Consider the following 144,179-nt stretch of genomic DNA (forward strand, 5'->3'; position numbering starts at 1 on the left):
AGGCAGAGAGCGATTGGGCATATTATTAGTTAGAGAATATATTAGAAGTGTTCCTGTGGAGGAGCATTTGATAGTGACGGTGGATTGGAATGTAACGTTAGATGAAGAAATAGATGGTGATGAGGTGAGGGCTTACGGTTCAGACACGAGGAATGACAGCGGGCAGAAAGAAATTGCGTCCTATTAGAGGCAGGGTTTGAATATCACCAACACTTGGTTTAGACACCACAAAACATGTAGGTATACATGGAAAATTCCAGGTAACGTAAAAAGGTATCAGTTAGATAATATTAAGGTTAGGCACAGATTTCTGAACAGCGTGATCAATTCGCACACCTTCCCGGGAGCGGATGCGGACTCTACTCACAATTTAGAATTATTAAGAGTAGCATCCGATTCCAAAATATAAGACGGGAGGTGGTTACGGATATGGAATATAGAAGCATTAGCTGGATTGACAAAGAAGAATCAGCAGGATACAGAGAAAACCATGAGTGAGGGAAAGGAGCTGAGTACTATCGAGGAAAAATGGGAACATACAAAAATGGCATATCGACAGCCAAAAAAAAAACCACGAAACTACAGGAACTGTTAATAGGAAAATGACAAGTAAACCATGAATTACGAATGAGATGGTTAGAAAGTTAGATGAGAGGAGGAAATGGAAAAATGTAAATACAGAGTTACGTAGAAGGAAATACAAAGAGTTATATAATAAATTAAGACATTTATCAAATAGAGCAAAAGAAGCGTAGTAAAAAACGTAGTGCGAGATGTAAAAAGATTGCGAGAAAGTTCAATGAGAGATGGAAGGAATATTTAGAAGAATTGAATAGCAAATGACTTAGGCCATTCAGGATATACATAGAAAGAGGATATGACTCAAATGAAGACAGCTTCGGTCCAGGCTTATTCAACGGTGAAATAAAAAGGGCATTAAGGGAATTGAAATCAAATGAGGCTATGGGGGTAGACAATATTCCTGCGGAACTACTAATAGGTTTAGAAAAATGTGGGAGGAAGAGTCTACATGAGTCAATTCGTAAAATCTATGAGGAAGGAATATGGCCAGAAGACCTTGTAAGATCAGTGTTAGCTCCTTTTCCGAAAAAGGTAAAGGCTAAATCGTGTGAGGAATACAGAGCAATAAGTTAAATTTCGCCCGCAATAGAAGTGGTTCTAAGAATCAACAACAAGAGAATGGAGATCAAGGCTAATGTTTACTTCGGGGATGGTCAGTTTGGGTTCGGGAAGGGGAGAGGCACGTGCGATTCCATTGCAGTAATGAGATCAATAATATATTGGAACATAGAATACAATCAGGGTGTATTTGCTTGTTTCTTAGGTTTCGAAAATGCTTTTGGCAGAGTGACTTGGGAAAAACTCATAAATATATTGCAGAAATAGGCATAGATTGGAGATAAAAAAAGACTAACTCTCAACCTGTCTATATCTGAGACTGCTCAGGTGCGAATCGGGCACGTAGAGTCCGAATGGCAGTGTTAGAAAGAGGAGTAAGGCACAGTTGCCCATTATCACCTGTGCTATTCAACGTATTGTGGAGAAAATGATTAATGAACCGGGGTGAGAACTAGAGAATGGAATTAAGGTGGGCGAGGAATTCAGAAAATCAGTTCGGTTGCCTGATGACAAAGCTTTAGTTTGTCAGCCAGTCAAGGGATTGCATTCATTGCTGAGTGAATTGGCAATTCAGTGCGATAGATTTGGAATAAAAATAAATATAAATAAAACAAAAATTATGCTGTTTTTCAGAAAGAGAAAGGCTAAGTTAAAAGTTAAAATAGAGGGAAAAAACAAGAACAGCTGGAACAGTTAGCGTATCTTGAAATTGTTTTGGACCAAAATGGTCAAAGTAGTAGGCTGAAATGGAGTAGTAGGCTGAAAATACGAGGGAAATTCAATTGCATTACTTTCGGAACGCACCAAGTAGGTGTAGGTTGGAGGCTTTTGAAATGTAGGTGTGGATAAAGACGGGGAAGTTTAAGTGGAATGAAAGGAAAAAAACAAGGAAGTGCAAGTATGGTGGGGGAGGAAAGGGGATTGTTGGGAGAAATCATAATGAGATATGAATGATGGATGCAGTGCGTTTTGATTGGTAGTGGGATGTTGACGACTGTGATAGAGGGGATAGTGTTAGGAAAACAAGGAAGGGGCAGGAATAGGATAGGGAGGGTAGTTGGACGGAATGAAAGGAGGAAGGAAGTGCAAAGGGATATTGAGCTGAGTTTTGTCAGGGACGACAAGAGAATTGTTTGGTTGTTATCACGATCCAACCCTACCCTGAGCGGTAAATTACCTATAGTAATAACCATCAACTGAATAATATTTTTAAATTGTTATTTGATTGCACAAAATCGAAGACATCGATTAAAGCATTTACACAATTGATAATGTTTAAAAAATACTTGCTTTTTTAAAAGTTATCAGTAAATAATTGCATTTAAAAGGAAGCATTAGAGCCCTGAACAGAAGAACTAAGAATATAAACTCGACGCATCAAGCAGCTGCCGAAAAGAATCAAGGAGATGTAAGTGAAGAAGGCAGTCTGATGAACGTTCTATAGAAAAGAGGGGATGATCATTGCGGACGTATTATAAGACACGATGGCCTGATGCAAATCGTAGGATGGATGAAACAAGTGGAACGAGTAATTACAGGCGTCAAGAGTAATAAATGAGTGCGCCCGGGGATGGCCGTCTTCCAAGGAATTGAGTGGATGGAGCAGCTCTTAGGATTGCCCGCTAGTTTAGTCGTGCCGAAAATATCATGGCATGGTGGCGAGTTGATCACGCCCACGATCACTTGCCTCTCACCCTTTCCCCCCTCACCCATCGATCCATTATTGTCTCCCTAGTGTGAATTTATTTCCCGATATCTGTTACTCCGCTCCCACGCGGAGGTAAGAGTAGGAGGGAGGTGAGCATCAAGCTAATCAATGAAATTTCTCGGACCTGCGCCCCTCCAGCCTTGTAAATCCAGCCCCTCCTGGTGCATGTCCCCCTTACGTACGTAATTGGTTTCCCTGCGGACGAATGTGGGCCCGCCGGCAACTCGGCTCCGTGATGATGGACGGCAGGCAATCGGATTGAGCCGAGCTGGCCGGTCAAAGCTGAACTCGGCGGGCTTGTCTCGTATGTCGGATATTCTTCCCAAAAATTCCTCAATCCGTGTTTTGAGTGCCCTCACGGGTCAACACAGATTTTGCGGCTCTAGTTTTACAACGTATTCTCAGAAAAAACGTCCATGAGGAGGAATCTAACTCACTGAAAATTTAGGAAAAAAATAAGGTGTAATTTCCGGGAAATTCTTAACACAGGTGTTATGTGCAGAAATTTAATACACGGGAAAAACCCGTTTCAACGTCCCAAGAGGCTCTTGGAGGACCCAACGGTTTTTATGATCACATTAGGTAATCTAAAGCCAAAAATAGTCGGAAATACTCAAATACTAGTCCACGAGTGTTATCTTCATAAAATTATAAGAGCAAAAAACTAGGATTAATGCGACTTTAAATTCTTAATAATTTTGGCTTAATTATATCCGCATCCGATTCTATTAATATTTTAGAGCGTTGTTAAATTTGAAAGCACGTCTCGTTCATTGAGTAAAACACATTTTCGTTCCTAATATCAGCTAACGATTTTAATCAGTTATCCAGAACTTTTCCATTCATATTCTTTTCCTGATTTTAACCTTTTTTGGTGCTGTAACGAAGTATCGCAAAGATTTATGTCAAATACCCTGGATACCTAAGATACCATGCACATCGATGGTGGGTGAAACCACGTGAGCGAATGTATAATAAATAGAGGAATTATATATATATATATATATATATATATATATATATATATATATATATATATATATATATATACATAATATATATATATATATATATACATAAAAAATATATATATATATACATAAAGAATATATATATATATTTGTCTGTATATACGTATATGTTCGATTCCGCCTTCCCCACCTCTCATGTGTATGTCCTTTATATGTGTTACTATCTCTTTTCCTTATATCTATTTCCATGTGAATGATAACTTATTCGCCATATGGCGGGATTTCGAGAATAAATGTATATATATATATATATATATATATATATATATATATATATATATAATAGCGAAATACTCACTTCCGTAATAATTATCGTACATAATAGAGCGAAAACAACTCACTTCCTTATTTCGATGGTCCCAGCCACCTTTATCACGGTGCGAGGAGTTACTGATATACGAGTAAGTACAGTACAAGCAAATCGTATATCGAACTTAACATAGAATATGAACTCTTCCCCGCAATATATTTTCTTGCAGAGTACTTAGAACACTAAAACCCTGAACTAATGCATTTGATGCTCTGAAATACAAATGAAAAAAGATCGGCCCACGATGACATTTTAGTAGTTGATTCCTCACTACATGCACTCTGCTTTGAGCATGCTATCATTTCTCAAGAATTGGATTCATAATTTAAACTGAATACCATTTCCTCTGTTTTCGTTGACAGCGAAACATTGTATTTGTGCTAACGTAGCCTATGTGTATAGTGCCCATAGATCTGTATAATTTGCTCCTGACCACAAATAGACGACTGCCTCGCGCGCTATTGTTTATATTCTACTAAAATCGATTGTTTGCAGCTTTAAAATCCGATTTTGAGAGAGAGAGAGTGGAGATCTGCCCTTGTTTCCTATCACTCTTGTGGTGCCAGCCCAGGATTATCGCGGTGACGGCCGCGGGGAGCACACGGGGGCGTCTCTGGCGGAAAAACTGACGTCATCGAGGCGACGCTGATCCCTTGAGGGGGGGATAAGGGAGAGTGCCTCTCTGCACAACTCGCGGGCGTTTGCCGGCGGGCGGGAGGTCGGCTTCATTCCGATATCACGTTCTTGTCTGTGCATTACGGACTTTAGAATCAATCGTTATAATACCAACCGAAGGGCCATTCCCTCTAGATTTCATGAATGCCACTCTTTGAGAGAAAGAGGGTCGAAGTCCGAACGACTCGGAGCAGCATGATTTAGGCTCCATTATTCATCAGTACGCCAGGTCGTGCTGTGCCCCAGGGCGACTCCGGGGGAAAGAGCGGAGAGGAATATGTACAACCATGTGGCCCGTCTCGTGTACTCACGCTTTCATCGACACCTTGTAGTTTATCCTTTCTCTTGACATGCAGCTGTGGTCAAAGGTTAGCGAAACAAAGGAGTCCATCGCATGCTCAATAAGAAGGGCTGAGAGCCATAAGGGGCAATCTAACAATAATTTAACTGAGCAAAACATTGCAGCAAATTAATTCATATAAATAAAATGATAGAAATAATATTAATAACTAGTTGGCACGGGCGTAAAAATTAATCATCGAAATTAGCAGAAGTGGCATCACGAGAAAATTAAACAAAATCGACTATACCGATTTTTTTAGAATAAGGCTCAATCTTGCTCAGTTGCTATTTAAGATTATGTTATTTCAAGATACTTGCTTACATTTCACATAAATTCCATCGTTTCATATAACCTGTAATGTCTTCCTCGCGTACGTCATGGCTAGCTATAAAATGTTCCCCATGTGGCAATAAGTCATAAGCTAACTCCATGAAATATTTATAACATATCTTGCCCATTTCTAATGCATCACCTATTTCTCTTCTGTTTGAAAAATTGTCCAATTATTTTGTCTTGTCCATTAACCAGAGATTTAAGTATGAGATTACATGGTACAGAAAGATGTTAGGCTCATGGGCAAGTATTTCAAATAGATTTTCTAGCACTAATCAATAATAGCAATAGGTATCATATACACTGAATTTATGGCCTCTACGAGTATATTTATTTGTACACCCTCGTTAATCTACTGTGTCCACGAAGAGTAGTGAACCTACAATCCCAAAGCATGAGTTTTCTGTGTTTATTCGTAATATCAAAATAACATCACATAACAATGAATTTTTAGCTTGTTACTTCAAACACATTGCAGTCGAATTAAGTAATCAGTATTCATACAAACTAGGCACACTTAAGTCCCATTACACATACACGTATACTAGGCAAAGAACATACACATACGAGGTATGTTCAAAAAGTATCATGACTTTGTGTTTTTTCAAAAATTATTCATGAATATCTATATTGTCCCCTTCAAAGTAATCCCCATTAGATATTATACACTTGTGCCAACGTTTTTTCCAATCCTCGAAGCACTTCAAAAAATCATTTTTTGTGATCTTGTTCAGCTCCTTCGATGCAGTCTTTATCTCGTCAATCGTAGCGTAGCGTCGTCCTTTCATGGGCCTCGCTAAGTTTCGGGGACAAGAAAAAGTCACTGGGGGCCAGATCTGGGGAATACGGTGGCGGCGGCATCATTGGTGTGTTATATTTGGCCAAATATTCGCGCACAAATAACGATGTGTGAGCAGGGGCGTTGTCATGGTGCAAAAGCCAATTTTTGTTCCTCCACAAATCAGGGCGTTTGTGGCGGATTTCTTCGCGCAAATTGCGCATCACTTGCAGGTAATATTCCTTATTTATCGGTCTACCCTGTGGCAAGAACTCATGAAGCGCCACACCCCTGCAATTGAATAAAACTGTAAGCAAAACTTTCACTCTCGACCAAACTTGGCGCGCTTTTTTCGGTCTTGGCTCGTGCTGCAGCTTCCATTGGGATAATTGAGCTTTAGTTTCCCATCATAACCATGAACCCATCATTCGTCATCAGTAATGACCCTCTGTAGCAAATTTTGGTGGTCGCGGACAGAGTTAGCAATGTTAATGCGTTGCTGTTTTTGATCGAAATTGAGCAATTTTGGTACGAATTTCGCGGCGACCCGTGTCATGTCCAAATAATAGGTGAAAATCGAATGGCACGAGCCAATCGATGTTTTAAGGTCCTCAGCAACTTCTCTAACGGTGATTCGACGATTTGCCCATTCTATTTTCTTCACTTCATCGATGTTTTCGTCTGTTTTTGACGTGCTCGGGCGTCCGTGCACGCTCTTCGTCGTTCACATCTTCTCGGCCTTCTGAGAACATTTTGTACCACCGATAAACGTTTCTTCGGTCCAAGGTAGCTCCTCCATATACCACAGTCAGCATTTGAAATATGTCCGCGCACTTAATTTCGTTTTCACACAAAATTAGATACAGATTCTTTGATCCATTTTTTGGAACAGGCAAAAATCGAAGACAAGCCAAGACACGTCCAAGCAAAACAGCTGTCAACAATTAACTGAACATTCAAAATTGCCGAACTTTTCGGCATAAGTGGAAGATATAAGTAGCAACATAATGCCACAAAAAATCGAAAATAATATATTCGTAACCCGCGAAAATTCAAAATTCGCGATACTTTTTGAACAAACCTCGTACATGGTCTGTCCCAAAAATAATTTGAATAAATTGGGGAAAACTTTATTCCAGATCAAAGTAAAAATTACTAAACTCTTCAAAATAGCCCCCTTGCACATCAACACACCGATGTCAGCGCCTCTGCCACGCTTCTGGTATGCTTCCTGGAAGGTTATTTAAGTTCTAGGGTTCAGTCGTATGTGGACTCACGAGCTCTTAATTTCATGCAGGACTCAGGATCGGGAAGGGATTCTAAGACGGAAAGAGAGGATCAGTGATCAACAGAAAATTAATGGCAAGAAGTATTCATGGGCATATATTGGGAGAGTAGGCAGGGATATGAATAAAATTGAAAATCGATGATTTACCTGTATTACGGGGAGGGAGAGTGAAGTTGTACACACTTGAAGAAAGAAGGTGAGGCAAAGGTTGAGAACAAAAATGTAGGTAATATTTTCGGAGAGGCAGTAGGCGCGTAAGTGGAGTGAAATGTGAAGCGAGGGTTTAATGGACTTGGGAGGGAAGGATGAAAAACTGAAGAGAGGGCATGTCTCGCAGCGGGGGCATTTCAGGTCGATGGAGCGAGCAGACAAGAGGGTCTGATTATGGCTTGGTGGATTCTAAGGTATGTTTAATGTTTTCGGACCGTTAGAATGATACAGAGAAACATTGGCGACAAAAGAGCTATCGTTTCCCTTAACGTGTCACTTACTTGCCCGGAACACGTGGATTAAAATGTGTACATTTATATCCAATATATAAAAATAGCGAATCCGCCTCCTCTGTTTTCTTGAAATTGCCCTTCTTTCATGGCAATGCGGAACTTCACTCCCTCTCCGCATAAATAATCACCGCTTTTAAACCAGATCTACTAAATCAGATCTCGTACATCCCTGTCCGCTCACCTTAATCCCCTCCTCCCTTACTGCAATCTCACAATACCTCCAGTAAAATCTGGCGAAGACAATATTGTGATACGGAGATGCATGAAGGTAAGAAATAGATGGGATGACCGTTTGGAAATGGCGGCATTGGCTTCCCCGTCCTGGGCCATGGATATAAGACGAAAGATAAAGTGATGCAATGAGGAATGCTCTACTTCTTTCAGTTACACGTATAAACTTTTTTATGGTTAGCCGCCTTATTTTACTCTGACTCGGCAATTATATATCTTGTATGGTAAATAAAGCTTTTCTACCCAAACGCGAATTCTCTGACATACATAGGAAAAAATAGGCGCTTAAAATAATTATTGGCAATTTTTCTCTTCAATATTTTACTATACCACAACCAGCAATAACCGAAAGTGATTTCTGCGCCCGAATAATAGTGCCTACGTCCCACAATTGCAAGGTCAGCAAGCATCTGCGACGGCACGCGTTCCTGATCGAGGGCAGCACACCACGAGTGTTGATTTCGTTCCCCCGACATGCACGCCAGTGTGGAGAAATTACAAATTTGTTGAGTCCAAGTGTTCATTCAATTGCCGCTCCACTTTAAAATGATATTTAATCCCATTAATCCAACTATGCAATGGAATTTCCGATTTATAGCGCAAAATTCCTTTTTCCACAATAGCGCATTTAACATAACTTTCGCAGCTACTATGCTAAAGATCTTTGGCTAGATTTTCAAAATCTTTATAGTCTTTAAATCTTCAACATCTGTTGATACCGACACCATCTCCTTTCTTCGTGTGGTATCTAACAGAGCCCGCCCGTTTTTTGCCGGGGTTGACCCTGCTGCATCCCTTGAAGTTGTTTTCCCTGCTGCCAATGTATCAACTGTCCTCTCGAACATCAAAATTTTACTTTCAATGCAAATCCTTATCTCGTAAGCCCAACTCCATTTCATCTCTTAAGACCTCGTCTAAACATCAGCTATAACTTTAATACACAAAAGACTTTCTTCTTTAGCTGAGCAAAAAATTCCACCACTGAATCCTCATTTTGAGTGCGTTGCATGAATCGATGAAGTTTTGCAATCACCGAAGTTTTCAAGGAAAAATGGAGAGTTATTTTCACGCATCACTGGTGAAATTAGACGATTTAGTCACCCAGATTCCTAAGAAATTCGAACGTTCGTTGATTAGTCAACTAAATTAAAATGCCGCGCATGTTTACTCTCGGAGTTTTCTTTGCACGGGGGTCAATAGCAATATCATATTTGGGCAGTCTCATTAGCTAGCTCATTTTCCGGGTATCGCGCATCTTGTGGCCTATTAGGGCGGGGTGGCGAACCTATGGCACGCGTGCCCTAAGTGACCCGCAGAATAATTCTTTCGCGAGCCAAAGCTTTTATTATGTAAATAAATGTTGGCGCTCAGTCACCATAAGGTTTGCCATACCTGTATTAGGGGCTTCCTAAATATGATCAAATGAAACGATACAATTGCTGCTGTTGGCTCCTTTAATGTGCGAGCTGGTGTTTGATTGGGTCAGGAAGATTTGTTTGACTTGCTTTTTGGACAAAATTCTTTTCCCCTATGTAAAATTTCAATTTCAAGCATCGACTGGATAAAACGGTATGATTAGTCAAGTTTTTCAGTTTAATATTTGGCGAGAACTTGGTGAAAACTTAAAAAAAGGTATTTAAAATTTTGTCTTTTCTAAACTGCTGATTGCTCTTTCGCCTTCATCATTTTTTAGTGAATTAGCTGTAAAAATTTCCCTGAATCACTTAATTTCCCTTAGTGCGAAAATACTAAAATTTTCAGCCATTTTTTTCTTTCGAATTCCACTAGGAGTGACCTTCGATGCCTTAACAATTTCGTAAATTCAGCGTTGCACCATCTAGGTTCCGTGTTGCCTTTTGTAAATTTACAAGGAATAAACCTTTCGACACATCCTGAGCGCGTTGTGTGAAGTGAGTGATTTCACGTATCCTCAATATTTTCGGCGTTTTCTTTCGTTTGAACTCTGTAACTGGCATTTAAAGCCATTACATTTTAGTCCCTTACTTTAAACAAACGAATTTTTCTTTGAACTACGTGCTTCCGACCGCAAATGGGGAAAAGTTAGCGTTTAATACTCTTCTTTAAGTAGCTTCTTCCTTTAAGTATCTCCGTTTTAAAAAACCTTATCGGTTAGAATAGTTGTTAACAAATCGGAGATGTGGCTACCCTGCCATTGGGCCATGGACACGCGGAAGGCGGATGGTCCTCAGCATGCCGGTCACAAGCGCATCTGCCTAAGCCCTACAGGCTGGGATATACGTGACGCTCTCAGCAACCCCGAAACTCTACCAAGCACACCTATCAGGACTAATGAGCTTCACTGTGCCCTGGGTACATTTGCAAAGTTTGCTCAGCAGACTTCGTATTCATCCATTTTTCCATCACCTTGGTGCCCACGTTTTGATTCAGCCTGTGCCAAAAACTCATCATGGAAATAGCATGCGTGAGCTGGTCGAGGAAAATAATATCAGGCTTCATCACTGTCACCAGCCTGGTAGTGTAGAAGATGTAATTCCATCAGATCATTCATTCATCCCCCTCCTCAGAAAAATCTCAACATATCTAGGACACAAGGCAGCACAGGTGTCATTTCTACATAGTGTTGGTGTCTAACGTGGTGATACAAATCTTTCAGAATGGTATTTCTGCCTGCCTTTAAACACATAATCTTGCATAATTGGTGCAGCTTGATAAGAGGACAGCCTATGGTCTCTGGCTGGGCACAAATTGCATCTTGTGTCTATCACATTCACCCTCAATATGAGGCAACAGTACACTGTTTATGACACCATCTTGGCATGCTAGAATGAATCCTTGGTATCATCATAAGATCAGCTCATAAGAAGGCGAATGTCCGCTCCTCCAATAGCCCATGCTTTCCATGTTTTGATAGAAACCCCAATGAATAGGCCTATCAGAATGCTTCCTGAGCAATGTCTTCTGTACAGGTCTTCTTATTTCAAGCTTTGGAACATCTGTCTTTAGCATTGAGATTGAACTGTCACTTGTAACTCCCAATGGAATTTTATCAAAGCCTACAATAAGGAGACTGTCCACTATCTTTCTTGTCGCCTGGAATAAATATGGCCTTGTACAATTCTTGTACTCTTTCATGGTACGCAACTGGGGCTCTTTGCCATTGAACACTTAGCATGCTGAGGCCCAGAATACTGATATCAAAATGCTTCAGCCTCAACAACCCTCAACCACTGAATGTTCCATGGCTCATTGACACCGCACCTCATACAACTGAAAACAAAATATTGGAATGGTGAACATGCTCATCGCTAGATAATTGATCTTGCCAGTTGGCTGGCAATCCTTTTTTCATTTCATTCTTGTGATAATTTATGCTCCTAACTCTCGTAAAACACACGACCATATTTCCACATATGAATGCAAAAAGAATTAGTACTTTAATATAAGAACCCTTGAATAAAAAACTGGGAATTGGATTGAAAACAAAACCTCAGTTCTCACATAAAGTTTGATAAGTAGTACAAGTGCGTAGTAACACCATAGAAAAAAGTTGCTTTAAATACAAATGTTGATATATCAACATATTAACAGAAACTAAGCATCAAGTTATAAGTTAAAATAACAACCTCATGGAATCTTAACAGAGAAGATTGCGATACAGTATTGTATTCAAACATCAAGTTTTGAATTAAGCTGCAGAATATGGAAGCAGAGCAGCTGAAAGGCATTTTCACCCACCTCCGACTGAGATGATGATACAAGAATTTAAGAAGCAGAAGGTGGATTCAGTATAGTAAATGCAGATTAGATTACAAAAATTTACATTGATATGCTCCTAAATGATCCAAGCTTCCACTGAAACTGTCACATGAATATGAATGAAAGGTTATAAGCCCCAAATCATGGCATCCTGTGAAGAATGAAATGTAAATTTCTATATATTCTATTGTTTCAGGCTTCACTTCGTGGAAGTAATTAATATCCATTATTAAAATAGAAAGAAAGACTCGTACTTTTCCACAGATTTTATTATACGGTACAACGCGTTTCACCCACTTGCGACATCATCAGGTACAAATTTGCAAAACAGACAGAGCAAGCATATATACCCTCAGGACAGAGTGGGGGCGGGGAGGGTTGGAAGGATTTGAGGGGGGTGGGGGCTCGCAGGTGCGTTGATGGATTGTTTTGACCATTTCCAGGCTAATTTCTCGGAGAGGAGTGGGGAGGGGTATGGGAATAATTGCTCATTGCAAAGTGTCGTGTTGGGGTTCACCAAGTGCCTTCTAATCTCTAATTGCTCGAGAGCGTCCATTTTTAATCCTTTTGGGAGTGTGTGTAATATCTCTGGGACAAAGTCACTGCTGTGGTTGAATTCTAGTAAATGCTTGGCGAAGAGAGAGTTGTTATTCTGATTTTTGTGACACCTAGCGTGTTCCTTGACTCGTAACTTGATATTCCTGCCGGTCTGACCGACATAAACGCTGTTGCAATCCTCGCATTTCAGTTTATAAATGCCTGATTTGAGAAGGCTATCCTGGGTGTCTTTTCCATTGGCTAGAAGTTTGGAGAGGGTTATGGGTGGGTAGAAGGCTGCTTTGAGTGAGGTGGGTAGGCAGTTGGAAATCCTATATGAAAGATCTCCCAGAAACGGGATCGAGCACCACTTAAAAGGGTTGAAGTTTGCTCCCTCTAAGAAAGTTTCCGAAGCCGACATTAAAAATCTAGCCGCAGATTGCGAGGTTGCCCTTCGGAGCCAATCTCTGGCTACCAAACACCAAGTTGCTGAAATCATCATGTCCTCATTGAAGGAAGCAGTGCCAACAACGACCCGCTTTTCCAGCCTTCAGCAACATACGTCCACCCTCCGACGCCTGAGGAAGACTATTGGCAAGGAAGACCTCATCATCCAGAAAGCTGACAAGGGATCTAGTGTCGTAGTGTTGGATAAACGAGTGTATGTGGAAAAGTGCCTTGAGTTCATCAACAACAATCCTATTACTCCGTTATCCAAAGACCCAACCGCGAGTTTCCAAAGTGAAGTGAAACGTGCAGTGTCCAAGTGTAAGTTTTTAAATGCTAGGGAAAAATTTAGTTTAATCCAAATGAACCCCTCCGCCCCCAGGTTGTACGGACTACCCAAATTACACAAAAAAGCCATACCTATTCGGCCTGTCATCTCAGCTGTGTCCGCCCCTTCACACCTTCTGGCACGAAAATTAGACGTATTGCTCCGAGATCTCACAGGTTTTAAACCTAAATATGGAGTTAAAAACTCTATAGAGCTAGCCCGAAAATTGAAAGATATTGATGTTCCGGAAAAAGCGAGGCTAGTCTCCTTCGACATTAGCAATTTATTTACTTGCGTACCAATATCGGAAACTTTGCTTAGGGTGGAAGAACTACTCAAGGATTCCACCATTGCCCAAAATATCTCAGACGAATTGGTCCCCCTCATCAAAATGACAGTTAACCAGAATTATTTTAGTTTCAACCACACCCTTTACAGCCAAACGGATGGGTTAGCTATGGGTTCCCCACTGTCCCCCTTCCTAGCCGAAGTCTTCCTCAATTCTGTAGAAGAACATCTTTTTAATGCTGACAATCAGCATAACAAAAACATGGGCTATTGGTTTCGTTACGTGGACGATATACTATGCCTATGGACCGGAACCAACCGACAGTTAGACTCCTTCCTTAATTTCCTAAACACTCTTCATCGGAATATCTCCTTCTCCATGGAAAAAGACGTCAACAGCACCATCAACTTCCTCGACTTGATAATCACAATTAGGGATAATAGACACGAATTTGCAATTTATAGGAAACCCACATATACAGACCATATAATTTCTAATGATTCCGCACACCACTTTTCTCACAAACACACAGCCATCCACTCCATGATCCACCGCCTCCTACACATCCCCCTTTCCCCCAAAAACTTCAAAATTGAACTCGTGAATATCACTAATATAGCTACCAACAATGGTTTCAACTCCAAACTAGTTGACACATTACTACGGAAAAAACAAAAAGCAATGGCCATAAAAAGCATTTTCGTATCTCAGCCCGCAGTATCTAAAGATTTTAAGTGGTGCTCGATCCCGTTTCTGGGAGATCTTTCATATAGGATTTCCAACTGCCTACCCACCTCACTCAAAGCAGCCTTCTACCCACCCATAACCCTCTCCAAACTTCTAGCCAATGGAAAAGACACCCAGGATAGCCTTCTCAAATCAGGCATTTATAAACTGAAATGCGAGGATTGCAACAGCGTTTATGTCGGTCAGACCGGCAGGAATATCAAGTTACGAGTCAAGGAACACGCTAGGTGTCACAAAAATCAGAATAACAACTCTCTCTTCGCCAAGCATTTACTAGAATTCAACCACAGCAGTGACTTTGTCCCAGAGATATTACACACACTCCCAAAAGGATTAAAAATGGACGCTCTCGAGCAATTAGAGATTAGAAGGCACTTGGTGAACCCCAACACGACACTTTGCAATGAGCAATTATTCCCATACCCCTCCCCACTCCTCTCCGAGAAATTAGCCTGGAAATGGTCAAAACAATCCATCAACGCACCTGCGAGCCCCCACCCCCGTCAAATCCTTCCAACCCTCCCCGCCCCCACTCTGTCCTGAGGGTATATATGCTTGCTCTGTCTGTTTTGCAAATTTGTACCTGATGATGCCGCAAGTGGGTGAAACGCGTTGTACCGTATAATAAAATCTGTGGAAAAGTACGAGTCTTTCTTTCTATTTTAATAATGGATGTAAATTTCTAGTTTTTGTGATTGAGATACTCCTGGCAGAAAGTTGAAAGGGAGACTATCATCATGTCTTTTTAAAATGTGGAATCAGCAATGAACTGGATGGAAGTGATGATGACATTGTGTAAGATGCAAGGGACAACCCTAGTGGAAATACTTCGGAAATGATATAGCAGCTGTGATGATGGATTTCTGGGACTATACAAAGAGTAACTGTTGAAATACTTGAAGCTTCCAATTTTTAATGCAACTATTCAATTTTCTTCATATTAAGTGTTAACACCCAAATATTTTTTTTCATCTGATTCAAGTATTTTTCATAAATTCTAACCAGAAAATTAGGGTGCATCTTATGAGTCAGGAAGTATAGCATCTGACCAGCATTTAACTGCAGCTGATTTAAAGGAGAATAAATCTAATGCTATGTGTATAGAAGAAATAAGATACCAATGTTTCCATACACAATGCATTTTAGAAAGGATAGCAACACAAAACAAAATTAATATAGTTGGGGTGGACTAAAAGAGTAATGGCTGAGTACCTATTTGATGTAATTGTAGATGTTGTTTAAAAACACTTCATCAAATATGATACCAGACAGATCTCAGCTAAAATATAGAAACTATGCCACAAATTAAATAAAAATTATATTAAGACCAAACACATGGAAATAAAGATATCACATGCAAAGAATGGCACATCTTTAAAAATTTTGCTGCACAAAATCTAAAAATATTACAGACAAGAGCTTGGTAAGATATTTTCAAAAAGTGAGTACTGTTAAAGAACTTCCCTCAAGGTTTTCCATCATTTTGAAACAGATAAGGCTAGTCTTATATTCAAATGCAAAACTGCATTTAATGACGCTGATATTGTGACCATTCAAAATAGCTAGGAAGTTATCTACAATGACTGACTGAAATATCAAAGGCTTTAAAAAATGTAAGAAAATTAATCATGTGAACAATTTCAAATTAGGATGCAGTTTATCAAAAATCAACTGAATATTGCACCTGTTTTAACAGATGTAGTAAAGCAGTCAATCCTTAATGTATTAGTTTGTTGTTCCGACCATTTCATGAAGGAGTCATATGGAGTTTAACAACCATGGGCCCAGAATGATAGCCTCTGCAATATCCAAAATTCCAGTATGATACATGGCTGATGAATAATTCAATCATTAGAGTAAGTATAATACTGCATCTAAAATTCAAATTTGTTTTCCAAAACATGTGGCAACAAAAACACGGAATAATTCAGGTGACTGAGCTAGTTTCTGTGTCAGATATGGATAGGACTCAACATAATAATGATACTTACAGAATTTCCTAAAAAGGTTGAAGGCAGCCAGAAGTTATGAAGAAATTAAGAGAGAAATAGGAGGTTCCAATGATAGCTTCAAAGAAATAGTAGATACTGACTGATAAAAATCTACATTAAAATTACTTCCAATACTGTTTAATTGTCAGAATACTTTTGACAGAGTAGACCATGAAGTACTGCCGGTCTCCTATTATGTCAGTACAGTATGGTTAGGACCACAGTACCTAAAAACTGGAATACAAGGATTCACTCATACTTAGGTAGTTTTTAGAGTATCTAATAAATATGGAAATTCCAAAGAAATTTCGGAGTTTAAGAAGACGCCTCCATAGCTTAACAGGCTAAAGCTCTCGACTGGACATTGAGGGATCTGGGTTCGAATTCCGGTCAAGTCGAATGATTTTTACACTCTGAAATTATTGCATTGAAATATGAAAATGTTAACTAAAATTAACAATTATGTGAGTATCATAGGGGTATATTGGTTCAATATTGTTTTTAATTAATATTAATGACATTTTCAGCTGCTTCCACTGCTATGAATTATTATTATCTGCTAATGATGCAATGATTATGTCAATGCATAAGAATTTTAATTCAGTTCAATATGGCTCATTAAATATTTAAAATAAGATAAAGAAATAAGTTCATGTAAATAACCTTGATGTTCATTAAAAGAACACTAAGATATAGTTTATTAAACATAGTGTGATAAAGTCAACATGAAATCAAAACTTGATTTCCATATTTGATCAAATCGCCAACCTTCAACATGATTGTTGTTCTCGAACAAGTAAACTACTGGGGTTTAAATGGATTCAACATTTTTTCAAGCTTTTCATAATAATAAATCATTTTAAAAATGTCTAAATCAGGTAAACTATAGTAACAATAAAATATCAGCAATAAAATGATTATTACACATCATGCTCTCGTTAGGGGCATCCTCAGATACATCAATGTCTAAGGATCAATGAACTCTTCAAGAATTTATATGTTTAAAAACAAATCACAAAAAAAATGCCAATAAAGATAGGAAATTATGATGAATACAATTAAAAAGAATATTGACTGCTAACAAAAAAAATGAAAAATACACTTGCATTCCCATCTCCAATTAAAGTCTTATGATCTACCTATGCATGCCTATGCCAAGAAAGACACTACAACCACATCCAGCTGGGCAACGGTTCAGTCTTCAGTTACACTGACTGGGAACCACACTTTGGTGAAAATAAACAAAATAGTCTTCTGCTATTTCCAATGCATACACTTCCTCTGGACGGAGTAAGGAAATCCAAGTCTACACAAAATACACTGACTGGAAACCACACTTAGGTGAAAAAAACAAAAGAGACTTCTACTATTTCCAATACATACACTTGCCTTGGACGGAGTAAGGACATCAAAGTCCACACAAAATAATACTGACAACACAATGCATACAGAATAACACAAAATTATAACATTATAACACATCAAAGAACATGAAAAGATTGACAAGCAATCATTTGGCACATTTATATCAAAAGAAGACTAAAACTTCCAGGTATTTTGGGTTAGACAACACCTTTTTAACCCATTGTAGCATTCGGCAGGACCATCAGCACCTATTTCATTCATCATCTGATGAGAACTCTTCTATGCTTATCAACTCATCCACATGCCCATCCATCACAGACACCCTGAAACATAGAATTATACATAACTCAAATGATAAAAAAATGTACATCTGGTGCTTGAATCCCTTACACAAATGCTTGAAAAGTGCTTCTGGAATGACTACACTATTTACGTTTATGAGAAAATGTATCATGAGCTCAAGGACTTTCGGATAAAAAAATCCTCAATGGTTTTGTACCAACAATCTCCCTAAGTAAGCACTAACCAGAAAATGTTATATTGGTATGTAACTGTCTCACTATAATATAATCTGATCAATTCTGATAGATCATGTCTGCAATGCATCAAAACTATAATGAAATGAAATAGAATTAAAAGCCATAAGGTTATCTTACCATATAATCACAGTAATCAACTCTAAGGTCCGTTTGATAGGCAAGGTTAGAGCTCACCCAGTACTAGGCTAATGGCATAAGGAATTCACACATCAGGGTAAGTTGCCCTCCCTATAACACTTATGGTTTCCAGAAAGATCTGGTACCCAAAAAATCACATAGCTTGGTTGAAGCTAAGAGTGCCCAAGACAAGCTTGCACGGGAATCGAACCCAGGCCCCCTGATCAGTAATCCATCACTTTAACTTCTGGACTACTATGTCACCATTTTATCACATAACGGATAAATATCTTCAAAAGCTAAATAGCCTTGAAATTGCTTCAACAAAAAATTTGCACAAACACTTAATGGAATGATTTACATGCTTTGGCCACAACACCATGCACAATGATGCTTTCCTTTCTCCAAACGTTATTCATCAAAATGTTCACATGGTTACTCTTGGAATCTTGTGAAAGTTAACAAAAACTTTGATGAGGTCACATTCCAATGCATTGTGAGGAGGCTATGAATGTGGCACAATGAAAGATATCAAAGATTTCCCCATTGAGGGATATTCAGTTGATTGGAGCAGGGGGGCTGGTGGGCAAAAAGAGACTATTCACCTAAAGGAATCTAGTTCTACAGAGCTCTCACTTCCACTTCCTACATCTCATTTGACTCCTCGAGATCGAACCCCATTCTTCCCCTTCCCCTCTCTTTCCAGGGACCATTAGGTCTCAATTTTGCCAAAATAAAGACCTCCATCTATCTATCTATCATTTATCAATGCATCACTTTCTTGTACTCATCATTCAGACTTACCAGATGCTGACCAAACATTTTTCTGAATTTTGCACAGATTAAAACACACAACATGGCATTGGCAAGTTGCACCTTGCTTTGAATTGTAAAAAAAAATTAATTCTATAGGCTGCAAAAAAATTGCCTTAATGGCTGCAGTTTTACGTGGAAAGTGGACTAAATGGGATTTTTACTATCTGGGAGATTTTTACATTCCTCTTTAAAGAAACCTTCAGCAACTATTTTTTAGGGAAAAAGGACCAAAAATACATTTTTAAATTTTGGATTAATTGAAAATTAAATGTTACATTTCCTTACACTGTAAATGGCAAATGTCATGCAACTTACTGTGTCGCTGGTGAGGTATGGACGTTTAACACATGCATATCCTGAAGGTCACCTGGGTGATGGTAATTTTCTTCTGGACGAGTTGGTTTTACATATTTTTTCCTAAAAAATATCATTTAAAAATTTATCAGGGAGAGCAGAAAATAATGCACACCACATTCCCTTATTTTCAATTCAACTGAAGAAACAATTAGCAACCTGGGCCCTGGATGAAAGGTTGTAAGACTATGGCTATGAATAAAATGAGGAACCTCAACAAATAAGAAAAAATTAAAATAATCTATTCTTATTCACTGGAGGGAAACCTTGATGGAAAACCAATTACTATATTTTAATAGATTTTGTATCACTCTGGATATTAATACTAAAATGATTAATAAGAAAAAAATTATACACATACGTTCCTCATCAGCCATGGGTATTAAATCCCCAAAAAACCAGGTGTTGAAAACAATCACAACTGGTAAGACACACTAAATATATGGAAATAAGGGATGAGGTTCTCCTGTTCACATTGCTATGGAATAATTTACAAAACAATATTTAAAAGGGGTAAGTACTAGAATTTGAATACAATAAACCCTAACTGGAAATCCCTGATCACCACAATTTGAAAGTCCTTCCACAAAAATTTAACCCTTCCTCATGAAGAAGAGGAATCTGCACCTGGCCACCTAGAATTATTGAGTGTCATCCTAGCAACTTATCTTGAAGTAGATCACCTGGTGACCAGGGTAAATATACAACTACAAACATAAAAATCCAAAATTCTCCATTCAATAAGAAGATCCTCAATCAAACTTACCTTATAAAAGCTGGATTAGCAAGTTCACTGATGAATTTTTTCTGAACTAAAGAAATAAAAAGAATTTTCCATATTAAAGGTTATTGATAAAGAGATAATCACTTTTTTCATGCAAGACCAATTAGTTTGTTCTTAAATTTTTAGGACTTATTTAAAATGCAAAATGGATGAATGCCAATAACTTAAGACAATATTCATAAATTAAAAACATAGAGAAAACTTGCCACTAGAGAGAGCTGCCGGATTTATATGCATCAAATAAGGCAAGACTTCAGTCATCATTGTCCGAGGCTGAAGGCAGGTCCCAGGAAATAATTCGGTAACTGTCTTGTGCCTATATAATCAATAGAAATGTACAGTATCATTCCTTCATGCTTTCTTCATTTCTGCTACTTGCACTGTCTTGTGGATCCATTTCTCAAGAGTCTGATTACTGTTGCAATAATAGATAAGGACTCAGACCACAATGTACAACCCAATAAAACTAGCAAGAAAGCAAGAGCCATATTTCACAGGTAGGAATTTATGAAAAACTCTTGAATCAGACTGAAAAGTATTTTAATGTTAACACTTTATAGGAAGAAAATATGACTGCTCCATTAAAAAATTAGCAACCATATAAATATTTATTCATTGTAGAATCCTAAAAATTCATCATCATCGCTGCTCTAATCATAAACACAATTATTTTCAATGTGGAATTCTATAACCTTTCTTTCATATTCAAGTATTAGTTTTTATGCTATTGCAGTTCTAGTATGCATGCAGGGACCATCTCTCCTCATGAATCCTTCACAACATAATGCTGTCCGAGAACAATCAGCAATAGACATACACGTCTATTGCTAATTTTATCGCTTGAATAAAATCATTCCTGTTGAAACAGTAACCCTGTTCTTCCTGTGATTATACGAGGGTCATCCGGAAAGTAGTACCCGTTCGTGAAATAAAGACACAAAAGTAAATATTAACAAACATAAAAAATTTTATTTGAAAGAGGATACTTTAAACTACTTCTCAACATAATCTCCAAGCAAATTAAGGCATTTGTCATAACGTGTGACAAGTTTCTGTATTCCTGCTGCATAGTCCTTCGCCGCCAGCTCATTGAGATACGCGAGGGACCCATCTTGCACAAATTTTTGCATAATGCAGATGGTGTTTAACAATTTCATGAACAATTGTTCGAGAAACATTGGGAAAATGCTCACAGATGTCATCAATTGTGACGCGCCGATCGTTCCTCACGAATTCGTCAACTGAGCTCACCAGTTGGTCTGTAATGACAGACGGTCTCCCCGAACGCTCATCGTCGTGTGTGTTCCCCCTCCCCATGTTGAAGTTGCGACACCACCGCCGAACAGACGACTCGTCCATTACATTGTCTCCATACACCTCCTTTAATTGGCGATGAATATCACATGGGCGAACGTTTCTTGCATTGAGGAATTTAATCACTGCCCTCACTTCACAACTGGCGGCGTTCTCAATTTTTTTAAACATTGTAAACAATCACAGAAACAACACAGGCAATGCTAGCGTCACGCAACTTGGCTCAGAGAAGGCAGACAAGCCACTGAAGCTATCTGACCTCGTCCAGCGGCTACTCGCGTCGTCAGCACTTCATGCGGCACGAACGGGTACTACTTTCCGGATGACCCTTGTATTATCCAGTTCCTTAAAATGTTCCTCGAGCTTTGGTCATTTATGAGCACATGACTGTTAAGTTTTCTGCTCATTGACTAAATTTCTGCTTCCATCATTCTCGAATCATCTCCTCAGCCAGCGGTGAGCCAAAATTCTTTCCATTTGCCGTTTCCATATTCTGCAGCCAAATTCAAGACTTCAAGTTTAAATGTTATACTGCAAGTATATGGCAATATTCTCAATTTAGATCTCATGAAGTTACTCTAATTGTAACTTTTTATGAAACACTTAGTTTTTGCTTGTAAAAGCATTTATGCCCACTAAATTGAAATTAGTGTATTATGTATTAAACGACATTATCATACCACATGACTGAGTGCCTATAGACTGAGTTTACTGAGGCAATCAAATTGAAATACTGGATGCCCTGCATTACATTTCATGGGCTTGGAAGCAAGTTAAGGAATCTACAAACTGCTTTAGGAAGGCAGGATTTTATGTTGATTGTGACAAAGAAATTCCAGTTGAAATTATTTGTGGTGGTGGCGATGGTACCGTAGACAACAGCTTCACTAGTTGAGCATGTAATAGGGAAAATTAGTCTTTTCCCACTATTTGCATGTTCCTGCAGTTTTACACTTTTTTCTGGGGTCCCAAGAGAAGTACAAATAAGGGGTTTTGCTGTACACCTATAGTATCTGTATCTTACATCAGCCAACAGGACCGTGTCAGTGAAAGAGCAAACAAAACGTACCTAAACACTGTTTGCAGAAACCAATGTATCATGATACTTGTGAGAGAAGAGAGACAAAAAGTAGCCAACCAACTCAAGAAATGACTAACTTCGTCCTAGATGATGACATTCAAAGTAATATATACTATGGAAAAACTAATTTGTCCGTAATAAGAAAAGATGGTAACAATTTGCCAATAGATAAGTTTAATACCACCACCTGGTTTTAATGTATTACAACATCTTCAGGTGACAAATTGAATGCAAGTACCGTCTTATATACATTTTAGCAACCCGGGAAAGGGTAGGTGTTTGGATGTGGAAGGAAAGGAAGGAGGAGAAGAAGGTTGGCCAACTAACCAATATGATGCAAAATACAAAGTTTGAAACATGTTGAAGAAAGATTATACTAAGTCTCAGGGTCCACATGAGTGACTCACCAATCACATATAGGCAGTAGGAATGGCATCAGGAAGCTAGGGGGAGGTGGCGGGAGTTGTTGGAAAATAGGGAGGGGAGAAGAGAAAGGTTGATATAGGAGTATGAAATAAAAAGTTTCAAGTTTTACAAACAGCTCTCACAAAGTCTCTGAAGACCACTTGGTTGATTAGCAACCACCTTCAATCACGTCAGCAGGGAAGAGGGGGGGTAAGCTAGGTTGGGACCAGGGCCAGGGGATTACGGTCCCAAGGAGGGGTGGGGAAGGAGTTAAGTCTTAACACTTAGTACACAAATCAGGAGTGGGTGGGGGGGGGGAAACAAAACAAAAGGAAGGGGTGGATGTGTGTCACATGGCATGATGAAAGCACTGAAGGAAGTTTAAGGAAAGGAGGGGGGAGGAGGAGGTGGACTGCATGTAATTAAGGAGGGGGTGTTCTTCGTAACCCATTGGACAATTTCCAATTGTTCCATTGCGCCTAATTTCCCTAGTTATTAATGTTTCGCGATTAACAGCTGAGGTCACTTGTACCATTCGGAATAGGGGGAAAATTGTGTAGTGGTAGATGTTCAGGGAATGTGAGAGAGGGAAAGGTGGAGAGAAACCCAGCATCGGCTTTAGCTCACTCTTAACAAAAGGCATCAAGGGGTCCAAATTTGACCGTCCCTTCCATGAGAGGGCATCCTCTGCTTGGAATCCCAAGTAGATATCGTGGTATGAGTGAAAACACCTACCACCTCCAGGAATTGAACCCGGGCCCTTGAGGTGGGAAGCCAGTAGAGCAGCAAAGCTCTAGAAGTGGTTAAATTAGTAAGAGATGAATCAGGCCTTAAGTGACTGGTTTGAAGAAAACAGTCTCGTGTGAAATAAATAATGTGTAATGTCACTATTGCTGTTCAATGTTTTTATGGATAAATATTTGAGAGATAAATGCATGATTTGAGCTGGTGTAATAACTGGAAGCATCAATATACTCATTCTTTGATATTGCAGCAATACTGACACAGCTGGAAAGATATGGAAAGAGCCCTGAATCTCTGAACTCAGTGAAGTAACAGAGAGAATGAAACTGTGGTTTAATGCAAACAAATCAAAAGTATTTGTGCTTGATACAGACATTATGAAGGATGATTGCATAGTGGGGTCAAGCTCAAAGAATTGAACAAGTATTTCAAGGCAGAATATTTGTTAGAAATGAATGAAGAGACCAGTAGGCATGTGACCGCCAGCCATATGATAATTCATAGTTAATAATGTGGAACATGTTAAAAAATAAATGTCTGCATAGAGAAACAAATATTAAAGCTAAATTTGGATGCATAACAACTAACAGACAAAAACATTCAGCAAAGGTAAATATTTGCTAAACAACACAACCACAGAATATAATACACCATGCAAATGACTGATAGCATTTAAGTAACACTTCATATTATCAATCTAGGGTTCACCATTTTACATACTTCATTCCCATACAAATTTCTTACATTTTTAATCATTATTTCTTGGAGAGGAACCAGCGATGCTTACATCTGAACAATTTGGGGAAGGAGTGAAGAGCACATATGTAACAAAATTATGAGTACCTACATTAAAACAAGGCGAACAAAAAATATTTGGTACATGAAACTTTCTTCTGAACAGCCAATGGTTATTAATTGCTCAATTACTCAACCTTCACATCCTTAACTTCATTCGACAGAGATGTCAGAGATTTACAGCAAAATAATAACACTTTTGTACTAATTGCAACTTAGCAATAGCTGTAATTGTCTCAGGTGAGCTATTATAAGATTCAAACTAGTGGTGGTTGTGGTAGCATTGGTCACCACCACCAAAAAGTGAAAATGTATTTACTACAAACCATATGAAGCAAACCCTGCACTGAAACCTAATTTTTGAAGGCACTTGATGGCTTGACAATGAAGGCATGAAGTTTGGACACATTCATTACAACTACCGGTCATCTTGGAACATTCAATTTATGCAAGAGATTTCTAATCAGTGCAAAAGTGTTCTCACTCCATTTTATGCAAGACCTTTGCAAGTGACTGTACCATCAGGGCTACACCAGAAGATAGCTAATTATTGAGTTGCAGGATATAAACTCAACTTCTATAAAACACCTTGGCTGTCATATTATGTCCTAGAGGGTAAGGGCTCATAACCTACCTTTCCTTAACCAAAAGCTGAAAGTCCTTAGCTCTTGAGCCTTTGAAAGAAAAGAACTTTCTCTGGGCATTGTCGGGAGGTAAATTCATCAAGCCATGCACACAGATAGTGATGGCATGCACCTTATTTAGTTCCTTATCCTGTGGAAAAGAAACACCATTTGTATTACAAAAATTGAGCAACAGTGAACATTGTCAATTACAGGCAAGTAGGCTGACATTTGCAAAATTGGAAATCCAGATCAGATAACTCACTCTTATAAATCCAAAATTTAAGTTTTCCCACCCATTATCTAAGTGATGAATCAATTCTACTATTTTCCATCCCAGTGCCAATACGGTTCTTAGCTTCAGTTCTATATTTCAGTTCCAATAGTTCTGGTGAATGTACATTTATCACACCATCAGCACTTGCAATACCAAACAAAAGGTCGACCACCTTCAAAGAAAGTATCCCTAAGTTATAAGTTACATGTTCATTTCATGAGACATTTCACACAAATGTCAAGTTTTACACTAAATCTTGATTATTTGTCAAGTTTCAAAACAAAGATGATTTTACATTAAATTTTTCATCATACCTTTTATAAAACCATTTTTATAGCACCATTGTCATGCAAAGGCCATGAAATAGAGGAAATTTTGATTTTTTTTAAGGAGCACTATGAAGAATTTCCAAATATCATTATCATCATTTTCTTCTTCTTCTAAAGGCAGAGCCTTGTCATTGCAGCCTCTCTCTTGCAGTCTCTCTCCATTGCCTTTCTTTTCAGTTCATTGTATGCTGTTACCCTCATAGTACTTTTTCTAACATCTATAAATTTCTTTCTTGGCCTTCCTCTTCCTTTTATCCTATTATTTCCCTTCCATTATATCTTCCAGGAAGTTGCTATGTCTGAGAACATTTCCAATAAATTTAATTTTCCTTTTATCCATGTCTTTTATTAGCTTCCTTTCCTCATAAATTTCTCTCAATACTGTGTTGCTTTTCTTATCCACCCATCTTGTTCCTGTTATCTTTTTCCAAATCCACATTTCCTTTGTTTCCAACCGAGCCTTTTCCCTCTTTCCCAACGTCCAAGTTTCACATCCATATAATAATGTACCCCAAATAAACGTTTTTGCAAAGGATTTTCCAATTTCATATGCTTGTTTCCTAATAGAATCTTTTTATTTTCATAAGCCTTCTCTGCCAAGGCTATCCTTCTTTTCACTGCAGAGGTGTATCTGTTGTCTCTTATAATTACACTCCCAAGGTATCAGAACTCTTCTACTTGGCTTAACCTTGATTCCTGTATCATTAAATTTATGGGGAGTTCTGTCCTCTTTCTAGAAACTATCATAGCTTTGGTTTTCTTCACATATATTTTCAGTTTCCATTTTTTCAAAGCTGTGGACAGGGTTTTGAGCATTCTATTAATATCTTTGGCTGATTCTGTTTGGGTCACAATATCATCTGCAAACCTAATGCAGTGTATCTTTCCTCTGTTTATCTTTGTACTATTTGTTCTCTTCTTCATTCTATTTCCTCTTCAATATATAAGTTAAATAGATATAGCAAAAGTGGACATCCTTTTGTAATCATTGCTTCTTTCTCACATCCCTTTACTTCTATAACAGTGCTTTGGTTCTGGCAGAGCTGGAATAAAAGATTCCTATCTTGGCAGTCTATTCCTTTTCTCCCCATGGTTTCAAACATAAGTTTCCAATCTACCATATCAAAGGGATCTTATTTGTAAAAGAGATTTTATTTGTAACAGCTGAATTATCAGAAAAAATCACTTGGGACATCAAGATTCTCCATGCAGCACCAGTTAACACATTGTCCAGACAAATTAATCAATGTGGGAGCAATCCAATTACTTTTGTGTCATCAGTAAACCACCAGGAGAGCCTTCTCAATAGCTTAATGCACAATATACACCATGCTTCCTGTCATTATGGAACAATTCCTCCACATCAGACCTGATGACATAATTGTTAATAAATAACTGACTCCAACCACACTGGTCTTCACCACCTTCATCAAATATTGGGAAATCACGGGAAAAAATTAAAATGAATATTCCTATATCCCAAGTATCACAACTTCGAGGATTTTAATTATAAATATTTTCAGCTCATGCATTTTATTGCATATTCCCATTGGGGCATTAATGAAAAATACACTGCACAAAGTAATATCAGTAAGCACTTTACTTACAAAAGCAGCAGTTCTGGCCATAAGAACATCTGTCTGACTCAATAAACAAGAGGCATCTGCAACCTTTTTCATGTTATCCATTATGCCAGCATAGTTTTCTGTCAGCAAACCATGGAATAAGTTTGACACAGAGGACATTTTTGATGCTATTTCCTCTGGATCATACTTGGGCCTGGCTTCTATTTGTCCAGTTCTTTCATGAATTACATTCTCTCCTGAAATATATATTTGTGAGTTAACAGGAAGGCATTACCAAAGATTTAGTATAGACCATAACTATGAAGTGAAATAGAACAATTTATACAACTCATTTATTTAAAAACATTAAATATTATACAGAAATACAAACATAACCACATAACTGATTTACGAAAGTTTAGCGATTGGGGAAATTTATCAAGAAAAAATCAATTATTGCACATTCAACTGATAACAGATTGAGAGTAGAAAAGAGTGTTTAGGGTGATGTAAGCAGCAATGGGTATAGTGAAGGTAGTGTGGCAAATTGTGGGCTTTATGTGGGTAGATGTGTGGAATTTTCATTTGGAGAGAGATACAAGGTTTGTGTAAAAAGTATAGGGAACAATTTTTTCCTGTCATGACTGTACATTACACCATGCAGGCTTGGAGGTGCAGAGTTTGACCTTCAACACTCACAAAGCACCAATCACCTGCAAGAGTTTGTTCAGGCTAGATCATGTTTGTAGTGGGTGCCTGCCAAATGACTCCATGCTAGGACAAAATAAATAATAGAAAGGGTATTAAAAAATGGAAATTGAATAAGGCCGTGGGGATAGACAACCTCCCTGCACCACTACTTAAATGTTTAGGGAAATGTGGGATGAAGTTTTTCTGGAATAATTCATAGCATTTAAGAGAGAAGAATTTGGGAGGAAGACTTAGATTAGTATTAGTTCCTATCTTGAAAAAGAGAAAGGGAGGTCGATGTAGGAAGTGTTGCCTTGGAGAAATAGTGAGTCATCTAATCTTGATATTCAAGTGAAAGTATAAAAATCTGGAAAATAACAATAGTCACTTTGTACATATTTTGATGCATAATATTACCAAGGCCAGGGATGGTGACCCTTTTGGCAATTGAGGGCCAACATTTATGTACATAATAAGAGTACACTCTTGACTCGCATGCCAACCCATCCAGTGATCACTGTGACATTAACAGTACCCTACCCAATTTGGGTGAAAATATAATTGCTCTGCGTGCCACTTTGGTCACACGTGCCATAGGTTTGCCGCCCCCGACCCATGACATAGAAATTGATATTATTCCAGTCGTACTTTTTACGGGAGGCAACCGACTGCTCAGGTCATTTGTGCCATAGGGATGGACAGGAAAGGATGAAGGAAGGCAATATAAAGACAGCCTGAAATGGTCCAGGTCAGGAAATATTAGCAGTGAAGTATCAAAATTATTAAGATTTGGCAAAAGAATGAAATGTCAAATTTGCTAAATCAGTTCGTCAGGTCCTTCTAGGATTAAAAGTCAAAAATATACCTACTGTTATTGTAGAGAACACGGCCAAGAAATTTAAATACATCGGAGTTTTGATCCTTAAGTCCGTAGGGGACGATGCCTGATGGTCCCATTTTCTCTTTCCTCATTTGTTTAGGAACAACCTTTTTTGAAGGGGTGTGACATCCTGAAAAAAGAGTAACTCTTTAACTAAAGATACTCACATTTTAATACTCCTGGCTGATGGAGAACTGATATTAAATCAAAGGCTATTCTGATAAAAGTTAAGGCAGAATGTCACACACAAATCCACCTTGTTCAAGAGAGCATGGCAAGCCCTCAGCATGGAACTAACAACCTCACAACCCCGTCCCTTCATATTTACTGAGGTACAAGAGAAATGGCAAAAAACAAACTCATTCAAAGATTGAATAGCCATTATTTTAACCCATTACATGAATATGTCCCACTAACATACCATAAAAGCCATTTTATATATCTAAGGCAGAACGTATTGATATATTTTTAGATCATTTCAAATATATACTTAACATGAAAGGAGTGGCATTACCTAGGTTTCCATTGTCCCAGTAGCGATTCAAGGTAGATATTAAAAAGCACAAAGAAAGAATCTAAGACTTTGTTTTCACAGGAAAGGATTTATTGCTGTTGACCAGTTACGCTTCACTGTAGCATCATCTGAACTCCTTTTGCTACAGTATGGTGAAACTAGTCAACACTAATAAATTCTTTCCAGTGGAAATAAAAAGTCTTAAATTCTTTATATGTGCTTTACAAATGGATTTCCACAAAGTACCAACCTCAACTATCTCTCAAATAAATACCAACTACTACTACTCCTTGGTAAAGCACACCAACCCTTCATATAGCATATTTTCAGTAACAATTATTAAGTATATGCATCCATGGCAGATAGTAATAAACTTATAATACTAATAATGACAGTTTCCACTAGTAAACAATTGGTTACTACCCAACCAATACACTACTATATTTACATATTATGTGGTTAAGCCGGAATTGATGTGTAGTGACAATTCCAGGTATTCATTTACAGAATAGAACATATTATTCTTTAATAATTTGAATAGCTTTTTCTTGAAAATAGGTACTTTTGTTTCATATTTGATTTCATGGGGAAGTTTGGTGAACAACTTTAAGCCCATTGCTTTGGACCCATGAGTAGTATTAGGTGCTCTGACAAATGGCTGGTCCAGGTCCTTGAATAGTGACTATGGTAATCGTGGTTGAACTTGTAATGAGAAATATTACCCTTTGAATGCAATATGACATTAAATATATATATTCAAGGTACTGGTAATAAACCAAGTCTCTTGAAGAGAGGTTTACTTGATGCATCGCAAGGAGCATTCTCATAATATGTATAATCCTCTATTGGATTTTAAAGATTATGCTCACATGGGGAGAGGAACCCCAGAAGAAAATACTAAAAGTCACACGAGAATAAAATTCACCATAATAAATGGATGGAAGGACCTCTACATTAACAGAATATTTAATATTTCTAATGAAGCATAGGGAACTTAACTTTCTACGTAATTTGAAAATGTTTTCCTCCCAAGACATGTTTATACGCAGGATATCTCCCAGGAATTGGGTACTGGAATTTTGGAGAATGCTTACACCTGCTGCATCTACTGAGATTGCAGTCAAAACTTTGTTTTTATTAGTGAAATAAATCAGGCTGAACTTGTTTAAATTGTTTTTAGGAAGTTAAAAAGACACCATTCATTGAATATCTAAGCTACTTCAGCTGCTCTTTCTGTCAAACTGTCCATTGAGTAGGCTAACACAATAATATATACATCGGCGTACAGTAATGGGTCTATTCCCTTAATGGACTTAAGCTTATTGGGTACATCATTAATATATATTAAGAATAAAATAGAGCCAAGTACAGCACCCTGGGGAACACCCAGAGTTACTTACCAGAGTTATACCAGGAAAAAGAAATTGGGAGGCATTTCTTGAGAGCTCCACATGCTGATGCCATTCACTTAGAGCTGATGACTGACGCAGTCAAAAGCTTCAGTGAAATAAAAAAATAATCCTGAAGTTTCAGTTCTATTATCCAATCCTAAAAGTATTTGATTCACCATGTGATATGTGGCTGTTGTAGTGGACCTTGTTTTCCTAAATCCATGTTGAGATGGGGATAATATGCCATATGTTTCAAAATATGATACTAAACAAAGATAGAAAACTATTTCAAATATTTTCCAAAACTGGCTCAACAGGGATTTTGGTCTATAAGAATTCATTACCATTTTGCAACCTTTGCCTTTGTATACTGGCACTATTTTGGCTGATTTAAGAAGGCTTGGGAAAATTCCAATTTTTATGGATTCATTGATTAAGAATAACAGCCGATCTTTAATTGTATTCAATGACCTTTTTATGACTATCCCTGGGATGCCATCTAATCCAGGACTTGAATTCTTAGGGAATTTATTGATTATGCTGGTCAGATCCATGGCTGAACAGGGAAACAGATGTGATGAGTTGCATGTGTTGGGAATATGAAAAGAATCAGATGAATTGACTGAAACTGTGGGATTTTGATGGGATAGGTAGAAATCATTCAGAATGGAGGCCATCTTAGAGTAGTCTGGAATAGAATTTCCAGCGGAGTCATGCAGTTGAAGATCTTGTTGTAAATTGCATACCCTTGGACTCGTAAATAATTTTCCAGATCTCTCTAGATTTACTGCCTGCATTGGTAAGTCTATGGTTATTGAAATATTTTTTAGCACTGCAAGGTTTGGCGATAACTTTTCTTGAGTACTAAATATTCCTGCAGGTCAGCTGGATTTGATTTGCTATTGTAATACACAGCTGTATCTTTCATTTTCTTTGAAAGCCAACGAATTTCCACAGACCCACTGACTTTTGTATTTAACAGATGAGCTTTCATTTTTCGTATGCTTCAGGAGAGGGGAAAACAGATTTCAAAGTAATGTAGATAGGTGGATTAGAAATATTCAAAGCTTTTGTTAAAGGACTTCAAGGAAAAAAAATCGGGCCACTCCTGGGAATTTAATAAGTTACAAAAGGGGATCATATTCTAATCAGAGATATACCTTTTGCGGCATTTTTTACTTTTGTTGGATGTGCGCACTGCAATTGTGCACCAGAAATAAGACTACAAATATGATATGACAATATCTGTTGTCCCTTAAAGTCAATGCATTCTGGAAAGATGAAAATTAAAGTTAAAAAAGACAAAAATTTAAATTTTAAAGTATTTGGAGAAATAGATCACATTTTCAATCCATTCCAATATGTGATCTAAACCCTCGAGCCAATGATGATCCGTGGTCATGATATCAAACTAGTGTAGGGTTCGACAACAGCCACCTAAGCATTTTACAAATATTATCATAACATTGCAATTAATGACTATGAACATCTAACAAAGTTATTAAAATGCATGGACAATCATTACCAATAATTTCTCAATTGATATATGTGCACTTATGATGTAAAATACCCGCATTTACTGGTATAATATCTTAAAAATGCAAAGGATAAGCTGATAAGTGACAAATCACCTTGCTGCAGAGTTCTCGTTACATTCAGCTTACTCTATATACACCGAGCCATTTTAGAAAACATACAAATTCAAGGTTAAGCTACATAATTATAAGATTGAATAACAAAAATTCTTTCCTATCTTTCAGATATATTCCATACCTCCATCACTTCCCTTCATGAGCAACTGCAGGTGGTTGACTGCAAATCTTACATCACCATTTGATAATGCTACAATGTCCTCCACGGAAATTGTAGCATTCGGTACGAGTTTAGGATCCTCCTTAAGGGCAAGTTTCTTAACTCTTTCTAAAGCCCTGCTCATAAGTGTTTTGTTGGCTGCATTGAAACTGCAATTAAAAGATCAACATTACTTTATCAAGATCTATTGACTTTCACCATTTCACGAGGTAAATGTCTCCCTCAACCCATGAGGAATGTTAAGGTTTAGAGTACCTAATGTTGCTTCAGTTTTCCAAAAATATTTGCAAGTATATATTAAATAAAAATATATATTGGTCCAAAGACTTTACAAAGTAAAATATAGGACAAATCAGAGAAAAAACAATCAGCTCTTTCAGTGTTCTGAAGGCTCCAGAAACTCTTCTACACTATAACAGCATTTATCAATCAGAAAATGCTTGAGATATTTCTTAAATGAACCCCTAGAAGAAGCAGATTTTATGGCTGGTGGCAAGTGGTTGAAAATTTTGACGGCCACATGAAAGGGACTTTAATTAAGCATAGCAGAAAAGTGGCAAAACAAATGTACATTATTCGAGTACATGAACATGTACTCTGTCGAGTATTATGCCCATGTACTTGAGAATTGGTTATTAGCTGTTTCATATTACCAATACGATACATAAGTAATAAAAATAACAAGGTAAAGCTAGAATTTTCAATTATTTAAAATAAGGTTTGCAAGTTTGCCATGGGGATATTTTTGCTTAATACCTCATATATCTTTTTGGCACTATAAAAAACTCTTCTGCAGCCAAGTGATGCTCCCCAAAAAATAATTACTGAGCTTATATGTGACAAAGTTGCCATAGTAAATCATTTTCAGTATATTTAAATTTACATTTGTATGATTTCACAGAATAAATCCCCTGGATTATGGATAAAGTATGGATCCGCCAGTTTAAGGACTCATCAATACACAAACCTAAAAAAATTGGTGCTGTATACCCTTTTTATGGGTTGGCCTTCTAAGCAGAAGTCTGAGTAACTTCACTTCTTTTTTTAAATTGAATATAATTTGTTTTTAGTACATTTACATTAACTTTGTTAATTTAAACCATTTTTCTAAGAGCAATAATGAGCGATCAAGCTTAGCTAGCAACAAGTTAGGGTCCTTGTATAATACAGGTGCTGTACACATAATTCTGAACTCTAAACATTTTCCTGTAATTCTTTTCAATTTTCTCATTTCAGTGCATGATTAACTTGTGTCACCACATGTCATATTTACCTGTAGTTCATGGGAAAAAATAATATGCATATTCTATATACTTCTAGTGGTACCACATTGGAATATTACATCATTAAAAGGAACAAGTAATGATGGTTCTCCTTTTCAGAAAAATATAAAAAAAAGGTGCATACAATGAAATCACACACATGAAACACTTACTAATGCCAGCTGTATGGACCCATAGTTTGCTTTTCTCCCAAGATAGGAAAAAGAGGACCTCTGGGAGAAAATGAGAATCCCAGCCCAAGACTACAACTTGCAAAGCAACTTCCAGGAGACTATGATGGGATAATCTACCACATTGATCCACAGAGGTGGTCATTAAAGTTTTCTCCTAGGAGAAAATTTATTAGCCAATTCTTTCTGAAATTGTGAGCCATAACCTGTAAAATTAATTTCTGCATTTTAGAAGTAATTTGATGAAAGCAATTATGCATGATTCTGCAGAAATATTTCAGATAATTCTCAAATATTTTTCTAATGGTATAGTGTTTTGGTGTCGTGCCTATCTTCAGCCTGTTCGTTTATCTATGTAGAATTTCCATTTGGTGTAAGCAATGACTATTATTTTTTCTGAGCAGGAAGTAATTCACAGGTATAGGCAATTGTCACAAGCGAATAATGGTCATAATATCTACGGTGCAAACTAGCAAGACTGCAGCCAATGTAGATGAAGTAGGAACTTTTACTTTAAAAATTGCTGTTCTTCTCGGCAACCCAGGCTCCAACGCAAATACCTTTTATGGGAAAATGGATAGGTTTGTGAATGCATCAAAAATTAGCTCATTGTCAGTGTAAAATTGATCCAAGTCTGTTTTGGCCAAGGTGCTTCTATAGCAAACAATCAAATTCCTTCCTACATTGTGATAAAAACAAAGCCAAACACTGTGGAACTACACAAAGGTAACTTCTTTTATTTAATCTGGCCTCTTAAATTTATAGCAGTAAATAAATAACAGAATTTTGTTTTTCCACATTATAAACTTATTGGTTCTCTGTTGCTAAAATTTTCTGGAAAAATCATGAAGGGACTGTATTAAATTATAGTTTCACCACTGATTGATTGACATGCAACCTTGACTATCGTTACTACTTAGAATTGCAGTTTCACGTGGCCATGTAATTGAACTATAATTATAAATGTATTTGTAAAATCATCCTTTCATTTGTTTGTACATGATTGTGTTTCGTATGAATATTTCCCTATTATTAATTGCTCACCATATGGTGCAAAATGTATCCATTTGTTAATACATTATTCATTTATTAAAAGTTGTAATAAAAATTATTTCATAGACTATACTAATCCTCTGACCCGGTGACGGGGGGGTGGGGGTACCATCCTTGTCCGCCAACCCAAAGGTCATGGGTTCCATTCCCACCTGGGTAGGTTTTCCTCCACCTAGGGCTTGGGTGTTTGTAATTGTGTCCATTTTTATATTAATCGTTGTTAATGGTCCAATGTAAAGGCCAAAAAGTGCTGTTTTCAGATTAATGATAAATAAATAATATAAAAAAGGCTTCGTTTGGTCTACCAGCCAGTTAAGAATCTGTAATTTTACAAGTGTGTGTTTATGAAGTTCTTTATTCATTCCCAAACTTTTCTACCTACAGTTGGTTATTTTTTAACCCACTTAAAGGTGTTGGGCCTTTGGAAACTTCCCATACAACCATCATCAACCACTTTATTGATATCTTGTTTAGTTGACTAGTTACGGCTGTTTATGTAAAGGTATTTGTGGAGTTGGGCAAAAAATCAGATCCACAGAAATGAGCCCTATTAAGGAGCAGTGTTGTTCAATGAAATTCTGCATGAAACTTGGCCAACTCTTCGCAGAAACTTTTGCCAAGAACTATTTGATCAAGCTGAAGAGGATGAAACCTTCTTGTCCAGGATCATAATAGGTGATGAGTAATGGTTTATGGATATTACATCAAAACAAAAGTGCCACCTTCATCATGGATTGGAGAAACATCCCCACATCCCAAAAAAGCTCTTAAAGTTCACTCGAATAACAAGGTGATGTTGACTTTATTTCGAGACAAAGGGGGTGGTTCATCACAACTACTTACCTATAGGCCAGACAGTCAGGTACTACCTGGGGGTTATCAAACGCCTAAGAGAGAGAATGAGGTAAAAACGGCTTGAACTTTGGAGGAGGAGTGTGGTTTTTCACCATGACAACGTGCCAGCACATTCATCTCTCAGAACTTGTGAGTTTTTAGCCAAAAACAAGACCGCAGTACTTTCCCACCCTACCTACGAGGGCGGTTCAATAAGTACCCGTGTTTGACGACAAAGGGCATTCCTGAGGGATGTTTATGTTATCATCGTGTGCTGCCATCTATCAAACTACAGTGAAACAAATGTCAGACTGATTTAAAGGTTAGTTTGGATTCGGCAGCCATTCGAGTAAGACTTGTTTCATGATTTTCGCTAAGATGGAAAAAGAGCAGTATAGTTCGGTAATTCGCTTTTAGTTTTTGGATGGAAAGAAATGCGAGGACATAAAAGCAAAGTTGGATGCTGTTTATGGGGACACTTCGCCATCTATGACCACAGTTAGATATTGGTTAAACGATTTTAAACATGGGCGAACATCTGTTTTTGATGAGGAGTGACCAGGACGCCTGGCAGACTGTTACTGGTTACTGAGGAAATCATTCAAAAAGTCCACACCATGATTCTCGCTGATTGACAAACGCAAGTGCGCGAAGAAGCAGAGGCCATGGGTGTGTCGACCAGAACGGCAATTAATATTTTACAGGATAAGTTGGAGATGAAAAAATTGTCGGCTCGATGGATGCCGCGATTGCTCACGGTGGACAACAAGCGGATCTGGAGTTGTCGCCGCCAAACTGCATGAACTACATTATGAATTGCTGCCACACCCGCTGTATTCACCCGATCTGGCTCCCTGCGACTGTATCCTTCTAAAAGGAGACTGTTGAAAAAAAAAAAATGTTTTTGAAAAAATGTTTTTGAAAAAATGGTTTCTTCATTTCTAACACGGATACTTATTGAACCACCCTCGTACTCACCAGGCCTGGCCCTATGTGACTTTTTCCTGTTCCCCAAACTAAAACCCTGCTCAAATGAAAGTTTTGCCACCATTTCAAGGATTGAGAAAAATTTGACAGAGGAGCTTAGCATTCCAGGACTGTTTCAAACGGTGGAAACTCCATTGGGATAAGTGAATATGATGGAGAAGAGACTACTTTGAAGTGGACCCTGACCAATAATTTGTAAGTGAAGTATTTTTTTTGCAATAAAAAAGTTTGGGAACTTTTGAACAGACCTTGTGACAAAATCAAATTGAACAAGGCATGCTGTAATATAATAATCAGCAGTTGATAGAAGTTTTGCTTTTACACCAAAAAGAACAATTCTATAAACCTGTCTTTAAAATTTGCTTTGCCTTTTGAATCTGGTTTAAAGCCAGTATCAAAATTACAGTCAACTTAAGAGTATTCATGCTAATAGATGCACGATGATAATTGAAACGCACAGATAAGTGAAACATGTGGAATATATTGCCATGAGATAAATGGATACATACATGGAAACTCTCCTTTTTCATTCCAAGTGATTAATTAGTGTTTTTATAGCATTGAAAAGTACAATTTTTCTGTTTCTTAGCCATTTTGGAAATAGTGAATTATAGATTTACAAGAGCACATGACTACCATAAAATGAATAATAGAATATATTTTCTTCGGAAAGGAAAACCAATCTTGCAGCCAGGGAAACATGACTGGCTAAGGATGAATATTGACAAAGGATCATTGATGCAGATTCATGTTCCTCATGTGATATATCAGTAAAAATGATGCAGTGCAGAGTGTTGTCGACTCATTTGTGCATACTTAAACTGCATATTTGCTCGCCTTGGAGGAGAATATGGCGATGAATGCAAGGAAAACAATAAAGGGAATGTACAGATAAAATGTTTAAAATAAAATACTATTGAAAACCTTTTTTTTTGTAAAATCAAACACTTTTAAGAGAGCATAGACATTTCAAACTTTTATTTTTAAAATGGTACATCAAAGTTTCAAAGAATTTAAATGTCTTGACAATTTTAATTTTACCAAAAAGTTTTGAGATCCTGGGAGGAGAGAGAATAGTATAATATGCTAAAGATATAATCCACACATGGATAATCATGAGTTTACTGCACTTTATATATTTAATGCTACCTTTTATTATTTGCTCAATGAAAATAAGAATTTGGTTCCAATTAATGATGGTATTACTTTTTATAGAAAATGACTACTATGTAAAAATCAAATTTATATCAAAAATTTAAAGCAATATTTTTTCACCAGGACCTCTATCCTTTGATATTAGAATTACTTGTGCGTTAGCATGCTAACTACGAGTTGCTATTTATATTTTGAGCCTTGCCAACATACAGTATAGACATTTCCATCTGAAAGTTTGACTCTTTTAATGCTTTCTTCAGAACATTTTGTCATCAGATCATAACTTGTGTTGTTTACAGTGGCTCAAAAATACTGTCTCAGCGAAAAAATGGAGTTAACTCGTGAACACTTTTGTGCAATGATTTTTTACAAATGTCAACGTGGATTATCAAGACAGGAGAGCATCGATAAACTTGCTTTCACTTTTGGCGATGAAGCCCCATCCTTTGCCACTATGAAACACTGGTATGACAAATTCCATCATGGCCACCATTTGTTCAGCGACGCAAGTCGTAAAGGTTGCCCAAAATCAGTTGCTGTGCCAGAAAACATTAATGCTGTGCAAGAACTAGTAAAGGAAGATCTTCCTGTGACTTATCAATAGATTGAGGCATCCTTTGCGACAAAATCTCAAAAAGGTTCTCGTGTCAATTGGTGCAAAGAAATGCTCAGCAAACACAATTGTGGTTCATCAAAAGCTGTGTATAACATCCACACAGGAGACGAATTTTGAATCTATGCATATGAGCATGAAACAAAACAGCAATCCACTTTATGGGTCTTCCAAGATGAGCCAAATCCGACAAAAGTGATTCGTGCACGAAGCACATTGAAGCAAATGATCGCCTGTTCCTTCAGAATAACTGGTTATGTAGCAACCATACCATTAGAGCAACGTAGAACCGTGAAATCTGAATGGTACATGAGCATTTGTTTGCCAGAAGTGCTTGGTAAAATATGGAAAAAGAAGCAGCAATGAAGGATCGTCCTTCATCATGAAAATGCAAGCTCTCGCAGATCGGCTGAAACAACTACCTATTTGACTGGCCAAAATATCAAATTGATGGGTCATCCTCCGTACAGCCCAGATTTAGCACCAAACAACTTCTTTTTAATCCCGTTTAACAGGTAAAAATTGCGTGGCCAATGTTTTTTGGCACCTGAAGAAGCTGTTGATGAATTCAAAAACCATGTTTGGGAGGAACCTCAATCAGAGTGGAAAAAGTGCTATGAAAATTGGTTCAAGTGCATACAAGTGTATTGATTATCATGGAGAATACTTCGAAAAACAATAAAGCCATTTTCAACAATAAATTTATGTCTTTTCATTATTAGGCTCAAAATATAAAGAGCAACTCTCATATTAAAGAAATACTTGAGAGGGATATTCTGATTAGGAACATTTACACCAGAGACATTAATGAATAAGAGAACAACATACCTCATTTGGACAATTTTCAAGTCACTCATTAAGTGTGGCTTAAACAGTGTTTTTTCTATTTCATTCTGCCCACTTGATGAGATGAATACTAGCGGCGACCTTCCTACTTCAACATACTTGCTGCAATATAAATAAACATGATAATTAAAATATTGAAATTATATGAAATACTGCAAGCTTTCAACTTTGACTTGCCAATTTCGATGTCACATATAACCCATTAAAACAAATTTGTGCACACACTATGTCTATTCATTTACCCACAATGATGACAGGAGTAATCGAATATTTGACATTTTTGTATCCAGAAGTAAGTCTTGGAATATAAATGCACAATGTCCACCCATCAAATCTCATTCAATCAGGATAACAATTTCAACATAAAAACAAATTTCAACCATCAAAAATACCTCCTTTAGGCAAAAGACAAAAATTATCCCCAAACAGAGAAGATTAGCAACAAACACATGCACCCTTCAGGACATTCCCATTTAAGGAAGGTATACATCAAATAAAATCAGGAAAAACACTCCCTTTCACTAATTTCTACCATACTATACTATACTTGCGAACATCTTTCACCTGTATAACATTCATGACTTGTTTAATACATGGTCTTTTGTTCTATACACTTCTAATATTCCTAGTTTTCAGTTTTTAGTCCCCCACAATTATTCAAAAAAGCAAAGGTTAAACCCCTATTCAAAAAACAGGGGAAAAAAATAAGAACTACACACCTATATCTCTCTTACAGTCTTTTTCAAAGGTTAAAGAAAAGACAATTGGATAAATTAGGACTAAGAGGGCAGGCTAAGCAATTGTTTCATGCCTCTCTAAAGACAGAAACCAAATGATAGAGATAAATACGGTTATATCAGACCCCTTGCTCTCTATTGTGGTTTAAGCCTGGGAACTTTTCCATTTTTATCCTTTATTAATGCATACTACCTGAATATCTTCCACAATCTGAACCTCTCATGTTTGTAGATAACACAACCATTATAATGAAAGGTAACAGCTGTGAACTATTATGGCACAGAGTAAATCACACCAAAGATAATTTATTATGATAGCTACAATTAGACAAATTAATTCTCATTGATGATAAGAAAATCTTCTTAGAGTTCAATCCCCCTAAGAAAGTGGGTACCAATGCATATGTCATTAGATAAACTTCCTATTAAAGAAGAACATCGTAGTAAATTTCTAGGCATTTGGATTGATTTTAATTTATCATGAGAAGAACAAACAACAAAATTAACTAACCCTCTGCTATGCCATGCATGTTTTAGCTCAATCTATAACCCTGGATGTTCTTTAGGCTGCCTATTATGGGTAAATCTACTCAAGGATAACTCTTGGAATTCCACTTCAGGGATTCTCTCATTTTATGAAAAAAATATTTCAGATGCAGAAAAGAATTCTAACAATTTTAAAACATGCTCCATTAAGAACTCCCACTAAACCATTAAATGCTGAACTCAACATTTAGCCAGTAGCATGAATATAATGACAGAAACGCACTTTCATACACAAAACTATAATTCATTTGGGAAAAATTCAGACATCCATAATTACAACAATGAAATGCATTTTGCCTACAGATAAATAACACTACTACTACTACTACTACTACATTAAATTATACTTTCTATCAATTACTGATAATATTCATCACCAAAGCATTACTATTATGCATTTCACCTCATATTTTTGCAACCCAGACACATTCAACCCAGCACGCTATTTCCTATACATGCCCTGGTGGCAGCAGGGTGCCACGACATATTCCATTCTGGCAGCAGTGGAAAATGGGAAAAATATTTTTTTCTTTATTTTTATTTTACTCTAGTCCATATAATTGTTTACATACAGATTAAAATTTTATACATCATGTACTAATGGATTACTAATGAAGCCCAGATTTCATGGTCTGGTGGCATGACCCATCTGTGGTCACATTGAGTAATGTTATTTTTTCCCAGTCAACACTATATTGAGATGGATCAAGGGGCACCAAAACACGAATTCCTAATCCACACTCTGAAAATAAAGAGCTTTTGATTCATAGCTTCCAGATGAATACTATATATACTCAAGCCTGCATCATTCACTTCTATTTCTGATGATCTCTCAAATAAAAATTAATATAAATTGATCGTCTTCTGCCGTTGTTCTTAATGAATTAGAGTTCAAATGGCAAATCACGACAGTGAGACTTTGTAATGCAATCCGTTGTAACTGCATAACTACAAATTTTTAAAGTCTGGTATAGAGTATTTCTGTTCCACGTAATCCTCTCCTATAGTTCTCATTTCATTAGTTTAGTCGATTCAGCCTTTGTATGCAGTTTTGTTTCACATTGATTGAATCACCAGCAGAGCATAAATAATGAAAGCATAGTTCCCTGGCATGGACGACTGATATTTTGCCAAAATATACATATAATAGGTAAACATCATAAATATGGAGTCAAACTTCATAAGCTTAAACTAGCCGAAGGCTTAAATAATGTAATTTTATATTCTGCTAAAAGAGAGAATTCGTCAGAAACCGGGCATTCACACTACGGTGATGAGGCTAATGAATGGACTGCAGGTCGCATAATATATATGGACAGTTTCTACACAAGTGTTCCTCTAGCTAAAGAGTTATTAGAGATAAACATAACTGCGTGGTACAGTAAATTTTTGCCAACAGGAAATTTTCACCAGAGACCGCAAAAATTAAACACTAAAGGGGGGACAAATTATTCTTACAAAATCCAGACTGAATAAAATTTATGAAATGGACAAACAAGAGGCCTGTACTTATGTTGACAATGTGCAAAACACACAATTGCACTTTGGTTGACAACACAATCATAAGAAAACCAGACTCAGTCATTAGTTACCATACTGCTAAGAAGGGTGTTGACTTATCTGACCAGATGTCTTCATATTATACATCTTTGAGGAAGACGATTGAGTGGTATAAAAAGATAGTAATTGAGCTAATTTGTGGCACCATATCGGCGAATGCTTGGTGTATTCAGAAAAAGTTAGGGAGTCTAAAAAATCTGAGCATTTTGCAATGAGATCATTATTTCCCTTTTACTTGATCAACATACAACTGCTGCTACACCACAAGCACCATAGAAAAAGCAGCATGATCTAAGAAATATGAAGGTGCGACACAGGTAATGCAAAAAAGATAGAGGGCTATAATACAATCAGCAAAATAGAGGTGAGACAAGCAGCGATGAAAAAAACTAAAAAAGTTATAACTTATTGCCCCTAATGCGATAATAAACCAGCATTATGCCTGGCATGTTTTAATAATGCGTATTCTTAGTGTACTTATCACTTTTAGGCACACAAATAAAAAAATTTTGTGATTTTCCTCTTTTATTACTGCCTAACATATTTACTACATAACTATTCCCAAAGAAATGAATAAATCCCAATACAGACCTAATTTCCCTACTGTTTCATAGTACAGAAATTTTTAGGGGAAAATCCATCATCTAACAAATGAACATGAAACAACTATTTATCTAGTAAGAGACACTTCAACCTGCCTTATCGTCAACCGGCTGCATTCAAACATCAAATACAGAACTCATGACAGTGTGACCCACCGGTGTGAACATGCTAATAAACAAATTTATAAAAATAACTACATTATCATTTATCATTGTATTTCTACTGCATTAAAAAAAATATATATTGGTAATTACTAAATAATGGAAACAAATCCAATATTTCTAAAGACACAATCAGAATGTAGCCTTAAAAAAATGAACCAAAATCTCTTAAAGTAATATTTACCGCAGAGTCTTCTCAAACAGACTTGCATCACGCAAGAAAATATTTGGAAAATCTTCCACCAATAACAATGATTTTGAATTTGCCCCTGACAATAAATCCTGATACCGACTTGCCCGGAACAGGAAATCTTCAAACTGCTCCACTTGGCCTGAAGTCCGACGAGTATCATTCCTTGGTTGCGCTAAAAAAAATGGTTACCGTTAGGGATCTACATTGACATTTTGTAAAATAAAAAGCTTACCACTCCATATACATTATGATCATGGCCATCTGGCAGTTCATTCCTCAAATTCCATAATTGAAATATGTATTACATCTAGATAGTCAGCGTTATTCAGTAACCCATTGTAAATAACAGTTAATTTCTGTTGTACAATGAGCTTTGAGCCATCAAAAGGCATTATAATACAGCACAGAAAATTCAAACAGAAGGAAAATGATTCAATGCACTTTGCATTTAGCACAGAGAAGATATTTCTGCTATGCAAATACTCCGGTCATATTTATAATGCATTTTTTTCAAGAGTCATGGTTGACCATGCAAAACCAATGGCATACATGCCCACAGAGTTTAACATGTTAAAAGCAAAAAATGTCAAGAACAGTATTTGTCTGACCTGATGCCAAAAAATACCCATTATTCTGAATATCCTGCACAGAATCCATAATGAAATATGAACCACTAGTATTTTAAAAAGTATGCTCCCAGAATACCAAATCTAAATCCAGTTTTTAATATCATCATCATATCATAATACCAGCAACAGGTTTTGTAGCCCTTACAATGATATAATGCATACAAGTACACATCAATTTCTAATTAGAGCCTACATTTTATTTATGATTACTAATGAGCATATGAAATCACTCGAATAAATAGGTGTAAAAATATCTAATATGCATCTAAGTCACAATGATGTACTTTTGACATGTTGTACAATTACAGAAACTTATGTCATTTCAACCAACAATCTAACAGATGTTAATGCCCACTAATATTAATAGCCTAACAAAATGTTGACATTTTCACTGACTTTAGCACATATACAGTACAAGATTAATATCCTAAAAGAGTAACATGATAGTCTCAGTAACTTAACAAAAGAATTCCCTCACGGTCCATATTATTCCCAATCAAATATTCAATATTTAACTGAAAAGATAACAGCAGCAACATGCAAAGGGTGAGTTGTTAGCAGCTAAAATATAGACAATATAATGATACATAGAAATGCAAAACAAAAAAAAATGTATAGCTATACCGTTTCTGAAGAAAGACATTTAGAAAAAAAACCATACACTTGAGGCATAAGATTTTTTGATCGAATGATTCATTGACCATATTGTTTTTGATAATGAAGACACAAAGGATGTCCAAGAATTTCTATATGTTTATCAGCAATATCAGTAGGTAAGAATTACCTACCTTGGGAGATATATGAATATTAATTATTAAAGGCCCAATGAGGTGATAACCATGCCTGAACTTTGCTGGTGGTCATATATGCACTTTCAGCGATTTCATTTCTCCATATTAGAAAAGCACCGCTGTGGATTTAAATGGTTTCCAAAAAAGTTTCGACTAGGAATGTTCTCCACCCAAGTCCTTTCAATGGATCTTTCTCATCACTTTTCCATCAATCTCCTCTCTATTACAGCCTTCAACATCCCATTGCCAAGGTAGTCTGGCAATTCTTAAAATTCATTTTTATGTGAGCCTTGCCTGACAAAAAACAGCTCTTTGGGCTCCCCCTTCCATTTCAGCACTTGACAATGGGTACATCCTCCAAATCATTGGACATATGTGAGCTCAGTACAAAGCAGTCTCTTCACCTAAACCTCATCTCTTTATGCAGCCACAGTTGCCCTTCTGCAATTCTCGCAAGAGCAGGTCAGCATTAGAGCACTCAAGTTGAGTCAGCTAGTGCACAGCAGACTCTTGCACTGCGACTTCAAATGACACTTAAGTGAGCCTGAACCTCTTCCTCCACCTCGAAGGATGAGGATACAGAGATTCAAGACCTTTGTGCTGGCAACCATTCTTCAAGTTCTGACTGACACACTTCCAATCGAAGTAAATTAGTACCTCACCATCTGGAGGGCAGTATGCTAAACACAAACTGGTAACACTTACAAAGACTGCTCGCAGTCACATCGTGTCAGAACTACAAAATGAACTGAGATATCTCAATATAACAGAGACTGTTGTATTGCTTAGGATTGGGAATGGAATCCCAAAATAATTCCATTTTTTTAGAGGACCTGGGAGTAGAGAAATTGAGAAAAAATGCTAGCAATAGTAGTAGTTGCTAGGAAGGCAACCAACAGTTGAGGTCATTTGTACCATAACGGATGGATGGGAAAGGAGGAAGGGCGGAGAGAAAACTGGCATCAGCATTAGCTCACTCTTAGGAAAGGCACCAAGTGGTCTGCAGTTTAACTGCCCCAACCAACTCATCTGAGGTGCTCTCCACGAAGCACCTCAAGTAGAGATCAAGACATCACTGAAAAAGATCTGCTGTCTCCAGGATTTGAACCTGAGCCCTCTGGGTGGGAAGCCAGTACACTAGCCAGAGAACCATTCTGATCCCCAAAAAATTTGCTGCTGGGTCACTAACTGTTTAATTATATGTATAACCATAAACACAATTATCAACCCGAAGGTCGGTTTGTTAGGTGATGGTAGAGTTCACTCAGTACTAAGCCCAATGGCATGTGTAATTCACACATCAAGAGTAGGGGGGCCAGTTCCTTTCCCTGTGCTGGTTATGGTTTCCCAGGGAGATCTGGTACCCAAAAAATCACAAAGCTTTGGTGGAGCTGCAGGTACCCAGAGAGGCTTGCCTGGGAATCGAACCCAGGCCCTCTGGTCAGTAGTCCAATGCTCCAACCCCTGGTCTAACGCAACCCACAATTATATGTATAATTATAGCAATGTGCATGAGGCAATTCCAGTATGTACCAACCTCAACTTTTAATTTAATATTACTTCTTTAATGTAATTTAATATTATTAACTTTTTATAGCAACAAAGAACATAGACTTCCAATCACATAAAACATATGGTTCCTAGGGGCTAGATAACTTCTCTGATAAATACTTTTGATATAGGAACACGCAATCATCTTTTCTACAAATAACCATTCAGCATGGTACTGATTTTCAGGTGCCCGGTCTCTCAGTTCAGGTGGGAAATCATCAAGATGAAATTGCATGTTTGAAAATGTCTACAAAGCAGTTGGTATTTTACAGTCTTGGCATACATGAACTTATCTAAGTGACAGATGTGGAATCAGCAAGTGCCACAAAGGGTCTTAGAGTTAATTTGGTTCCATCACTTAAGTGTCTTAGTTCATGCTTCCCTACCCACAGCAACTTTTTTTCTAGGGCAACGCCATAAAGTAGTTCACCCGAACTACTAAGAATGATATATATTACAGTAAACTTACACGAAAGAATATTTGAGTGTTGCTTTGAGCTTGTAGGGTTGATCCACTCCTTAATTTCACAATTCATACTTCTGGCAAGCACCCGCAGTGTTATTGTCTTCCCACTACCGCTGGGCCCCACAATCAAGGCTAATGGTGCTGCCTAAAAAAGTCAAAGGGAGAAAATTAGACACAGACCACAAAAAATAACTTTAAAGCAATTATCAAAAATGAGTAACTTCAATAAGTAAGTAATTTCTGGACTAGGTTCACTTGATAGTGTGTCTGAGGGATGAGAGAGCAAAGCAGTTGGATCACCTAAGCATTCATTTCAATAATGAAGGTGTAGTGTTGCAGATCTGGAGAATCAAATGAGCCCTGGCTCCAAATGAAAAGGCTTTTTGTATAAATAACACGGCCTGCTACGAAGTCCAGGACTGGATGATCAGAAATAAGTCTCTTACCTACCTAAGGTTACGGAAGGTGACAAAACCGGGGACCACTACAAATATTCAGTGCCTGCACAAATATCCAGTGTTGGACACAAATAGCTGACCCTCGAGTTTTGTGAAACCAGGGTCATATACGAACAATAACGATTGACCCCAAAAAGCAATTTAAATATCTGGTAGGCATCCAGAGATTTCCTGAAAATCTACAAGTATATCCCACCCTGGTTTTCATCTCCAGTCCTGTATTTTGGAACAACAAATATTAAGGGGCATCTGCCCAAAAATATTGAAAACATTTGACTTCTGGCCAAGGATTTTTATATAAGGCCAGAGCAAAATCTTATGAACTGGTATGAGACACCAAAAAAATTTTCTTAATATAGTTTTTATTTTCACTCCGATGTACATGCATTGTGGGCAAAACTAAATTTAATTGCAGCAGTTTCAAATACCTGAACCATTTACATATGTTAAATGATCCAGAAGTGAAACAAAATCCAGAACAAAAAATCAGTTTCTACTATGAGACTAAAACCAACATTAATCAATTTATTTTGCTTCAAAGTGGAACAAATAAAAACATATACCAGCATAATTTGCAATCTAGTTTAATAAGTCCCAAATGCACCATCAGAATAGCACTAGGTAGTTTCACTAGGGTCTACTAAGACCTCTGAAGCATGGTAGATTTAAAACTAAATGAACAAAACATTTAATAATTGATCTTAAATAATTATATGTAACATTTATTTCCACAGCATATCATACATTAAGTGTTGTGGCACCTGTAACTGGTGGTAATAGTTGACTGCTGAGTGAACTGATATCGAGGGAACAGAATATAAACAATACAATGAGATGTGTGTACTCAGTTCCATAGATATTTCAATCAAGGCAAGAGGACATTTATTTCATAAAATTACAAATCAGAGAAAATGGATGATTTTTAACACTTTTTAGAGGTGTCTGCAATATGTCCAATATGTCCTGGTAATGTTGATTCCTAAAAACCCAAGACATTTCTATTTATAAGTTTGATAGGCAGTAAAAGTCAGTAAGCAAATGATTATATTAATGTTTATCAAGGAGAATATTCTAGAGAATTGGACAGTACCGAAATATAATATGAATCCACAAATTTTCAAAATTATACAGTAAATGCATATATTAATAAAATCTACAAGAAAACAGGGATGATGAGGAGCATCACATTACGGTGATTGAACATTTCATACAACTATTTCCTGAAACTAAAAGTGCCACACATTTGCAAATTAGTATACTGAGGTGCTCAAGTACGCTGAGGATGATTAAAAAAATTTGCCTCTTCATAACTCGGATAAATAGTCTCGAAAACATTCATTTTCCCTGTCATATTTGCAATTAGTTGTAATATTTTGTCAAAAATTACAGTGTACTCCATGGGTGGGGAAAAATACCCCATAATATTCAGTCCCTTACATTTGCTATAAGACTGCAAAAATTTTAGCCCTATAGGTGATTATTGCAATTTTATTTGAAAATTAATCAAAACCTTTAAAAATAAAATTTAAAAACTCTAGTCTTATAGCAAATAGTTCACCAAATATAGGAAGAAAGTCAATTTTGGTTTCTATAAAAGAAATCAATTTTTACACTATAACTCATAAAAAAAGATTACTCCCACTAAATTTCAAAGCTAATTGTTAAATGCACACCTATAGTTGGGTGTCCAGATTCAAGCATCACCGCAAAAACTCCAGACAATGGTGTCATTTCAGACAAGGGAGATATACCCAAGGTAAGGTTCTCATTTCATTTGGCATTTGGGAAAAATACTATGCAGGTAAATAATTTTAAAGTTGATCCATTTTATAATGCCCCTTAATAATCTTATGGCATTGTATTCTATATTGAAAGCCATTTTGTATCAAACGTATATTACAACAAAGCATTAACAATCCAAGAGTAACGACATATGCAAAAGATTAATAATACTTAGCTGAAATACTTGAACCATAAATATTAGTGGAATTTGGTAATGATCCACCCAGCTTTAATGCACCATCAATGTTCTATTTTCTTATTTTTGGTCAGAATAATCCCTATGCGCACACACAATTGTTTATACAATTGAGTTCGAGCCTAAGCAGAAGCTCTCAATGTTTCCCAATGGCCCACTCCATGAATAATGATTAGAGGGAAAAAAGAAATTTTGAATTTCCCACCTGAAGACTGGAGTTAATTAACTTTTTCTTTTCTGATATCTTTACTGCTTGTTGCATGGAAAGAGATCAATGAATAAGTAAATTTTCACCAGTAATCAGCAAGTATTTTAATTTTAGATTGAAGTACTAAAAATGGTCGTTCCTACATAATTTTTTTAGATAAGAAAAATAATAATACCACCACTTTTGTTATAGATAAATATGATATAGCTGTTGATAGTCTCTTTGGTCATAAAAACAAAATGACAATGAGGTATTCATAAATAGGAATTAGCATAGAATCAAGGATAGAAGCACACTGAGGATCCAAGTCTTCCGGGATTTACCCTGCATTGGTCCATATTTCAATGACAACAGTTTCACCAGTGTTGCAGTTGGTGTCTTCAGGTGAGAAGTGACTTCTGACCTGAAGACACAGGATTTTATGGTAAGTTGCAGCATTTCTATATATTTTGCCTGAATAAGACAATGCTTTGATCCTTAGTAACACCTTAATGTCACTAAAAAATTTGCACTGGTGCCTTTCACTATTAATTTGCATATTCCCAACCTCACTCATAACACAAAGAAAACCCCTAACAGGATCAGTTTTCAGGAGTAACAGCTGATTATAACATTCATATTGGTAATGCTACATTTAAATGAAGCATATATACTACACAATAAGCAAAATAAGTTCTTGAGAGTAACCACTATCTAAAATCTTCTCAATCATTATATGAACTGGCATGCTGGAGTTGAAATTTTTAAAAATATTGTGTATTATTTCCTAAATCAAATAAATATATTGTTTCACAAATATTGACAGTTTTGGGCAATATCTCAGGGTACAAACTTTTGTAATAGTTGTTAATATCTAAATATACGGTTCTTATATACATTTAGCAGAATGTTCCTGTAAAGCTGTTCAAGCCATCAATTGTTGGAAATTTTTTACCGCATAGAAATAACAAATAAAAAAAGCCATTATTCTACAAATTAATTTTCATTTCAGTCATGCCCTAACACTTAAATACCAAATTTAATACAAGATATCCATTTCCTCACGTGAAGCCATAATACACCCTAATGAAGCCATACTCATGCAAGTGCATCATCCCCAAGATTTTTCGACCTTTTGATAATCCATGAAAGTGATATGTCCATCAGACCCACGTGACAGACTCACAATGGGTTCCCTCCCATACGCCCACAATCCTGGATGACATTAATGACAACTATTCTGAACATGAAATTTGCTACTTAACAACACCCCCAAGCAATACATTTATTACTGGTAGCCCATATGTGGGCACTGGTTACTGGGTGTGTACACGGACAATGAAAAAAACCAAGCCTTTTTTGTTAAACTTCAGCAAAATCCATTGATATAAAGATCCAGTTCAAAAGCGGGTCAGAATGCGAAGGAACTGTTAAATTCCTGGAATTGTCAAAGTCATCAACCTTCACCTTCTCTATTTTTGGAACCAATGTTACACAGACCAATTGATGCTCACGCAAGAGACGACATCTCAAAATAATTGGCACCATTCCACTACATGATTCACAGACTGTGCAGCATTTCCATGCCCGACACCCAAAAATAACCAGAACTGCAGACAATTCCATAGATAGAGGTCAACAATGGATGCTGAATGAAATGCAAAAATGAAATCTTACTTTTTGCACAGCGTAAAAAGATGGAGAACCATTGGGAAGAGTATCAAGGTAAAATCAGTTTTATGTCAAAAAATAAAAAAAATTTCCCAAAATATTTTCTATTTCTTACAAAATAGTTATTGAAAGACCCACTTTAAATACCTTAATAGCAATGAAAACATTAGATTAGACTGTGCAATGATTGTTACAACTTCGGGAGTTTATTGCAGCATGATGCAGGGGATTTTTCCAAAGGACACCATAAAATAAAAATGCATCTAGAGGGAGCAACTTTTGACAGAGTGCTCCAAAAGCAAATAATACTGGTGCCTTCATTGCTATTATGACACTTATCACCCAAGCAAATGCTAGAATGAAAATGAAACATAGCTACATTTTATATAAAAAGAAATGAAAAATTATTTTAAAAATTGCAACAAAACAAAAGACACCAAGTTCAAGTTTACCATCCAAAACACAAAATAATTAACGAGGAAACAAATAATAATAAGGCCTCACAATAAAATTACCAAAAATAAAATATAATACAGCTGAAAATATTATACAAACAACGTCAATGAATCAGCCACTTTTGTGATTCTAGCAACAGGAGACAAGAACTTAAGCACTCTGTTACATGCTTGCCCACATTCATCATGATAATATGACTTACTTAAAATGATACTTATGATCTGCAAGCTTTTTCAGTATTTTTAAGCATAAATATCTCACACTATTGACCATCTTCACTCAGAATGGCAACTTTTTGCATTCATGGCGTTAGAGGAATATAAAGTTCTAGGAAATTGATCAACCTGGTCATTCCCTTATTTAAATGATCATTCATAATAATATGGGTAACATGCACAATCATTTGGGGTACACATGTTTTGCAGTACATGACCCAGCAGTTAGTTAAGAGTTCCCATTGCCACAGTGATTTTCCTTGCTAACGTGGCCAAGGCTTAAGTGTGTGGAACCATATACTTACTTAGCAACCTCCAATTTCCCTGAAACTTCCCTTTCCTAATAGATATGGCCATACCTCTCTACTTTCCTAGCTGCCAGTGTAGCTATGAAATACATTTGCTAAAAAAGTACCCCGAGAAAGAGCCATCAAAAACAATACACATCAATCTCTCTCATATAAATGCTACATCCAATAGCAGAGGGCAATGAACCCCTCAATGGGTAAAAAATAAAACAACTAGAAACTATCAATTTATGCCTAACTAATTAAACACTAATGCAGCAGCAACAGGACCACAAAAACCTCAATCAGATTCTGAGAAGTTCTGGTCCATGGTAAAAAATACACCCACCCAACACCTAGACCTTGGTTGCAACAGGTGGGTGGGTTAGCACACAAAGACTCTCAGACACACCTGGGTTTTTATTGGGTTACTTAGTCCAATACATTGATCACATGCCAACCACAATAAATGAAGCTTAAAATAAATCATAAATTTTTATAAAGAAGCCTATTACCCTGTAAAAGCCATTAGAGGACCTAACAGCTATAAGAAACTAGCATTTCAACAAAATTTTGTAAAAACATGCAATGCAGAAAAATATTTGAACCTATTCCATTTATAACTATAATTATTGGCACAGGAAATTGACTGAATATCAACTACCACTTATGTGAAAATGAGGTTACATACATAAGAAGAGATGATATCTAAAATGACAGCCACATCATGTAGAGCACCAAAGCTTGAGTTGCCATGAGAGGTAAATTACATCTTTTGCATGTGCCAAATATTAGGAATAAAGGGATCAGAATATTTATAATGAATGTAACTAGGTTTGAGGGCACCTCATTTATGATATTCTGCCACACAATTCAAATCCTATGGCATATATTAATTAGTTCTCACGACTTGGGGCTCATGTAGTACTTTTTAACTGTGCACTAAAAAATTCATACTTCCTCGAAACTCATGAAATTGTCACTTATCGAATGTTAATTTTTTTCTTCATATTTAATATGAATGCATTAGTAGAGGTTCCAAATCGGACACACACTATGAGATAAAATGCAATCAAAAATAAGATGCCAACCTTGCTTTCATATATTCACGGTGAAACACTATGAGATTTAATGCAATCCAACATAAGTGGCTAGTCTTTCTTTCATGTATTCATATTTTGTCATCCATGCTGAGTTCGCGTGGACTGATGGCATTGGGTACCACTTCAAAGTTCCATTTCCATTGGCGATTTCGGAGACCATGTAAAAGTTGGTATGATTTTGAAAACGGATGACCCCATAGCATCAACACAATGAGTTTAAAAAAATGGACATTCAGAACTTGGCCAGATATAATCAATTGATAGAATGAGTTCAGAAACTATTAAAATGCACAGCACTTACTAGATACGGTGAAAAAATTAAGATTAAATGAACATCACATTACAAATGACACAATAAATATAATCGGCAACTTACCCCCATGCTTCCAAGAAAGGCTTCGTTTAGCCAGGCTTCCACATCGTGAACCTTATTTGCATGGACTGCTAACTGCTCCTTGTTTTCAGGTGCAAAACATTCAACCCATAAACGGTGCTTCATTATTTCTTCCCTTTCCCGACTGCAGGCTACTCCGCCGACATCTGTTGGTCCCCTTACCGTTGCTTTTGACGAGCTCGCCTCCCCGGCAGAAAAGTCCGGATTCACCCAACTCTTTAAAAAAAGTCACAGTGAAATTGAGTAAATGAAGAAAATTGCGAGGTTTCTAGGTGTCCACAGATTATAGCCAGATTGTTAAAGACAAAATAAAATTAAGCGAACAACATCGAGCTACCATTGCGTCGAGAGACGTAGAAGGGCGAACTGTAAAGAGGCAGTGATATTTTTTTCAAATGCAGAAACACTTTATCTATGTAAACTATCACCGCCGGTTCCTCAGTTTGACACGATGATGACCCTGTCAGTTAACCATTACAAATAGACGAATGATTTAAGTCACTATGGGCCCAACGTAACAACAGCTTAAACGAACTGAAAACAGTGAAATATCGCATACGACAGTTGCTCAAGCCTCTGAAGCCGCCAAAACCACTTGTAAGAACTCAAAAACCTCTAACGCATATAGATAGCATATTCTTGTTAAAGTGAGGCAAGCATAGCGAGACGGAATACCAAATGGCTTTGGGCAAAATTTGGCGGCGTTTGAAATTGTGAGTCGTCATAATTAATTAAATGTTATGAGTTGACTGATACACATTAAGAAACATAGGTAAAACGCTTATAAAATGTCGATTTATAATATAGATGTATGAATGAATACATAATTAATGAAATGAGTTATGCATACGAAATGCATTAATATCGGCAATCCGTATAATTTTACTTGATAATTTGTTTTTTTTTCAGTGTTAGTTTTTCAAAAAAATACTGATTGTTTATGCTCTTTTAAAATCTCGATTTGAAATCTCCGTAGGGTTAGGCACTATGTGAGCGATATCAAACGAACCTTGGGTTATCTATCAAACTATTTACCAAATAAGCTATCAATCAAGCCAACCATGAGGTTGATACTTTACTTTAAGTATTCAACTCAACATTCTGAACTATCATTTTATGTTAAATTAACACGAAGCAATTTCTAACTCAAATCTCCTCGATTGAGTGTGGTAACATTCACTGTACTGTAGCTTTGTGCATTGAACTATCCAAGTTAAAAACTTAAGTCACTTTATTAATTATTATGGTTGGGTGTACAAGACGAAATACGTTCGTGAAAGGATATAACTTTTCCTTTCTCGATTATATCATTGCATCTTCAAGCACAGCACGAATGAACCACGGCGATACCAGTAGTTTTGCCTGATGTCACCTGAAGAATAAGGTTCTATTTGCCTCAAATCGATGACGCCATGGGCCATTTATATACATATATACTAAATGTCTAAGTTCTATATTTGTTGAAGATCTTTGAGAGTTAACGCTCTCTGCACTCTCTCTTGAACCGGGCGGAAGTGGAGTAGCTGTAGTCAACTTGCAAATTAAAACTTAAACTTAAGGATAACACCTGAACTTTATATTGAAATGCGATTATATATATTTAGAAAACAATTAACCACTAGAGGAAAAGTTCTATTAATCCTCTCCTAGATGTATGCGCTAGCGATTGTTATTAATCACGTACTTGACTCAAGTAATGTTTGTTGAATGATAACTGTGGTGAGAGGTGTGTTGAATTACATACATGAAAATAATAGAATATACTTGAAGTGGCGGCTGATTTGTAGAGAATTTCATAAGTGAAGGAATTAGGAAGTGTATGGTGAACGGTATTCCCGGTCGTAAGTGTGCAGTGAATGTTGAAACTCTAACCGCCATGAATGATTTGATTAAAAAAGCTTCCATGACTCCGAAAACTACTCCTATAACCAATGATTATGAAATATCCAACACTGTGTTAGGGTTAGGTATCAATGGAAAAGTGGTTCAGTGCTACAATAAAACGTCGAAGGAAAAATACGCCTTGAAGGTAGGTAAAAGGTAGTAATCCCAGCAGGCGGCTGTAGCTAATTGCTTTATATTTGAACTTGTCTTAAATAGAAGTAGGATCTTCTGTTAAGTGTTCTTGGAACTACTTTTGTGCCTTTACCATCTATCTCATTAGGTCCTTCACGACTGCGCGAAATCGAGACGTGAAGTGGAATTACATTGGCAAGCAAGTGGTTGTAGGAATATTGTCAATATTATCGATGTTTACGAAAACAACTACAGCGATAAAAAGTGTTTGTTAGTAGTCATGGAATGGTACGGAAATGTTGCGTTTGTTTGGTCATGTTAGATTAGTTTCAATGTTTGCCATTTGTAATATACGCTAATTTTAAATTAATTGTTTCGCATTTCTCGTAGTATGGAAGGAGGTGAATTATTCCAGAGAATTCAAGACAAACAGGACGGCGCGTTTACAGAGAGGGGTTATCATCTATCTTAATATTATAATACTTTTATATATTTAATTAATGAAATGTACATGTCCGCGACGCGGTTTGCCTGTTGCGGAAGACTTGTTTTTATTTAAAATAAATATTTTTCCTGCCATAATTTCATATTGTCCGATGTATATTTTCAGAAGCTGCGCAAATAATGAGGGATATATGTTCAGCTGTGAAATTTATCCACGACATGAACATAGCTCACAGGGATTTAAAACCAGAAAATCTTCTGTACACTAAACCAGGTGAGTAACGATATTTAAAATCTCAAAATATTTCCAATGCCTGGAATAATTACTATTCACAGCTATCGAAAGATTTTTAAGTATTGTTTCCTAAGGACTCTTATAATAAAACGAAAGGTGTACCGCATTGCGTGATTTTTCATGGTAGTTAGTTAATTATTTTTATTGAGTTGCTAAGATATGGATGGACAGTTTTTTGGTGTATTAAAAAACTTATGAATCACTACGCGTGTAAAATGAATTTTGAAGTGATTGAGATTTTTAAAGGGCGGCCGTGATTACCGTATGTTTTATTTTGCTTTTGCAAACGTAACACTCGAGTCGTGGAGAAAATTTTAATCATCTAAGGAATTGAGTTGCCTCCTTTTTAGTAAGGCAGATGAGGATTATTTTTCGTGTATTCCCATTTGCAAAATTTCGCCGTATACCCGTAGTACTTTGTATCCTAAAGTTACTTATCAGTAATTCTTTACTATCATACGTATGGTATTTTATTTTTCTGTAATTGGCTACGTTTACACAACTCGTCATCATCAGTATTTTCATGAGCATATCGCCAAAAAGAAAAGAGCCAGTGGTATCCTTAGATATGGCATTCGTATTTTTTACGTATGGGAACATTTTTTACATCGCTTTTTATATGTTTTACCCCATAAATTTTACGAAATTTTTCTTTCTCTAGATGTTCAGGGATGGCCATTTCTGAAACAACTAATTTAGAAGTTATAAGTATTAGAGACCTAATTCAAAAAATGTATTGTAGCTTTTAAAGCAAATTTTCTAAGGTAGCTCAGTATGTTTAGCCCAAAATCACTTCATTCAAACTAAATGATGGCATATATAGGTGGAAATAAAAAAATTAAATTTTTAGACCCAAAATTTTTTATTATGGAGTTAGTCTAAGACTTCAGATATTTTTAATGGAGATTGTGCAGGTAAGAAATCAAGGCTCAGAAGCCTCCTTTGTTCAGCAGGCCCTTCAACATGGCCAACTGTGCAAATTTGATAGTTGTCTAAATCACTTAAGTATCTCAAGTTGGCCCTGACAGTAAAATCTGCCATTTATCATACAGGATGTCTCTTTCCATGCACTAAACTCAAATCCAAAATAGGTCCAGTGGCAAAGCAGGAAGAAAAATCATTTAAATTTAGGTTTAGATTAAAAACTGATGTACTTGCAGCTAATCCAAACAATATTTGGTAAATCCCTCTCACATTCACCTTATCTTGGTCAAATAAATAAGATAAAATTTATGATGTCACCATCTTCCATGATGTAATGAATAGGCAAATGCTGTATCATTCCTCTTCAAAAGTTTGACATCTTGTTCAACTTAAGATTCAATGTATTATATCATGCTTTAAAGGTTACTCTTTGTTTTTCATAATACCGTTTATTTGGAGACAATATGAGCCTTGTATGGTGTTTTATACTATCCTGCATCAAGTAATTTCTTCACTACTCCATGTAACGTGTCATTATTCTGCTGCTCTAAAGAGCTTGCAAGATTCAAATATCCACATAGCAAAAGGCTAACTTTTTTAAAGCGTATATCTCCCCTTTCAAAGCATTATTACCTTTGTACACTTCATTGATTGGAATGATAATTATAGAGGCATATACATTGGAGGGTATGGTAGCCAGTGAGGGATGGCCATAGTATTGAACAAAATGTAGGAAGAAGCATAATAAACACTGAGCAGAAGAGTTAAAGAATATTATTATTTATGGGGGTGATACCTAATCCAATGAACTTGGTCATAAATCATATCTACATGCCGACTAGTAATCATAGTGAGGAAGAAATAGACTGGGTAGCTGGATAACTGTGGGTGTCCCTGGAAGGAAGCATTTGATAATTATAAGGGATTGCATCATGGTTGGGACCAAAAAGAGAAATGGGAGTGGAGCACCGCAGTCTAGAAAAAAGGAATAGGCTTGTGGGGAAAGAGTGCTGCAGGAAACAGGGTTTTATGACAACAAACACTTAAGCATGCAATAGATTATGTATATATAAATGCTCAGGAAAACAAAGAGATATCTGTTCAGCAATATAATGGCTAGGCATAGATTTAGGAACAATGTAATCAATTCATAGTTTCCCAAGGCGTTTTTGTAAATTTTGATCACAATTTAGTTCTAATGAAGTTTATTGTCACATTCAAGAGACTAAAACAGAGAAGATGGATGAGGAAATGTAATGTAGAAGCATTTACCTGGATGAAAAGAAATGAGTACCAGGAGGCAGTAGAAAAATTATTAGTGAGAAGAGGGAGATATGTACATGGGAGAGAAATGGATAAATATCATAGTAATGTCACTCAAAGGAACTATATGCTAATGTTCATAGAGTGAAATTGGAATAATCAATATGACTGATGAAAAATATGCTACACATGAAGCTAAGATGATATTTTATTTAAAGGATGTTATTGAGTGTCTGATGGCTTTGAATGGCAAGAAAACAAACAAAATGATGCCCCTTCCAATCTCACACTATGCTGAGGGCGGTCTGAAAAGTTCCCAGTCTCACCCATAAATGGCATCACTTCTCTTATAATTTTTTTCTCATGTTGGTACAACTGTGAGTAGATGTTAGATAAATTGCAAGCCATTCCACCGGGTAGTTCACTGTAAAGAATCATTTTAATTAGTTGCAGTGCATGTGTTGTAAGAGAGGGAAAATATCGAGTATTGCACAGTGATAAAATTCTTTGTAAAAGGTTTCATCCAAATGAAATTCATTTAAAGATAGGAAATGTGTGTGGGGACTCTACTCCATCTATGTCCTCCATGAAGAAATGGCGGCTGGAAACATGAAAGCCTCCCACTTGATCATCCACGTGAAGGACAGCCGGAAGTGCATGATATGATTTTGGAAGCTCGGTGTATAAAGGCCGATGAAATTACTAAAACTGTTAGCATGTCAAAAGAACACATCAGTTATGTATATTTTGCACGTGGAATTACACATTACAAAGCTTTGGTCAAAATAGGTGCCACACCTGATCATCATGGATCAAAAACAAATTTGGACAGCACTTTCCCAACCGTGTTTGTTGCAACTTATGAAAAACAAGAGTGACAAACATGGATTTATTATTACACACCAGAATCGAAACAATCTGTGCTGTGGATTGAGGCCAGTTGTGCAGCTCAGAAGGCAATGAAGGTGCCATCACCGGAAAAGGTCTAGGCATCAGTTTTTTGGTTTGCGGAAAGAATTTTGTTCAAATGACTATCTTGAGAAAGGTGAACTAATTACTGGGGAGTTCTCTTCTACCCTTCTAACAAAATAATACAAAAATTCATGAATATAAGTCTGGCCTGTAGAGGAAAGAAACCATCCACCAGGGCAGTGCACCTGCCGAGAAAAATTGTCTTGGCGATGGGAAAATTGAGGGACTTACACAATAAAGTGCTGGACAATCCACCCATTTCCCCAAATGGGGCTTCCCCTCTTCCGAAAGAATGGACTTCCACCTCTTCCGAAAAGTCAAAAAGTTTCCTTGCTGGTTAAAGTTTTTCATCCAATCAAGAAGGGATTGCAGCTATATTATGCAAGTACTACGTGAGATTTGCAGAAGAAGTCTGTAGAGATAATGGCACTTGAGCACCACTGGGTGAAATGTATTAATATTAATAGAATGATGTTGACCAATGAAATTTGTTGAGATATTAAATTCTCATTTTCATCATCAGTCTGAGAACTTTTCAGGTCACCCTTGTATTAGGGTTTGGGAAGCAGAGGAGGGGTGACTAAACTTTTCCTGTGGCTTTCAAGAAGTCCAAAAATGTGATATAAAAAGGTCCAATAATCCTCAATTCTCAATTTATGTTGTGACTTTATTTATTCTTAAATATCCAGTGGATCTTTGTTAGCATGCTTTAGAGTGGACCCAGATTTCTGAACGTTTTTACCAGTTATAATAATAATAATAATAATAATAATTTTATTGGACATTAAACAAAATAGTTTTGCAATAGTCTTCGTCATATAGATACATAGTTTAGAGATTATGGTTACATAAACACATATTACAAATCAAATATTACATATTACAGTCAAAATACATTTGGTGAGACAAATGATTGTATGTCTATCATGGACCACACAATTTTTGAATCAAAAAACTCATTTACTGAGTAGAATGCTTTTTTAGTCAGCCAGTTCCGGATAACTTTCTTAAACTTGGGCACACTCACAACTTTAGCCTCAGAGGGCAATCTATTAAACAAACGAATTTTTAGAATATTGAAAGAATTGCTGTTCTTGGCTAATCTGCAATAGGGAATGTCTAGTGTATCGCTGTTCCTTGTATTATGAGAATGGAAGTTAGACCTTTTCTCGAAAGAGCTAAGGTTTTCCTTGACATTACATAGGCATTTATAGATATACAGACTATGCAGAGTCATGATGCCCAAATTACAGAACAGAGGTTTACAATGTTCTCTTGGGGGTGAAAAGGAAATAATTCTGACTGCCTTTTTTTGCATCTTAAATAACATATTTGTGGAAGGTGAGTGGCCCCAAAGTAAAATACCATATCAACCCGGTTAAATGTGCAACCCAAGTTTGAATATCTAAATTTGATTTAAAAGTAACCCTCTTCTATGCCAGCTTCAAAGAACTGCGAGAAATGCCACAAAAGTAACTTTTTATGGAGTCATCTGCATTAAAATGTAGAAATTTAAAACTGTAAAGTTATAGAATGTCTACCTTGTGATGAAACCAGTTGTACAGCAAAAAATTATTTCCACAATATTCACTGTTTTTTGATTCAATATGATCAGAAGTGGTGACTATTTGGTATTTCCTCTTTTGGCATTCACATTGTTTTTATGGATGATGTATTAAGTCAACTTCTCTTTTTTAGATCAGACTGGCATATTGAAACTGACAGACTTTGGCTTTGCTAAGGAAACATTTTCCAAAGACACATTGGAGACTCCATGTTATACTCCATATTATGTGGGTAAGTTCTGTTTATGATATCTTTTGCAATTATCCAGTAACCCTTGTGCACTCCTTTTGAATATAGCTGTACCATTTATGGTGTGTCAACCAAAAATAAAGGAGAAATATTGTTGAGGATTTTTCATTGTAAATAGTAAGCTCTATTTGTATGAATATTGATCTATTTATAAAAGATATATGCCTTTGTGCTTATTTCACCCTCTACACACATACATACCTGCTGACGTTGCAACTGCGAGAGAGCTTTTAATGATTAATTTGTGGGAAATCAATATCTGAGTAAGATATTGGATTGCAGATTTTCATCAAATGCCGATTCAATCCTCTATGAGGCTCTGATGGAGCCTCCACCTATGGTGCCATATTTCAGCAATTAAAATTGAAAATTCAAGTGTCCTCTGTTCAAATTTGCCCACCAGTTACTTGTGCAGTCACACTGTGTGTGTATTTTGCCATTCATTATGACTCATTTTTTCAATTTTGTGTGGATTATTTCTTGTTTTTGCCACACTTGAGGTTGCTTTGTAAACATTTCTCAATTGCATAAGGCCCAGCTGCATGTTAATCCCAGAAACTTCGTTTTGAATGAAAAGGCTGGCTGCATTATGTTACGGCCTTTTAGTAGACACACACAGATGGCTAGTGCTCCTACTCTTAAGGTCCCATCTTAGCAAAGTAGTTGGAAAGTGTTGGGACGGTAGGCAGGAGCAGTTAACTGGGTCATAAACTTTCTGAGAAATGCACGATGGCCCAATTTGGAATAATTGTAAAACCATGGAGTTACTTTGATGGAATGCTACTTTGCTCAAGGTAATTCAGTAATATTTTGAATGTATTTAGGAGAGAAAATTTAAGTGTGAATTTTTGCTACTGCTGAATATTTTAATTGCCCAGTACATGTTCACATGACTGGCATGGCCCTGGAGATGCCATTGTGCCATCAGTTTCTTATTGTAAGTGATATTGTAAAAATGACTCTGAAATTTTAAGTAATCTCTTTCAAATTATAAATCACTCTTTATCCATTTGACTTGTGTCCATGGATGTGTGGTTTATTCAGTTTTCACATGAGCCTTAAAAATGTGAGTGGGATGGGGATATATAGTTTAAGAAGACTGCCCAAAGGTAGGTGGTAGCAGCATTAGGGCAGTCTGGGAGTGAATATGATTTGAACTCCAGAATAATTAAATCATGAAAATTGTGGCTTGCCAGGTGGAGACTCCATCATCACAGGCTCTTTTATTTAGGCTTACACTAAAATTAATAGTTTTTGGTGGTGCAGTATTATTTGTGGGCATACATTATGATAATGGAGCCAATCAGTTTTTAGGCATGTTTCCAATGCATAGAGTGTATAATTTAGTATAATTCTTTTATATGTTTAAATATTTTTATTTATAATTATATTTACTTGTGGGTTTGTATGTTTACAAAAAATAAGGTCACAGAATTCTGAACATAACAACCATTACACTGTGCCAACCAGGGTTGTCCTAGCTATTTTAATGTGGCTATTAAAGAGAGAACCAAACTTAACTTTTAGAGTATTTAATTAAAGATGCAATTACTTGTATTGTTAATTCTGTAGTTCATTGGTGTTACTGCAGTGGATGCTCAATATTGCAATAGCTCATAGTCCTTATAAAATCACTTACCATATTTAATTTTCATTATTACCAATGGTGATTTAATTACAGCATATTTTATATTTCCTAAGGTTTTTTAGTGTATCATAGCCATCAATGTGGGCATATAATGCTAATTACATCATCTTATAAAAAATTATTAATAATTTATTGTACATTTTTATAACTTTGTAGGATATACATAGACATTCATTGTCATATTGCAATAATCTGTATAAAAAGTTTTGGTGGTTGATCTGGGTGAATGCACAAGTTTGATATCACAAAGTATCATTGGCTTGAGGTTACACATAGCATCTAGGACTGGGTGTGTAATGAAATCCATTGATCCAAAGACTTGGAAAATATTAATTTTTGTCTTTTTTAACTTAAACATATATCTTTTGTATATTCTTAAATATTTCTTATGGAACAATGGATATGGTCGTATCCTTTTTGTAGTTTTTCCTACACATTTTTAGTTTTTACCTTATATCTACATAAGCTGTTATGTTTTTGAAATGTCAGTAAAAAACGTTTATTAAGGCACTATCAAACTTCAATTAAATCACATAAGTTAATTGTGAAATGTGGATAGTATTTCAGTTGTTTGGATACCACTCACTAATTGATATCCTACCCTGTCCAATAAATACACGAACTGAGGCCATAAACACTTCATTTTGCAAAATATAGTCTACATCGATTTTGTTCCCTTCAAAGTCCTCCCCATTCGTTGCTATACACTTTTTTTATCTTCTTTTCCACTGTTTAAAGCACCCTTGGAAGCCCTCAGCAGTTAGGCTTTTTAGTTTTACCGTCGTTTCTTGCTTAACTGTGTCCACACCTTCCCCTCATCGCATTTTTTGCATTTTGGGAATAGGAAAAAGTCACAGAGGGTGAGATTTGGCAAATGAGGAGGATGATCAAGGATGGTGATTGAATTTTTGCCAGAAACTGGCAAACAATCAGTCCAGTTTGGGCTTGATTTTTGCCCATATTTTTTTTAAACCCAAATGTTTGGTTGAAATTGTATGCACTGTTGATTTTCCTAAATTCAGTTCATCAGCTATTATTCGGACAGTTTTTTGACGATCGATATGGACAAGAGGTTGCACACTATCAATGTTGTCGTCAACACAGGTGGTTGAAGATCGTCCCGGCCTTGCATCATCCGTGGCGTCTTGTCGGTCATCATTAAAACTCTTAATCGTCTTGAAAACGGAGGTTTTCTTCAGAGCATTATTACCGCAAGCAGCTGTCAACATTTCAGTAATTTCTTGATAACTTTTACCGGAATTCACCAAAAAACTTGCATCACTTCGAGAAACAGTAAAAACAAGGACAACTGAAACTAACATAACTGGCACCATATGCACAGCTCGACAATCCGCCAAACACAGTTGGCTCATTGGGTCTTAGGCAACTAGTGCCACTAGTGGGCGGGGCTATAGTCGGCATCATGGCAGCCAGATTGCACCAGTTCGCGTATTTTTTGGGCAGACCACGTATTTGTCATTACTGCCCTCAGCGCTTGCTCAAACTCCACAACTAATGTGCTCACCTCAGCAAATTGTATGAAATTGCATAATATTTCAATTGTCCACACCCCGGTAACTGCTTGATATATTTATAATCACGGCCATCTGGAAGAAACCCAAAGTGCTCCATGAATGTTGTCTGCTGATGGGTGATGACCAATAATTACAGACAGAAACATATGAATAAGTGGTTACTTTCATCTTTGTGTGCATATTTCCTTTGAGTGGAAATATAAATACCTGTGCTGTTCAATAAGCCCCTGGTGAAATATAGAAAAACAAATAATTTTTGATAGATTTTTTTGTTAGCATGATCTTATTTTAGTTTGATACACTCTTTCCAGCATTTTCCCAACTTTTTTAAGCCATCCAAAAAAGTAGGATTATTGAAGTTGCTTAAAAATAGTCGTCGTAGTTGACAATGACCTCCTTGTTTGACATGAATCGCTTTCAGCGAAGCCATTTGTTCAAGTTTGGAAATAAAAAAATCAAATGTAGGCTAAATATGGTGATTGCAGTGATTGTTATGATAATTTGAATTTTAATTCCATAATTTTTGCCATTAAACTGTTCAAGTGTCCCCCTGTGCATTGCACTGATGGGAGAAAATTTACTTCTTTGCCAAATGAGGATGGTTTTTTTATTTCTTTGCTCAACCAGTGCAAAAGTGATGCATAGTACTCTCTATTTATCGTTTGTCCTTTGTGCAAGTAATCAACGTAGATTATTCCATATGCCTATCAAAAAACTGTGGTCATCACCTGGTCCGCTGATTTCTGTCAACACCTCCTTTGGAGCAGGATCGCCTTTAGAAACCCACTGTTTCAACTGTTCCTTTGTCTAAGGAGTTAAGTGTGGTAGTGTATTTATCTTTTGTCTATGATTATGTATCTATGCAGAAACTCATCAGGATTACGACTCAAAGGGGCCACTACAGCCTCCAAATTGGCCATACCATTGTTTGTTCTCCATTGAGAGCAAACATGGCACCCATCTTACTAAAAAAAATTTTCACTCCCAATTTTTTGTGATAAATTGAAAATACCTTGTACATGGTGATATATTTGTGGCCTCAAATATTTTGCAAACTTTGATTCATCTAGTCCTCAAAACCATATTGTGGATTTTGTCAATCATTTCGGAAGAAGTCACTTCCACTGGACGTCCCGAAGGATGGGATGATCATTTGTAGGTGTACGACTGCATTAAAACTCATTTATCCAATTGTTAACAGTCACAAATACATGCTAGAGCTGATGTTCCACGAACTTTATCACTTGGCTTGGATCTAGTTTGGTGTAAACCCTTTTTGATAGAAGTGTAAAATCAACACACAAAAACCCAATTTTTTCCACAGTAAACCAAACTTTGTTGCTTCAATTGAATATGAAAATGAACCACATGATCGATGTAGCTGAAACTTAGACAGCAGTCTAATGAGAAATAACGGCTTACCAAAAGCAAACCTTTTCCGATACTAGTGCCATCTCTTAAATTTTGTAAGAAATCATTGAACAATACCCATAGCATGGGGCATAATGCATTCTGTTGGAGACTTCTCTGGTAGTATTTGGTTTATGGGTTACATAGGGACTGGGGATTAAAGGAATTATTGAACAACCTACACATTATAAGCCTAAGGTGAGTACATACCTTTGTTATAACACTGCAATAATCCTCATTCACCACTTAGGTCACGCAGTATCCAATTGTTTCAGTGGGAATGAGTTTGTGAAATAGTTCGTTTTCATTAACATTATTATAAGCAATTAAAACAAACAATAAACATAGTAATCAACCCTAAGTTCAATTTAATACGTAGAGTTCACCCAATTGTGAAAGTCATGCAGCAGGGTATGGGGCCAGACCCTTTCCCTGTGTCACCTGTTGGTACCTAGGAAGGTACCAGAAAAATCACACAGCTTGGGTGAAGCTGATGGTGTCCAGAGGTGTGCAGAGGAATCAAATCAGGGCCCTTTGGTCAGAGGCTCTATTCTCTACCCACTGGACTACCCATATTACTTATATATGGATGCCCATGTATAATTAATAATAACATAATTTTTTTGAATATCCTCCTTAGATAGGGGTTTCTTAGGCAAATAAATAATGAATTATATATATATGCGCACACGTACATCATTGCTGCTAAATATACTCTTACATATTTTTGCAGTCTTATATTGGCTCAGTGGTGGAGCCCTCTCCCAGAAATTGAGAGGTTCAGGTTCAGATAGCAAATGTATAATTTTTTTTAGAAATGAGCAGAGCACTTAGAAAATTACTTAATTCTTCATTTAATAATGATATTGCAATATTTTATTAAGTTTTAACATTTGAAGTTAAAACAGTGTAAGTTGTGGTAAGATTTCCTAAATAGATTATAGAATGAGGGTATTCCACAAAGTTAAACCTGATAGAATCCATTCAAATTTTGTAATGAGATTGTTGGAATTTTAAAAATACAGCTACATATGAAAAAGATGTAAGGGAGATGATCAAGACTCTTTATTACTTGAATTCCATTTCCCTGTGTGGCACACTGAAGATCTAATTAATGAGTGGTAATGCTTAAATGAAATTAATGTTTACAAGGCTTCTTTTAAATCTTCATTTGATAAATGGTACATTCTTATCATGTCATTCGGATACATAGTATGCTAAATAAACTATCAAAACATATTTTGTTGAATGAAATGAAGATTGCAATAAAAACATTCATTGAATGAAGTGGGATTGCCAGTAACCCTGGATATATCCTTTTCTTGAAACTCTGCACACAGTCCAAGTTCAACTGAGTTGGCAACCAGTTATCCAAACAAATATTCATATTTTAAAATGAGTTGCTTGTTGAGATCAATCTGAAATATTTAATTTCCCAGTCATTATTACTACTAATGGTGTAGTTATGGGTATCAAATGTCGATGGGTAAGTTTCTAGGTTAACCTCCACGTGAACCAGAGGCTTAAAGACGTATAAATTAAACAGACATGATTCCATTCCTAATAAAAAAGGCATGCAGAAATCAGGTGGTGGAATATTAGTAAGAGAACAAACAGCTCTCTTTTGTAGCAGCAGGATTAGCATAATATGTGGGGAATGACCAAAGAACTCAGCACCAAAGTTCAAATGATATTGAAGGAAGGCATGGCAAAGTTTAAATTGATACTCATTTGGAGTGAGATGTTTGAGCTTTCTTAACATATAAACAGCTTTACTCTTATTATTAGTTTTTTAATTACTCATTACTTATACTTTATCTATGCATACAGTTGTGGAATTTAAATTGAACAATATGATAGGATGTCTCTCTATTTACGTTTTACAACTGAAGTCAAGAATAGCAGTTTGTTAATGTTAGAAATGGTATTGAATTTCTGTAATAGAGTTTGTTCCTAAATGTATTACTTAATGAAAGACTAGGGTCATAAGTGGCAATTAGTCCTCAAGTATCATACTGTAGTGGCCTATACTTAAGCATAAGCTATGAAGTTCTTTTCGGTAGGAGAAGGTAGGCATGAATGCCTCACTCTTGATCTAAAGGACATTTTGCGTAAGCGTCATCTATACATATAGTCATATAAATATCAATGCAACAATTTCAGAGTGTAAAAATCATTCGCCTTGACTGGGATTCGAACCCAGATCCTTCAATATCCGGTCGAGTGCTTTAGCCACTTAAGCTACCGAGGCGTCCTGAAATTGTTGCATTGAAATGCACATTAGCGGATGATCCGTTAAAAGTTACTGTTGCGGCATCTCCCACAGTTTCTTTGGAATTTGTCATATAAATACTTATTTTACTAAATGGATACTTTATCGACCGAAAGTTCCGTTAAGAATTATGTAATGAGCAATAATATCAGTACAATTTTGAAATTATTTATTGACCGATGTCAGAATGAATAAATACATTAATCTCTCGATTATATATGCTCTTGCCTGCATCAGGAAGCATGGATAATTAAAACACATGGATAACCGAAATATGCAGAGAATCAGGTTGTAATATCTGTGGTTTCAATTGGTATGAATTAAAGTGTGTTGAAGAACAAATGACTGTGCTTAGGAAACAAGTGAACTCCCCTTTTTCATTACTTGTGATTAATTTGAGCTGTTGAGTTTTTTTAGCAATGGAAAGTACAATTTCTCCATTTTAATAAGGATGTAATTACATAGATTTGCAAGAACACAGAGTCATCATCAAGTGAATGGCAGCATGTGATGTCAGAAAGACTAAACCAATCACTTAGCCGGGATAAAACAATTAACTGGCAAAGGACAATTAATGATTACTGATGCAGACTTGTATTCATAATATGATACTAATTAAAATTATTTAATGAAGATAATTAATGACTTTAAAGTATTTGTTACATAATACTATGCATTTGCTCTCCTTGAAGGTGAATTTGGAATTCTGTGGGCAAATGCATGTGAGGGAAAAGATTATGGAAAAGTAGAAATCCCTCCAAGGAAATTCATCCTCTTGCTTCAGGAGAAGCAAGTTACAGACTTGCTCTCTTGGAGCCACGAATAAATTCTCTAGTCGTTTGCTGGCCAAATCTCAAATTCTTACCTGTATGCTCTTTGCAGATCCAGGGAGAATTTGTAGTATTTTGATTTGAAAGCAACTGATAAAAGATTGGTATTGGAGGGCAGTGTGTTTTGGGATAGGATAATTGGTAAAAGTGGTGGATTTGGTGGAGTAGCAGAGCATGTTCATTCAGCCAGAAAGGATAGTGGTGTATTTGCCAATGTGGGAGCAGTAGAGGTTTTTAGGGAAGATGATAAGAGTAGCTTGCTCCTAAACATCCATGATAGGCCTAAAAGCTTCTCTAATTTTATAACATATAGATGAGTGGATTTTGTCTGGTGGTACAAGCAATATCATTACTTATGTCTTGTTGGAATTGACCACCATGGGCACAATTTTGTCTTGAAAACAAAGGTAGAATTTCCTTCATGTAAAGCCCCCCCATCACCTGGTCCAATCCCAAGTCCTGTAGCATGTTTTTACACTCTCTAAATTTAGGGTTCTTGACTGAAAAATCTTTTGTAAGAAGTGGATGGAGCTGAAGGAAGGGTTACTGATCTGGAATTGGGTTTTTTATTTGTATGATTAGAGTTATGTGGATGGGAGTGAAGAAATGGGAGCAAAATGTAGGAGGGAGATGGTGAGTAAGCCCGATTGTCTCAAGTGGCATGGAAGTGAGAAAAAGGAGAAATTTGTCGACTGGGTGGATGAAGGCAGGAGAGGCAGGATAAATTGCACCAGGATAGTCATAAGAGTAATGAGGCCATTGATAGATTTTCCTTTTTCAAGATAGTCAATGAAAATTATCCCACGCACATCCCAAAAAACCATTGCCATGACCTTGCCTGCAGATGAAACGATCTTTACCTTCTTCGGAGCCAGTTCTCCCTTTTGAATCCATTGTTTTGATTGTTCTTTTGTCTTGGGTGCGAAGTAATGGACCCATGTTTCATCAATGGTTATGAAATGGTGCAAAAATTCTGCTTTGTTGCTATGAAACTTTGCAAAACACTCAATTGAAACATCTTCAAAATACTGGTTTTGCTCGTATGAGCAAACGTGGCACCCATCTTGCACACAGCTTTCTCATGTCCAAATTTTCAGTTAATATGAGATGAACTGCACTGTTTGAAATGCCCTCTATGTCTGCTAGCTCGTGCACTTTCAGTTGGCGGTCATCCAGTATCACTTGGTGGATTTTCTTCACTGTTTCCGGAGTCATCACACCTCATTTGGTCGACCAATGCGATGGTCGTTTTGACAGCTTGTACGGCCTTGTTTAAGCTCAGCTACCCAATATTTTTCTGTTGTAAACGAAGGAGCAGACTCACCCAGAGTAGAATCCAGTTTAGCTTTTATATTGGTTGGACTGAGGCCTTTCAAATAAAAGTATTGTATCACATATCGATGACCAATTTTCTCCATTTCACAAATTTACTGAAAATGTTCACTATTGATGGCTGCCAAGCAAATACTAAACAACTTGGCATCTTCAAACTTTAAGCATATGCTTAATAGATTGCATACTTTCTAAAACAGTGATATTTTTCGAACAACTACCGCCATCTCTATGTCAGGCTGGGTACTTCTAGGCCGTCCCATATATTGCTGATTATAGGAATAGATTGGAGGGATAGGAAGCTAATCCACAATCTGTACATGTCTCAGACTGCTCTAGTAGGAGTAAAGGATGGAGAGTCTGTATTGGCAGTGTTATGAGGAGGAGTGATGCAAGATTGTCCATTATCACCTTTGCTGTTCAACGTTAATGTGTGGGAAATGATCAAAGAGGAATGGGAAGAACTGAAGACAAATGAAAGTCAGTGGGGAATTCATCAAATCAGTTGTGTTTGTTGATGATCAAGCTTTAGTTTTTCAGCTAGCCAAGGGATTGCAAGCATTGCTGAGGACATTAGAAATTCAATGCAAATGGTATGGGATGAGAATAAATGTAAATGTGAGGTCTGCTCTAAAGGTGTCCGCACTTTATTTATTATGAAACAATACTTCACTAACAAATTATTAATCAGTGTTCACTTCAAAGTAATCTCCTAACATGTACACTTCCAACTGTGTTTCCGCTTTTTGAAACAGTCCTGGAACCCTTTTTCCAGAATGCTCATATGCTTCTCTTTTGAATATTTCTCCATCTCTAGAATGGAGGTATATCTTTTTACTTTGAGCAGAATTTTTAGTTTGAGGAACATGAAAAAGTCGCATGGGGTCAGATCTGGTGAGTAGGGAAGCACAGCGATCTTGTTTTTGGCTAAAAACTCTCAAGTTCTGTGAGATATGAGAAGCTTGTTGCCATGGTGAAAAAAAACCACTCAGCTTCTCCAAAGTTTGGGCCATTTTCCCCCAATTGTCTCTCTTTGGCAACTCATAACTTCCATTTAGACTCCATGTTGACTGTCTGGCCTTTAGGTAGGTATTCATGATGCACAAATCACTTTGACATTCAAGCAAACTTGTCGAGTGTTTTGAGGCAGGAGGATGTTTCACCAATCCATTGTAAAGATTGCACTTTTGTTTTGATGTCATATCCATAAACCAATGAATCACCTGTTATGATTCTGGACAAGAAGGTTTAATCCTCTTCAGCTTGATCAAAAAGTTCCTGACAGACTTGATGTTGTTTCTGGTGTGCTGTCATCAGGCAAGGCATGAATTTGGCCAGGACTCAATGCATCGTAAATTTTTCCATCAAGATTTCATAGCATGAAACAATCAAGAAGCTATGCTATTCTGCAAGTTCCCTGAAAGTCAAACATCGATTTACTTTAAGGAAATCGTTCGCTTTCTCGATGTGGAAGTCATCAATTGATGTTGATGGTTTTACAAAATGGTCTTCGTCTTCCACTGATTACCATCCTTTTTTGAACCTAGTAAACCACTCATAACATTTAATTTCATAGCATCCTTACCATAAGCCTGGGTGATCATCTCTGAAGTTTTCGTGAAGGATTTGCAGAGTTTCACACAGAATTACCCAAAGCTACACTGCTCCTTCAAAGAGCTCATTTCCACGGGGTCTGATTTTACACTGCTCTCCACAAGCACCCCTTCACATAAATGGCCATTACTATTTGAGAAAGTGGTTGAAGACAGTTATTCGGGAAGTTTCCATGGATACAACGCCTCCAAACAGATTAAAAAATAACCAATTGGAGGTGTGCTATTTGAAAAAATAAGCAACTTTTTAAATGAACCTAGTGCATGTGTATACTCGTATAAATATATATATATGTATATATATATGTATATATATATGTATATATATATATGTATATATATACAAATATATGTATATATATACAAATATATGTATATATATATATACAAATATATGTATACATATATATATATATATGTATACATATATATATATATATATATATGTATACATATATATATATATATTTTCATACACACACACACAAATAAATGCCTGAGTCTTAAAGTCACAGATGCCTCTTTGTTTCTGATATCTTCTCCCATATTGAACAAATCTCTGCACTAATTGACAATCATCCACAAGTCATAAGCCCTCACCCCTCTCTTCCTTCGTCAGAGATTCCTAACTCTTCTTAAGCCTCCTGGAATCAGTCCCAATCCATAATATTGAATATTTACTTTTTAATTAATAATGAAGTCATAAGTCTTTTCTCAGTGGTACAAGTCATTTCATTAGTTCTTTTAAATACAATTTAAAATTTATGATGAAGACTTCCAAAAACGGGTGGGCAATAAGTTTTGTAACATTTACACTTGTATGTGCTAAAAGCGATTACTAAAAGGGCTTCTAGTAAGCATGTTGCTTCGCGAAGAATTTCCAGTAGCTAGCCTAGCACTTTATAAGTTTAGAATTGTTGTGCAAAAATCCACTCTTGTGGAATTTGCAGTTTTTATTGCTCTCTGCCCTGAAGTAGATAGCAGTAGAACAGAGTCTTCATATTGTGTGTTGCAGCTTGAAAGTTTGGTAAAGGAATCAGTGGTGTAGTCAAACATAGTTGCATGTGAACCAACTCTTTGAGTGGTAGTGGGTTTGTTGGATTTGTGAAACAAGAATTGTTATTGTGACTAGAGGGTTGATCAACTCTACATGGGGGTCATTAGTATTTTGCATTGCCATTTTAACCTCCCACTTGTTTTTGTATGGAGAAGACATCATGTAGTCAGTCAAATTTTGTCACCATGACCAAATTTATCTTGCTATAGTAGCAAGATGGGGTCACTCAGCTGGGAATTATTCAATTGCTTCAATAATTGCGGAAAAAATCATGAAAATGACAAAGTTATAAAAAATTCAGGAATTAGGGGTTCTTGATGATGATAGTGATGATACATAGTGTTTTGAGATTGGTTTGTTTTGTGTGGGCTTGCCCTTAGGACCTGGCAAAAACTCCAGTAATGATTGACCCATGCATAACAGCTTTCAATCATTGAGGAGAAAAATTAAAGAAAAACAAGTGGGGTAAACGCTTGGGGAAATTAGGAATGGCAATGTAGGAAGTGGAAATGGTCCCACTCAAAATATTAAATGATGCTTATGTGCTCTGCCAAAATGTCTGTAAAAGTTAATATCAAACTCCTTTAATTCTTACCAATTTATTGGAGTTTTGTAAACTGGAAATACATGTAACCCTAGTCCAATTTGCAGCATTGAACATTTGTATGCATTTACTCCTAACCTGTAGAAATGTGTAACCATTTTTTTCCATTATTTGCTATGTCAGGTCAGTGTTAAGTATTTTGAATTGCAAAGAGAACATCTCTCATTTTAGCTAAATTTTATTTTTACAGCTCCGGAAGTGTTAGGGCCTGAAAAGTATGACAAAAGCTGTGATATATGGTCATTAGGGGTCATAATGTATATTCTGTAAGTAGATATCTCTTCTCACCATATATGCAATTTTCCTAAATTTGAGCATCAATTTAAATTTTACCACTGTCATGCTCAATTTATTTTAGGCTCTGCGGATTTCCACCATTCTACAGTGACCATGGGATGACACTTTCTCCTGGGATGAAGAAGAGAATTCGAACTGGCCAGTATAACTTTCCAAATCCTGAGTGGAAAAATGTTTCGCAGGATGCAAAAGATTTAATCCAGGGAATGCTTTGCATTGATCCGTCAGATCGGTTAACTATTGAAATGGTGATGAGAAATAAATGGATAGCAGTCAGTATATTTTGAGTTTTTGCTGAATTTCATGCTAAGAATATCTGTAGATTCCTTGTCTCACTTGTAATTTGTTTTCCAGCTACACACTGAAGTTCCTCTTACACCCCTGAACACTGGGCGCATACTTCGGGAAGGGGAAGACATATGGCCTGAGGTGCAGGAAGAAATGACACGCTCTTTGGCTACAATGCGTGTGGATTATGACCAAGTTCATATTAAAAACCTAGATAAGTCAAATAATGCCCTTCTCAATAAGAGACGAAGGAAGGGGAGCACTGAACCACCAATAGTACAGTAATGGTTGAATCCATTCCTGTGTTAGCAAGTGTGCCTAATAAAAAAATTCCTGTGTTAAAAGTTCTCTGTTTATTTTGGTGTATTGTGCTGTACCAAAAATGTTAAGGAATTTTCCTTTTTAATGTAGTTGTTTTACCTATGAAAATGTTTGTTGCTGTTGAGAATGCAATGTATTGTATGAGATGATATTGAATACCTTCTTGGTGTTGGTGATATGATAGATAAGAAAATTAATTGGTATTTTTCAGATAATTGACACCTTTAAGGGTAGATATATAATGGCCTGTTTTCCTTAGGTCATACGAAAGTGATGAAGTTCCACTTCTTTAAGATTTTGTTGTTGACAAAAAATGAGATAATAGTAAATATTAATAGGCCATTGTCCAGAAAATATCAGTAACTGAAATGTCTCCTCTAAAAATGTGATGTTGATTATTTGTTTGTCTGAAATAGATGATACATTAATAATTGGCCTTTAGTGTGTTGAGTTGAGCATGCCTGACTGTGGGGTATGTGAATTTGTTTCATATTCCTACGTGAAGTATGTCAATGCTGTCAACACATTTCTTGGTGGCTAAATATTAATGCAACCGATTTTAAAATTGATAGTTACAATGACAGTAATCATTATTATTTTCTTAGATGTGATTACTTATCTTAGCTGTTGTATTCATTTGAATCTTCACATTTTTAATATTGGAAGCAAACTGGAAAATTATATGAGATTCTGAAAAAAACAGTTATCAAATCTAAGTTCAGTGTAAATAGTTACCTTAATTACTGTGGATTATTATCTACCATCTACCTATATCTTACCACATTTTTTATTGGTGCTGTTCTGAGCTTGTCAATGCCGACACGTGTGCCAAGTACACGTTATTTTGCTTAATGATGCACAATTTTTTCATATATTTTTTATGGGTGATAACCTAGTGTCTTTCATGGCACACTTGATTAAAAGACCTCGAGCATTGCTTTCTTTTTAATTGAATCATTGAGAATGGTGAACTATCTTATAATTAATTTAGAATGGAAAAGTACTTGATTGTTTTTTTTAATTAAGTAGGCCAAATGGTTGATGAAGATGGAGATAAGTAACATTTTATGAGTTCATATTGATGGCTTCTGCAATCATAATTAATAGCCTAATGTATTTTCACTAATTGAAATTTCAATGAAATTCCACAAGTTGATAAATAATTTTAAAGTTTTCACAATTCCCATCAGCGATTTAGAATGAATATATACATACATACTTACATATATATATGGTTACTTAATGAGTCCTTGTCAGAATAATTTTATTATTCTTCCTGTATGCATCCCCTATTAACATTGTTGCATAACATGGTTGCTTTGTATCAGAAAGTTTTCATTAATGAGGTGCACCACTTATTTTGGTATCAATGCTTGATGAGTCATTAAAATGTATTTCCCACAATTCCATTAAGCTTTAAATATCTGTTAGCGGTTGTTTCACTTATATGCAGTTTTTGTTTTTATGAAACCTGCCAGTTACATTAAAACCAACTCTGAATTGTACATTATTCACTTCAATGAGTTGGCAAGGGTTAATTGCTCTGTTGAAAATTCCCTGAATATTAACTTAGACCCCAAGTGCCAGAAGGTATGTAAATTCTCATTTGTTTTTTTTTCATTCTAACAGTGAGGTGTGCCATTTAGTAAGTGGAGTAAAATTTTATGTAGTTTATATTTTTATGTAGTTAATTCCACAGTTGGGTAATGAGAGGTGCATTCCCTAGCTAAATGTAGAAACTGTGACTGTAAATGCCATTCTGGTAATGAGCACATTGCTCAACAGTGGGTCGCGCCGAGGGGCCTGCATATAAACTAATGTAGAAAATTTGCTCACCACGATGTGTCCTTGGTGTTTTAACACTTTAATGTGGTATGTGATGTTCCTCAAATATAATCCACACGGATAATTAAATTAAAGTTATGCCCAATGAGATAAATTTCATTTTAAATGTTTACAATATTCCAGAATTCTGTTGCAGTTTATTCTGATTTTTCTGCTGAGCATTTAGGAATGTTTTTGTGCATTCCTAAATTAAGGATCATTTCAAAGATAAATGGGGATTCAAGTGTCAATTAATCTCAAAAATTTAGTGTGTCATTAGCATGATTTTTTCCCATCTTCCATGCATTCTTCAATGAAATATAGTGTAAATGTTTTCAATGGTATAATGCATGTTCTCTAATATCTCATGTTGATACTAAATGTACTGAAGTTATATCAGATTTATATGATTCATTGTGTAAGATGTCATTGATTATTTTGTGTAAATCACGCCCAACTTTAATAATATGTCAAGAATAATAGTGTATGCCATTTCCCAGGTTCTCTTTATATTCTCTGTATTATACATGTAATTATCAATTTCTTTCTTTGTGATTACTTTGGATTTAGACTACCCAGAAGATTTTCAGATTGATTTTAAGTGATCGATACTGTCTAATGTTTTAAGCTCTGTGTAATTCTGAATCTCAAGAAAAACAGTATACCGCTCTATGAATCAAGAATTTCAAGTATATCTGGGACTCTAAATAATTTGTAAAATGCCAAATGGTACCTATGAGCTGGTCATTTCAATTAAGTATTGAGTATGTTCATAATATGGAGCATGCCATGGATTTAACTAGGAGCTTTGCATGCTGGGTTAATCAGTGAAGTTGGGTTTCGTGCATTTGAGTAAATTCAGGTTTCTGAAGGAGTGGCATTTTTACAACTGAGACTGGTGTCGGGGGAATAATGTAGTTACAATTCCACTCGATGATGGTTAACTTGGCCTTAACTTTAAAGTTGGAGAGTTCAAGGTTATTTAATTCTTTTGGATAAATTAAGCTAATTGAATTTAATGCAGAGAAACTCCTCACTTATTTCCTATGGTAGTTTCTATGTTGAATTGGATATTTACCACAAACCCTCCCTTTGTATTCATTAATTGCCTTCCAAATAATAGATTCTGACACTTGTGCAGAATAAATATTTACAGGCATGTGTTCAGAATTCATGGTTCTTAGACAATGGTATGTAGAAGTTCTGTAGTACTCACAGCATATGCATCGAGCATTCTTAAATATTATTTGTTTGGCATGTGTGTCATTTTCACGGAAGAATTAAAGGGTTGTCCAATAAAGAACTTGTTTTTTAGCAAGGGAATGTTTTGACACATTTTTAGCCTTTGTATTTCATTTTTATTAAGGTTTTGATGCAAAGTTGCATATGTGATTAATCTGGAAGTATTACTGTTCATATTGTTGAAGTGAGACAGTTCCATGCCATCATCATAGTTTGGATTTAGTCTCTTACTCCTTATATGGGTATTTTTTTTGTTCCCATGCATCTGTATATTAAGGATAATAATTTTAAGACTACTTGTTACAGTGAGATGTCTTGTGCTCAGTTTTATCATTGCAGGAAAATAATTTTTTTCCATTATGAAATTCTATTATGAGTAATGGTGAGTAAAGTGTGTAATGCTGTTGATGGATCTAGGCCACCAACGATGCAGTAAAATTTTAAGGAGACTTGAAAATGAGAAAGCCTCTACAACGAAAACATACTTTCCATTGCCAATTAATCTAGTTGCGTCCTTCCAGAAAAATTGGTAACCTTGACATACCATGCAAGTTATTTTGTATGGTTAACTTATATGCATTTGTAATGTTGAGGATGTAATTGAAATTGTTTGAATAATCATGTGAGAAGTTTATCGCTTTGTTTCTTTGGTGCCTTATTGAAGATGTTAAGAGTTGTCACACATTTTATAGTGAATAAATGGCTAAAGGAAAGGTTGGCATTCTTTAAATTAAGTACTTTCATAGTATGAGAGCATAGCTTCGGGATGCTTCTCATACTTCACAATATATTTTGCATCAGTGCCTTTGAATTTGTGGTTTAAATATTTAGATGTGTATGTTTTGTGTACATTGTAATTAGTCAATTTTCTATTTTTCCCCTTCTGAAGTTACAATACCCTGCCTGTCTCTGCAGCCAAGCCAGGCTTAGTGCGTTTTCATGGCCCTGCTGGCATGCAAATAAAATTATGAGAAAAGTAACGGTAGCACAGGAATTTTAGAAGAGAGGATTAGGTAGATGGACGAGAGAATAAAATGGAAGACCGTTAATACATAATTAGGAGGAACAAAGTAAACGTGTGAATAAGGAATTAATAGGGCTAAAGATTGCCATTGTCCAGGTTTGTAGACTGCAGATATAAGAATTGGTTCTGCATGACAAAAACCGTAAACAGTAATCAACCTGAAGGTTAGTTCAGTAGGTAATGGTAGGTAGGTTCACCCAATAAGCCTGGTGCCATGTGAAATTCACACATCAGGTTAGAAGGGCCAGTTCCTTTCCCTGTGCCGGCTATGGTTTAACAGGAAGATCTGGATCCCAAAAATCGTACCTGAAGGTGCTCCCGAGAGGTTTGCCTGGGCCCTCTAGTCAATAGTTCAATACTCTAGAAATGTGAAAGAGCTGTAAGAAATTTCATTCATACACTTTACATTCAATGTACAATATTAATAGAAGTAGAAAAGGTTTGATACAATCGAAAGATTTTAATAGGAACACTGTGCTGACAGGAATATGCCATAGGGTATGATATGAAAAAGGATATGATATTTGTGTAGGATAACTTGCTTCCAAACATACTTGATAAAAAGAAGATTAAGGAAAAAAAGTATGAGTTTTTTGAAGAATTTTAAGGGTTGAGGGAAACATGAAAGAAAATATAGTATGCATGAGAGAGGAGCTTGGCAGCGAGACTTCATTATACATGGTTTATATAAAAGTTTCGGAAAAACAGATTTGTTTCAGATATTGCTACACTGCCTTAAAATTCTGGAAAGTACACCCCATGAGCATCATTATCACTTTTTCCAGCAGCTTTCGTAAGATTTGAAGGCTCCCTGTTTGGCAGATTCTGGAAGGTTCTGAAGGGTATGCACGCAAGCCTCTTTGACAGCACTTAGGGTTCCATGGTGTTGTCCTTGTGTGGAGAATTCAATTTTGGGATTAATAGGAAATGGCCATCTGGTGCCAAGTCGGGGTTTTCTTCAATGTGTTCCAGAAGGCAAGCAGACACTCAACTCTGCACTTGGTTGGCCGTGACCTCCTGGACAAGTTTCTTTTGTAATGCCAACTTTTCAGTGATAATGGGGGCACTGTCATCTTATCAATACTATCTGTGATCATGTGCACACTTAACCGATGATCTGAATTCAACCCTTCATACATGCCAGGTAAAAATTGTTACTGATACTTGTTAGACAAGCCTTTTATCAGTATTAATTTTCATTCTGATAAATTATGAGACGGATTTCATTGACCATGGTGGTTTTAAATGTTACCGCTTAGTGCCTACTAATAATTTGCCCAGCTGCTGAAATGGAAGGATGTATCTCAGTGAGCTGCGTTAAACCTGGCTTTTAACTTCGGAGTCTGGGCTGTGTAAAATCTTTTTGAAACTTTCCAAATTTTAATGGCAGAAGGCCCACAGAATGGTGCAAGTTTACTTGACGATGAATGAATAAAATGGTGATGAACTTGAGAAGTACTAAGACCTTTGAGTCATTTTTGGGCGATTTAATGATTAAATTGGGCGCAATTCTAAATGCCATGTTATGCTTAATAACTGGTCGTAACACTTTTCCACTTGATATCAAGTGGAAAGTGTTACGATCAGTTATTCATTGTAACTTCTACCACATAACGCCTGAAGCTACTCAATTTGACCATGCCATCCGTGCCGTTTTCCCATGATCCACAGTAATCAACCCGGAGGACAGAGATCACGTATAAATACAATGTGTATGGGTGCGCACGTTTGAGTGTCAGCACGGGCGTGTGTGAAATGCACACATTTACCAAGAAGCCAATTTCTCGTTCCATTAGTACCATCAGCGATTTCCCAGGAGGGACTGGCTCAAGAAAAATGACCACAGCTTGGGTGAAGCTGAGGCAGCGCCCAGATGTGTCAACCGGCATTTAACTCGGACTCTGCTGACAGTACTGTATATATACCAGCACTCAACCTGCTAGACTTCTACGCCCCCCAATAGACCATTACAAAAAACGAAGTTTCATTGGTTGCATTACTATATCGCTTTTAATTTTCGTGGTATTTTACAACGTCTCAAATCTAAGGAAATTTCGCAGAGAGCGGAAGATATCGCAGGGATACAAGTTTGGTGGTATAAATAGTATCGGGTACAATTTTTTCCTGACGTGACTACGTCGCACCGCTCAGGCTCGGTGGTGGGAGTTCTGGCCTTACAACGCGACAATCACCTTCAAGCGTTCGTTCAGGTTAGATAGTGTTTTTCGTGGACCCCTGTCGAGTGACTGTACAACCCAAAATTCAGCGAACGATTGAACATCGGTACGCCATCAAATTTTGTGTTGTACTGGGTAAATCGGGAACGGTGACGTTGGGTATGATTCGCCACGTATCCAAGGATGAAAGCTTGTCACTAGCTGTTGAAGTGGCACAAGCTCTTCACAGTGTAGAGGGCGAGCCCTCGCGGGACGGTCGTCGACATCAAGGATCGACGGCAGCGTACTCGTGAAGTGCTGAATTCAAATTGTCGGTTAAGTGTGTGTGTGATCGCAGACCATATTTGCATTGATAAGATGGCATTCCAAATCATTATCACTGAAAATTTGGCGATGCAAAAGATTGCGTGAAACTCGTCCCGAAGGTCTTGACGGACAACCAAAAGTAGTCGAGTGCCTAACGGGGAAGACCTTTTACGACGCGTTGAAAGAGACCCCGACTTTTTGGACAACATCGGGAGATGTAAGTAGGACATTCGAATAGGACAGGGAAACAAAGTAGTGAAGTTCCGAATGGCATCACCTCCTCCAAAAAAGCCTTGAATGAGCAAATCCATAGTGAAAGCCATGCCCATCGTTTTCTTCGATGCCAAGAGAGTGGTCCACTATGAATTTGTTCCCGACAGTGCTTTTTATCTAGAAGTACTAAAAAGGCTTAAGTGAAGGGTAAGACGGGTGAGGCCAGTCAGCATTGGAAATTGCATCACGACAATGCTCCAAGGTAACCGACTACCAGAAGAAAAATGTCATCCCGACGATTCCCCAACCCCATTACAGTCCCGACTGGCACCAGCAGGCTATTTCCCAAAAGTGAAATTCTTCCTCAAAGGAAACTATTATGGGACCCTAAGTGCCGGTAAAGAAGCTTGCACGCGTACCCCTAAGGACATTCCCGAATCCGCCTATCAGGGAGCCTGCCAGTCGTGGAAAAGGCCTGACAAAAGTATGTCGACGCTCAAATGATGTACTTCGAAAAAATTTGTAGCATTGTAGCAATATTTGTAGTAAATCTATTTTTCCAAAACTTATCCCGATACATTTTATAAAAATAATGTTATTAATCACAGCTTCGATTTGCTACGATTTTTTGTCAACTTTAAGTTTAAAAATATATTTAACATGGTGGCATTACCATAGCCTCGTCTTAATATATACAAATGGAACAATATAATGTTACATCAGCGACAGTAGCAGGTGTTAGAAACTGCCAGAGAAGCTAAACGAACCTCTCCAACCTTTAATGAAGAGACAGTAACACCTTTAAGAAGCTTACAAAGGCTTCTCCTAAAATAAAACTATTTCTTCCAGCCCATGTCAAGGTTGCAACACACAAAGGAATAGAAGTTCAACGGTTAAATGAGGGATTTTAGTCAGAGACTGCAGGAATACCGCCGTATGTTAAAAAGCTGTTGCGTATACTTACGTAGTTTCAATTTTGGATTGAGACAATTAAATTTGTGGTCCACCAAACTTAGCCAAATAAATTTTATAAAAATAATTCAATCAATGAACAATAAAGAATTTTGGAATTCCTTATTAGTGTCACAGGTAGATAAAATAATTTGGTGTGTTTTCAGTTCACCTGAAAAATAATTGATTGGGTAAACCACATGTTACGATTTTTTTCTATTTGTTTCTTCGCTTCAAAAATTCGATTTTTTACCTGCACATAGGCTTAACAAGATCACGCCATATGCGTATGAGTCGTTTGAAACGTCGCCTGTTATTTTATGCCGAATGAACTCTTGCTGAACTATGAGCAGTTAACAACAACCAGCGTGGCGCTTTTGCTGCCCTTCAAAATAAGAAAAATCTAAAACCTAGAAAAATGTGCAGATACAACTTTACTCCTTCACTTTACTGCTACACATAAACTTTAGCAGAGCCCACAAAATATTAGTTAGATTATCATTAAACTCGTAGTTAATTTTATTTAAAAACCTCGTAAAAATTCGAATTGAAGAGCATCCCTGTAATGTGGTGCATTTTACGCCGAAGAAATAAAAATTTTCATACTTAGCGAAAGATTTCTCTAAAAAACTAAGTTTCTGACAGCGAATCCACTCAGCCGTTAAAGGATAACTTTTGTTGCATGAAAAGCGAGTGCTTTAAAATGATTGTCATAGGAAGCAATATATCGCCATTCTGGCAAGTGTCGCCATTGAAAAGTCATTGGAATTCGGCAGAGCTCGTAAGCCTCAAAATGTCTACACCAGTTGTGACGGTCTCTGCCGACACATAACCGCCCTATTATGTAAATAGTCCGTAATCTTAATTCGCTTGAATTCAAATTGGAATGCAAATCAAGCAACCATTTATGCCCCTATTGTTATGACGGAATAATAATGACGAACCCACCATTGTTCTTTGCCTGCTATATTGTCTTCAAACCATGAACAACCTCTTCCTGGTTTATTTCATTTTCATCGGCTTCACTGTGCAGTTGACTATTTCCTGAGACCATGAGTGATATGTCATGCAACGAAAGTTCTCGCGATGAAATCTCCACAGAAAGGTTAAAAGGTAATCAAAACAGCAATTTTTATCGAAAATCATTATGCATGAGTAACTGCAAAATTTTAAAAATATTATTTATTTCATGCCGAAGACTGGAATAAACCAAAATGGAGAGATGGAGTAAGTGACAATGCAATGGTTAAAAGAGAAATATATTGGCCTAACGTTTTGCTCTTCCTATACCTTCATCTCTCTGCACTTTATGGATTGATCCTCGTTTTTACTGAAGCTCAACTTAAAACAACACTTTTTGGTGAGTTCAAAGTTAGCCTATTCCCAAAAAGTAATTTTTCGATTAATCATCATAGATTATCAAATTCAGAATTTTTTTCCTGCAAGTCCAAACCACCTGTTGTGAGTCAATCTCTTCATCCCCTCTTAGTTCCTGCAGATGATGATTTCATACATTTTTATTGCAATTCATCCATGTGACTTCCTCTCTAATTATTCCCCACTACGATTCCATAGTTATATGGTTCCATGCAATTTCGACCTGCCACTCAAATAATGCAAGCAATATTGGTGTGGCAGGCGGTGATTCTACTGGCATGCAACATAAAAATTGGGTGTTCGTAGAAAATAGAAATGTTAATTAATTCGAATTAGGAACTCAGTTTCATAACTGTGGTACTATGTTATAAATCCGGTATCCAAGAGTAAAATATTTCTCCACGCATACGAGACGGGCTTCTGGCTTGGAGAACAATACATAAAGGTTAGATGAAATCATGACCACATAATAGGTCACAGGGATTAAAAAAACGCTTTCTTAGCGCTGTCATTTGCAGAAATTCTGGTCTGTTTACTTTCATAGTAAATATCCCAGTGTCAATTTATTGTTTCTATCGCATGTTTCTCCAATATTATTTACATTATCTCTACATCTGCAACAAGGCGGGACTAGTATATATTTAGTCATTAATGTCTGCTATAATCGCAAAATAGACTTTCCAACCAATATACATGTGAGAGATACGTTTAAATAGCCCTCCGCGAGTGATTCTCATTTCAGTTCCCGCAGTAATCTAGACGTTGTGACATTTTCCGGAAAAAAATTCACTAACTTGGCCTCTTTTTGCTACTCGCGATCTCATTCCGCAAACACACCAACTTCGGGAGGATCCCGTATATGTACTACTAGTAGCATATTGTTGATAAGGAATAGGGAAATATAGCATGGATTTTCACCCTCTCATCATATTTCACAAATTCCAAATCCTAATTTTCCGTCAGCATTTCCACATATTTGCAGTATATGTTACCCCTGAGGGATTTCGTTGGTGACGTAAGGGATACATCTATTTATTTTCTGGCTACGGGCACAAATCTTGCCGATCCGGGTTGGCAAGCCCGGTTGCAGCGACCGCAAGGGCGCCTGCCAACCCAGAGTCTACGGGTTTGTTTCCCGCCTAGATGGTTTTCCCTTCATGAAGGGCTTTTCTATTTTTTTCGCGAAAAAATCCGATGCGGCGTATTTGTGATTATTTGTCCATAGATTTGCTTTTCTACGTGAACCCACAGAAATAAATATCGTCTTTGTCTTCTTCAGTGGCAAAGACGTTTGAACCCAAAAAGGCACACTTGCAGTGAGAGAAGTATATTTTGCAAGTTATTATTTTGCGACAAATGGCTGACGTATCTTAAGTCTAAATACGAGAATATACCACATTTTCAGGTTATATAATACCATTTTTGAGTGCATTCAGCGTTAATATTTAAATCCTCATTCTTAAACAATGTTAGTATAAAACCTCTACTCCTTCATTTTATAATTTTGGAACTTATATATTCCATCTGCTATTGTTATCTCGGTCACCTTACATGTATAGAAGGATCAACTAAGCTTCCTATCCTTCAAAATTAATCCTATAATCGCTCTTCAATAAGAAGGATTATATTTTTTTTAACAACATACCTTTACATATCCTCCAAATTTTGATGTCCCTTCTCAGATAATTTCTTAGTAAATGCAATGCACTTGTTCCATCAAGTCTTCGAAAATATGCGGGAGACTTTGTTTTCTAAGGACCTTTAAACTCGCCTTAGCCACAAATATTTGTTGATGAAAAACATCTTCCACATTGATATTTTTCATCAACAGAAATAATGGTGGGGAACAGAAAAAGTAACTTCCACCTACATCTAAATTATGAGCAGGATAAGAAAAACAACATTTCATTGTTTTTGCAAATAATTCAGTAGCAACGACATTTATGATGTGTAGCCATGCATTATCATGGCATCAGCCACATATCAAAGCAAAATCATCCAGTTTTTGCTTTGATATGAGGCCTTTTGTGATTAATATGGTCTTTGAGATTTTCAATGCATCCCTATAGTATGCTCGATTTGCAGTTATGAGCGCTGGTACAATAATCCATTCCCTGAATATGGAAAAATGAAATAATCATAATTTCCATATTTTGGTTTTTTATTGTTGGTGATACTGGGGATTGACATGTAGATCCTTGCTGTTCTTGCTCAGGATCAATATGATGTAAACTAGTAATTCAGGATTAATATGATGTAAGCAAGATAAACCTGAGTGAAACTCATCTTTTCAATGTCAACTTCAGCTTTTAGCCAACCTGGACACACACTTCCTGTTGCTCCAGTACAAGCAATCTTGGATTCCACAGCACACAAATATGTCTCTTGTACAATTTTCCTGTCCCTAATGTATGGGTGTCACCCGATGAAATGTTCAATATTCCTGATAGTGATATAAACATTATTCTCTGATCCTCTCTCAGAACGGCAGCAGCAGTGTCAATGTTCACTTTTGTAAATACAGTGAGTGGAGCTTCAGGTCCACCTTTCTATGAAATTAATTGTCTTCCCTCTTTAAACATTTAAAATCATCTTTTAGCTGTGCTTCGTGGAAAAATGGTCTCTATTAAAGCCTGCAGTAGGATTACGTAGACCTCTGCTAACAATTTGTAATGGCAAAACCAAGATCTCAATTCAAAGTGTGCATGCCTCATCTGTTATCGTCATATTTGATGTTGGCAATCTAAACATATTTCAAATTACAATGGCTTCCTCTAAAGAACTACTGGAGTCAGATCAATGAAGCATTTACCGCATATGCATTACATAATAATCCTTTTATTGCCATGTGTAATAACTAAATTTGGTGCAAAAAATGCCGGGCTGTTTTACTACAGGATGCAGAATTTATTAAAAATAGTTACTCAAAAATTGTTATGGCAAGTTGTTGAAAATGTAATAAGTTATATAATAACATCATATTATATGAAGAAGTAAAAAAATGAAACATAAAAATATGAAATGACCAATTGAAAGTTAAATATATTATACCGCTTAAAATGAGTTGCTTAGAGTGATGGTGGCACTCTTGGGGAAATTATCAGCAGCCCTCACAGTGACGTTGGCACTCAAAGGGTTAAGCTATCAATATAACATGTAATCAAATTTTGGTAGGATCAATTGTGTGAATAAAAAATATACTCCCTCTTTATTAAACATTTCTCATAAATTCTACAAAAATTATGGCAAAGTTGTCATTCTACTCTAATGAACACATTCTTGGAATCAACATTGAAAGGCACTCATATTATATTTCATATTGTACTGAATATTACACTATCCCTAAAACCATATTTGACCTTTTTTCCCTTATGGCTTTTTTAATCATCATCTAGTATTCTTGCATTGAAGCTACTGTCACCTATCTCATATTCCCCTTCCACATCTTATCTAAATGGTCTCAACACAATATTATTCAGCTATTGTATGAATTTTTGGTCTCCATTAAGTTTGGCAATGCACAATTTTATGTGACTTATCAATGCTGCTGAATAAAAGTAAGTTAAGCTCCAAACACCTGCCCTGTAACATGGACATTGCTTTGCCCATTTACTTATTTGTAACAACACCTATACATTTATATTTCACTTAATACCTTCTAATACCTAAATATTCATACCGATATTGCACAAGTTATGAGCAGCTCTTCATGAAGCAAAATTTAATGATAACCTCAACAATAGCAATGAGGCTGGTGCATTAAAAATAAGTGTGTTTTAAGAGTTGGAAGTGCTACATGAAAGTTTCAAAAGAACCAGGAAATGGGTGCCCAAAATTTTAAAAACTAGGGACTACAAAAGATAATATTTTTTGCATAAATATTACCTTTTATCACATATACATTAATTAAAACATATTAAAATGTTTATAAACAATTGTAATGATTGCATATAGTCTGTGTAAATTTATCATTTCTACTTAATTTTTTATTATTTAAACCCTTGACTTTCTTCTTACTGCTTTGTTACAGCTTTCTCCCTAGTTTTGACTGCACCATTGGGTCTGATGGCGGGAGCCCATCGGCTATGGGCTCACCAGTCTTATTCTGCTACTTTACCTTTACGAATCATTCTCATATGCTGTCATACATTATCTGGGCAGGTAATATCCTTTTCTCTTTCATAGAATAAATATTTTTCTGTTTTAAATAAGCTTAGATATTTTATGCATGAAAAAATAATTATATTCAGCTACATAGTGAACAAGCAAGTAGCCAGTCATATGAAAAATGTTATTCTATTAATTTGTCGTTGTCGAACCCCTAATATTTAATCGCTTCATAGCTATTAGTTTGAATGATATCTGAGGTCCCTGAAAAGTTGGATCATGTATTACTCTGCAGTAATTCCTCCTACACCATAAACTTTCTCTGATTGAACATTCAGAGTAATCACATGAAAATCAGTAATCTTGAGGTAAAATTGCTAGAATAAGAGATAGATATTGTTACTTCTCTAAACAGAACTCTGGTTATGTGATGAGGATATTAAAAGCCATGCAGCAAATAATTTGAAAATTCATTCATATTTTTGTAGGTAGGTAGACAAAGGTTGTGATGATGCTCTATTGCAAAGCCTACCATCAATGCTTCTCTACCAAAATTACTTTAAAATCATTGAAAAGATACATGAATGTTTCATTGGTGTATTAAAAAGGAAATCAACTCAAATTGGTATTAGGGTCCTTTACAGGTCCCCAAAGGATTGTTGTAAAGCAGTCTTGAACTTTTTCAATTGTTTCTCATATTTTGTAGCATTTAATAATATTCAAAATGCAGGTACTTTATTCAGCAATTTCAGTGGCTATGCTTGGTAACTCCGAACAAATAAGGATTTAAATGTCTAAAGTAATTTTTCGGTTTCAACATGGTCAGCAGTTTGCCCACTACAGTTTGTTACCAGTCTGACATTAATTGACTCATTTTTACCATTCTCTCATCTGACTATCACAACACCTTTGTAATCACATTGCTCTTAAAGTGAGATACTTTTGCCTAGTATTATCATGGAAGAAGTATGTGGCATATAATTCATCCACAAATTCCATTCTCCCGGCTGAGGACATCATTAGGGAGCCAACTAAATAATTTATTTAATTAGTCACTCTTTCTCTGTATCTCACTGAGGAAGGCCTTTGAGAATTATTGGCAACTGGAAAAAAAGCAGTCCATGATTACTATTTGGTCATAAGGTGTCTTTTACACACAATACTGAAGTGATTACTATCTTTCTATTGAAAGAAGATGGTCATTTTGCTCTCTCAAATGCAGCTCAAATCAGCCCTGAGGATAATATGGCCACATGTTTGCATTTTTGAGAATAAATAATGCTAGGATTATGTTATGGACAGATAGGTACATGAGAAATTATGAAATAGGGAGGCAGAGAGAGGAAATATAGATATTTAATGCAACATGAGCTGAGATGGAAGGATAGCAGGGATTATTGGAGAAATTAATGAAGAGCAACATCGGAGAGGAAGTGATCCAGTAAGGAATTGCAAAAGAATTGAACAAAAGGTAGGAAGAAGTGTGTAAACAGAGCAGATGAGTGATAGACTGTCATTCATTGAGGTAAAAGCTAAACCACTAAACTTGATCATTAAGAATGTGTACATGGCAACTGGTAATCGCCGGGAGTAAGAAATAGACCTGGTATGTGATCAATTAGAGAAAATAAATGTGGTAGTTCGTAAAAAGAACATTTGGTTATGATTTGATTAATTGGTATTGGGGGGATGGGGGTTGGAACATGGTAGTGGGTGAAGAGATAAATAGGAGTGAGGAAGGGCTTTGGAGCAATGAATGACAGTGAGAAGAAAGCAAAAGAGGTCTGCAGGATACAGAGATCAATCATAACAAACACTGCAATAAGCATAAGAATATGTAGCAAATGCCAGGAGATTCATTGATAAATAGAATTGATTATGGTTAGACAGAGTGGGGAACAGTGTGATCAATGCACAATTTCCCAGGATCAAATGTGGATTTATATTATCATTTAACACAAATGAAGTGCAATGTCAGGTTACAGAGGATAAAACAGGGATGAAAGTGAAGAGAATAAGGAAATGGAATGTAGAAGCATTAACCTGATAGAAAAGGAAGGAGTACTGGGGGCAATGGAAAAAATTATGGGTGAGGACAGGTCGATGGGTGCAGTACATAAAATGGTAACATAAAAAATTGATATAAAAAATCACAAATGAAACTATGGGGATAATTAATTGGAAAAACCCAAGGAAACCATGAATTACTGAAAAAATGATGAGAAAAGATGAAGAGGAGAGAATGTAACAGAATAATGTGAACACAGAATTAAGTACTGGAAACTATTTCTTGACACGGGAAAGATTCAAGAGAGATGCAAAGAATACAGGATATTTACATGGTGATAATATTAGGCTAGCAAGCTAAGACAAAGAAAAAGAATAGCATAGTTGGGGGACATAGCTTAGGCCCAGGCATCCTTGATTTGCAAGACAAAAAGGACATTAGGTGAATTGAAATCAAATGTCTGTAGGGCAATATCCCTGCAGAACTACTTAACTGTCTAGGAAAATGATGAGGGAAGAGTTTTTATGAACTGCTTTATAGTATTTATCAATGAGGAATTTGTCTGGATGATTTCCTAAGATCAATGTTAGTAACCCAAAAATAGACAAGGCAGTTATATGTGAGGACTAAAGAGCAATAAGTTTAATGTCACATATATTAGTTTGATTTTGCAAACATCCAAAGCTGTACATACTTAGGATCATTAATGAGAGCATAGAGAAGAGATTATATGATTACTTATCAGATGATCAGTTTGGGTTCAGAAAAGGGAGACACGTATGATACCATAGCAGTAATGAGGTCACTAATCAAGAGGAACACAGAGCGTAAACAGGATAAGGATGATCCTACCAAATCAAAAATGGATGCTACTTTGAAGCCACCAAAGCAGTCAAACTTAAGGCATTTTTTGCAGCTTATACTGTACTAATCGAAATTTATTCCATGTTTGGCTTCTTACTTACTCCCTTGCATCAGCTTCTCAGAAAGGAAGTTGAGCGAGAAATGTCAGCAGAGTCAAATGCTGATTTCAAATCTGCAAAAAATTTACCAGCTTTCCAGTGGTTTAAATGTGACAAAATCAATCTCTTCCACTAGTATTGGATGTTGATGTTTAATGATTTGGCCTATGGGTGGTTATTTTGTATATTTTCAGCAGGGGGAGGGAATGCTAATCACATTTGCCTCTAGATTACTAAGTAAGGCAGAAAAGAATTGCATACACATACAGAGGCTTTCGCTATTATGTTTGGAGTAAAAAGTTCATACAGTATTTGTATCAAGCTGTTGAGAGATCACAAAACCCCTTTGGTGCATCTTTGAGGATACAAAGGGAATCCCATAATTGATGGAAAATCAACTTTAATGCTGGGTGATCCCCTTACGAGCTTATGATCAACAGGCCTAGTACATCAAAGCAGCCAAGATCAGAGTGGCAGATTTATCAGTGGCTATCCCTGTGGATTTATTATTTTAGTGGCTATCCCTGTGAATTAAGTGTGGAAAATGGGGGTTTGTGAAGACAAACAGGGCACCATGTGGTCCTCAGTCTGCCTTCAACCTTTGCATTGGTTATTTCAGCCAAATTCACTGCAACTTAAAAATTAGCCACAGTTCATATATCAATGGTTTCAGTGAGAGATTATCAAAGGATCTGAGAAAACTAAGCATGTTAATCCTTACTGTGGCCCTAAGATCTATCTATTATCCATTTTTCAGCAGTTATCTAAATTATGATGCTGAAATTTTTGGCCATAGCCACTCTACAAAATTAATTTTTACCCTCTGAAAACATTCTGGGCAAAAACCTATTCATCCTAAATGGAAGACTTTGGACCAAGCCTGTTTAAGTTCCTGGTCACTGAGCTTACTTATATAATTATAGCTCCTGCCCAAGTCATTAAAGTTGACACCAGAAGGTAACTGTGTGCTCAAAGGTGTGACTAAATCAAACTGATAAAATAAGTTATTATGGCAATAAATTGCAGAATCTATTTCTGTTGTCAGCCTGAACTACTTGGGCAGGAGCTTAAAATAAAATTTAAATGAATTGGGGAGGGTATGAGTACACTAATTTGTTACAATTATTTGCTCATTATAAACTATTATTTTCAATATAAAACAATTTGTTCAGAAGATGGTGTTAGCATAAATAATAAATGCAAAGATGGATTAAAATTACTCTATGCTGTCTCCTGGTTCAGATAGTTATTGCTCATTTGATCCATGAGGTACATTTATCCTCTCAAACTTTTGTGGCGTCAAGTGACCAATAGACCTGATATTTTTTACAGGAAAGCTACCATTTGAGGTAAGTACATGTATAGGATGAATAAAAGCGAACTACCACCACATTTTCATGCCTTGAGTAATGAGATTCAGTTTTACCCCTACACTAAATTAAACACTTCGATTTCAACTGGTATTCTTCCTGCTTCCCATCATTCCATTCTAGATGCCTATTCTTTTCCTCATCTGCAACTATAAATAGCATGACATATAGTTAAAAAGTAATGGAATATCATTGAAATTTCATGTGAACCAACATGCATAATATATATGATAGCACTGTTACAGTCTAAATTTTAAATCCTAATGACTAAAAAGCCAAACCAAATCCTAATACCAGTAGGTTTAAGGAAACTTTCAATGCCACTGATAAGCAATAAATGCATCCTAAGTCTAATATCACATTAATTAATCAATTCATTAGAATAAAAAGTGGATTGTTCATGTTTAAGTACAAGGGTATGGGACAAAGTGTAAATATGCCTTGGAACAAAAATATCACTTTGATCTCTAGCTGCAAAAGACACCACCAGAAAAATGCAAATGTTTGATAAACAGAAAGAAAACATATATTCATGATATGTTAGTGTAATTTGAGATAAGTGAAAATTTAAGTCTTTTTAAGTATTTTTCTCAAATGAACTACAATGTTTACTTGCCTCTATACTATCCTTGGCAAATTTAATAGCTACTCTTCTCAAGAATACCATTCATAATAAGATCCAAGTAATAATTTTTTATTAAAGATGTAATGTAGAGGATATGATCATTATGTGTGGCAATATTCAGATGCTTCCTACATTTTTCTTAATTTAATCTCTGAATTTAAAACTGTTAACACTGCATGACAGTGCATTGAAAGAAAGAATATATTCCATCTTCATTATTATCATTGCACAAGATATGTTTAAGTGCCTTTAAATACAAAAACTTGATCTTGAGTGTATCATTTGTATCTTCGATATCTATGTATTAATGAAAATGTGCATCAAAGTATGAAATGAGGTGAAACAGTGTTCATTTATGCTTTCAGGGAAGTGTTTATGAATGGGTGCGCACTCATAGACTACATCACATATCATTTGGGACTAAACTGGACCCATATGGTCTGCAAAAAGGCTTCCTGTTCTCCCATGTTACCTGTCACTTGGTACACCAGCATCCAGACATTGATAGTCTTTATCAACAGGTTGATATGTCAGACTTAGAAGCAGATCCCTTGGTAATGTTCCAAAAAAGGTAAAAGTCTAATTAAATTCATGGTTAATTATCAACCAAATGGCACCCTTGCAGTCATCTTAATAAGTATGGTAATAATAATAATAATATAGAATATGTACAAAACACTTGCCACACACATTTAACATCCTGCAGCTTCTATCTACATGGTTGACTTGGTGTTTTTAGACTTAAAAAATCTTTCGTAAAGTGTATCATAGCCACTCACAAAGCTAGAAGCCTAAAGCATAGATAAACATATCCTAGGCTGAAATAGAGATTTCTGAATGGTCTCATACAATCAGTAATCATAGAAGCTGTTAGCACTAATGAATTAGAAGTCACTGAATTTTTTCACCAAGGTATTCTCATCAGGCCTCATTTATTCATCCATAATATTAAGAACATTAAAAATATGGTTGATAGTAAAATATGCTTATTTTACAGCAATGCAGTAATTATTAGGTATACCAGTAACCTTGAGGATACAAGAACACATTGGTGCAGCACAAGGTTTTCCAGAAATAAACTTTAAAAAGTGTATGGTGAAGAATTTTTGTAATAATATTAGTTCTCTCCTGAATACCTATTACATCAGAAATACCAAATTACCTTTAATTAAGACTTCTTCTGGGTGAAACCCACAGGAAATATGTGGGTGGATTAGCAAGCAAAATATTAGAATATATTAGACTATTAGACAATGCTATTTTTGACTATTTAGCCTAATTTAGAATAAGCTGCTAGCATATGGGATCCTCATGGGGGGCATTGATTGCTGAATCATACTGTGTTCATGTAGAGGAACTAAAGTTGTAAAATGCTTTAGGATAAGTTGAGTAGCATTCCAAAATTATTAGATGAACTAGATTGGGAATCACTCACAGAGTAGAGTTTAAATTACAGATTCAATCTGATGAATAAATTGGAAGCAGTTATTGTGATAATGTTGACAATATATCATTAACCCTCTCTTAATATGGAAGGAGAGATCATGATAGTAAGATTAAAGTGATCAAGTGTAGAACTGACTGGTGGTTTACGGTGTCATTCTTCCCATGCACAATAAGGGGTTGGAATAACTGTAAGTAACCACACTAGGGGATCAATGAATTTTTTTTTCATTCTAACTATTTGCTGTCATTATGCTTAGTATTATGTCATTATTTTATCTAATCTTAATTTCTCCTCCTTGTCACCAGCACTTCATCCAATTTGAATAGAGAAGTATTCCACACTTAGAAAGTGTAGTGCATGTATCTATAGCTATCATTAACTACATTATTTGAATTACTTTACATGTTTATTTTAATTTAAAATTATGGAAAACTGTATTTTTTATGCTGCATGCCCAGTAGTGGCTTCCTGGGTACCATTTAGATAGATGTAGATCCACTATTTTAACCCTCTTTGCACTTGTACCAAACAAATTTGTACCATTCTCTACCCTATAGAACAGCTTTTTAACTTATGTTCTCTCTACAAAAATCATTCTTATCATCCTTCATAAAATCTGCTTATCAAAATTTTCTCCTGAGATTTGGTGGTTGTGGTAGAATAGCCCATCAAGAGGACATGCTGAATTCATTACCTTTGAATTTGCATGAAGCCTGGTGCACACAATAGGTTGCCTTCTCTGGCCTCGACTCAGAAAATTTATACCACTATTCAGCAACACTAACTAACATTTTTATTCAATCTGTGTGACTTTTTGGGCACCAGATCTTCCTGGGCAACCAGAGGTGGTACAGGGAAAGGAATTGGCTCCCATTCCCCTGATAGGTGAATTGCACATGCCATTGGGCTTAGTACTAGATGAGCTCTATCCTTATCTAGCTATTCAATCTTCAAGTTAATTACTGTGCCTTTGTAATCTTAACATTTAGAGTGGGCACTTTATTTGAGTTCCAGGAAATACACTCTTCCTGCCTCCTTTGCACTTCTCCCCCATTATGCAAGTATCTCTTCATTTATTTTCTTTTCCATCTATTTTACTTTTTCCATCCTCCTGCACACCTATATATGGAAACCCTTCAATGCCTATTATTTGCTCTAATGATCAAGTTTCTCTGCCGCACAAAGCTAAGCACATCATGAAAGCATTCATTATTTTTCCTTACCCAGCATTCTTGTCATCAATTCCACCCCCTGCATGGAAGCTTATTTGCCTTATGATATTCTTCTTCAGATATTACTATTTCTTTAATACTTAGACCATTTTGGTCCAAAATAATGGTAGAGGTGATAGATATATTAGGGTGCCCCAACTGCTAAGGTCATTTTGCACCTCTCACAACCCAATATGTTCATATGAAAGGTGTGAAACTAACCTAATAAGAGCACTATCAACATCAAAATAACATTGAAGCAAGATGCAAGCTGTGTCGTTCATCACTTGCATGTTACATGAGTCATAGGAGACCAGGTTCCTTCAAAAAAGCTATTAATTGGCCCAGGACATCTGGGTAATTGCCTGGCACAGAAACGAGGTCTCCCTCAATGTCCAGCCTGCTGTGCTCTGCCCGGGATTTCTTTCATTCTGTCTGTTCATGACAGATGGTCGCATGGGGAGTCGCACTTTTCACACAGAGGTGGATTTTTCTCAACAGTGAAGAGGTAAGATTGTACCAAAGCACCGTACCCTACTCTCAATCATGTGATGACAACTTCTTCGGTCCATTTACTTTTGACAGAGGATGACTACACTGAAGCCATGGATTTCACCATGCTAAGCTTGTTACAGGTAACCAGTCTTCAAGTGTCATTCCCCTGCTTTTGGGATATGTTCTTAAGAACCACTTTCAGATCATCAACCAGTATTACGGATGATTATATGTCAGTAGCATTCGCAGACTCCTTCTTCGCTGAAGCAGTCTTCTCATTTCCAGTAATTCCCATGTGCACTGGGACCCACAGAAAGGATAATTTGACAACCTTACTGTAGATGGTGGGGAGAGACAACTGTATTTCCTGGGTGATAGGATTAAATGGGAGAAAATGGGAACAGTGAATCCAAGTGAAGAAAAAATACTTTAAAGTGCCAAGGCAAAGAGGAGTATTGTGACCTGGGTTTGCTCTGCTTTGTTGGATTTCTGTTGCCCTTTGAACCGCAGTGGTGCTCAGCTGACAGGATCTTCTTCTCCAGGTACCCACGCATGGCAAATGCACAGTGGAACAAAGCCCAGGCATTTCTGCTCTTCTTAAAATCAGCCGGTCCACTTGATGATGAACATTATCTAACTAGCAAGGGAATTATTTCCCAGTGTTGTCTCCCCATCCTTTTAATTGCCTCTTATGGCAAGCGGGGATACTGCAGGAATATTCTCTCTCCCCCTTCCCTCAAGGGTATCCAAAACACTTACAACATAGGTAAACTGTTCTACTTGATTTAGTTTTTGTCCTGCGATTTTAATATTTAACTTAGCCTTTCAACCTCCTCACAAATCTCATTATCTTCATTTTCTACAGATAGATCTTCATCCCATACCTATCAGACCGGATATCTAATGCCCTTAGCAATGATTGTAACACCTTGACCTACTGGCTAACTAAAGCTTGATCATCATCAAATCTAACTGCTTTCATGAACTGCCTAGTTTCACCCCTGCTTTCTTTTGCTCACTAGTAAGCTTTGCATATACACTGAAAAGATAAGGCAGTAGTGGCATCTCTGACTCACTCCCCTCCCTGGCACTGCCCATCTTGCCTCTCCAACCACCACATGAACCTATTACCTGTGCAGTCCATGACATACAGGTTTTGGATAAGTCAGATATCCCTCCAAACTACTCCCACACATTCATTAATTCTATTCTATTTACTAATTTTAGAGCAATTCTCAAGATGCATCAAAAGGGCAAACATATTATGATTATATTATATTTTCCTCTTGATTAGCGCTCTCATTACTACTACAGCAACATGTGTCTCCCTTTTCAGAACCCAAACTGTCCAAGTCCCCTGAGTAATCATTTACCCTCCTCTTCATCCTCTTATTGATGATCCTAAGGATGTACAGTTTTAGATGTATGCAAAATCGGACTGATGCATGTGATATTAAAGTTATTGCTCTCTAGTCCTCACACATGACTGCCCTTGCTATTTTTGGGTCACTAACATTGATCTAAGGAAATCAACCAGCCAAATTTCTCACTCATAATTATTATGAAGTAGTCATAAAAACTCTTCCCTCATCATTTTCCTTGACTGTTAAGTAAGTATTTCTGCAGGTGGACAATGCTCAAGTGTTCCTGCTCTTCTTGAAATCAGCCGGTCCACTTGCTGATGAATTTTATCTAACTAGCAAGGGGATTATTTACTGTTTATCCCCATAGACTTATTTTATTTCAATTCACCTAATTCTCTTTGTCTTACAATCAAGGATGCATGGACCTAAGCTATGTCCCCCAACTATGTTGTATTCTCTTTCTTTGTTTTAACTTGCTAGCCAAATATTATTACCATGTAAATATCCCATATTTTATACATCCCTATTGAGTCTTTCCTATGTCAATTAATAATTTCCTGTCATATCTTTAATAGAGTGCATGGATTTCCTTATTTTACTTCTCGATAGTGCTTCCACCTTTCTGAATAGTGCACCCACATCTCTCCCTTCCTTTGCAAAGTATCCATATCATCACGCTGAATTCTTTACCAAGCTTTTTAGCTAGTTTCCCACCCTAATTTATTATTCATCTCTTGGTGCTTTCCCTACTTTAGCCCACATTCACTACTTTATCTATGTGGACATTCAGTAAATATTTATTCAATTAGTTCAATGTTTTTGCTTGATAAACTAATGAAGATTCTTTACTTAGTCTGCCCTTTAGTGTCAGGTTCCATTTTACAAGATTGGCTGTGAATAGATCACACAGCAAAAACCTTGAAGTGTATTGGTAAGAAGGTTTGATCTCTACCTCCATACTATCAGAATCTCCCATCAATATCTTGGGCTTACATTATTAAATTATTATAATTAGCGGAAAATGAATGTCATAGAGCATGTTATTAATGGATGCTGGCAAAATGAAGTATCGTAAACCTAAGCCCTAATGAATATGACATAAAATATCCTTTGACTCTATCTCAGAATATTATCATTGAGGATTTTCTCTGTGAAACCACATAATTTCCCATCACAGGCAATTTTCAAGAACGAGAAATAACTTCCCCTACCATGCATATATACCGTGTTTTCCCATTGATAATGCGCGCATTATCATTACAAAAATGTTCATATGATCAAAAAAAATGACGATGCACGTTATGTAAAATAAAAATTGAAAAAAATCCAAACATTTATATACCTGTGTACACAATAATTTAAAGAAGAGTCTAGCACAAATAAATTAGTCTGGAAGCATGCCTTTCTAATTGCATTCTATTTTTACAGATCTGCTACTGTTACAGTTATTTCATCTTAAAAGTCCATGAGAAAAAGGACATGCGGTATCTATACAAATTCATGATAACTACTAAGCTCTAGATGCACATTACACATAAGGTGCGCATTATCGATGGGAAAATACGGTATATTCTAAGCCTAACTATCAATGTTAAAAGAAATATGAACTGCTTCACACTAAACAGTGATGTTAAAGGTCGTAACACAATAGGTATCAATGATATACATTACAAATGCGCAAGAACTTAAGCTTTAAAAGTTGGACCTTAGGAAATGGGCACAGCATTATTTAATAATTCACCTCAATTATTAAAAGAAATTGAAAGTGTTGGTAGCTTTAGAGTGAAACTAAGGGAATACCTGCAAAAGGAGATGTTCTATTCTCTCATAGAATACTTAAATGGTCAATCGTGTGACCTGTTGTGAATTTCTACATATTTTTGTCTTATTCAATGTAATTTTTCATATTATTTTGTAGTATGTTGTAATTGTTTACATATTTATGTGTAATTTACAATCTCTCATTTATTGAAGTGCCTTATATTATGTGCAATTGGTCCCTTGTATTTTATCCTGATTGCCTATATAGAAACAAATATTGCTCTAACAAATTTTAATAATAATAATCGCAATAACTTGTTCTTCAGCTATGCATGTTTTTTACCTTCCTTAAGTTCATCCAAAATTCCAATTTTTTCCTCCCGCAACTTCAGTTTATCAGCATTCTGCCATGTATTACGTCTTCAGGAATGTGTTTTACTTGTGCATACCAATGCCTTTCAGTACCTCCTGCATTCTTGTCCTGCCTTCCAGTTTCTCCCAACAGTTTTGCTCTCTCTCTCTTTCCCTACACTGCCTGGAACTTCATTGTTTATTTTCCTTTCTTTTTTCCTATTTTTTATCTTCTCCAAACCCATATATCAAAGGTGTCCAATCTACACTTATACTCCAGTCTCAACAACCATATGTCAGAAATATAAAAAATTATTCTCCATTATAAGTTTTCCCTAATCCTTTTCTACATTTTTGCTTGAGGCGCCATCCGTTATATCTTACCTCTATGCAAATGCTTCTTTACCTAAAGCAAATCTTCTTTTAATCTCCCCACCACTCCATACATCTTCATCCAAAACACTTCCCAATTAGGGAAATTGTTCTACCTGTTCTAGTTAATGATCAGCCAACTTTAATGATTACCATAGCCTTCGTATTTCTTGAGAATGTCATTACCGTGGTTTTAATAAAAGTAACATTTTATTAAGAGCCATACATGTCTAATTATCGATATGTATGGTTCTAAGATTACAAATATGCTATTATTCTATATACTACTCTTCATGAGGCGTCAGAGATAACTTGGTGATATTAAAGCATTCTATATCTTCAGGAATTCTTAATATATCACCAGAATTAGATATGCATGTAGGGATAGAAGTAAACAATTTTTAAATTCCATGATAAATAGAGCTTCCATAGCATATTCTAAATTTATAATCTATGCTTGAAAGAGTAAAATAATTTAAAATTATGCACCATTTTATTTAAGTATGATTTGTAAGTATTTAATAGGTACCTATAGAAATAATATGCAGTGCTTTCAATTGTACAAACCACTATGTACATATAAATGTGTTCCATATGAAAGATTGGGTTAATTTTGGAAATTTTTTTCAGATTTAAATGGATATTAATAGCCGTATTTTGCTTCCTTCTACCAATAAATGCACCAGTTGAGTACTGGAATGAGTCAATATTAGTCTCTGTTTTTGTTATTGGTTTTCTTCGCTTTGCCTTAAACACTAATATCAACTGGTTAATGCACAGTGGATATAACATTTGGGGACTCAAAATAGGACAAAGGTATGAGAAAATGTGATTTGCAATTTCTTGCCCAATTACATTGCTATTTAACAAGTAACTATAAAGTCCTCTCACTTTCAGATATCCATCAGGTGATGATAGCACAATATTTCTGGTTACCAAGACATTTTGGCCAGTCTATCATTATCTTGTGCCCAATGATTATCGATATAGTGAAATGGGTGGCTATGGGAATGATCTCATTACAGCTTTTATAAACAGTCATATTTTAATGGGCACTGCAAGTGGAGCAAAGACCACTAATTCCCTCATGACAAAAGATGCATTAATATTAGCAGCTAAGAGTGGTGCTGCTTTGAAGAAGTGTTTCAGTGATAAAATCAATGAGAAGTCATAGCATTTAACTAAAGAAAACCATTCATTATGTACTTCACAAGGCAAATTTTAAATAAATAAATCATTCAAGGGATAAGCCTTTTAATTCCAACTGCCTTCCTAACTCCTAATTGGACTCAAAATAGATAAATGCATATTTTATCTTATAATTTAATTTTTTTAATGCAGGTATCAAAACAATCTCAAGTAAGCATGTGTTAATGAACATCTAAGGTATTGGCTTCAGCTAAGTAAATGTATCTAAAAATAAATCAATAAGGATCACCAATGAGCAAATGAAATGGATTTGTACAATTCCTGAATAATAGGTATATAATTTTAATTGAAGCCATCCAGGAATAATAAATCCATTGTTTTAATGTCATAATCAAGGAGGTTGTGATGGTTAATGATTCATGCGTCAGCCATAGAATTGATATTTTATGTATGCATACCAGCCTTCAAATGTTGGCAATGGCAGGGCCGAGAAGAGACCAATGGAAAATGGTATGAGATCAGGAAGCAGTTACCCCTTGGCTCCGATTACTGACCCACAGACCACATTCCGCTCAGGTATGTTATTATGTATTTATATATTTATATAACTAATGAATTTGTGTAAGTTATTATTGAGATTATTGATTTTGATCTTCCCCTGATATAGCCACCAAAAGTGGAGACCCCAAAGTTATCCAAACGTGAACCTACAATACTGACTACAAAATAATATCTTCCATTTCCCATGATTCTACATGCCACTTTAAGTTAACTTTATTTCTTTTTTTTTAACTTGTGTGTCTATCTACTATTATATTTTGTTAGTGATGGTGCATTGTGTGAAACTATGAACAGGATGCCTAAGGATAAGTTAAGAGGCAATAGGAATTCAGTGAGTCATGTGCCCATACAGGTGCAGTCATTGTGTCTGCTCTGGTCTGTCCAATTGGAGGGGCATTTTAATTGATCCAACATCAAGAACAATAATGCCGAATTTTGGTTAGCAGTGGTGAAACTCAACAGACATTATGCCCAAGAAGTTGAGGGTATCACCAGCCCACCTCAGAGCAATAAGTGGTTGTGGGAAGAGCTAATGTGACTGTTTTCAATTTCAAAGCACTAACAAACTAAGCAGCTCCTGGGGAACAAAGCAATTGGCTACCGGAAGTCAGAGCAGCTTCCTTGCAATATCTGTTCCCTTGCCAGCAGTTTGGTTCCTGGCAAATCAATAAAGTCATCTACCATAGCACATGCATGTCATAATCAATTCCAAGCAGCGATGAATCTGGCCAATTTCACAACTCTAGTGGACAAGGTGGCGGAAGTGCTTCCATTTCCACCAGCTTCCTTGAGCCTGCTGCTCAAGATATTGTTACATAATATCTAAGAGCCTTCCCAAGTAAGCTGCTGGGAAAGGGTCTTTCCTTGGAGTGCAATTCCCACCAGCCAGGGAGTTCTTGATGGCTTGGTTATCTCAGGAAATTCCAACAGAAATCAAAGATATGGCAAGAAACCACCAATTACTTGCAATGGGCCATGGCTGTTTAGCCCATGGAGGGGCTAAAATTCCTACAATGGAAAGCTTCAGAGCACTTTCCCCAGGCTGTTTGCATGATATGTCCACTAAAAGGCCAGAATGGTGGGAAAAGTCTGCATCTATAACTTCTTGAGGCATGGTGGCTGCCCACCACAAATTTCCAAAAACATTCGGCTGGAGATCCAAGGAAAGGGATAACGTGATGTACTCGTATACTTCTTGATGTGGGAGTTGTTGGCTGAAAAAAGCTAACATAAAATAAAAATCTCGGTGACTACATATTTCCCACATCCTCTTTATTGGTATCTACTAAGGATGAATTCATATCAATAAAGCAAAAGTATTCTATGATTATCCTTATAACTCATTACCCTATTCTTCTTCTTTGAATGTGTAATTTGTACTCCAGTCCAAATGATTTGATCGTAAGTATGACTAAGTATGAGTAAGTAATGAATCCCCTTTCAAGGGGGACTTTTATAAGAGACTACTCAAGTGAGTAATCATATATCAACATAGGACAACCCAACTATGTAGAGATGCTGACAAATGTCATGGGATGTGCTGGCTGCATGAATTCAATGGCTCTCCAACCCCATTCTTGGATCCATGGCCGCATCATTATGATATGTATAGAGCAACATTTGCCAGCGTGATGAGTAAGAGTTCAGTTGACCTAAAATGCCTACCTATCCTTTAAGAAAGAAGCCTACACTTCATGGTGCTTTCCCTACCCATCACAGGATAACCGACACATTCTTCCTTAAGATAACTGGCACACTAGAATATCTGTCCAGCATGTTGCCATGAGAAAGGGATTGACTCAAGTTCTGTTAGTGTGGACAAAATGGGGCCTTTCAAAAGGCAATATCAAATGCATTTAAGTTCTCAGTTCTATTTAAGATTCAGTTCATCTAAGGGCAATCCTCAGGAAGGGCAAACTCATATAGGTGACACTGATTTAAAGCTTCAAAGGCACTTTTAATTCCACCCCAGGTGCTAGCCTTGCCAAATATATAAATCAGCCTTGCAAACAGCTTAGGCATTCAAGGAATACACTAATGCATAAAAATATCAGCTTACCAAATTCTAGATGCTCTAAAAAATCTACGGAAATGAGTTGACGTCTACCATACAGAAAATAAATTAAATCCAAGAGATTCACCGCACTCTACATGCAATAGAAGGTGGTGTGCACTGTCATTAATGGCGATCCTGTTTGGTTGGACAGATGAAAATATATCAGATCATCATGACCTTGAGGGAACAACCTATGAACAGAAAATAATGGTGGAATTTGACAGATAAAGAGGATAAGCACAAACCCCACAGGGTAAGGAAAGCCAAAATTTTGGCGATTGACCTCCTCTCAACGCCCAACATTAGCCACAAAATGCTATTTAAGCATTGAATTAATAAATAGGGATATGACGAGAGATAATTTGTTCCAAATTGCACTTAATAATAATAATGAAGTACGCATACACTGCACACCCAAGGTACTACCCATTCAAATGAACCCTATTTTTGTCTTGCCTTAGAGATTCATCAACACTGCAGGTATATAAACACCTGTCATGAAATATTTCCTTGCTAAATAATGCTAACGCTTGATTTTTTAGAATTTGAATGTATTGGAAAATATTTTACTTCCAACCTCATTCAACTTTTACAGTGTAAATACAACTTAACACGGATAGAAATAAATCAATTATAAACAATATAATTGTGTATTTATCAAGAAAAGCTGTACATCATTTGACTTCCTCATGCACTGGAGAAACCACATTCATAAAATATAGCTGTCAAATTACAATAAATATTCATTTTTACAGATCTTTCAATCACATTAATATCCTTTAGCCATGATAACAACCAACTGGACACTGGACAAATTGAATCATAACCATTAATAATATAATTAGGTATCAACATTAAATTTCAGAGAAACCAATTTAAGAAACCATTGCAAAAAAATTCTACTTAAACAAATAATTCAAACTTTGAATAAAAAAAAGAAAATATGCAGAAATATTTTACAATATTCAGAATTTCAACCCTGATATATAAAAATCAAATAAATAACCAACCAGTTTATTGCATTATTTTGCATCAAGGCCATGAATAACCTCGGAAAGAATGCTATTAAATGAAATATCAAATGATATAACTTTGTGGCTGCCAGAATATATTGGTACTCGTTAACATCATCCATATCTATAAAAGTCACACCTTTAATCCTTACTCTTTTATTACAGTAAGAACTCTTCAGAATTCTGCCACCATAATCATCCACTTATGACTATGATATCAGCACCATCGTTAATACAGAGAAAACACCCTTCAAAAATTATATATAGGGCAATTGCACTTCCAACAGAGAGCAATGCCTTAAAACAAAATTTTTGATTAATTACAAAATATGGAATGGGAACCAATCATTCTTCACTAATGGAGCGAATAATATTAATTTTTTACAAGAAATTTTAGAAAAATTACCATGCTTCCCAAGGTGATTGGGCATTTCACAACTAACATGCTCACTAAATCTAATGGCACTACAAGATAAAAGAATTTCTGCCTCCTCATACTTTAGGTAAACCAAAGAAGTGCTCAGAAAACAGATTGGGATAAGTAACAAAAATCTCAATGGACACATGAGCTGTAAGTAATTCCCTAAAGAAGCAACAAATAAACAAAAAGTTCTCACAGATGCACACAATAATTAAGAGCTCTTGCATGTGTTTCTTTTTCAGTTCTCTTAAATTACACGGGAGCATGCCCGAACATTCAATAACATAATTTCAAACTAAATAATAAGAAATAAGGAATGTCTTAAGTCCACAGGTACCAGTCTATAACCAAAAATCTATACAAGAATTATACCAAAGATCACCACCCGGTTTTACCAAGCAACTTAAGAGCATTGAAAATATTTCTGCATGGCCTATGTTTGCCAGTCAACAGTTGTCATCTGGACCGTTCTATACAAAAAATCCAAGAAACTTTAAAAGTTTTTATTTATCCAATTATCACTGGATTTTCACTCATTACAAGTGAAAATAGATTCAATCCGGTCGTAGAACAACTGCTTGTCAGGTTAGTTCTATTAAGGGATATACTAGAAAATTTTCAAAACTCAAGATTCCTAGGTGTATTTTTCTAAACATAGTTTAAATATAAGGTGCTTGAAAGTTTGTTACTTAATAACTGTATTAGCAAAGAACTTGTAAAAATGAAATTTCTCATAAATTTATTAAAATCTACATCAAATGAAAACAATTACAGAGCTATTTCAAAACCATCAAAAAATAAAAGCGTGGAAACTTTAAAATTTGTTAAAACTGATAAGTAAATTACACCTGGTACTCATTGCAACAGCACAGAATTTCCTCTGGCAACTAGGGTGAATCATGAAGCTGATTGTATTGAAGAGAGGTTTGAACAAACTTTCAAATCATATTCTTAAATCTGTAAAAAAAAAATGGTTGCAAGAAGGACTGTGCATCTCTAGTATCCAGTTGGGAACAAACATTCATGAATTGTCACAAAAACATACATAGAATGATTGCTCATTTAAGGCAACATTCATAAGACAAAATCATGCAATAAAAATAAAAAACCTTTTCCATTTTTCCTGGATTCTTCACAGGAAAACACAAAACTAGCTCACAAATGGCTATCACTCTTCTGGTGTAACAACAAAATAAACATATGTACAATTTTTTCCACATGTTAAATGCTGCATATGAATATATCATGAATATTTAACAAAGTATAAGGTATATACTACGGGCAACTTAAAGGTACACTATTTACAATGAATAGCAATGATGTGATGGTGGCATTGCTTGCCAGCATCATGACAATGTATCACTCTTGCAAGCAAAGCATCAACCAAAAATCATAACAGGACTCTTACCAATAACACTTATGTGAAATGTTGAGGCATCAGTGGTTCACCATTGGCCAATTCGAATACTGAAGTGGGCACCAGATAATAACATGAAGTTTTAAAATAGCGGCAAGAATAGGAAATTTTTATGAAAGTATGAATTCCCTAAAAGATGAGCAGTTACTGCAATCCATACAATTTGGGTTCATCAGTGCCTACCGTGGCCACATTTGTACAAACAAAATAAATCTTAAATAGTGTACATTTCAACTCTTTAACTGCGTATCTATTAATGCTTCGATGAAAAATATAAATGGACACCTGTGCCTATAAAATATTCATGAAGACCATACTCAAAAAAAAAATAACACTCAAATGTCTACATCAAGTTGATTAGACATTGACCACCAATTACACATGAATCTACATGGCTATTTGCTTTATCTTGCAGCTTTATGAGTGTACATCTATGTACGCATAAGAAATATACCTTTCTCAACTTAACTTCATGAAAAAGGAGAAATTAAGACGTTTGTCATTAAGCAAAGAAACAAGTCCCTCTTCAGATTCACCTGCACTATACATAATCAAATTTTTGTGTTCAACAACCTTTGACCACACCCTTATTATGACTTGAAAAGGTAGAACAAGAGGGAACATGAGAAGAAAAGTTGTTTGTTAACAAGTCAAGAGCATTGTAGTGTTCAGCTTTATGTACATGCTTAAACCAGTTACTATGGAAAAATATCCTATGGCACTCACTTCACAACTGTCAGACAAAAGATTCGTACATTCCAATGTCACCACTTGCAAAACAAAGAGAAACCAAATGACTAATGGCACCACATCAATCTATTAAATAAAAACAGCTTCATCACTATATTCAGAGTATATACATCAGGGATTTGGAAGATTGCAAAGACATTAAAGAGAAACCTGAAAATAGGAGGGATTGAAAAGTCTGTGGTCTTATGTGCTGATGCATGTCCTTCCAGCAAAAAAAATGTTTTGCTTGTATCTCACATAAGTCTTTATGGATAAGAGCACCATATACACCTTTGCTACACATAAAAATACATTCTCAATAATTAAACGACATTTATAATATATACTTTCATACATTGCACAAAAAAGGCAATCCATAATGTTATCAGGTAACATTTTTTGCTCAAATGAATTTAAATCCTGATGCAAGTGACAATAGCTTCAAAAATTAGTGTTTAAAAGGCAAAGATTCTTACATAACAAAAAAAGCAATTAGGTTTTCATATTCCAACACAAGTCATTTCAACATAATAATCAAAATTAGAAACATTTTCAGGCTAAATGCAGCAGCATTTTCAACTGTGGAGCATCAAATGGATGCTCTAGAATAAACAAAAGTAAGCTGTAAGGCATCAAACAACCGAGCCACCTTCAAATGACGTCCCCCAAAGGTATAAAACAACCTTTTAAAACTTTTGGTGGATTGCAACCCATTTGTCTTTTGTTGACAGTTGTAAGCACAATGATAAAGCAACAATAATTGAGGAACATTTATGCATCAGAGAAGGTTTAAGGAATATGGCACCTGAAATAGGATTAAGCCATGATCTACTCTTGAAGAAGATTGGTATGACTAGCAAGAATCTAAATCATGGTGGAAAAAGAATTATTTCACAATACAAAAGTTAAATTCCATCCAGCAAAGTGGTGGACCAATGCTGACCTAGGGCCCATTAAATTCAATTTTTAAACAAACTGAATTCCTACAGCCATAAAGCTATTCAAAGTTTAATCAAAATCCCAGACATGATCAATTTTGAAATAATAATGAAATCCAAATAATAGTTTCACATAAATTAATGTAAAAAAATAAAAACTCTCGACACTTTGTTGCAGTTCGCAATCAGCAAAAATGTGGTTTAAATTACATTCTGACACAATGTAAAATTCTCATTTGATGAACTCCCACGATGACTTTGAGGAATTGAAGAAGTAATATCTTCCCATCTTGATTTCCCTAAATTTTTTAACTTTAAAAATAGACTTCTTTTCACCACTTAATTTGTGCTGCACAAAACTTCAAATGTTGATAACACAATGCTGATTTATGTCATAATTTACTGAACATATTTAAGGTTCCAGCATATTGTCAGACACAACCAAGTCTTTCCATAAAGCAACAAAGGGTATGCTCACTTGAAACTGTTAAATGCAGCAGCATCCATAAAATACTTGGCCATTTTGCATGCATGCTTATTTACAAAACCTCAATGATGCACACACTATTTTGTAGCCGAAAGACTACTAAGAGATACCTTTAAAGGCCAATCACATGGCACAAAATCGTTAACAAAATTATAGTTGTCCAAGTTCATCCGCAACACATTCCCTCTACACTGACACTTTCTTCTTCATCCTTACAGTGGGTGATGAACCTGATATGCTTCGTAAAGAAGGTCTTCTCACTGAGTGATTTTGGCGTTTGCACTTGTTACATATGAACACTTCGGGTATATTAGTTTTTTTTATTTTGGCACATGATAAATGTATCCATGTCAAGCATTTGCTGCACTCAATCATTGGCCGCCCAGCAAATGGCTTCAAGCAAAAGCAGGTGATGAGATCATATGAATCCTCGTCTGAAAAAGTAAAAGAAATACATCAGCTAACAGAAATTAATACACGACAAGATTCATGGTACCCATATGATAATAGCAGCCACAAATGAAAGGAATCCATGTTTAAATAAAACATTGGATATCAGTAAGCAATAGATGAAGTACTGACAAGGAGCCCATATTGATAGGATGGCAACATAGCTCATGAAGTTGTACCAATGGTGCAGAAACAGAGGGGCAATGGGGGGCATATGAATCCCTTCCCCCAACCACCAAAATCCACCCACCACCATGATTTAGAACTGCTGACTTTCAACATAATTTTACTTCCATAGGAGGGGCATTGGATGCTTTAGCCTAGTTTGAGTAATGAGGATGACTACAATGTCTTCAACCTGGACAATTTATGAAGGGCACAGGCTAACTAATGTCCTCGTCTCCAGTCCAAATCTTAATTAATCTCTATCATGTTCCCATGTATCAACCCCTGGCATCCTTTTCCCCTTTCTCCCTCCTACAAACATCACAGAATGCGTACAACTCTCCCATACCATACTCGATATCTCGTCACTCTCCTAAGTTAATATACGATTCTGTGCCACTAAATGACAAATTATCATGCCAAATTGTGCCTTCACCGAGAAGTTTGGCATGTAGTTCAAGCATTAACCACAGATAAAAACTCTATCATACATTGAGATTAAAAAAACCAATAAAAACCATAAATAAGAAGCTTTCATATAAAATAAAATACAATCTAACATACTATTTCTTGAACCTGAGCCAGCAAATCCAGAGCACCATGTTATTCACAACAACTGATTGAATTACATTAGTGAAAACTATAAGGAGAGTTCAGCATTTGACCGTTTAGATAATTGCAACATGTAGAGCAAGAAATAATGAAATCACAAGAATTCATTCGTGTTTCGCATGCACTAACTCTTTTTCCTGCAGAGATACAGGATGAAACCTGAGAGAATATGAAGCTCTACCAAGATACGTGAAAGTATCATTAGCCATAAACACAGTAATCAGCCATAATGTCGGTTTGGAAGATGACAGTAGAGTTCACCCAGTACTAAGGTCGACGTCATGTAAAATTCACATCAGGGTAAGGGTGTCAGTTCCTTTCCCTGTGCCGGTTATAATTTCCTAGGAAGATCTGGTACCTGAAAAATCAACTTGATTGGAGGTGCAAGTGCCCAAAGAGGCTTGCCTGGATAACGAACCCGAGCCCTCCAGTCAGTAGTCCAATGCTCTAACCCCGGACTACTGTGACCCACTTGAAATGATTATAATGATAAAAACAATAGCTTCAGGCATGATGTGGTGGAAGTTGAATATAATGAATAATTGATCAAAGCACTTTTCCACTTGATAAAATTTTGTATTTTACGACCAGGTTTCGATGTATTACCTCATCATCAGACCTGATGTAATGTAAAACATTGCAACCCGGTCGTAAAATACAAAATTTTATCCAGTGGAAAAGTGCTTCGATCAGTTATTCATTGATTATAATAATGTCAAATAACACTAATTGTTAGTTCTTTTACTGATTTACCAATAGAGCACTCTATTTCAAATATTTTCATTCAGAAAATATTGACTAAATAATTTTTTAGGCAAGTGATTTTATGTACCATGCACCCTTCAATATTTAGTTGACATTCTATATGATAACTAATAAAAAAAAGGTATTGCATTAATCGAATGATAACAAAAAGTAAGGTCATACCTCAAACACATTTCTGACAAGTGGAATCATTTTGTGGTTTTCACCATAAGAGATTTATTCGCACCATCCCTGTCACCCTTGCGATTCCACTGAGATAGAGTTAGAACTTTTTAGACACCTACATACATTATTTGCTTGTGTATATGTACATAACATACACACACCATACAAGGATTGTCCAACAAAGAGATCCTAATTTTTTTTGCATAAATTATGACACAAAAATTTAATTTTGCTATATTTTTCTGGCATGCGCAATGTTAATGTATGTAGTGCATATTTTATTGGTTTGATTCCAGGATTGTATCAACAGCACTGTTGTATGAAACGTACTCAGTTCACCAAGAACGATAGAGGCAATGCACAAGAAGCCTCATGCAATATATTGCATTGAAATTTTGCTACCACCTGAACAATTCACCAACTTAGACCTATTCAATTCTTCATGAGGCAACCCTTCCCTAGAGCAGAGCTAGAAGATGGTTCAAGAGGGGAATCAATCAGAGGAAAGTGGACTTGAACATAATTGAGCTGTCCTTCCTTCTCGCATTATCATAAAAATTTGCAAAAATTGTAGGTACATTTGAAGGAACAATTTTATACATCTCCGGTCAGTAGTCCAACACTCTACCCTCTATACTACCGCCACCTACGAAAATATATTCTCTTAAACATAAGAATCAATAAAAGACATTCTTCTTGGGAAAGCAGTACATGCTATGTGGCAATATTAGGCTGCATTAGGGGACTACACATTCAACTGATTAACTAAACAAATTCTTCAAATATGTTTTCACGTCTTTCACTGTGATGTTAATATTTTTCTTACTTTGTTAATATTTGTCTTACTTGAAGTAAACCCTGAGTAATTCAGACATTCTGGCAGTGTAGTGTGGGTGACTTACTTAGAGTTTGCAAGACCCAGCTATACTCTGCCGGCAAATAAAGTTTGATAGCAAGTTCCAACAAATGTGATTGACATTAATTATAATACTTCAATAGGGTATAAATAATCCAGCAGTGCATTTTAAATTACGAATAAACTATTGCTAGATGAAACATTATTAATATGTTCAACTAAACTTTGTACATTTCCAATATTCCAAGCCAATTCTTTTCATGTAATTTCGAGAATATCCATACACATACTTAATGAACATGAGTTCTTCTAGGATAAAACTTAAGTAAGTTCTGACAATAGACCCAAATAAAGGTGGCAGTAAAATAAAACGGATGACTTGGAGATAAAGTGAAATTTCTCGAGAAATTAGAAGCAGAGGCTTTTGTTGTGTTTGGTATCAGTAGACACTCAATATCATTTGAAAAAAAAGAAGGCTACAATGAACCCATTTGCTCTTGGGGTAGATTTTTATTTCCTGAATATGGACAGATGGGTTCACAAAATTATTAGGTTACTAGAAGTTGAAAGATAGGGAGAAGCTACCTGTCTACAGGTGATAATTGGATAATCAATCACATGGTTCAGGAATGTATGGTGATGCCATATCAGGCACAACATAAAAAATTTGCCAAATACATGCTAGCAGAGAACTTCACTGCATGCAGGGGATGGTTATGGCAATTGCCCATGCTGATGACTAAACATGATATAACATCATCCAAGATATATAATGAAGATAAGCTATGTTTTGTGATAAAAATGAATGACAAGTGGTATGCAGTCCTAATTTCTAAAAGTTTATACATAATAGTCTAGCATCTGAGAACTGAGAGAACATTGGATGAGCCTTCCGACCAAGGCTATGATGCAGGATTCTGACATTTTCTCCTGAGGGTAGCATCAATTTTTGATGTGTACTTAAATGATAAAAGTTAGAGAGATAGCAGAGGCTATGTGTATACTGAAAGAATGTGTTTGTAATATACTGACTGAAGAATTGGACGTGTACGCTATCTACATTTTGGGTGCCATGTTTGTTCTCTTTGGACCAATGAACATTTCATGTTTGAGCAGTTTAAGCCAAGTCAGTCAAATATTTTGCATCGATTCATAACTGCTATTTTGCATCGATTCATAACTGCTATTTCGCATCGATTCATAACTGCAGAAGGAACTTGGATCCACCGCAAAACTCCTGAGATTAGAGAACAGTTAAAGCAGTGGGCTGCAAAGGATGAACCTACTCTGAAAAAGGCAAAGATAGTTCCATCGGCTATGAAGGTGATGGTGACTGTTTCTTGTGATAGTCACCGTATTGTGTTTATTATTATCTTCTAAAAGGTAAACCAACAGTGTGAGAGTATTACCCATCACTTCTTGGCAAGCCGAAGGCAAAAATTACAAAAAAACAACCAGAAGAAGAAGAAAGTGCCTTCCCATGAGGTCACTGAACCAGCTCACACTTTGGGGGTCATCATGGCTCAAATTCACAAATTGCATTTCGAGTTGGTTGCCCAACCATTGTTCATATTCACCCGACCCGGCCCCCAGCGATTTTTTTCCTATTTCATAACCTTAAACTTATGATTGAACTCTGCAGCGAAATTTCTGCAAAAATGGTGAACATCCTTAAACATAGAAACCCAAAAATAACCACATACAGTAGCTTTTCAATTAATGCACAATCACCCTTTGGAGAAGGACGAGTAAGAATGAAAGCAGAAGTTAAAATGGGAGGAATGCATGGCATAAGCAAGACTAAATACAAAAGTATGTGACTAAAATTCAGATTGTCACAGGTGTATTGAAATCTGTCGGCAACATTCATTATGAATGCACTGGAAAAACATTTCCCCAATATTTTAAGTATCTCGAGAAAATTATTCGAACAAATTTGTAGCTGAAATTCAAACTGTAGTCGAAAGAGAAAGTGTCTGCTCATTTGTTGATGGAGGTGAAAAGCTCATAAGTTCACCGATTGATAGGCAATGATGGATATGGTGATAGATAAGAAGTGATTCCAGACATTTCCCCATCACCTATTCACAAAAGATAGCCATATGAAAATGCAGATTTTGTTCATTATAAGAGATGATGCAGGAAAATAGAGAGTTATGTATTTTAGATAGTGGAATACTAAATGATAGATGCAGGATTTAAAATAAAACCTAAAATAACAAGTGTGAAAAATTTTGTCATCAAAACACTAAGCAAAAGAACATAAAAATATCGTACAAACATCTTAGAAGTGGGCCACGAGTGACAAAGTAGCAGGGACAAAAAAAGATATCTTTACACAAAGAAACTTCCACAAAGAGGACGGAATCATTGAACAAAGATTTTGAGTGAAGATGGTAAGAACGAGAGGCAATTTAGTTTTAAACTTCAGAAAATGGTCCACATCCTCTGATATACAGAATTAGAAAATGAATCATTGGTCTTTTAATCGTGAAAATCAATCAACCTCACTTATCCTTGACGACTTCATACCACAACCGAGTTTTCCATTTATACCCTTTATACAACTCAGTAGCACTTACCCATTAGATTTTAAATAATGACCATCAGAGCAAAATATATAGCAGTAATTGTTAGCAGTTAGTAATTGTTGTTTGAAACATTGGGCTTCTATTGAAATTACCTACACATAACTAGCACATGTTTTGGAGGCTATCTTTCCAACATGTTCAATGTGACGAACAGTTTTCATCCAAGCTTCTTTTTTGGGGTATACTCAAAGAGAACAAAAGTTTTACTCTGAGTACTTATCCAAGCATTTCGCACATCATAAGAATGTATCATTTGAAATATGTTTCCACAAATCAATGGCACAGTAAGAAAAACTGAAATAACACATTTCCTTTGAAGCAATGAAAATCAGTGAGCATGGACACACATTACAGTGCATCAACACTGGAAATCACGTTTTTCAATCCTTCTTTGCACAAGGTATTTCACACCTTCCTCCATCCCAAGAGAATATTTCAAATATCCCAGTTATTTCATCTGACAGCTGATAACTAGGAAACCAGGTATCACCATACTATTACCACTCCCACCAATTAGTCAAATGAATCTTTTATCGCCATCACAATCACTCTAACTCATTTGAAATAACCCTTCCTGAAGTTCTCTTAGGTTAATTTTTCTGTAACATAAAATTTTCCCATGTAGAAGTTTATGGCTTTCACAAATGTCAGTATTTTAAAACCCATATTCTCTGAGTTTGCTAAGGATTGATTGCCTCAAGCAAAAACCACCCCTGAATTTAGTTAGCAGAACAGAATAATATTCATTAAAATTTTGAACAAATATTTCAAATATCTCTTTTACAGGTTTACCTGATGCCTTTCTTTCATTTTTTTACCTGGTTACCTTTCCATCAAAATGAAAATTTTTGTAAAATATAATGAGTGTGTTCATGAGACATTACCAATCAACAAAATTTAACACTACGAGAAGTAGACCACAATTCATTTTGGGGTAACCAGCCATATAAAGTAATTCAAAGAAAGCCTAAATGTTACAAAAATAAGATAATTTACTATCATTTTCATATTTATCTTCTTGATTATCCATGAAATTTTAAAATATTTTCTGAAATAACCAGAAAATTATTTGTGAAAAAATTTCCAACACTCCAGCAACATCTCATATGTTTTAGCACATATTTGAGAAAAAACCTTATGTAAAAGACTTACGTTAGTACAATAGAGTACAATGTTGCGAATATTAGTAAAATGTTGCATGGCTCCATTGTCAGAATGCACTATGAAAAGTGTCAAAACGCTCGCTTCATTCTCTCAAATTAATAGACAAAGAAAGAATCCCCTCTAGCATGACATTAAGCTTTTATATCAAGTATACCCTTGCATTATACTTTTAAAAGGGGAAAGGAAAACAAATGCTGCAGAAGTCTAGTGATCCAATTTTCCATATATGAGAGGCAGAGGGGGATCGAGATGGTGCGGGGGCTAGCGTACTGGCTTCCCACCCAGAGGGCCCGGGTTCAAATCCCGGCGGTGTTGAATATTTTTCAGAGGTATCTCGATCCCTGCTTGAGGTGCTTTGTGGAGGGCACTTTGAGTGAGTACGCCGTCCGTCGGATGGGACGTTAAGCTGCGGACCCCTTGGCGCCTTTCGTTAAGAGTAGGCTAATGCCGACGCCGGGTTTCTCTCCACCCTTCATCCTTTCCTATCCATCCCCTATGGCGCAAATGACCTCAGCTGTCGGTCGCCTCCCCTCAAAACTACTACTACTATGAGAGGCAGAAGATAGATAGTGAATGTATGACTGAAAAATAAGAACAAATTAGCAGAGTCTGGTGGGTCAAAGCAGTCACTCGCATTGCACATTTGATAATTGAAAAGAAAGTTGCTGGACATATGGTGGCCCCTAGTGGCATCACTCAACTTGAAATAAGTTACACTGACAACCATTCCTCTCTGCTTGAAATCATGGAGGGCATGAGAGGGAACGGAGGCATGCTGAAAAGATCAACTTCAAATCTCACCCTATTAATCTTAGATTGATTCACCAAGAACAATGAAGAATGTCTATAAAGATAGTGAAAATAATTATACATAAATAGCATAAACAACGGAAATGTAAGATTGATAATACTCTATGATATAATTAATTGGGTAATTGCGTGCCATAAAAATTAACCAATCAATGGAAACAGTTTTAAAAATGTGAGGCAGCTGCTCGCCAGTGGCATCTGTCACACTTTCATACTACACCTGACTATGTCAGAAGTACTAAGTTTCATGAGAAGATGGGGATTGTGGTGGTGCAGTGGCTAATATACTGGCTTCCCACCCTGAGGGCTAGGGATCGAATCCCAGATGTGAAAGAATGTTTCAGCAGTACATGGATCCCCACATGGTGTGCATATACAATCCCCACATGGTGTGCCTTGTGGAGAACTCTAAAGCAGTAAAGGAAATTATACATAATAAAGCCATTTGTCTTAAGTCACTCCATCTATGGTAAGAGGTAAACCAAGCGCTCCTGGAAGTCATTCACACAGGCAAATTGAAAGGACAAGGAGAAGTTCACAACCAGCAAGAGACTTACGGCTAAGTTCACTCAGGCAAGGCCTCGAACGTGATCCCACATTACGTATGCCACAGCATCATCTCAAAAATGACAAGCAACTGATACCATTACACTCCTTACTAGTTGACACTATTCTGGAGGGAGTGAAACTGAAAATCTTTTAACTCAATTAAGAGTATTACCTCATTATTTTATGGATGGAAATTGATTCATGTATTCTCTCTATAGTAAAATATTAAGATTGAATAATCCAGGTGAGCTCATACATGAATATTGTTCCACACAATTAGCCTAAGTTTTGAAGAAATATTTTCTCTCATTGATTCCAATATTTACAAATAATTTTTCAGCACACACGGTGAAATAACCCTATTCACACCACATGTTTTTATGAAAAAACAAGGCAGCAAAATAGTTTTTAATTCTTCCATGATAATTATTTCTAATCCACTTTATTTGATATGCACTTCAATATCATCTTGTTTATGATAATGATGCAGAATGCAGTTTCTAGTTGTTCATACTGGTGCCTTCTAAGCATTATAAATAATGAATAGATTTAAAAATATATTTTTCTACACATTCATTAAAATATTTCACCCTCTCAATTTACAAAATAAAATCGATCTAGGTGTGCATGTTTGCAAATAATTCCAAAAATTGCATTATTATTATTAATAATTATTTAGACACTCATCCATGCCACATGATAAAGGGAGTCATTTTGTCTGATCCAAAAGGCATTATCAGACATCAATGTAAACTAAATCAACAGAAAATAGTGGTGAATATATTTTTGTAAACATGTCACCCTGAAAGAAATAGTAGTGACACCGGTCTGAATAATTGAATTTTTCTTTTTAAAGGACGACCTCTTTAGAATATTAGTGAGATCTGCAGTGTGGTTCAAATTTTATTCTAAAACTTAGGCTTCAAAATGGCAGGGGGAGTGGGTGCAATCAAGGGAAGATTATTACCCAAAAAAATACTGCAAGAGAATTATGATTACAAATATCACATATTGAAAGCAACTACGTGGTCATAAATTTAATATTGAGATGGAGCAAGTGATCATTACAGCAACAAAATATCTGGTATAATTAAGTCTAATTCCTTATACTGGACGTCTACAAAAAACTTAACATTTACACTGAAAAATAAAATTTCTTAAGAACACCTAAGTAAATAATCTGACTTAAACATACAGTCCGTAACATGAAAACTAATAATTTTCACAATTATCAATAACCTATAATGGAAATGGAAAATGATGAAAGTAGTGCATAATAACAGATAATTGAAATTTAAAAATTCTTGACACTGATAGAGGTCTTTATAAGAGTGAAATGAAATTTCAATTCCTTGAATACAATCAGATAACAAGAAATTCATGGTTTTTAAAATTCTAAAGAATGTGATTCTGCACCTTTAATTCAAGAAAAGACAAGGAAATGGGATGCATCCAAATGACCCAAATATTCTTCAACAGTGGAGGAGGCATGATATTTAAAAGAGCTCCCACTTGATGGGGAAAGATGAAACCTCTCAAAGCAATACTCTCACCATCAATACACAGCAGTAACTAATACTAACAGACAATGAAAAGTTTCACCTAGTACTTCACGACCCTCAACAGTGGAATGTCATCACACTAATAAAAACAAATTTAATACTTTAAAAATATCTTTACAGATATTCTTACCAGAAAAATGAATGCCATTCCAGTTCCACTCTTGCGAACCAGTCTTTGCTGAAAGTATTGATACATATCATCAGACATTTACCACATTTTGTGGAGCATGCATATTTTAAACTTGTTTCACATTGGGATTTAAATTCATATGATGTAACAATAACTTGGGACCCAGGTCCCACATATCACCATCAATAACATTCCATTCAAATTTAAGGCCAAAGAGTAATACATCTCTCACTGAATCAAGCAAAAATGATAGCCATAAATCATAAGTTATGCAGCTAAAATAACATGATATACATAATCCTGAAAGATATTCAAAGTTCGATTCTACTATAGTAAACAAAAAAATTGAGCAAATAAGAGGGTAGTTTGAAAAGTCCATGCAAAGTCTAAGAAGATAGTACCCACCAGGTTTCAGCACAATCAGTTTAGTTTATTACTCTGAGGCTAACATTTGTCAGAATCCAGGAAGTCAAATGATTTCCAGGAAATTAGATGAAGAGAATTACACATGTCGAGCAAAAATTATTTTATGATAGGAAAATCAACTCAGGTGACTAAAGGGAAACTTGATAAATAATGATGAGTCTCCACCTTTGATTAGAACAGTTTATAAGTGGTCTCAAAATTATTGTTGTGGTCCAGCGACACAATGCCCTGGACACTGTTGAGATCAATACTCAAGAAATCATGTCAAACACATGGAATTGTAATCATGAATTGATGACAGATGAGTGAAGCTGAGTGAGATTGCTCATATTGCAGGAATCTCGAGTGAATGGCTACATAATGTTTCGCATAAACATTTGGATGGGACAGAGCTATCCTCAAGATGGGTACTTAAAGACTGCTCACAGTTGACGAAAAGAAAAATCACATGACTTGTTCCCATGATGGCTTGCAGCTGTCTCAGCAAAATCAACAGGGTTTTAAGCATAGTTTCGTCCCTGTGATTGCAACATGGATACACCCACTACGCACCTTAAACCAAGCCAACTCAAAAAATGTGCTGTCAGCGGTGAGTCTGCACCAAAGAAGTTGAAGAACATTTTCTCACTTGGGAGGCTTATAAGAAGAACTCTTGGGAGAACTCTTTTTTGGGATTTGGGAGAAAAATAGTCCTTTTCCATCACAACAACTCATTAGCAGTAAAAGTGATATGGAGTTATAAAAGCAACTTGTTCCCCAGCCACCCTATTCTCCAGATTTGGCTCCCTCCGACTACTATCCGCTCTCCAACATGAAGAAATGCTGGTGGGGAGGAGATTTTATTCACATGAGAAGAAGATTACAGAAACAACTGCATTAATTGCAGTTGGACCAATCGCATTATTTGGAAGGGGTCAACAAACTGAAGCAGCATTGGACAAAATGTTTCAGCCTAAAGGGAGCAATGTTGAAAACGAAAATGGTTAATGCTAAATAAGTAAGAGTTTTCATTTTTACACAGACTTTTCAAATCACCTTTGTACATCCCATGGGTATGCAAAATTATTTCTTCTCATAACACACTAACAATATACAAACTACAAAATATGACAACTACACAGCCCAAAAGGGGATGGAATAAACCTTAAGATAGTCACCAAATTCCAAGTCATACCATAAGACAGAAAATTTTTGTTTAAAACCCAAAAATCACAGTCATGTAAATGAATGGACCTAGAGATACTACATTGACATGTATGCCCAAAAACTAAAGCCACCAACTAAACATACTAATGAAACAAGAAAGCCAAAAATTGTATACATGCCCTTAAAGTGTACAATGCACATACTTTCTAGTTTTTCATGGAGTGCACACTCTGGAAAAAATCACTCATACAAATATAGTTGTGAATGGTCAGAAAAAATACACTTAAGTTTTTATGTACACATTTCTCATTATTAAGCTAAGTAAAATGTGTATGAAATAACTTCTAATGGCTTTACCCACAGTTAAAGAATGAGTATGCATCCATCTTTATATACACTTGTATGCACACATCTGTTGCCACTGAATCCTATTGACTTCCTTTGGGGATTATCATAAACAATGGTGAACTAGGGAAATTTTTTGTCATGGGAAAAGGGCAAGAATATTCTACAACACTTCAACATCTAAAATATTAGGACAACAACCAACCCTTGTGATACGCTAGAGAATTGGTAATTGTATGCCTATGTTCAAAATTTAGGCTTATGTTCGTTCCTAACAAATGAACAGCAATTATCACTCCACAACTAGCTTTCAGTGATTTAGAAATCTAGATTTCAAAGAAATCACAAAATACAAGGAAACTGTCACAAATTTATGGGGTTGTGACGTTTCTCCATCGAAATGAGTTGAATTGATGGAGAATGGATACACATCGAAATATTCATAGCGATTACAATATTTAATGTCGTTCAAAGATGACCATGACATAAATAATTTAGCGTCCAACACAACAATGGAAAACTGCTTACAACTGTGTCATCACATGACACTTGCAGATCTTCAACAGACAGACAAATTCCTACGAACTAGTCATTCAACAAATATAATCAATGAGACCCTTATTGCTAGGAGAAGGAAGAGAGAGAGAGGGAGCAAGTCAAAAATGTGGCCTCCACGCCACACAATATCACAAAATGAAAACTGTTCCCATTACCTGCAAGGGTAAATTAATAACTTCTAAGTTAACTTTGTTTATCGGGGAACCATACAATCATAAAGCTGGAGGAAAGCCTAGCCTAAATTATTTCTCTTGGAAACCATATAGTACAATTATAACAGCAATTCTAACCTATCATTAAGAATTTCAACTGCCATTACCACAATTAAATCTACTAAGCAAAGACAAATGTTACATGATCACAGGCCTTAAAGAAGCTCAAACTTATTGGCTACAACAAGTATCTTGTTATTCCCTGAACGGATCTGCATTAAATGGACAGCAATGTTATTTTCATAACTGTACAGGAAACACCTCACAGTACACACACAGGTCCTACTTTATTTTATGAAATGAGGATGAGTGCAGATGCTTTGACAACTCCTTTCAAAAACCAGTGCCTTAGGGCATGTTAAATAACAAGACATTAGATTACCAAAAGGCAAATACTCTACAATAATAGCCGCCATTAGAAAAGCGGAGAACTTTTGGCAGTTGGAAGGCTATTGGATGCCACATGCAATTAAATTATTAAGCTACTAGGGCAAAACTCTATGCGCATATGCTATAAGATTGCTCATGTACCATAATAAGTCTATGGTACCAAAATTGATTGAGTTACGGCTAAAACAACTTTTGCAACATACTATGATTACTAAACAATTCTTCAGCCACATCATTAATCGCAGCAGGCAAAAGTAACTTTATCCGCTGCAAATTTACCTAAACCTAAGAATATTTCGCCCATTATCATTTGGTAGATGACAGTGTATACATGCGTACTGGCACTTAAACAACAGTTATACAAACATTCCATACATGGCAATAAGGATCATCAGCCCACCAATAACATGCACTGGACCACGTACTTGGACTAGCACAGAAACAAGTATGTGATTCAGCCAAGTGGCCAGTCCTGAGAAGAATTTAGCAACTAGAAATTGACCATTTTTCATACAAGAATTACAAACAGATGATCGGCTGCAGGTCTAAGTCCACAAGAATTTATCGCCTGAATGCCTACTCTATTTGTATGAGGTGGAGTTGAATATGAAAGAGCATCATCCTGGGTAAAGAAATTCAATTCAAGCTAAGCCTTTTTTTACCAAATATGCCGTAGTAAGTGAAAAATAGCAGTGTCACCACCTAACTGATATACAGGTATGACATGGGAGCAAAAATCAGCACAAAGGTGAATTCCTATTAGAATAATTAAATAATAATATTATGAGGTTCCACAAGAATATTGATACTACTTAACATAAAACACTTCTATTACCCTTTAATTACAGCCGATTCCCTGACCATTTATGTAGCTATTTTGATGCTTTTTAATAAACCTAGAGTGAAGATGGTAAGCCTTCTTTTAGACTTATTCATTGCATGGAGGCAAAAGAAAGGAGTTTCTAAATAATGCCACCATTTCCACCTTACCTGCCTTGCAAATAAGAACATAGCTTAACTCATAAAAGCTAATGGTTCATTTCGCTATATTCTCATGATAGCCTCACTTTTAACCTCATCACTTCATATTCTTAACATTCTCAATAATATATTGTTAAAAGTCCATAAGTTGAGAACTTCAATCATAATTCAACCCAATTTAACTATGATAGTGGCAAGAAAATAGTAATTATTATTTAAATTTTAGACAAGGCCCTGAAGTAATATCTAAATAAAAATTAGGTAGCACCTATTATGCAATAAACCTAATAGTAAATCTACATTAAAATTTCTAAATTATGAAATATATTAATAAGTAGTCATTATTCACTGTTCATGTCGATAGCAACTCCATTTTGATACTAAATTGCATTAAGGTTACTGTAATAGAACTCCACATTTACCAAGTTCAAAAACAAAGGAAAATGAGGAAGCACAGAAGAAGAAATTTTTTCTAGGACTTCTACGACAAATAAGACCCACAAACTGTATGTTAATATTAGAAATGATGGATGTGGCTAAGAATGTATTGCTGGGAATAAATACACAAATATATTAATATAGCCCCATTTCTAACATAACAAACAAGCATAGAAGTGGATGAAAAGGCCTAACATACTTAAAAGTAACTAAAGGTGGAGTGAGATTCTTTGGGGAATGAATTCCAGGACAATGCAACAATGTCAAAATTAGCAAACACTGGTGAGTTTATGATTTCTAGTTGAGCAAATCTTATCTTTGTCCCCAGGTGCTAGAAAGCAACACTAAGCAAGTGACTACTCCTAATGTAATTAAACACAGTCTTGTAGCCATTGGGTGTACCATACCAAATACTAAAAACTTGTACACATATAATTTGTTACAGTTGATAAACATTGAGGTGATTGTTATACAAAACAGTACAGGTCTTCAGGATATGTAGCAATGTATTACAGCACTTTTTCCCAAATTACCCCACCAAGGGATAAAAAAGCATAACACCAAGATTAAATTGCTATACACCCTTACGCATCTCTGGGCAAATGCAGGTAAGGCGAGGCGAATCAAAAACTATTCAACAAATCAGTAAAAACAATCTGAAAAAGCTCAGGCTAAACAGTTATAATCACTACGAATAAATAAGTCCATAAAAGTAAGGGCAAGGTAAATTGAAACAAATAGTCCACTTATAAAATCAAGACACTTGTGTGGAATTTAAGAAATAGAACAATAAGTGAAGAATATATCTTTCCAACAAGTATTAATTATTTCCTAAACAAGCACTGATTAAAATTTAATACTTTTAGCCATACTTTTACTTATCTTTAAAATAGAGAACTGAATGCATTTTCACCTTATAGGTGATTAACACACATTCACATGCTACTAATTTCTTTATAATTACCCAAGTCAACTTCTGATCCTTTCCGATCATCAGGTGTAAGGCTGCCTGATGTTGACTCCGACTTTATGCTATCAGACATACTACCAGTGCTACCTATTGGGCTTCCAGATTTTTCTCGGAGTTCCTGAAATGATGATAGTTTTACATTACAATACGGAAGAAAAATATTTTCCTTAAAACATTTCAGCACACAAGCATTCACAATATTTTCACTTAATTTTATTCCATTTTTATGACTCTAGTTGATTGAGAAACAGAACCAACAGACCATCAATAAGAAAAACTATAAAATAGTCAAGTGTTCACACACCAATTAATCCCCAACATGGTGCAGGAAATTTACCGAAATCCTACACAAATTACTACAACATATTGTTTCTAGGCATATCAAATCATCAGGTTAACACACGGTAATAATATAGATAATTTTTCCAAGTACTGTCTTACCTCTTGCTTCACCATGTCATAATTTTCATACTCGAGAATGAATTTACAAAACATATAAAAATCTTCTGCTGTTCTTGGTCTCTTAGAAGTGGTGGCCAGTTGCTAAAAATAAAGTGAACATTCATTAATTCCCACAATGCCAGCAAGGAGCGAATATGCACATATTCAAGAATGAAATATCAAAAGAACACCATGTAATGGAGAAACAAATTATTATTGTACGCACGGATATCAGTAACCGTAGCGATTCCTAAGCTCCCGGGCTTGGATTTCAGAATTTTGGGGGGAAATCATAAAAATCCGAACACTAACATATGAAAAATATGAAAGATTCCTAGATCTTTTGCGAGTGGTCAATGTAATAGTGTAATGCCATAACGCTTACACAAATTGTATTCAACCATTAGTTTACTTCACCCTACTAAATATGTCGTACTCGCATCCCAAACAAATGCTATGATCTTGGTATCCGATGGTGCCATTAAGTGTCGGAATCCTCGGTGCCGCTACAACGCTTCTGTGGCATGTTCTTTTATAAAATATACCCTCAACAATTCCACGAGGTGAAGGCAACAGTGTTATAGATCATTCGCATCCATTGTATTTGCACCTACTAAGAATATGGATCATGCATGGAATTAAAATACACACATTACTTAGGACTAACCTAACCGCCTCCGTTAAGTGGCAAGGGTGTGCTTCTTCAAAAACTCAAAACAAACGTGTCACCCAGTAATTCAGGGCAATAACTAACGAATAAAATCATTGAAACGGCTTCTTGGGAGGGCAAGGTTTCTTAATCCTGCCACTCGTTGAGCAGTACATAGTTTACACTGCGAAGATGTAATGTTTTCGTAGCAACTTCGTAGGCTTCGATGAACTACGACGGTTCGTCGCTTATTCTTAAACCAAAGAGCATGATTTTTTAATCAACGTGACTAAACGTACACATACCAACTCGTACATTATAGAACTAAACATTTTAGACCATGGAACTCCATTTTGATAGGCATAACACGAGAGACGCTATTTTAGTTAAACACAAAGGTATTACATCTCAATAGACACACATCTGTCAGTAAGTTTTAATTATTGCTTGAAAAACCAAAATATACCGCAGGTTTGTAAGTATTTTTGGTGTTAATGGGATTTTTAAAGAGCAATGAATATAGAAGTTGGCTTCATACCTCTTCGTCTTCGATCTCCATAGATTTTTTTGATTTAGGAGCTGTAAAGAAAAACAAAAATGCCATTAGAATAGTTCATAACTGCTTGTTGGTGCGGAGTGATCCAGTTTTCATAAGAAAAACACATGAGACCCGTAAAAACAGTAGGTCGATGAATATGATGCCATAATACAAACATGACGACGAAGTAATTAATGAATGTTTAGTATTTCAAAACCATATCATAATTATTATTTTCCAAAAGGTGCACCAAACAAATACAAATAATTAGTGTATGGTGCACATCAAAGCAAAACTCCGATCATTAAACTCTATATTGTGAATGATTTCCATGTAACTTTATACGCGGGGCCAGGTAATGAACTGTTTAACGGGGAAATGAATACCAAATTGCAGGAAAACCTCTACCCAAGGGGAGTACATTTTGAAAATTGAGTGAAAAAAAATTTCACGTAGCCTGTGGTCAAGAAGACACTATATATGAACTACAAAAGCTGTACCGGATCACTGGGAACACGAAAAATATTACACCAGTGAAACGGTGGGGATGACTGCGCCAAGATATGAAACCCAAAACTGTGCTGCATTAATTTGAGGAAAATGAGCAGGATACGCTGCTTAATTCACATGAAAGCCGAAAACAATAGTAGGCAGAGTACAGGAAGACACATTGTCTTTTGATGGGGGTATTATAGGCCACTTTATGTACGATTACCTTTGAAAACTCCTTCCGACATGTCTCATGTGGTTAGATTCTTATATTCACAGGATGAGCCAACAATGTAACAACATATACAATATGACACTCAGCCACAGTGCTACAGAAAACTAAAGCCTCGTACATTGTAGAAACGCAAACCCAGACACAGTTGGTAACAAGACAGGCCGTGACGTCATTTCTGCTAAAATATTCTTCAATGTATTTCAGAAAGTTAATTTTTCAATATAATTGGATTTTTTATAAAACTAAAAATATTTTAATATTTTTACATTTACAATATAAGCATAATTTCGCATTCACTCATATGATTTACCAAAACAGTTCAAAGAGATAACACTGGTTTGAGGCTATCGTAAGCAATTGTTTTTTTTAAGGACGGTTTCTTGTTTTGGTTGCAGTAATTTCATAACAGATAGGCTTCTTTGAATTGATCATTTCAATGCATTATAATTTTAGCAATAGTGCGATTTAGATGATAACCGTGTAGTAATATAGCACTTTATTTTATCAGATAATAGCATGGGATCCTAGACGTAGTAAGAATTAAATGTCATTTGCGCCTGAAGCGTAAATTATTGGTTCAGTTTATTCCTCGTCGAAAAGCCGAGTTCGTCGCACACAGCGTATTTTAGTGAGTTACATGAGTAAATACCTTAATGCTGAATCGCTTGCGAAATTATGGAGACGAGTATGAACGGCTTAGGAAATCAGCTCGGTATAGTGTTGGTCACTTATCTTTGTATGACCAGTAAAATGCGCATCTCCGTCGTTTGAGGAAGTTGTGTTGTTTATCATTTGTCCGAGTGTTAGTGTAATAAATATCTTTTATATGAAGCAAGCTATTTTTCCAAAGAACTTAATCGGCCCCTTTCCTAATTCTAGGCATCGTCTTATAAAATATAGTTTGCATCTGTGTATTTCAGTACCTATAGGTATATTTAAGATTGAATTAATTAATACTCGGGTATGTGATGGTCGTTCCTAGTTTTTCAATGCCAGGTTCACCACCAGTCTACTGAATTATGAGACATCCGGAAGTTATCCCTTCGATCAGTTTCATGAAATAATTTCGCTGAGAGAGAGAATTCATCGGAAAGGGGCTATTTTCACTTCCAGTTAAGAAAATGGTTTGACCAAGGTAAATTTTTCCACGGTTTTTCCATTTTAAAGGCGCGGTTTACTTTGATTTTTAGTTGTCCAACTTACAAGAGAACGTGCACATTTTTATATAGTCTGCTTAATATCTTCATTGCTGCATCAAATTCAGGCAGAGGGTGTAATCCTTCTAACAGTATTGTATGATGCATCCATTTTCCGTCGTGCTGATTCTCCAAGTATTCCTTCCATCTATTCATTTAATATTCTTTAGTTTGAATTTCACCTCTGCAATATGCATTGAAATTGACATTTGCTCTTAAGATCATTGAAGTGGTTCCTTATGATTCTTTGAACTATACCAACTTTTACTAGAACAGGATTACGTTGCACTTACTTTCATAGGGTCTTCATTAAGTCCTCTCATTTTTTGGCTGATTTTATTTCCTTCTATGACACCCAGTGCTTCATATGTGATCAATGGTAACTTATCATACATGACCAATGAACAGTACTCATGGTGGTAAGGTTCCTCATTAGGATAGATTACTGGAGTCAGTACATCAGCAATAACTTCCTTATTATGAACGACTCCGAGGAATGAACAATTCATTAATTTGATTTGCTATGTGTATCTGAGGCCGACATCCTTAATGCGTGAGATTTCAAGACTTTTTCTGTCTCTCTGCAAGGTTTTCTTGGAGTCTGTTTAGACAGTGTCTTTCACATTTTATGAGAATCTCCATAATCAAACTGAATTGTAATCAGCATGTGTTGATACAACATATACCAAATTAATATTTGAACTATTGTATAAATATGTACACACATATATATTTATATACATATATGTATGAATTGTCACAATTGATCGAAGTTGTCTGCTCTTCCCTACGATCTTTCACTTCTCGGACCTAGTAAACTTTTCCGAGCATCATTTTGTCAGTTCGTGTTGAAATTATTAGCAAGGCGTGACCAGTTATATGTGCATTTAAAAAATATATAATATTTAAAGGTTGATATCACAGGTTGAATTGACATTTCTTAGTTCACGAACTCTTCCAGCTTAGAATTAAAAGAAATGCGCAGTGGCTTTAATAACATTGTGTTTCCAGAGAAAGCATTCCGTACATTATCTATATATATAAATGAGAGTGTTTGTTTGTATGTATGTAATTTGTTTACTTTTTTGCTGTCATAGAAACAACATTGTTCCAACTATGCCAGCAGGATACTTTTGCAAGAACACTATTGTATTGAGAATTGCCGAGATATTATACGTGGAATACATCAAGGAAAGTCATTTGTAGAAGAAAAATGGGCAACTTTGATCCTGAGAATAATATTTATTCATGTGACGCATTGGGCCGAGTCTACACAGTCCATCCTAACAACGCCGAATGTTATATTTTAAGAATGCTTCTACATACCATTAGAGGACCTCGCTCATTTGCAGAAATAAGAACGGTAAATGGAGAAATGTGTGAGACATTCAGAGAAGCTTGCCAGAATTTAGGGTTGCTAGAAGGAGATCCAACACTGGGATGACTCATTGCGAGAGGCCAGTTTGATTTCTCTTCCAGGACAAATCCGAATTTTGTTTGCCATCATAATAACCTCCTGTAATCCATCTAACCCAAAAACAATATGGGAAAAATATAAAGAATCAATGAGTGAGGATATACTGGCTAAAGTTCGAAGTGAAAATCCTACATTGGATATTACGTTTAACTCCGACATTTTTAATAAAACTTTGATTATTTTGGAGGAAAAGTGTATCACCATGGTTAACAAGACTTTAGTGGAACTCGGTCTTTTTGCACCTGTACAAGATCAACAGGGTGTATTTTATCCAGATTATATTCGGGAAACTAGCTACAATGTCTTAGACTTAGAAACATACATCGCGGATAAAAAGCCTCTTCTTAATGAAGATCAGAAATTCGCGTACGAAACAATAATGGATCAAGTATATAAACAAGAAGGAGGTATCATTTTTCTTGATGCTGCTGGTGGCACGGGAAAAACATTTTTAATTAATTTAGTTCTCGCTGAAATCAGGGTTCATGGAGAAATTGCTCTAGCCGTTGCATCTTCAGGTATTGCAGCGACATTAATGGAAGGAGGAAGAGAGGAAACTGCAGTTTAATGGGAGGAGCTCTGGTACTCCTGTGTGGAGACTTCCGTCAAACTCTGCCTGTCATTCCAAAATCGACTCCAGTCGATGAAATTTATGCCTGTTTAAAACATTCTGTTCTATGGAATCATGCCCAAGAAATTAGCCTTAAACAAAACATGCGAATCCTCTTAAGAGATGGGAATGCTCAAAATTTTGCAAATAAACTTTTGGAGATTGGAGAAGATAGATTAGTTATTGATGCATCTGGTATGATAAAATTGTCATCAGATTTGTGTGTATCGGTGAAACCTGTCCGCGATATGATACAAGCAGTCTATCCTAACGTTAATCCAAATTATAAAAATTTAGAATGGTTGCGAGAAAGAACCATTCTTGCTCCTAAGAACGATGATGTTAATGAAATTAACAAGGAGATACTAGCCATGCTGCCAGGAGACGTGATTGAATATAAATCGTACGAATACCGTAGTCGTACGAGGTCGTCAATTATGCAACGGAATTCGTAAATTCACCTGATCCAGCTGGATTGCCACAACATCGCCTTATACTTAAAGTAGGATCTCCAATCATTTTATTGCAAAATTTAGATCCACCAAAACTCTGCAATGGGACACGATTGTGTGTGACAAAATTAATGAAAAATATAATCCAGGCAGTCATTTTAACTGGAAAAGGAAAAGGTGAAATAATTTTTATCCTACGGATACCTCTAATCCCAACTGATCTTCCCTTCAACTTTAAAAGATTACAGTTTCCAGTCCGGCTAGCTTTTTCAATTACCATTAATAAATCACAGGGACAGTTGTGTTTAAAAGTTTTGTGGTGTTGATCTAAGATCGCCATGTTTTAGCCACGGGCAACTTTATGTTGCTTGCTCCAGAGTAGGTTCGCCTAAAAATTTATATATTCTTTCTCCTGGATATGAAACAAAAAATGCAGTTTATAAACAGGTGTTAAATAAAAAAGATTATTAAATTTGTATGAAGTAGTGTATTATTGTACTTTATAATTTTTTGTTTTTATTTATGTAGTATATTTATATTACTGTTTCTCCCTAACCCGTGCAAAGCCGGGTATTCAGCTAGTGATAATATAAATGCATTACTGTAACTATTTCTCTTGTCAAGTTTGATTATTTCTAGTGACTAATAATAATTTCTCTGAACCGAAAAACAAATTCAAAGACAGTTTGACTCATATCAATTTATAAGCAGTGAATACTCAGGTAACCTTTGTCTTGGCTCATAATATAGAATTGATTCTAAAGGCTTCACATCTGCAACAATTGCATAGTGCAAAACTATAAATCTCAACTTTTCTCCAACGGTTGTTTAGCGCAGCAATCCACGCAAATTTGTCGAATAAAAAAGGTGAAATGTGTATTTCTTATAGAAAAAATGACGAAATAGGGTTTATGTTTTAATAGGAGTCTACAGTAAGGATGGAAAACGATACATTATTTATCATAATATACATTTTTTTAATAAATGTCAATTCCTTTAAGAGACATTGCCGCATTCACAGAAAATACCACTGCACTGTGCCTTAAAAACTTGAATGCCGTTTTTATTGAAATTAGGTAGGGTTAAGTGCTGGCGACGTAAATGATGAAAGCATCATAAAAACAGGATGGGTAAACATAGGAATAATTCTGTACAAAACCGAATATCGGTTTCATTCCCGTCGTAAATTGTATTGCGTAAATTATGTATTTTCACCATCCATAGCTTTTCCTTGATTCTGAATTAACGTAAGAATGGTATGCACATAAGAGAGCTAAAATGGTGTGAAATATGTAAGTGTTATGTTCGGAGTGCTCCAGCGCCAAATGAAATGTTTAATCTTGATTAAATGAGAATACCATTAACCTATTGAAATGTTAGAAATTACCCATTACTTAGTGGAACCAAGCCACTTGCCACCTTTAATCGAGAATCAAATCTTTCTCCTGCACTAACTTGGTTCATAATAACGGAGACTGCCTTTTGTAGGCATTTGGTGCTAATGTAACTTATGACATAAACAATTAGGAACAATATTTATGGCTGGATTGTTAGGATAGTCTGCATTCGTGAAAGATTCCTATGTTGTCATTTTGGAAACACTGTCGGTGGCTTTGAAGTTACCTGAATTGCTTCTCCTGCAAGTACCGTGGGAACAATGAGAGCTCACGGTCCCGACAAAATTCACTGTGTATTTTCGGTCATAGTCATATCAGGAGAAAACCTACTGTTAAGAATTAAGACATCCATTGCCATAATGTGTTGTGTAATACACGTTTACGCAGCAAACCTGTGATTAGCTGTGCTCCCCATCACTGCGATATCACGAGGATGTCTAACCATTGACTAAAGATTATTATCATAATTGGTCGTTCAATCCTTAGATTAGTTGACTGCAGCCATCCATCCTACCCTATCTTATTCTAATTGGCTAACTTCCTGGTATTTTTTACAATGTATTTTCTTCATTTGCCCCGTGTAATTATCCCTCGGCCTTCCTCTTGGGACTTTTCCTTCTTTTATATTCATTATGAATGAATTGAACCTCGGGGTGCGGCCAATCCATCTGGTTCCTCTTTTCGCTATGGCGTGCCGTAAGGTCAGTTCTTTGTTCAGTCCTCTGTATACTTCTTCATTTCTTATTTTATCCGTCCATTTGACCTTTAGCATCAGGTTTCGGAGACTTCAAGGCTTTACTGGTCTTCATTCCATGCTTCTGATCCATTGAGTACCACGCTCCACACGTATGTTTTCACGTATTGCTTCCTCCTCGGTAGTTCTATTTTCTTTGAACACAGCCTTCAATGCGAATGCTCACTTAGCTTGAGCTTTTCTTCGCTCGATATCTATAGTCCTTCCGACTCATGAGATGGGTGGAATGCACCAAGGAATCCACTTGCTCTAATTTTTGTCCTCTCGGTGTGACCACTTCTCCACATACTAGGATGTTTGTTTTCGTTATGTTCATGTTGTAAGAAAGGTAAGAAGAGATTACAATATATTCCTATTATTGGTTAATGTTTTTTTACAGAAAGTAATATTCTTATAAATTTTCCTTTTAAATTTCGTAAAGCGGATGTCAAAATTTTCAACCTAATTTCTTGTGTAGCATTATGTACAATTTTCGAAGGAAAGATGAAATTAAAAAATGCACACCCAAACTTTAATGAGCAAATAAATGTAGAACCACAGCCTACAAGATTGCAGACTGTAACAGAATTAACCAATTCACTCGAGCAAATTAAAACGGGCCCCAATATATATCTTTTCTATCATTTATATGATTAGTATTTTCTCTTTGGTGCAAATCTGACACTAGAGTAACTTTTTTGGAAAAGAGTGCCTTTCCTGTTGCCTTTTCAGTTTATGGGATGAAGGATATTGTTCTAGAAGTGTTGGCCCGGTGCTTAGCAATAGGCTATCGAGTCGGTTCTAACCAGAATAGGTTATCTCTACTTCGAGGTCTTCTTAAAAAACAAATGCTTACGATAGTCTCAAACCAGTGCTATCTATTTAACTGTTTGTGTAAATCAAATTAGTAAATATAAAATTATTGTTATATTGTATATATAAAATTATTTAAATATTTTTTGCTATCAAGAAAAGCCATTTATATTGAAAAATTATGGCACACACAGAAGAGTATTTAAGCTGAAATGACGTCATGGCCTGTTTTTTTAACAGTCATGTGTGTTGGGTTGCCCTTCTAAAATATACCAGAGTTAAGTTAATTGTGAGAATGTCGTTAAGCGTCATGTAGTAAATGTGATAATATAGTCGGTTCATCGTTTGAACAAATGAATCTACCCAAATGGGACATGTCGGTAGGAATTCTCAAAGGTAATCGTACATAGTGTGTCCTGCAATGAACCCGTCAAGAGACAATTTTGTTTTCGGCTTTCATCTGAATTATCGAGCGCATCCCGCTCATTTTCTTCGAATTAATTCGGTCAAGTGAATGGTATGTTGTCTTTCCAATGTACGGTGTCCGAAAAGTGCCGTCAATTCTGACATATATATTGTAACTGGTTTGGTTGAATGACTACAATAAACTTGCAATTGGACCCAATTTATGTGAGACAAAATGAATTAGTACAATCAAGTTAACATGCAAGATTGTGGGAGGAGTAAATTGTCATCAGTAGGGAATATATTCTAGTTTTTATATTGATAAATTGCCAAACTATAATGAAACCAATTTTATGACTTCATAGCCATTGTTTCAAACGGTCTATGTCTGAAGCCTAAGATTTTTAACCAACATCAAGATAATATTAAGGCCAAAAATGTTAAAAGGAACATTTTCATAATAATGAAATTCATTTGTCGTATACTAATGTTTTCCATAACAACTGGTTGAAGTCGGCAACAAGCTCATATTCCTCATACAATTTAGTAACACATTAATCTTACTTTTCTCGATTTTATTTACCAATTCATCTCTAATCCTTCGTAGTACCTCCTTATTCTTCACTCTTATCCTCCTAACTAATTCCTTTAATCCTCCTCCAGACCCAAATTTCAAAGACCTCTAATTTATTACATTTTCTTTCAGCTCAATCCATGTCTCTACTCCAAGCAGCATCACCTTTCAAATGTTACAATTTGTCATTCTTTTTCAAAGGCCCACTCTGTAGTTTCTTCTAATGAAATTTGCCGGAAGATTATATTACAAAATACCTGGTGGGTGTTGTGCGGCACATGATGTACACGAGGCACCACAATGACAAACAGAAAACTATTGTTGGAGTTAGATGGGACAAATTAATGGTATTTTTGAAGAAGCTTTCATTTGCGGGAAAGAAGCCTGATATAAGACCTAGATCTCAGTCCGAGATGGAATTTGGAGGCCCACTCTGTAGTTTCTTCTTCTCTCTCGATTGCCACAGCTATTCTTGATTTGATTTCCTTGGAACGTGTCTTCAGCGATGACACTTCCCAAATACAAGACCTAGATCTCAGTCCGAGATGGAATTTGGAGGCCCACTCTGTAGTTTCTTCTTCTCTCTCGATTGCCACAGCTATTCTTGATTTGATTTCCTTGGAACGTGTCTTCAGCGATGACACTTCCCAAATACGTAAATCTCTCTACTTGTTCAACTGCTTTACCCTCCAATGTGTTGCTGATCCTTACTCTTTTACCTCCTGTTCAATAAATCTTAGTCTTTTTCTTGCTCCCTCCATTACCCCTACATTCACCATTAAGGTCTTCGAATATCTCTGAGACTGTGTATTATTTGTCACTGCAGCCATATCAAAATGCCTGATACACTCCACTCTCTTGCTACTGATGTTTACTCCTCTACTTTATTCAATGCATTCTGTTCTTATCTCTTCTAAATACATATATGTTAAATGGGGATGGTGACTGGCAGTATCCTTGCCTAACACCTCTTCCTTTTTCAATCACGTCTCTCATTCAGCCTTTTATTCTTAATCTCACTTTCTGACTGAGATCTAGGACTTTTATCAGCCTTCTCCATCCCTAGCTTCTTCAGAATCACCAGTAAATCGTCCCATCTAACGCAAGCGAATATTTCTAAGTCAATGTAGTGCCTTATATATATCATGTATGTACACCGCCCACCTGGTATTTTGGAATATAATCTTAGGACAAATAAAATGTATTATCATTGTGTATACAATGTATACTTTTGGTTTTTTTGCCAATTACTCTCAACTGAAATATTGTATCACTTTACCTACACCTCACCTAAATCAATACTGTTCGTCGATCCAACTTTTTAGTCTCCCTTAACAATCTTCTATTGATCAATTTTAAAACTTTTAGTCGCATCTGATAACAAGTTTATCGTTTTGTTCTTATTTCTTGCTATTTTTCTTGTTTTATATTGGAACCATTACAGATTCCTTGTGATCTTTAAGACATTATTACCCTTTTTGTAAGTTTCATTACTCAAATATGCCAATTCCTTCCTTTCTTGCTGAGTGCTTTCAATAATTTAACTGGAATTTCAATGACAAAAGGTTTCAAAGGTTTGTATAAAAAGTAGCGCTTACAATTTTTTCTTGATGTGTCTGCTGAATGCAGACCATCTGTTAAGTGTGCGCATGATCGTAGATCATATTGACATTGATAAGATGACAGTGCACACCACTATCACTGAAAATTTGGCGATGCAAATGATCTGCACTTCCGTCACTCTGAAGTTCTTGACGGAAGACCAAGAGCAGTCAAGTGTGTTCTTTCGAAGACCTGCAACATGGCAATTTTCTGACCCCCATACAGTCCCGACTTGGTACCCACAGGCTATTTCCTATTCCCAAAAGTGAAATCCTCTCTTAAAGGACACCACCATGAGACCCTAAGTCCTATCAAAGAAGCTTGCCAGTGTACCCATAAGGCCCTTCTATCCACCTACCAGGCAGCCTTCAAGTCATGGAAAAGCCATGGGCAAAAGTGTGACAACGCTCAAGGGATGTACTTTTGAGAATTTGGGGGTATTATAGCAACATCTAAAATAAATCTATTTTTCCCAAAATTTTTTATACCACCTATATATGGTGTTGGACATGGTCAAGACTGGGAGAAAGTGTGAAGAAATGACTGGAGGAAAATGTGAAGAAATCAAAAGAATAGCTCAGGACAGGAAGACCAAGGTCAAGGTCAACCATGAGAGAACAAGCCGCATGGTAGAATAACCTAGGTAATGATTACAAGTAAAATAACAATTATTGAACCACTTCAGCTGTAATGTAATTAAACTGGACTCCTATGCCATTTATTCCAAATCCTTCTATATGAGGTATTTTCCACCCACTTTTTATTTTGTACAACTAGTTTCAATGCATAGGCATCCACGGGTACCTTTTATTTCTTACCCAGTTTCAAGCATACTCTTTTCCATCATTGACCATAGTACAGCTTTGCATCCAAGGATGACTCCTAAATAATAAAAAGTGTGGAAAATACCTAGTGTTCTTCTTTTATTCAAGATAAATTTCCACGGAGGCAAGCCTGATACAATTGAGTGATTCCTACTATGCCTTGGGGATGCCAATAAATTGATTTGTCAGAATGATTGGCAAAAAGATTGACGTTTGGATTCATTGATAACTTGAGAAGCATTTTGAGGCTAATCATATGTTCTATGATTATCAATCATGTTTTAGGAAATATATCAATGAAGTAATTTTAGCACATAATTTTTAGTCAAAGGAGAGATGAGCTACATAATGGGCTGATTGTAATAAATGCATTGCTATAATATGAAAGAGTGTATGAAATGCAAATAGAGATGTTTTGGCCTAAAATGGCCGTATCATAAATATAGGTATATGAGTATTCATATATATATAGTAGGAGGCATTGTTATAAAATGGTTCCAAAATTAAGTAAGGTAAATGCAACGGTTGAAGTAAGAAATATGAAGGTAAGTAAATCACACAAGTAATGGAAAATATAATTAGATACACGAAAGGAAATGTGTTAGCTGGACATTTATTTATATTATACTTGAATGACTGTTTCATTTTAATGTTAATTAAAAATGTGTTTTCGAGATGCATTTATGAATATTATTATATGGTAATTTACCGGTTAAAGGTAGACATATGGATGGACACAACTACAAAATAAATATTTTGTACTTCCTAACGAAATTATATCTAGCAACCTACTCTACATCAAGTCTCTTCTTGGAGAGCTGTGCACAGAAATCACTGGAATTTTTCACTCCTTACTTAGATTGGAAATTTGTCAACTCTCTGAAGAGGGAGTTCAAAAGGGAGGCTAGTTTTCACGTGGGGGCGGATACACTAGAAATCACTGGCCTCATAGTGTATCCGCCCCCACGACAAAGCTAGCCTCCCTTTTGAACTCCCTCTTCAGAGAGTTGACAAATTTCCAATCTAAGTAAGGAGTGAAAAATTCCAGTGATTTCTGTGCACAGCTCTCCAAGAAAGGTCCCCCGCCCTCCAAACATATCTTAGTGTCATTTGATGTCAAAAACCTTTTTACAAATATCCCAGTTTTGGAAGCATTGGTAGTGGCAGATAAGGTGCTGGGGCTGAACCATCCTTCCTCAGTGAGTTCATGTCACTATTGAGATTGTGTGTCAAACAAAATTATTTCCAATTTAACAATGAATTCTTCATACAAGTGGAATGATTAGCCATGGGGTCCCCGTTATCACCGCTATTTGCTGACCTGTACATGGACCATTTTGAAAGTAAAATATTCAGCAGCCCCTCAATTTGTACCAAGAATATTCACTGTTGGCTTCGATACGTAGATGATATCTTTGCTGTATGGACAGGCACTGATGGACAGTTAAAAAATTTTATGAACAACCTAAATTCCCAGTGTGAAAGTATCAATTTCACTTGTGAGAAAGAACAAAATAATCAAATAAAAGTTTTCAGGGACGGGACTTTTAATTTGCAATATTTCGGAAAAGTACCACCACAGACCACATCATCCCCTTCAACTCCCGCCATCACATATCGCACAAGCTTTCCACTATTCATGTCCTACTAAACAGAATGTTGGCCATTCCTCTTCCCAAAAGTAATTTTGTTAAAGAACTCAAAATGATAAAAGGTTTAGCAAAGAAAAATGGCTACAAAGAATATTTAATTGACAAAATACTGCAAATAAAATATTCCTTTAAAGCATACAATCTTTTGTTCAAACCAATTAATGTGGAGGAAATAGGTTACAAATGGTGCGAACTCCCGTATTATGGATTGATTTCACAAAAGTTAGCCGACCTCTTTCCTAGGGAGAGATTTTGAATAGCTTTTTATAATACGAATAACTTATAATACGAAATCATTCTTGAATGCTACAAAAGACAAAATATATACACAAAATAAAAGAGGCATTTATAAGTTAACTTGTAAGGACTGTAGTGCTATATATATAGGTCAAATGGGGAGATCATTAAAAACATGGGCGGAGAAACACAAACGTTGTTTTAGAAACTGTGACCTCAAGCAATCACTTTTCACCAAGCATCTATGGGAAGAAAATCATGAGAGTGATTTCAACCCGGGACTCTTACACCAGATTGAAAAAGGAATGAGGATGGACAAGTGGGAAGAGCTGGAAATCAGGAAGAATTTAAAAACGGGTCATTTGGTTAAAGATTTATTGTTTGAATACCTCTCCCCAATTATGGAAGTACCCCTTTCCTTCACAGAAAGACCCAACAAACCTCCCACCCCACTGTGAACCAACCAATCACCTTTCCTGATGCTTAACACCTCTCCCCCTTCCCCATCAACGCCGATCGCAACCCCATTTTCTTTCCCCTCCTCCCCCATCTCTCACCCACCCCTCCTCTCCCTCATGATTGGTATATAAATGGACTGCAACTTGATTAATTTGTACCTGATGATGACGCTTGAGCGTTGAAACTAGTTGTACGTGAATAAAGGACAGTGGAAAGATACATTGTATTCTTCATTTAATAAACATGAATTTCCACAAAGTTGAGCCGGGAACAATTGAATATTTAAAGCTTGGTCATCAGTGCACGTAACTGATTTTACAAATTCCCCCCGACTTTCATTCTTACCTCCAAGTCTTCCCATGCCTATTTAATCATTTCCTCCTCATATACGTTGAACAGCAACGGTGATAATGGGCAACCTTGCCTTACACCTCTTCCTAACACTGTCAATCCCGACTCCCCGTTCCCCACTCGCACCTGAGCAGTCTGAGACATGAACAGGTTGCGGATTAGCCTCCTGTCTCTCCATTCTATTCCTATTTTCTGCAATATATTCAAGAGTTTTTCCCAATTCAGTCTATCAAATGCTTTTTTGATATCTACGAAACAGGGAAATACTTCCCAATTGTATTATATATTCCTCTCGATTAGTGATCTCATAACTACAATGGCATCACGCATACCTCTCCCCTTCCTAAACCCAAACTGATCATCACCTAAGTAATCATTTGCCCTACTCTTTATCCTTTTGTTGATGATCCTGAGAACAACTTTAGCTGCGTGGGATATCAACCTTATTGTCCTGTGCTCACATGGTGTAGCCTTTACCTTTTTCAGAATAATAATAGGAACTAACACTGGTCTCACAAAGTATTCCGGCCAGATTCCTTCCTCATAGATACTACAAATCAGCCCATATAGCCTCTTCCTCCCACATTTTCCTAAACATTTCAATAGTTCCGCGGGAATGTTATCTATCCCCATGGCCTTATTTAGTTTCATCTCCCTTAATGCCCTTTCTATCTCATCATCGAGTACGCCTGGACCTAAGGCATCTTCCTCAACATCATGTTCCTCTTCTATGTCTAATATTGTTGGTCTAAGTTCTTTACTATACAGTTCTTCTATATATTCCTTCCATCTCTCTTGGCTCTTTCCTGTGTCAACTATTACCTTACCCGCCTTATCTCTAACTGTTAGCATAGATCTTCCTTTCTTACTTCCCGATAAAGATTTAACTTTGCTGTACAGCGCACCGATTTCACCCTTCCTATGCAGAATTTCCATATCCTTGCACTGCGTCTTTCACCATGCTTTTTTTGCTTTATTTGTTGCTCGTCTCAATTTATTATTTAGCTCTTTGTACTTCATTATACAAAACTCTGTGTTTACATTTTACCGAACTCTATTTACATTCTTCCATTTTCTCCTCTCATCCATCTTTGTAATCATCTCATCCGTGATCCATGGTTTCCTAGTTTTTTTCGTGTTAACAGTTCCAATAATGTCTTTTGTGGCTTTCCATAACCCTTTCTTGATACTTTCCCATTTTTCTTCGATAGTACTTAGCTCTTTACCATCCTCCATGATTTCCTCTACTGCCTGTTGGTACTCCTTCCTTTTCAATCCATTTAATGCTTCTATGTTCCATTTTCTAACCTGCCACCCCTGCCCTATCTTTTTGAAACGGACGCTACATTTCATAACAACTAAATTGTGGTCAGAGTCCGCTCCCGGGAAGCTGTGCGAATTTATAACACTGTTCCTAAACCTGTGTCTAAATAGAATGTAATCTAACTGATACCTTTCTCAGTCACCTGGCATTTTCCATGCATACCTGCGCCTTTTGTGGTGTCTAAACCAAGTTTTGGTGATGACTAACCTCTCTCCTGCAGAACCCAACTGCTTTCTCCCCGCGGTCATTCCTCGTGCCTAAACCGTAGTTCCTCACCTCGTCACCATATTTTCCTTCGCCTATCATCGCATCCAATCCCCCATCACTATCAAATGTTTCCCTGCAGGGACACATGATTATGCCCTCTAACTGATCGTATATCCTATCAACCTCTTCCTCTTTATGGTTGCATGTATACCTGAACAATGACCAAGTTCGTTGGTTCTGCTTTTATTCCTACTAGTAATATTCTATCCGTTACCTGTTCTATGTTGACTATGCTTTCTTTCTACCTCTTTATTTAATATCATAGCAACCCCTCGTTGGCTCTTGTCCCCGCCGCTGTATATTATTCTATAATTATCACTCCAGTAATCCCCGCTATCCTTCCATCTCACCTCGCATACACCTAAAATATCTATACTTCCCCTTTCCATCTCTCACTTAATATTCTCTAATTTTCCTGTCCTCAACATTGTCCTAACATTCCAAGTTCCTGTTCTATCTAAATTTGTCTTCCTCTGCGTCTTCTGTCCTGCTGCTGTTGGTCTCCCATTTATCAATATGTTGGCAGCTATTGCATTAGTTTATGTTTTTGATCAAGAGGATTTGATTATTTGTAATACAATAATAAAGGACCAATGGAGGTGGACATATTACTCCAAATAAATGCATTTATTTATTTAGCGGGAATAACCCTTTACATAAAGAAAGGCAAAAAACATATACTGGTTCTACAATTACAAAAGAAAAGAAAAAAAAACAATAACAATCTGGTACAAATTACATAAAGTTGATATTGACTTATACAGATATCCACATAGCAATGATTAGCATTCTAAAATTCTTCGAATATTTTTAATAACATTTTTGTAAGGGATCCTGGTGAGAGAGAAAGTAGTTCAATATAATCACAACTGTTGGCATCTCTCATAATTTGGTTAATAGGCGAGTAGTAAGTAGTTTTGTGCATGATGTCTAATTTCAAAGAGTGCTTCATACCTTGTCTTATGTGAAGGTACTCTCAAAGATATTGCCCTTAGGAGTTCTAAGGAATCAATCTTGTTATGTAGTAATTTATAAAGAAAAGTTATGTTATTAATTTTTCTACATTTATGCAAGGAGGGAAGATTTACTAGAGATAACATTTCACGGTAACTATGAAGATCTTTGTGAAAATTGAATTTGAATGCAATTTTGCACACAAATTTTCTTTGAACACAGTAGATTGTATGAATATGGAGCTTGTAGTTAGGTGACCAAACAGCAGAGTAGTATTCAAAGAGTGACCTAACTAGAGAGAACAGAAATTAATAAGGCTATATATGTTTAAAGATTTACAGTATCGGAAGATAAATTCAAGTGATTTGTATGCTTTAGATTGAACATTGTTATAATATTGGTTGAAGGTTAACTGTGAGTCAAATATGACCTGAGGTCTTTCATATTTCTTAATCGGGCCATTAGATAGTTGCTTAGTCTATATTCGTGATGCTGTGGACTTTTTCCGGCTGAATGTTACAGAATAGCATTTTTTTAAATTAAAAATTTAATAGTTATGCTCACACCAGTTTTAAAGCCTATAAAGACAGTTTTGCAGAGTTATCAATTGATTGAACTGTTAAAAAAAATTTTAAGTCATCAGCATACAAAAGCAAAGGAATTGGGTCTAATTCCATTATAATATCGTTTGTAAATAAGTTAAATAATAGTGAACCCAGATGTGGTCCTTGCGGAACGCCTGATGATGGATAGAAACATTTACTTTTGGATGCATCAATTTTTACTACAACTTCTCTGTAAGTCAAGTAACTCTCCATCCAATCAAGTAGGGTGCCACTCATTTCCAATGCGTCCCAGACTTACAAATAAGAAGCTCATGATTAACATGTCAAATACGAGAATAATAAAAAGGGAGTAAATCCTTGGCATGATAGTTGATTTCCTCTCTGGTTTACAAATCATGTCAATTAAGTATGTAAAAATTCTTTAAAAGATTGCAATTTCATCCAGAGTAATTTGTTATTGATTTGGAGGTGGCTCCTGGTAGAAAAATTGATAGTAGCTCTTCACTGTTGTTATAGCCTCAATTCTTTTTTATGCAAGCAAGGAAAATATTAAAAAACTTCAGAAATTACAATCAAGGGTTATGAGAATTATACCAACCCAGAGGAATCAACAATCTTGTTTTGATAAATGAGGTTAAGATGTTACCTAGTACTAAACCCAACATACCTTTTCAATTGAGATTTCACTGAGTAATTGCCATCCAGGATGTAATGTGAAAAAAATGTTTAAGAGAGAAAGACAAACCTCAAGTACAGGGATTATCAATATTAAATTCACACTCATATACTGTAAGAAGCCAATATTGTGAGCATGTTTCTCATTTTGTGTATGTGTATTTAAAAATTGTATTCATGACAGCAATTTGCAAATTTTAAAACCTACCACCTTTTGCCTAAGTCACTTGGTTTTCCAGCCTGTCTTGTTTACCTCACTTCATGCATATCCAGTGCCATTCACCTACATTACCAATCTAAGGGGATATGTTTCCAAATGCACCCATAAACATAAAAGATATGCTGCGGCAGGGGATATTTACCAAATTTAACAGTTATTACCATGTATATGGAGTTAGCCTGAATGTAATGCTTTGAAGTGGCTGTAACATTTTTATTACTGATATAGTTCAACTTCAGCTCTAAATAGTTAAGGATTCAAATAAGTGAATAAAAACCAGGACGAGTCTCAGTTTTCAGGAATAATACCAGATTATAACATTCATAGTGGTAATTAATGATAGAATCTAGCTATTTCAACTGTTACATTTATTGGAAGTATATATACCATTAAGTCAGGAAAACTTCTTCTTACATGTTAATCATTGGCTTAATTCTTCATGTTCATCATGTAAATTAGCATACAGTGCTGCGATTCTTCAAACTTTGCATTACTTCTTGAATGAAATAAACTTCAGCATTTGTTACATCCATCTTTAAGATTATGAGAAAATTTGCTGTCCACTTTTACTATGGTACTTATTATTATACATTATTTATTTTGTATAACATTTATATATTTATTTAAGTTCAACTTGCATTTAAAAAATCTGTACAAAAAAGATGAGACTGGTCTTTCTAGGCATGAAATGCTTGCCAGATTAGAATCGGTGAGGTGTTACTTTCTGGCGGCATCTGGGACATATTAAGCACTGCCTCGCTTGTGGCCTATCTTGTGGTATTATCTTGACATGTCTTCACACGACAGTAATTCTTGCCTAAGCTGGCACATGCTTGCTGTACAAATTCTTGTTTAGGTGAGAATGAAGGTGTTGGAGAAGAGGTATGTGAGTATTGAAATTTGATTTAACCTTGGGGATAGTGCAAATGAAACTTATACAATGATTCAAGAGTCCTTTGGCAATCACTAAGAGTTGGGGACAGTGTTTCCACAGGTAGAACCACTTGAACAACTAAGAAGTAGACGCTCATCAACATTAATAAATGATGCCCACGTCAACAGTGTGAATGAATTAGTGAGTTTAAACCATAGGGTCACGTCAGGGAGATCATGTTTCACTA

At 36.1% G+C, this 144,179-nt stretch overlaps 4 protein-coding genes across 5 annotated transcripts; 2 read left to right on the forward strand and 2 right to left on the reverse strand.

Moving 5' to 3' along the window:
- Nucleotides 1–17,168: 17,168 nt before the first annotated feature.
- Nucleotides 17,169–54,328, reverse strand: Rad17 (Rad17 checkpoint clamp loader component). Its single transcript, XM_071594404.1, has 13 exons — nucleotides 54,077–54,328; nucleotides 53,722–53,955; nucleotides 46,994–47,135; nucleotides 43,545–43,725; nucleotides 39,736–39,855; nucleotides 32,774–32,961; nucleotides 29,085–29,225; nucleotides 27,568–27,782; nucleotides 25,366–25,505; nucleotides 20,599–20,708; nucleotides 20,375–20,420; nucleotides 19,570–19,671; nucleotides 17,169–18,105 (listed from the first exon to the last, which is right to left on the reverse strand). The coding sequence occupies exons 1-13, from the start codon at nucleotides 54,077–54,079 to the stop codon at nucleotides 18,036–18,038; spliced, it is 1,692 nt and encodes a 563-aa protein (XP_071450505.1). The 5' UTR covers nucleotides 54,080–54,328; the 3' UTR covers nucleotides 17,169–18,035.
- A 1,116-nt stretch (nucleotides 54,329–55,444) lies between these two features.
- On the forward strand, nucleotides 55,445–78,445 carry MAPk-Ak2 (MAP kinase-activated protein kinase 2). Its single transcript, XM_071594391.1, has 8 exons — nucleotides 55,445–55,768; nucleotides 55,904–56,043; nucleotides 56,146–56,210; nucleotides 56,366–56,473; nucleotides 61,352–61,450; nucleotides 73,960–74,035; nucleotides 74,128–74,338; nucleotides 74,421–78,445. The coding sequence occupies exons 1-8, from the start codon at nucleotides 55,559–55,561 to the stop codon at nucleotides 74,637–74,639; spliced, it is 1,128 nt and encodes a 375-aa protein (XP_071450492.1). The 5' UTR covers nucleotides 55,445–55,558; the 3' UTR covers nucleotides 74,640–78,445.
- A 5,209-nt stretch (nucleotides 78,446–83,654) lies between these two features.
- Nucleotides 83,655–101,036, forward strand: LOC139695595 (acyl-CoA Delta-9 desaturase). Its single transcript, XM_071594394.1, has 5 exons — nucleotides 83,655–83,772; nucleotides 87,820–87,950; nucleotides 93,227–93,432; nucleotides 100,493–100,678; nucleotides 100,760–101,036. The coding sequence occupies exons 1-5, from the start codon at nucleotides 83,655–83,657 to the stop codon at nucleotides 101,034–101,036; spliced, it is 918 nt and encodes a 305-aa protein (XP_071450495.1).
- Nucleotides 101,037–104,285: 3,249 nt separating this feature from the next.
- LOC139695605 (PHD finger protein 13-like) lies at nucleotides 104,286–126,389 on the reverse strand. Of its 2 annotated transcripts, XM_071594405.1 has the most exons (6): nucleotides 126,262–126,389; nucleotides 125,547–125,587; nucleotides 124,360–124,461; nucleotides 123,913–124,036; nucleotides 118,453–118,500; nucleotides 104,286–109,067 (listed from the first exon to the last, which is right to left on the reverse strand). In XM_071594405.1, exons 1-6 carry the CDS (start codon nucleotides 126,281–126,283, stop codon nucleotides 108,820–108,822), a joined length of 585 nt encoding a protein of 194 aa, XP_071450506.1. In that variant the 5' UTR covers nucleotides 126,284–126,389; the 3' UTR covers nucleotides 104,286–108,819. The 2 variants fall into 2 exon arrangements, with proteins under 2 accessions (XP_071450506.1, XP_071450507.1); XM_071594406.1 differs by lacking the exon at nucleotides 118,453–118,500.
- Nucleotides 126,390–144,179: the final 17,790 nt, after the last annotated feature.

This window comes from Hetaerina americana, unplaced genomic scaffold (genome assembly GCF_022747635.1).
Source record: "Hetaerina americana unplaced genomic scaffold, ioHetAmer1.1.p SCAF_60, whole genome shotgun sequence".
NCBI lineage: Eukaryota > Metazoa > Arthropoda > Insecta > Odonata > Calopterygidae > Hetaerina > Hetaerina americana.

What these genes read in the sequence shown, in the direction of transcription:
- Rad17 (XM_071594404.1), bottom strand. An exon ending in ACACTCAAATATTCTTTCGT is followed by an intron (nt 43,726 to 46,993) that starts GTAAGTTTACTG and finishes CATTTTTTTTAG; the next exon opens with CGCAACCAAGGAATGATACT. An exon ending in CTGTTTGAGAAGACTCTGCG is followed by an intron (nt 39,856 to 43,544) that starts GTAAATATTACT and finishes TTTATATTGCAG; the next exon opens with CAAGTATGTTGAAGTAGGAA.
- MAPk-Ak2 (XM_071594391.1), top strand. Translation starts at nt 55,559, where the DNA reads ATGGTGAACGGTATTCCCGGTCGTAAGTGTGCAGTGAATGTTGAAACT. An exon ending in AGGAAAAATACGCCTTGAAG is followed by an intron (nt 55,769 to 55,903) that starts GTAGGTAAAAGG and finishes CTATCTCATTAG; the next exon opens with GTCCTTCACGACTGCGCGAA. An exon ending in TCTTCTGTACACTAAACCAG is followed by an intron (nt 56,474 to 61,351) that starts GTGAGTAACGAT and finishes TCTCTTTTTTAG; the next exon opens with ATCAGACTGGCATATTGAAA.
- LOC139695595 (XM_071594394.1), top strand. Translation starts at nt 83,655, where the DNA reads ATGGTTAAAAGAGAAATATATTGGCCTAACGTTTTGCTCTTCCTATAC. An exon ending in ACTTAAAACAACACTTTTTG is followed by an intron (nt 83,773 to 87,819) that starts GTGAGTTCAAAG and finishes GCTTTGTTACAG; the next exon opens with CTTTCTCCCTAGTTTTGACT. An exon ending in GTCATACATTATCTGGGCAG is followed by an intron (nt 87,951 to 93,226) that starts GTAATATCCTTT and finishes TTATGCTTTCAG; the next exon opens with GGAAGTGTTTATGAATGGGT.
- LOC139695605 (XM_071594405.1), bottom strand. Translation starts at nt 126,283, where the DNA reads ATGTCGGAAGGAGTTTTCAAAG. An exon ending in AGGATCAGAAGTTGACTTGG is followed by an intron (nt 118,501 to 123,912) that starts GTAATTATAAAG and finishes CAATACTTTCAG; the next exon opens with CAAAGACTGGTTCGCAAGAG. An exon ending in GAATGGCATTCATTTTTCTG is followed by an intron (nt 109,068 to 118,452) that starts GTAAGAATATCT and finishes TTACTTTTTCAG; the next exon opens with ACGAGGATTCATATGATCTC.